This window comes from Ovis canadensis, chromosome 1 (genome assembly GCF_042477335.2).
Source record: "Ovis canadensis isolate MfBH-ARS-UI-01 breed Bighorn chromosome 1, ARS-UI_OviCan_v2, whole genome shotgun sequence".
In the NCBI taxonomy this organism is placed as follows: Eukaryota; Metazoa; Chordata; class Mammalia; order Artiodactyla; family Bovidae; genus Ovis; species Ovis canadensis.
Window position 1 is genome coordinate 280677455 of NC_091245.1, and position 121896 is coordinate 280799350.

At 45.8% G+C, this 121896-nt stretch overlaps 1 protein-coding gene across 2 annotated transcripts; it reads right to left on the reverse strand.

Moving 5' to 3' along the window:
* Positions 1-62151: 62151 nt before the first annotated feature.
* On the reverse strand, positions 62152-121667 carry EFHB (EF-hand domain family member B). 2 transcript variants are annotated; one of them, XM_069582469.1, is made up of 13 exons: positions 120741-121667; positions 105013-105075; positions 103615-103758; positions 102423-102603; positions 100046-100156; positions 94583-94712; positions 83672-83755; positions 83012-83079; positions 78665-78819; positions 70946-71153; positions 68342-68554; positions 66437-66618; positions 62152-62487 (listed from the first exon to the last, which is right to left on the reverse strand). In XM_069582469.1, exons 1-13 carry the CDS (start codon positions 121632-121634, stop codon positions 62314-62316), a joined length of 2607 nt encoding a protein of 868 aa, XP_069438570.1. In that variant the 5' UTR covers positions 121635-121667; the 3' UTR covers positions 62152-62313. The 2 variants fall into 2 exon arrangements, with proteins under 2 accessions (XP_069438570.1, XP_069438580.1); XM_069582479.1 differs by lacking the exon at positions 66437-66618.
* Between the last annotated feature and the right edge of the window lie 229 nt (positions 121668-121896).

The following is a 121896-nucleotide window of genomic DNA, read 5'->3' on the forward strand; positions in this document are numbered from 1 at the left end:
GACAGAGGAGCTTGGCAAGCTACAGTCCATAACTTTGCAAAGTCAGACACAACTGAAGCGACTTAGCCCACAAGTGTCAAAAGGTTCATCTTTAATGAGCAACATGATAACTTTCTATTAAATAAACTCACACTCCAGCCTGAATGGCTCAGAAAGTCATTCATGTCTGCCATCATTTCAACACTTGGCAAATCAAAACTCCTTATGTCTATGCTTTGGGACTCACAATCAACTCACTGAACACCTGGGCAAGAAGCAGGTCATATAGCTCTAACTGACTCACACCCAAAATAAGAGAGAGAGAGAGAGAGAGAGAGAGAGAGAGAGAGAGAGAGAGAGAGAGAAGGAGATTATATTGTGTCATTCTTGTTCAGCCATTATGTCATGTCCAACTCTTTGCAACCCCAAAGACTGTATCCCACCCGGCTCCTCTGTCCATGGGATTTCCCAGGCAAGAATACTGGAGTGGGTCACCATCTCCTCCTCCAGGGCCTCTTCCTGGATCTGAGATAGAACACATGTCTCCTGCACTGGCAGGTGGATTCTTTGCCACTGTTCACCAGGGAAGCCCTACATTGTGTCAACTCCCCCAAACTGAATTAGAGATTTTTTTCAGGACAAGCTAAACTAACTCTTCTCAGGACTAAAATGCATAAAATTTCAGTTCAGTCACTCAGTCATGTCCTACTCTTTGCAGCCCCATGGACTGCAGCACACCAGGCTTCCCCGTCCAACATCAACTCCTGGAGCTTCCTTAAACTCATGTCCATTGAGTCAGTGATGCCATCCAACCATCTCATCCTCTGTCATCCCCTTTTCCTCCTGCCTTCAATCTTTCCCAGCATCAGGGTCTTTTCAAATGAGTCAGTTCTCCTCATCAAGTGGCCAAAGTATTGGAGTTTCAACTTCAGCATCACTCCTTCCAGTGAATATTCAGGACTTGTTTCCTTAAGGATTGACAGGTTTGATCTCTTTGCAGTTCAAGGGCCTCTCAAGAGTCCTCTCCAACACTGCAGTTCAAAAGCATAAATTCTTCAGCACTCAGCTTTCTTTCCAACTCTTAAATCCATACATGATTACTGGAAAAACCATAACTTTGACTAGATGAACCTTTGTCGGCAAAGTAATGTCTCTGCTTTTTAATATGCTGTCTAGGTTGGTCATAGTTTTTCTTTCAAGGAGCAAGCATCTTTTAATTTCATGGCTGTAGTCACCATCTGCAGTGATTTTGTAGCCCGAGAAAATAAAGTCTGTCACTGTTTCCATCGTTTCCCCATCTATTTGCCATGAAGTGATCGGACCATATGGATGGCCCAAAAGCACATTAGAAGATGTTCAACATAGCTGATTATTAGAGAAATGCAGATAAGAACTACAATGAGGGGTCACCTCACATCACTCAGAATGGCTACCATTAAAAAACCTTCAAATAAAATGCTAGAGAGAGTGTGGATACAAGGACACCCTCCTGCATTGCTGGTGGGAATGTAAACTGGGACAGCCACTGAAGAAAACAATACGGAGATTACTTTAAAAACAGAGCTACCATCTGACCAGCAATCTCACTTTGGGCATTTATGTGGATAAAACCATAGCTTGGAGAGACACATGCACCCCAGCGTTCACTGCAGCTCTATTCACAGTGACCAGGACATGGAAGCAACCTAAACGTCCATCAGCAAAAGAATGGGTAAAGATTGGTTCACATATACATCGGAATATCACTCAGCCGTAAAACAAGAATGGAACAATGTCATTAGAAGCAACAGGGATGTGCCCAGAGACTGTCATACTGAGTGAAGTGAGACAACGAAAGACAAATATCATATGACAGCACTTACAGGTAGAATCTAAAAAAAATGGTTCAAAACAGAAATAGAGTCACTAATGTAGAAACTGAATCTATGGTCACCAGGGAGCAAGGCGGGGAAGGATAAACTGGAAGGTTGGTGTTGACATACACTCATTACTTTATATAAAATAGATAACTAATAAGGACCTACTGTGTGGCGCAGGGAGCTCCACTCAGCACTCTGCAATGCACTATGGGAAAAGAATCAACATGAAGCGTGAATATGCGTATATGGATAACGGGTTCACTGCGCTGTACGCCTGAAACTAACACAACACTGTAAATTTATAAAGAAAAAAATTTAACTCTTGTATGAGACTTGAATATATCACATTCCTTCTCCAGGGGATCTTCCCGACCCAGGGCTCGAGCCCTAGTCTCCTGTGTTCCAGACAGACACTTCAATCTCTGAGCCACCAGGGAAGTCCACATGCTTCTTTAAACCACCATAATGTAGCCCCTCTGTTACAATAACTTTTCCTGTATGTTATCTACTGCTGTAGCCTTCTGAAGAAGCTGTCAAAAACTACGTCTTACTAAATTAATCTGATGAAGCAATTTCACACCTTCCTAGAAAAGTTATATCAACCATGCATTAAAATTTACTGTGTTTTTAATAATAAAGTAGATATATTTATGGGCAAACATATTTAAAGGAGATTGGGGGATTTAGCCATTCTTATAACTGTTAAATCATTGTGCTTTACATAATAAGAGAAATGTATTTAAAGGCAATACAGCTAAAATTGGAGAAGATAGTTATTTGTATCACTATCAGTCATTTTTATTTCCAGTTATTCAATAAAAGATGATATGTGGTATAAAGGGAAAAATTATTTGTATAAATCATCAACGCCAACTCTGTTTCCCAGTCGAAGTGAACACTGATTCATCCTGTCCCCACAGACATACAGCTGATGCACTCAAAAGCGTATCATTGGCATATTCCCTTAGGCAGATTTTCCTAGCACTTTCCCTCATGGATTAAGCAAACAGCACAGCTTTTGTTACAAGAGCCACGTCCATCTGAACATCGGACTTAGGAATTGCTATCTGTTCATTCGTTTAGTACTCAGGATACAAAGATGGCTATGTTTGGTCGCTACCTTCTGGGATCTCACAGCCCAGAGGGGGAGCTGTTGTTCAGTTGCTCAGTCATGTCGACTCTTTGTGACCCCACGGACTGCAGCACGCCAGGCTTTCCTGTCCTTCACTATCTCCCAGAATTTGCTCAAACTCATGTCTATTGACTCAATGACGCATCTCATCCTCTGCCAGACATCTAAAGAAGATTATCACATACAAAACAGAACAAGGGAGCAAGTGCTTCAGGAGAGGCCAGGAGGACGTCTCGTCCCTCCGTGACGGTCTTCTTCCACACTTGTATCCCAGCTTCCATCCAATATATACTGATCAAACCAAACAAACTTGAATATAAGATGCATCCATAGGAATTCTGGGGCCTTATGTGAGCTATTTCTTTAAGTCATATTTTCCTCATCAGTAAAATGGAAAAACTAACCTTTACCTCATAAGATTGTTTTGAGGAATAAATGAAATAACATGTATAAAGTACCTTCACATAGTAAGGACTTAATATTTCAAGGTTCCTTCTCTATTCCCCTTCCAACAATGACTTGAAGATAGAAACATTCATGTACATTAGATTTATTATCAACCGCCTCACTCACTAATGTCTATACTAAACACTCTCTCATGTATTTCTATTTTCAGCCTATAAATCTCTTGTGGAAAATATATTCTGATGGTTTTTTATTTTCTATAAGGAACAGTATTTTCATATAAAGGCTCTAAATTTGCTGCATCAAGGGTCAATGGATTTACTCTATTTCTTAACACACGGTGATTTATTGCACAAATTTGTTAACATGAGCCAAACTGTAATTTCATCAGCTGAATCCAGACATAAGGAAAACAGTCTCTCTTCAGTCAATGAAGATCAGAAAATCCCAATCCACCAGGCCAAAATTGCAACATAAATCAGTCACCCAACTCTAGCTATGTTGGAAACACAACCTGACAGAAATTAGATCTTGTACTATCCATGGGGTGAGATTCAATATGCACCACTTACATGTATGGATGTTAGAGTTGAACTATGAAGAAGGCTGAGTGCCAAAGAATTGATGCTTTTGAACTGTGGTGTTGGAGAAGACTCTTGAGAGTCCCTTGGACTGCAAGGAGATCCAACCAGTCCATTCTGAAGGAGATCAGCCTCAGGATTTCTTTGGAATGAATGATGCTAAGGCTAAAACTCCAGTACTTTGGCCACCTCATGCGAAGAGTTGATTCACTGGAAAAGACTCTGATGCTGGGAGGGATTGGGGGCAGGAGGAGAAGGGGACGACCGAGGATGAGATGGCTGGATGGCATCATGGACTCGATGGACATGAGTCTGAGTGAACTCCAGGAGATGGTGATGGACAGGGAGGCCTGGTATGCTGCGATTCATGGGGTCGCAAAGAGTCGGACATGACTGAGTGACTGAACTGAACTGAACTGAACTGAACACACACAGAACTCCAATCACAGAAATGAATATGAAAACAAATACAAAAAAGGAGTTCTGGGAAAATCAAAGATGAAACTTCCCTGTAGAAAAGCCTCCACATACTATAAACATAAGCCTCTACTACTATAAACATACACATACATACAAAACTAATATATATATATGCATACACACACACACATATATATATAACTTCTTTTAAGTTCATGTTACTGTAAAATTCAGGTGCCGAAAAATACATGAGACTTTACCTTCTTGATAGGAAAGGGTAACTTGTGGAAAAGCAATTCTTCCTCCAAGAACAACTATAAAATATCTAATTCAGCACCAAAGAATATCTGTCTGAAGGCTCAAAGAGCTACCAAGGCAATTAGGACTTGGGAAGCCAAGGTCACAAAAAGGTTAAACCAAGTAAACCACTTTTACCTTCAGAGCATTTGCAAATACTTCGCATGGTGTAAGAATTTGGGAAGGGAACTACAAAAAAAGAACTTCTGACACAGTTGGAAAAATCATAACCTGGGCCCCTAAGGCCACTATCAGTCGAAAGCCAAGTTCCTGAACAGAAGGGAAATGGAGCGGCTGGCACATGGTGCTGTTCCACCCAAGGCTTGTGTTCAATGCTTACGCTGCATGGGGCAGAAATCTAAGGGGTTAGACATGAGGATGCCGAAAAGAAGGAAGAATATTGAAGAGTCTCAAGTGCCAAGGAGGCAAGAATTAGAATTCAAGACCAGAAAGTAGACGGGTTCTAGTATATATGTCGTCTGGACTTTCAGCTGAACCTCAAGACAGCTGCGTGCCAGGCACAGGTATAACCCAAATACCATATGATACTGTTTTCATGTGGAAAGTAAAAAATGATGCAAATGAACTTATTTACAAAATAGAAATAGATTCATAGACATAGAAAACAAATTTGTAGTTATTAAAGGGGAAAGGACTAACAGCTACACACCACAATACATAAAATAAACAGCCAGGACCTACTTTATAGCACAGGTGACCATATTCAATATCCTATAATAAACCATAATGGAAAAGCATATTAAAAAGAACATATACATATATGAACTGAATCACCTTGCTGTACATCAGAAAGTAACACAACATTGCAAACCAGCTACAATTTTAGAAAAAGACACTGAAGACAACGCAGATGGAAACATATGTTCATGGATTGGAAAACTAAGTGTTAAAATGGCCACACTGGACCTCCCTGGTGGTCTGGGGGTTAGGAGTGCACCTGCGGATGCAGAGGACACAGTGCAGGCTCGACTCCTGGTCTGAGAAGATCCCACACGTCTCGGAGCAACTAAGCCATAGGGCACGACTGCGGAGCCCATGCACCCTAGGGCTCAGCAGTCAGAAGCCTGTGCGCCACAGTGAAGGGGAGTCCTCGCTCCCTGCAGCTCGGAAAAGGTGAGGACCCAGCACAGCCTCAACTAGAAAGCGTTTGAAAATGGTGATGCTGCCCAAGACAGTCTACAGATTCAGTGCAACCCTTATCGAAATACGAACGGCGTTTTTCACAGAGCTAAAACAAAACACTTTAAAATTTTTATGGAAACACACATACACACACACACACAAAACCCACGTAGCCAAAACAATCTTGAGAAAGAAGCACAGAAGTAGGGGAGTCACACTCCCTGACTTCAGGCTATACTGCAAAGCTGCGGTAATCAAAACAGCACGGGGGCTTTCCTGGCAGTGCAGTAAAAATGAATCCGCCCACCAGTGCTGGAGACACGGGTGCGATCCCAGGTCAGGGAAGGTCCCACATGCCGTGAAGCAGCCGAGCCCATGCACTCCAACTACTGAGCCAGAGCTCCAGGTCCCTCAGTCTGTGACCACTGAGCCCTCTCACAGCAACTACTGAGGCCCATGCGCCCTACAGCCCATGACCCACAGGAGAAGCCCCCGAACTGCAGCTAGAGAGGGGCCCCCGCTCCCCACAGCTACACAAAAGCCCAACAGCAGTGAAGACCCAACACGGCCCAAACAAGCAAAGAAAGTGACAGAGAAACAAAAGTGGAAAACAGCCGTCAAAAAAACACACAGTATGGAAAGCTGGCACTAAAACAGACACACAGATCCATGGAACAGTTTTCCCGTTACAGATATTTCCTCCCACTTAGTAAGCTGTCTTTTTGTTTTGTTGATAGTTTCCTTGGCTGTGCAAAAGCTTTTAAGTTTAATTAGTTCCTGTTTGGGGTTTTGTTTTATTTTGTTTTGTTTTGTTTTGCCTTTATTTCCATTACTTTAGGAGATACATCCAGGATCAGAGTGTTCTGCCTATTCTTCTAGGAGTTTTATGGCTTCCAGCCTTACGTTTGTAAACGATGTGACTGATAAGGGGCTAATATCCACGTGTATAAACAACTCAGTATAAAAAATAAAACCCCAATCAGAAAATAGACAGAAGACCTGCATAGACAGTTTTCCAAAGAGGAAATGCAGAGGCCAATAGGCACATGAAAAGATGCTCAGTATAGCTAATCATCAGGGAAATGCAAATCAAATCCACAGTGAGATATCATCTCACTCTTGTCAGAATAACTATCAATAAGAAGGTCATAAATAACAAATGGTGAAATACACTGTTGTAAATGTAAATTGGTTGAGCTGCTATGGAAAATAATGCAGAGGCTTTTCAAAGAACTAAGAATACAACAACCGTATGACCCAGCAGTCCCACCCTTGGGCACATACCCAAAGAGAAGGGAACACTGATTTGAAAAGGTATCTGTAGCCCAGCGTTCCTAGCAGCATTGCTTATAATGGCCAAGTCATGGAAGCAGCCCAAAGTGTCCATCACAGATGAAAGGACAAAGGTGATATGGTATAGATAAACAATGTAATGCTGCTGCTGCTGCTGCTAAGTTGCTTCAGTCATGTCCGACTCTGTGCGACCCCATAGACAGCAGCCCACTAGACTCCTCTGTCCCTGGGATTCTCCAGGCACGAACACTAGAGTGGGTTGCCATTTCCTTCTCCAGTGCATGAAAGTGAAAAGTGAAAGTGAAGTCGCTCAGTCGTGCCCGACTCTTAGTGACCCCATGGACTGCGGCCCACCAGGCTCCTGTGTCCCTGGGATTTTCCAGGCAAGAGTACTGGAGTGGGGTGCCATTGCCTTCTCCAAATGTAATACTACTCAGCCATAAAAAAAGAGCAAAATTTTGCCATTTGCAACAAAACAGATGGACCAAAGGGTATCAGGCTCAGTGAAATGAGTCAAAGACAAATACTATATGATGCCACTCACATGTGGGCTTCCCTGGTGCTTCAGACGGTAAAGCGTCCGCCTGCAATGCAGGACACCCAGGCTCAATCCCTGGGTCAGGACGATCCCCTGGAGAAGGCAATGGCTACCCACTCCAGTACTCTTGCCTGGAAAACCCCATGGACGGAGGAGCCTGGTGGGCTACAGTCCATGGGGTTGCAAAGAGTCGGACACGACTGAGCAGCTAACACTATCACTCATATGTGGAATCTAAAACATAAAACAAGCAAATGATTATACAAAAGAGAAGTGGCCTCACAGGTGCAGAGAACAAACTCGTGGTCACCAGGAGGGAGAGTGGTGGAGCAGGGGCAAGAGAGGAGCAGGCGACGAAGAGACACAAAATATTCCTGCGAAATGAATAAGTCATAAGAATATATGTTAGAGCACAGGAATATAGCCAATATTTTATAAGGAAAAAACTGAAGTCGCTCAGTCTTGTCCAACTCTTTGCGACCCCATGGACACCAGGCTCCTCTGTCCATGGGATTTTCTAGGCAAGAGTACTGGAGTGGGTTGCTGTTTCCTTCTCCAGGGAACTTCCCCACCCAGGGATCAAACCCAGGTCTCCCACATTGTAGACAGATGCTTTCCATCTGAGCCACCACTTGATCTTATAAGTGGAGTATATTCTATAAAAGTACTGGAGCACTATATTGTACATTTTAACAGAGTATAAAATCAGCCATACTTCAATTTTAAAAGAGAAAGGCAAAAATGGAGGTGAACAGAAGCAACCCAGCTGACAGGCAGCACCAAGCCCCCCAAGGTGTGAGTGAAGCCACCTTGGGCATCAGCGCCTTTCCAGCCCAGATGGGCGCAGTTGTGCGAGTCAGCTCAGCCAACAGTGTGCAGAGTGGAGATATGCTGTCTCCTGAGTCCTGCCAGGACTTCCTGACCCACAAAATTTTACAGTGGATGGTGTTGCTTTAAGGCACTACTCTGGGGGGAGACTTGTGCAGCGGCCTCGTAAGCCATCTCTTTCCCCTACCCCCTTGTCTCCATTACTCAGCTGCCTTCAGCTCTCTTCAGTCTGGGTCTGTTAAGGAAGCCAGGAAAGGACACCAGATAGAAAAAAGCTTCCTGGAGCCAAAACGGGGCGCAGACCTGCATCCTGGCCATGTCTCCCAAGCCAGCCTCGTCCCGTTTCCACTCTGCCTTGCCTCAGACAAACCTCCAGCAGTTTCCCCCATTTTTGCTTTATTTTGCAATACGTCTGTCTCCTGCTAAGCCCACTATCACATCCAGCTTGGATCTTGCTTCAGAGACCCTAAAATCACAATTTAAGTATGATTTTGGGGCATAGGGAAGATCTGGAAATGTGTGTATGTGTGTCTGTAAGCACACATTTATATTTATATTTATATTATATTTATATTATATTTATATCCCCTAGGTCTCAATCAAGTCAAAATGACATTTAATTCTACATATGCTTGAGTAATACAACCTAGAGGTCCACCTCTTATGATAAATCTCTCAGAGCCAACTAATAATGTACCAATTCCTAACAAAAAGCCCCTCTTGTTTCTCCATAAAAGACTCTTTAATCCAATTTGATTTATTCAGTAGTCACAATATGAATATGAATTGACCTGGAGAGTCGATTCGGTGCTTTTAAAAGATCCAAACTGTCTCCAATAGCAACCAGAGAATCAGCTTCACATCTCAGACTGTGAAAGCCTTTGAGTTCATCCATACGAGGGGCCCAGCAGAGAACTGGGAGGTTTACGACATTTTAATCACTAATAATTTGGGTTGTTGCTGATGAGAAGACTTTAATGTGAAGAACTTGGAGAGGGTTTCAAGGAGAGTTGCCAAGGTGATTAAAACAGCCTTGTAAATTGGTTTGAAGAATACGCCAGGCTGCCAAGGAGACCATCAGCCCGTCTGACCCTCCCCGGACCACCCCACCTATTCGTCGGATGATCTGAATATGCCAGGCTGCCAAGGAGACCATCAGCCTATCTGACTCTCCCCGGACCGCCCCCACCTATTCGTCGGATGATCTGAATATGCCAGGCTGCCAAGGAGACCATCAGCCTATCTGACCCTCCCCAGACCACCCCACCTATTCGTCGGATGATCTGAATATGCCAGGCTGCCAAGGAGACCATCAGCCTATCTGACCCTCCCCAGACCACCCCACCTATTCGTCGGATGATCTGAATATGCCAGGCTGCCAAGGAGACCATCAGCCTATCTGACTCTCCCCGGACCGCCCCCACCTATTCGTCGGATGATCTGAATATGCCAGGCTGCCAAGGAGACCATCAGCCTATCTGACCCTCCCCAGACCACCCCACCTATTCGTTGGATGATCTCAGCCTTAATTGAAATGACAACACAGTGAAGACAGAAATGTGTCACGGCGCGCGCAGTACACGCCACTCCATAGCCCCGGAGAGACTGCGATGCCGAATGAGGAGAGAGGGCACTTGCAGACCTTCCAGTTTCTGAAAGGCTACCTGAAATAGATGGCTGCTGTTCAGGTGCTCAGTCCTGTCCAACTCTTTGTGACCCCATGGACTGCAGCACGCCAGGCTTCCCTGTCCTTCACCATCTCCCAGAGATTTCTCAAATTCATGTCCATTGAGTCAGTGATGCCATGCAGCCATCTAAAACAGGCAATTTACACTTAAAAAGGCACTGGGAATTAGAACAGGATAACAGCCAAACTTGAGCATATTAAAGGTGTATGACAGAAAGCGTCAGTCACTCAGCTGCGACTCTTTGCCATGCCATGGACTGCAGCACACCAGGCTCCTGGGTCCATAGGATTGCATAGGCAAGAATACTGGAGTGGGTTTCCTGCCCCTTCTCCAGGGGATCTTCCTGACCCAGGGATCAAACCCGGGTCTCCCTCATTGCAGGAAGATTCTTTACCATGTGGGTCACCATATAAATGTATATAGGAGAAGGTAAAGCAGAAGATATCAAATCCCAAAAACTCCTAAGTGGGCAAACCTAGGTATATGGATATAAACATAACCTTGACTAAGTGGCGTGGGGGCTTCCCTGGAGACTCAGTGGCAACGAATATGCCTGCAATGCAGGATATGCATCTTCAATCCCTGGGTCAGGAAGATCCCCTGGAGAAGGAAATGGCAACCCACTCCAGGATTCTTGCCCTGAAAGTCCCATGGACAGAGGAGCCTGGTGGGCTACAGTCCATGGGGTCCCAGAGAGTCAGACAGGACTCAGAGACTGAACAATATGGCATGGAGAAGAGACGGTGGGAGAGGAGGAGAAAGGACACTCATGGTGAGAGGGAGGAGAGGGAAGGGGAGCGAGCACAGGCAGGCTCCTGACGTGTACTGCGCTCCAGCTCCTTAGAGCGAGCTGTTGTAGGCTCTCAGCATCTCATGCCATCTTCACAGTACCTGACAAGAACATGGAGACTCACAGCTGGAGTCTCAACCAGAGTCTCCTTCCAGAAAGTGATGCAGAAGTATGCCTAACTAACCTAAAGCTGTATGACTTCAAAGCCAATACTCCTTCCACCCCCAGATTCTCAGTCAACAGGGAATTTATTTAAGGGCACTAAACAACAGAATCCCCTGGAGTAGAAACTGGCAACCCACTCCAGTGTTCTTGCCTGGGAAATTCCATGCACAAGAAGAGCCTGACGGGCTACAGTCCATGGGGCCGCAGAGTCAGACAGGACTGAGCGACTGTGCCCCACAGAGCACAAACAACAAAATACATAGCCTTATGCAAAAGAACTATTTCACATGCGCAAGGGTGGGTCTATTTTCCAAAGTCAAATGTGTCGCAGAGGTGAGGCATTTGTACACAGTGGTTAAGAACACAAGATCCAGAATAGGTAGGGAAAAAAAATTGAATCTTAGTTACATCACTTCCTAGCTATGTGATCTTTGGCAACTTACCGTGCCTCTTAGAGCTTCAGTTTCCCCATCAGAAAAGTGAGAACAGCTATGCCTAGATGATTAGATGATGAAAGGACAACATAGAACAAGACAGAATGCTTAATAGAGAGTCCTGCACACGGAACTTAATACATGTGAACTACAATAGTCCACTCTATTCCCACTCTGTCCTTTTCATTATAGGGGACTGGAATGCAAAAGTAGGAAGTCAAGAAACACCTGGAGTAACAGGCAAATTTGGCCTTGGAATGCGGAATGAAGCAGGGCAAAGACTAATAGAGTTTTGCCAAGAAAATGCACTGGTCACAGCAAACACCCTCTTCCAACAACACAAGAGAAGACTCTACACATGGACATCACCAGATGGTCAACACCGAAATCAGACTGATTATATTCTTTGCAGCCAAAGATGGAGAAGCTCTACAGAGTCCACAAAAACAAGACCAGGAGCTGACTGTGGCTCAGATCATGAACTCCTTATTACCAAATTCAGACTTAAATTGAAGAAAGTAGGGAAAACCACTAGACCATTCAGGTATGACCTAAATTAAATCCCTTATGATTATACAGTGGAAGTGAGAAATAGATTTAAGGGCTGAGATCTGATAGATAGAGTGCCTGATGAGCTATGGAATGAGGTTCGTGACATAGACCATCCCCATGGAAAAGAAATGCAAAAAAGCAAAATGGCTGTCTCAGGAGGCCTTACAAATAGTTGTGAAAAGAAGAGAGGAGAAAAACAAAGGAGAAAAGAAAAGATATAAGCATCTGAATGCAGAGTTCCAGAGAATAGCAAGAAGAGATAAGAAAGGCTTCTTCAGCGACCAATGCAAAGAAATAGAGGAAAACAACAGAATGGGAAAGACTAGCAATCTCTTCAAGAAAATTAGAGATACCAAGGGAACATTTCATGCAAAAATGGGCTCGATAAAGGACAGAAATGGTATGGACCTAACAGAAGCAGAAGATATTAAGAAGAGGTGGCAAGAATACACAGAAGAACTGTACAAAAAAGATCTCCATGACCCAGATAATCATGATGATGTGATCACTAATCTAGAGCCAGACATCCTGGAATGTGAAGTCAAGTGGGCCTTAGAAAGCATCACTATGAACAAAGCTAGTGGAGGTGATGGAACTCCAGTTGAGCTGTTTCAAATCCTGAAAAATGATGCTGTGAAAGTGCTGCACTCAATATGCCAACAAATTTGGAAAACTCAGCAATGGCCACAGGACTGGAAAAGGTCAGTTTTCATTCCTATCCCAAAGAAAGGTAATGTCAAATAATGCTCAAACTACTGCACAATTGCACTCGTCTCACATGCTAGTAAAGTCATGCTCAAAATTCTGCAAGCCAGGCTTCAGCAATACATGAACCGAGAACTCCCTAATGTTCAAGCTGGTTTTAGAAAAGGCAGAGGAACCAGAGATCAAATTGCCAACATCCAATGGATCATGGAAAAAGCAAGAGAGTTCCAGAAAAACATCTATTTCTGCTTTATTGACTATGCCAAAGCCTTTGACTGTGTGGATCACAAGAAACTGTGGAAAATTCTGAAAGAGATGGGAATACCAGCCCACCTAACCTGCCTCTTGAGAAATCTGTATGCCGGTCAGGAAGCAACAGTTAGAACTGGACATGCAACAACAGACTGGTTCCAAATAGGAAAAGGAGTACGTCAAGGCTGTATATTGTCACCCTGCTTATTTAACTTATATGCAGAGTACATCATGAGAAATGCTGGACTGGAAGAAACACAAGCTGGAATCAAGATTGCCGGGAGAAACATCAATAACCTCAGATATGCAGATGACACCACCCTTATGGCAGAAAGTGAAGAGGAGCTAAAAAGCCTCTTGATGAAAGTGAAAGAGGAGAGCGAAAAAGTTGACTTAAAGCTCAACATTCAGGAAATGAAGATCATGGCATCCGGTCCCATCACTTCATGGGAAATAGATGGGGAAACAGTGGAAACAGTGTCAGACTTTATTTTGGGGGACTCCAAAATCACTGCAGATGGTGACTGCAGCCATGAAATTAAAAGACACTTACTCCTTGGAAGAAAAGTTATGACCAACCTAGATAGTATATTCAAAAGCAGAGACATTACTTTGCCAACTAAGGTCCGTCTAGTCAAGGCTATGGTTTTTCCTGTGGTCATGTATGGATGTGAGAGTTGGGCTGTGAAGAAGGTTGAGTGCCGAAGAATTGATGCTTTTGAACTGTGGTGTTGGAGAAGACTCTTGAGAGTCCCTTGGACTGCAAGGAGATCCAACCAGTCCATTCTGAAGGAGATCAGCCCTGGGATTTCTTTGGAAGGAATGATGCTAAAGCTGAAACTCCAGTACTTTGGCCACCTCATGCGAAGAGTGGACTCATTGGAAAAGACTCTGATGCTGGGAGGGATTGGGGGCAGGAGGAGAAGGGGACCACCGAGGATGAGATGGCTGGATGGCATCACTGACTCAATGGACGTGAGTCTGAGTGAACTCCAGGAGTTGGTGATGGACAGGGAGGCCTGGCGTGCCGCGATTCATGGGGTCGCAGAGAGTCGGACACGACTGAGCGACTGAACTGAACTGAACTGAACTGATTCCCACTCCTATCTATTTGATTATTAAAATGGCCATGACTTTTTTCTTTTTAAAACAGCTTTGAAAGTGAAAGTCATTGTTTGTGACCCCATGGACTACACAGGGGGGATCTTCCCAACCCAGGGATCTCACCCAGGTCTCCCACATTGCAGGCAGATTCTTTACCAGCTGAGCCACCAGGGAAGCCCAAGAATACTGGAGTGGGTAGCCTATCCCTTCTCCAGGGGATCTTCCCAACCCAGGAGTCAAACTGGGGTCCCTGCATTGCAGGCAGATTCTCTACCAACTGAGCTATCAGGGAAGTCCCAAAACAGCTTTATTGAGGGATAATTTACATATCACAGAATCCCCTCACTGTATACGTACAACTCAATAGTTTTTATTGAATTACAGAATTGTACAACCACCTCCAGAATTCAGAACATTTCCATCCTTCCAAACATAAATCTCTTGTGATTTGTGCTTGTCTCCATCCCCACCACCAACTCCAGGGAGCCACAAATCTTTCTGTCCCTACTCTCATTCTAGACTGTAACAAAGGTCAACTCCACTAAGAAAAGTATTTTACCACTAATTAAATATTAATATTTTAAACACACTACCAAAAAATTGGCGTCAACATTTCCCCAGCCCTGGGATGAGTCCTCCCTGAAACAAATCTAGGCCAAACATCACAAATCTGAAAGAGGGTGACCCTGTACTTCAGAAGTCTGAAGATACGAATTACTAAACAGTCTCCAGAGCTAAAGGTTATCATTTTTCCAGCATCATTCCCCTGGTTTGCGTTTTCCCCACTTGCATCCATTGATGTCATCCCTCATTTTCATCTTTTCCGTTCCTGCTGATCAATCCCTCCCCTCACCCCACACAGCTTCCCTTTCCTTCTGAACTACCTTCTACCAACCTGGGGACTCCAGCTGAAGTTTCTACGGCTGGTCTTCCCCAGATGTCCTTCAAATGACTCTTTCCCTGTAGCTTTCCATGGCCCTATTAGGAATGCACTTCTTGAGGTAAACAAAATAGCTTGTTACTAAAGGCAAATATGCTTTTAGGAAGGAAAGCACATTGCTACTCATTTGTATAAGTCAATGGATCAGAAATTCAGCAGCATGTGATTCCAGAGTGTGCTGACTGCGGGAAGAAAGACTGTGTGTTCAGAAAGAGGAGGTCAGACTGAAAGGTAAATGTCACGATTTTGCTCCATACTTCCCAAAGAATTACCTCATGCTTATACCCTGCACTCCTACTTCGTAACAAACTTACCTGTCCGCCGTCACATGACGGTCCCTTCTGTTTTCTAAACTAGACAATATGACCAACTTACCCTTGATAAGGTGGAAATGGCCACACAGCGCACATTTCAGGACGGGAGCCTCCTAGGGAGCCAGAGTGTGGAGACAAACCACAGACCATGGCCTCAAACGGCCCAAGACAGAAAGCAGCAGCCCCTATTCAGTCCCAAGCGCCACACGGTGACGCGCTGGAAGCGCATTCACACTAATAAAAACTTTGCACTTTCTTTCTGAAATCAGATTGGACCATGAAGGTACAACCCTCCACCAGCGTATTATACCCTCTCATTCTACCGCGGCACTATGGAACCACCACGGGAACCCACGTTTAGAAGGTAGAATTTAAGACACCCATTCCGTTCAGCATTTTCTCAAAAGCCTAAGGAGTGATGTGTTAGTCACTCAGTCGTGTCTGACTCTTTGCAACCCTGTGGATTGTAACCTGCCAGGCACCTCTGCCCATGGGATTTTCCCTGCAGGTATGCTGGAGTGGGTGGCTATTCCCTTCTCCAGGGGACCGTCCCAACCCAGGAATCGGCCCCAGGTCTCCTGCATTGCAAGTGGATTATTTGACCACTAGCACCACCTGGCAGGCCCGATACAGCCAGTGTTTCTAAGGTCTGTGCACACATACCAGGCCGCAGCCAGGAGCGCAGCCTTGCTTCCATTTCATCCAGCCTCTGCTGTGTACTCAGCTATTGTCTCTGGCTCCCTGCATAAACAGATTTAGGGATACTGGTCTCCCGCTAAACCACTTCAAGAAACTTCAAATTACCTTCAGCACGAGTGCTATCTTTTTTGAGAAATCAACTGCTAAATAACAAAGAAAAGTTTAGCTAAACATCATCTTACAGATTTCAGCCACAAAAAGGATTTTCCACATATATTACCAAACTCTATCCCTTTTGAAGACAGAAGCCATAAAACATTAAGTCCAAGCCTTCTATTAATAAATAATGTTTTCTAAACAAATAACTCACAGACACAGAAAAGAAACACCTTCACCAAAGTGGGAGGAAGAGGGGAAGTCTGGGATTGACAGACACACACTACCATATACATATTTATAAACATTTATTAAAATAGATACACAACATGGGCCTAGTGTATAGCGCAGGAACCACTCAGTACCACACAGTAACACACGATGGAAGAGAGTCCGAGTGCCTGCACGTGCAGATAACAGTGTATATTGAGAGTCCGAGTGCCTACGCGTGCATATAACAGTGTATATTAAGAGAGTCCGAGTGCCTACACGTGCGTATAAACAGTGGATATTAAGAGAGTCCGAGTGCCTACGTGTGCATATAACCAGTGGATATTAAGAGAGTCCGAGTGCCTACGTGTGCATATAATCAGTGGATATTAAGAGAGTCCGAGTGCCTACGCGTGCAGATAACAGTGGATATTAAGAGAGTCCAAGTGCCTACAAGTGCATATAACCAGCGTATATTAAGAGAGTCCGAGTGCCTACGTGTGCATATAACCAGTGGATATTAAGAGAGTCCGAGTGCCTGCGCGTGCAGATAACAGTGGATATTAAGAGAGTCCGAGTGCCTACGTGTGCATATAACCAGTGGATATTAAGAGAGTCCGAGTGCCTACGTGTGCATATAACCAGCGTATATTAAGAGAGTCCGAGTGCCTACGTGTGCATATAACCAGTGGATATTAAGAGAGTCCGAGTGCCTACGCGTGCAGATAACAGTGGATATTAAGAGAGTCCAAGTGCCTACACGTGCATATAACCAGCGTATATTAAGAGAGTCCGAGTGCCTACGTGTGCATATAACCAGTGGATATTAAGAGAGTCCGAGTGCCTGCGCGTGCAGATAACAGTGGATATTAAGAGAGTCCGAGTGCCTACGCGTGCAGATAACAGTGGATATTAAGAGAGTCCGAGTGCCTGCGCGTGCATATAAACAGTGGATATTAAGAGAGTCCGAGTGCCTACGCGTGCAGATAACAGTGTTTATCACTGCTGTTGCTGTTCTGCAGTCGCTCAGTCGTGTCTGACTCTTGCGACCCCGTGGACTGCAGCACGCCAGGCTTCCCTGTCCTTCACTGTCTCCTGGAGCTTGCTCAAACTCATGTCCATCAAGTCGGCGATGCCATCCAACCATCTCATCCTCTGTCATCCCCTTCTCCTCCTGCCCTAAATCTTTCCCAGCATCAGGGTCTTTTCCCATGAATCGGCTCTTTGCATCAAGTGACCAAAGATATATATAAATTGAACCATTTTGCTGTACACCAGAAACTAATACAACATTGTAAATCAACTGCACTTCAATTTTAAAATAAAAATGAAAGTATTCTTCCCTGAAAATTCTACGGAAATCCTTTGGTCCCTCCCTTTTTTTCCTCACAAGTACAGCTGACAGAGAGATTTAGATGTGTTCCCTTCGTCTGTGGTTACTCTCAGGGTTGCCTGTGATTGAAAGCTCTCTCAGCCCACTTGGGTCTCACATAGCCTGAGTAAGCAGACTGCAGCCAAGGCGCGGCACACCTGTGATTTCCCTGCTGCCAGGCTGCCACGCCCACACCTTATTACTAAAGCAATTTAGAGACTATCCTGGAGAGAAAAATCCTTTGCATGTTGTTTTTCCTTTCGAGGTTTCTCGCTTCAGTCGGATGGAACACTGGTCTCCCGGGCTGAGTAACGCCTGGAGCTGAGCGCTGTGCGCGTACTCCGGTGTGCTGTCTGTCAGAGGAGCAGTTATCCGCCGACCTGTCCCCTGCTCCTTCTAGACGAAGAGTTCCTTTCTCTCACACATCTCTAAATCACGAGGCATCTGACACAATGCCTGGTGCACAGGAAACGCTCAAGAGTTTGTGTTAAAGCCATCATCAGAAGGTAATATCTGAGCTAAGACCCAAAGGTTGAGAAGGCTCTTGCCACGCAAAGATCTAGGGAAAGCACGTTTTATGTGGGCAGAGGAGATAGCGAGTGGAAGGCCTGGGGCATCACAAGGACCGGCATGCTTGAGAACCGGAAGGCGCGCCAGTACGGCTGGGGAAGCCAAGCAAAAGCGAGCAAGAAGCACTCCGGTCTGAAAGGCAGGGGAGAGCCAGACCGCGTGGGGCACGCACGCGGGTAAAGGGTTTGAGACTTCTGTCTGGTCCAGCGGTTAAGAATACGCCTGCCAGTGCAGGGGACATAGGTTCAATCACTGCTCTGCGAATACCCCACGTGCCAGGGAGCAGCTAAGGCCACGCGCCACAGCTGCTGACCCTGCGCCCTGGCGCCTGCGCCCTGCAGTGAAGGAAGCCAGCACGGTGACCAGCCCGGTGGCCGCAACTAGGAAAGCCCACGCACAGCAGTGGCAGCCCAGAGCAACCGCAAGTAAGTACATGAAGCTCTGTAGACCAAGAGGTCCAGATTTCATTCCATTTTTTTAATTTATTTATGCTTCGTTGGAGGATAACCGCTTTACAATGTTGTGCTGGTTTCTGCCATGTATCAACGTGAATCAGCCATAGCGTCCCCTCCCTCTTGAACTTTTTCCCACCTCCCACCCCATCCCACCCCTCTGCGTTATCACAGAGCGCCGGATTTCAGCTCCCTGCATCGCGCAGCACAGGTCCGCTGGCCATCTCATTTCCTACATGGTGGCGCGTCGGCTTCGGGCTGCGCTCGCAATTCACCCCACTCCCCAGCTGTGCCCACAGCTCTGTCCTCTCCCGCTGCATCTCCACTGCTGCCCTGCGAACGGCGTCATCAGTGCCCTTTCCGTTAACGGACTCCGTATATATGTTTTAATAGATGATACTTGTTTTCCTTTTTCTGACTTTCTAGCTTCATCCACTTTGTTAGAACTGAATCAAATGTCTTCCTTTCCACGGCTGAGTAATAATCCACTGTGCATATGCACCGTGACTTTTTATCCATCCAGCTGTCAGTGGACGTCAGGTCGCCTACACGTCCTAGCTGTTGTAAATACAGTGCTGCGATGAGCACTGGGGTGCGAGTGTCTTTTCCAGCTCCCTCGGGGTATATGCCCAGTAGTGGGATTGTTGGGAGTCTTATTCCTGGTGTCTTAAATAATCTCTATATCGTTCTCCATAGTAGCTGCATCAGCTTGAATTCCCACCGATAGGGCGAGTTCCCTTTTCTCCACATCCTATCCAGCTTTTATTGTTTGTAGACTTTTTGATGATGGCCATGGAGAAGGCAATGGCACCCCACTCCAGTACTCCTGCCTGGAAAATCCCATGGACGAGGAGCCTGGTGGGCTGCAGTCCATGGGGTCGCTAAGAGTCAGACACGACTGAGCGACTTCACTTTCACTTTTCACCTTCATGCACTGGAGATGGAAATGGCAGCCCACTCCAGTGTTCTTGCCTGGAGAATCCCAGGGATGGGAGAGCCTGGTGGGCTGCCGTCTATGGGGTCGCACAGAGTCGGACACGACTGAAGCGACTTAGCAGCATTCTGACCAGGATGAGATGATACCTCATTGTAGTTCTGATTTGCATTTCTTTAATAATGAGCAATGTTGAGGATGACCCTGAAGTGGGCTTTTGTTTGTCTTACTGACATTTAGTTGATTTACAATATTATATACATTTCAGGTGTACAACATTGGTGTTGTTCAGTCACCCAGTTGTGTCTGATTCTTTGTGACCCCATGAATTGCAGCACGCCAGGCCTCCCTGTCCATCACCAACTCCCAGAGTTCACTCAAGTTCACGTTCATTACATTGGTGATGCTGTCCAGCCATCTCATCCTCTGACACCCTCTTCTCCTTCTGCCCTCAATCTTCCCCAGCATCAGGGACTTTTCCAAAAAGTCATCAGCGTGCATCAGATGACCAAAATACTGAGCTTCAGCTTCGGCATCAATGCTTCCAGTGAATATTCAGGATCGATCCCCCTTAAGATTGACTGGTTTGCTCTCCTTGCAGTCCAAGGGATGTTCAGGAGTTTTCTCGAGCACCAGAGTTCAAAGGCATCAGTTCTTTGGTGTCCTGCCTTCTTTACAGTCCAGCTCTCACAACCGTACGTGACCACGGGGAAGACCGCCGCCTTGGCTATATGGACCTTTGTCAGCAGAGCAATGTCTGCTTTCCAACACAGTCTAGGTTTGTCATTGCTTTCCTGCCGAGAAGCAGTTGTCTTCTGATTTCATGGCTGCAGTCACCGTCCACAGCGAGGTTTTGGAGCCCGAGAAGCGGAAATCGGTCATGACTTCCAGCTTTCCCCTTCTATTTGCCATGCAGTAATGAGGCCAGATCCCATGGTCTTAGCTTTTTTAATATTTATTCTTAGGCTGGCTCTTTCACTCTCCTCCTTCACCCTCATCAAGAGGCTCTTCACTTTCTGCCATTAGAGTCCACATGTCCACATATCTGAGGTTGTGGTGTTTCTCCCTCCTGTCTTGATTCTGGCTTGTAACTCATCCAGCCCAGCATTTCTCATGATGTGCTCAGCGTATTAGTTAAACAAACAGGCTGACAGCAGACAGCCCTGCCGTACTATTTTCTCAACCCTGAACCAGTCAGTTGTTCATACAGGGCTCAAACTGTTGCTTCTTGACCCACATACAGGTTTCTCGGGAGATAGGCAAGGCGATCTGGTATTCACATCTTTCTAAGAGCTTTCCACAGTTTGTCATGATCTACACAGTCAAAGGCATTAGCGTAATCAATAAAACAGAGATAGATGTTTTCCTGAAATTCCCTTGCTCTTTCTATAATTCAGCGAATGTTGGCAATTTGCTCTCTAGTTCCTCTTCCTTTTCTAAACCCAGCTGGGACATCTGGAAGTTCTTGGTTCACATAATGCTGAAGCCTAGCATGCAAGGTTTTAAGCGTGACCTTCCTAGCACGTCCGATGGTCAGCACATTCTTTGGCACTACGCTTCCTGGGAACTGGGATGAGGGTGGACCTTTTCCAGTCTTGTGGCCACTGCTGAGTCTTCCAGATTTGCTGACATAATGAATGCGACACCTTGATGGCTCCTCCTTTAGGAATCTGAATAGTTCTGCTGGGATTTCATCACAGCCACTAGCTTTATTAACAGCAGCACTTCTTAATGCCCACTTGATTTCTCACTCCAGAATGTCTGGCTCTGGGTGACTAACCACACCATTATAACAATGTTTCATCAAGATCTTTTTTATACATTTCTGTGTATTCTTCCCATCTCTTCTTGATCTCTTCAGCATCTACTAAGTCGCTACCTTATTTATCCTTTATTGTGCCCATCTTTGGGTGGAAAGCTCCCTTGATGTTTCCAGTTTTCCTGAAGAGATCACTAGTCTTTCCTTTTTTGTTGTTTTCTTCTATTATTAAACACTGCTCATTGAAGGAGGCCTTCTTGTCCCTTCTAGCTACTCTTTGAAAGCTCCATGTTTAACTGGAAGTGCCTTTCCCTCTCTCCCTTGCTTTTCGCTCCTCTTCATTCTTTCCCTGTTCGTAAAGCCTCTTCTGATGACCACTTTGCCTCCTTGCTTTTCTTTTTCTTTGGGGTGGTTTTGCTCGCTGCCTCCTGTACAATACTGTGGCCCTCTGTCCATAGTTCCTCAGGCACATGGTTATCTAACCCAGTCCTTAGAATCTATTCGCTACCTCTACTGTGAATTCATACGGGATTTGACTTAAGTCATACCTGGCTAGCCTAGTGTTGTTCCTGGTTTTCTTTAGATTAAACCTGGATTTTGCTATGAGAAGCTGATGATCTGAGCCACAGTCAGCTCCAGGTCTTGTTTTTGCTGACTGTATAGAGCTTCTCCATCTTCAGCTACAAAGAATGTAATCGACTTGATCTTGGTATTGGCAGTCTGGTGATGTCCATGTGTAAAGACATCTCCTGTGCTGTTGGAAGAGTATTCGCTACGACTAGTGCATTCTCTTGGCAGAATTCAGTTAGCCTTTGTCCTACTTCATTTGTTCTCCAAGGCCAAACTTGCCTGTTACTCCAGGTATGTTTTGACTTCCTACTTTTGCATTCCAATCCCTAACGATGAATAGAACATCTTTTTAGGTGTTAGTTCCAGGAGGTCTTCACAGCACTGATCAACTCCACCTTCTTCAGCATCGGTGGTAGGGGCATAGACTTGGATTACTCTGATGTTGAATGGCTTGCCTTGGAAATGAACTGAGATTATTCTGTCATTTCTGAGGTTGGACCCAAGTACTGCATGTCAGACTCTTTCATTGGTTGTGAGGGCTACTCTGCTGCTTCTGTGGGATTCTTGCCCACAGTAGTAGATATAATGGTCACCTGAATTAAATTCACCCATTCCCGCCCATTTTAGTTCTCTGATTCCTAGGATGTCGATATTTATTCTTATCATCTCCTGCTTGACCATGTCCAGTTTTCCTTGATTCATAGTCCTAACATTCCAGGTTCTTATACAATACCGTTCTTTGCAGCATCAGATTTTACTTTCCTCACCAAACACACCAAAAACTGAGCGTCCTATCCACTTCGGCCCAGCCGCTTCATTCACTCTGGGACTATTGGTAATTCTCCTCCGCTCTTCCCCAGTAGCACACTGGGCACCTTCAGACCTGGGGACTCACCTTTTGGTGTCGTATCTCTCCAGCCTTTTATACGGTTCATGGGGTTCTCACAGCAAGTACACTGGGGTGGTTTGTCATTCCCCCCTCCAGTGGATCACGCTTTGTCAGAACTCTCTGCTATGAGCCATCCGTTCTGGGTGGCCCTGCATGGCATGGCTCACAGCTTCACTGAGGTATGCAAGCCCCTTTACTGTGACAAGGCAGTGATCCACAAAGGTGCTTTTTGTTTGAAGTGAGTCTTTGTTTGTTTGTTTTATTGACATATAGTTGACTTGACAATATTATGTACATTTCAGGTGTACAACATACTGAATCACAATTTTTGAAGGTTCTACTCCATGTAAAGTCATCATAAAATATTGGCTGTATTCCCTGTGTGTACAGGATACCTTGTGGCTTATTTAGTTTATACGTAGGGTTCGTACTCTTAATTGCCCCATCTTGCCCCTCCTCCTTCCCTCTCCCCACTGGTAATGACTAGTTTGTTCTCTGTCTCTGTGAGTCTGTCTCTTCTTTGCTGTAATCACTGGTTTGTTTCATTCTTAGATCCCACATATAAGTAATATACAGTTTTGTACTTCTCTTGCATTTATCTGGTGATTAGCATCTTTTCACATGCCTATTGGACACCTGTATGTCTTCTTTGGAAAAAATGTCTATTCAGTTCTTCTGCCCATTTCTTAATGGGGTTGTTTGGCTTTTGATGTTGAGTTGTATGAACTGTCTATAGATTTTAGAAATTAGCCCTTATCAATCATATTATTTGCAAATATTTTCTCCCATTCAGTAGGTTGGCTTTTCATATTGTTGATGGCTCCCTTTTTTGTAAAAAAAAAAAAAAAAACTTTTAAGTCTAATTATATCCCATTTGTTTTTTTCTTGCTTTTGTTTCCTTTTCCTTGGAAGACAAAAAATTATTGCTACAACATATGTCAAAAAGTATTTCGCCTATGCTTTCTTCTAGGAGTTGTATGGCTTCAGATCTTACATATAGGTTGTTATTCCACTTTCAGTTTATTTTGTGTATGGTGTTAAAGAATGTTTTAATTTCATTCTTTTCCATGTATCTGTCCAGTTTTCCCAGCACCACGTATTGAAGAGACTGCATTTTGTCCATTGTATATTCCTGCCTCTTTTGTCAAAGATTAATTGATCATAATGAATTGAATGGGTTATAAAATCATTATGGAGAACAACTTACAGAGAAGCAAAATAGGAATCCAAGAGACTAAGTCAGAGATGATGGGGATTGGATGGGAGATGGCAGTGGAGACAGAGAGACATGGATGGATTGGAGAGAACTTTCAGAGAGAAAGCTGGTGGTCTCTGGTGATGGGCTGGATATGAGGATGAAGGAAAGGAGGCTGCTAAAGGTGATTCTTGGTTTCCCATGTTTACAGTTTCACAGTTGGGTAAAAGCGGGGGCGGCCGCGAGCAGGCGCACTAAGCGCGGCCGAGAGGAGCGACCGCACGTCCGAGGTCAGGAGCAGGGGCCTAGAGTGCCAGGCTGCGACGGCGCAGGAACGGCCGAGAGGAGCTACCCTGCGTCCCAGGTCAGGGGCGGCTGGGAGGAGCTATCCCGGGTCCGAGGTCAGGGGTGGCGGCCAAGAGGAGCTACCCCACATCGGAGGTCAGGGGCCGCTGGGAGAAACCACCCCAAGCCCGAGGCCAGGGGCGGTGAACCTGAGGAACCACCCCGAGCCTGAGGCCAGGGCCGGCGGCCGGGAGAAGCAACCCAGGGAGGGTGGCTGCGCAGGCGCAGGAGGGCCTAGAGGAGCTATCCCACGTTGAAGGTCAGGAACAGTGGCAGTAAGGAGATACCCCTCATCCAAGGTAAGGAGCAGCGGCTGTGCTTTGCTGGAGCAGCCGTGAAGAGATACCCCCACCTCCAAGGTAAGAGAAACCCAAGTAAGATGGTAGGTGTTGCAAGAGGGCATCAGAGGGCAGACACACTGAAACCATACTCACAGAGAACTAGTCAACCTAATCACACTAGGACCACAGCCCTGTCTAACTCGATGAAACCAAGCCATGCCTTCGGGGCAACCCAAGACGGGCGGGTCATGGTGGAGAGGCCTGAAAGACTGTGGTCCACTGGAGAAGGGAATGGCAAGCCACTTCAGTATTCTTGCCTTAAGAACCCCATGAACAGTGGGAAAAGGCAAAATGATAGGATACCAAAAGAGGATCTCCCCAGGTCATTAGGTGTCCATATACTACTGGAGATCAGTGGAGAAATAACTCCAGAAAGAAGGAAGGGATGGAGCCAAAGCAAAAACAATACCCAGTTGTGGATGTGACTGGTGATAGAAGCAAGGTCCAATGCTGTAAAGAGCAATATTGCATAGAACTTGGAATGTCAGGTCCATGAACTGGAAGTGATCAAACGAGATGGCAACGGTGAACGTCGACATTCTAGGAATCAGCGAACTAAAATGGACTGGAATGGGTGAATTTAACTCAGATGACCATTATATCTACTACTGCAGGCATGAATCCCTCAGAAGAAATGGAGTAGCCAATGGGTGAATTTAACTCAGATGACCATTATATCTACTACTGCAAGCAGGAATCCCTCAGAAGAAATGGGGTAGCCATCATGGTCAACAAAAGAGTCCGAAATGCAGTACTTGGATGCAATCTCAAAAACGACAGAATGATGTCTGTTCGTCTCCAAGGCAAATCATTCAGTATCACAGTTATCCAAGCCTATGCCTCAACCAGTAACGCCAAAGAAGCTGAAGTTGAACAGTTTTATGAAGACCTACAAGACCTTTTAGAACTAACACCCAAAAAAGATGTCCTTTTCATTATAGGGGACTGGAATGCAAAAGTAGGAAGTCAAGAAACACCTGGAGTAACAGGCAAATTTGGCCTTGGAATGCGGAATGAAGCAGGGCAAAGACTAATAGAGTTTTGCCAAGAAAATGCACTGGTCATAGCAAACACCCTCTTCCAACAACACAAGAGAAGACTCTACACATGGACATCACCAGATGGTCAACACCAAAATCAGATTGAGTATATTCTTTGCAGCCAAAGATGGAGAACTCTATACAGTCAACAAAAACAAGACCAGGAGCTGACTGTGGCTCAGATCATGAACTCCTTATTGCCAAATTCAGACTCAAATTGAAGAAAGTAGGGAAAACCGCTAGACCATTCAGGTATGACCTAAATCAAATCACTTATGATTATACAGTGGAAGTGAGAAGTAGATTTAAGGGACTGGATCTGATAGATAGAGTGCCTGATGAACTATGGAATGAGGTTCGTGACATTGTACAGGAGACAGGGATCAAGACCATCCCCATGGAAAAGAAATGCAAAACAGCAAAATGGCTGTCTGGGGAGGCCTTACAAATAGCTGTGAAAAGAAGAGAGGTGAAAAGCAAAGGAGAAAAGGAAAGATATAAGCATCTGAATGCAGAGTTCCCGAGAATAGCAAGAAGAGATAAGAAAGCCTTCCTGAGTGATCAATGCAAAGAAATAGAGGAAAAGAACAGAATGGGAAAGACTACAGATCTCTTCAAGAAAATTAGAGATACCAAGGGAACATTTCATGCAAAGATGGGCTCGATAATGGACAGAAATGGTAGGGACCTAACAGAAGCAGAAGATATTAAGAAGAGGTGGCAAGAATACACAGAAGAATACAAAACAGATCTTCACGACCCAGATAATCATGATGATGTGATCACTAATCTAGAGCCAGACATCTTGGAATGTGAAGTCAAGTGGGCCTTAGAAAGCATCACTACGAACAAAGCTAGTGGAGGTGATGGAATTCCAGTTGAGCTGTTTCAAATCCTGAAAGATGATGCTGTGAAAGTGCTGCACTCAATATGCCAGCCAATTTGGAAAACTCAGCAGTAGCCTCAGGACTGGAAAAGGTCAGTTTTCATTCCAATCCCAAAGAAAGGCAATGCCAAAGAATGCTCAAACTACTGCACAATTGCACTCATCTCACATGCTAGTAAAGTCGTGCTCAAAATTCTCCAAGCCAGGCTTCAGCAATACATGAACTGTGAACTTCCTGATGTTCAAGCTGGTTTTAGAAAAGGCAGAGGAACCAGAGATCAAATTGCCAACATCCGCTGGATCATGGAAAAAGCAAGAGAGTTCCAGAAAAACATCTATTTCTGCTTTATTGACTATGCCAAAGCCTTTGACTGTGTGGATCACAAGAAACTGTGGAAAATTCTGAAAGAGATGGGAATACCAGAACACCTAACCTGCCTCTTGAGAAATCTGTATGCAGGTCAGGAAGCAACAGTTAGAACTGGACATGGAACAACACACTGGTTCTAAATAGGAAAAGGAGTGCGTCAAGGCTGTATATTGTCACCCTGCTTATTTAACTTCTATACAGAGTACATCATGAGAAATGCTGGGTTAGAAGAAACACAGGTTGGAATCAAGATTGCCGGTAGAAATATCAATAACCTCAGATATGCAGATGACACCACCCTTATGGCAGAAAGTGAAGAAGAACTATAAGCCTCTTGATGAAAGTGAAAGTGAAGAGTGAAAAAGTTGACTTAAAGCTCAACATTCAGAAAACGAAGATCATGGCATCCGGTCCCATCACTTCATGGGAAATAGATGGGGAAACAGTGTCAGACTTTATTTTGGGGGGCTCCAAAATCACTGCAGATGGTGACTGCAGCCATGAAATTAAAAGATGCTTACTCCTCGGAAGGAAAGTTATGACCAACCTAGATAGTATATTCAAAAGCAGAGACATTACTTTGCCGACTAAGGTCTGTCTAATCAAGGCTATGGTTTTTCCTGTGGTCATGTATGGAGGTGAGAGTTGGGCTGTGAAGAAGGCTGAGTGCCGAAGAATTGATGCTTTTGAACTGTGGTGTCGGAGAAGACTCTTGAGAGTCCCTTGGACTGCAAGGAGATCCAACCACTCCATTCTGAAGGAGATCCTTCCTGGGATTTCTTTGGAAGGAAGGATGCTAAAGCTGAAGCTCCAGGACTTTGGCCACCTCATGCTAAGAGTTGACTCATTGGAAAAGACTCTGATGCTAGGAGGGATTGGGGGCAGGAGGAGAAGGGGATGACCGAGGATGAGATGGCTGGATGGCATCACTGACTCGATGGACATGAGTCTGAGTGAACTCCAGGAGATGGTGATGGACAGGGAGGCCTGGCAAGGTGCACTTTCTGGTGTTGCAAAGAGTCGGACACGACTGAGCGACTGAACTGAACTGAACAATTGAGTGAATGGATTTTATAATTGGATGGCACTTACTGAGTTCGGGAAGGAATTTATCAGAGAAAAGAACAGGAGATGAGAAACCACAGAACTCCTCAAATGCATCCAGCTGCCCTTTCAGATGCCATGTGCAGGGGTCTGATTCAAACCTGGGATTCTCTTTTATTGAACTGTAGTTGATTTACGATGTTGTGTTAGTTTCAAATGTACAGCAAAGTAATTCAGTTTGTATATATACATATATAGTATACAATATATATGCATAATATTTTTCAGATTCTTCTCCATTATAGATTATTACACAATACAGAATGTAGCTCCCTGTGATATACAGTTGGACCTCATTGTTCATCTATATAGTAGTGAGTATCTCATGCAGGTATGAAGAAGAAATCAAAAGCTTTGCAGACAAGCAAAAGCTGGGAGAATTCAGCACCACCAAACCAGGTCTTCAACAAATCCTAAAGGATATTCTCTAGACAGGAAACAGAGAAAAGGTTTATAAAATAAAATCCAAAACAACAAAGCAAGTGGCAACAGGATCATACTTATCAATGAATACCTTAAATGTAAATGGGTTGAACGCCCCAACTTAAGACAAAGACTGGCTGAATAGATATAAAAACAAGACCCTTATACATGCTGTCTACAGGAGACCCACCTCACAACAAGGGACACATACAGACTGAAAGTGAAGGGCTGGAAAAAGATATTCCACGCAAATAGAGACCAAAAGAAAGCAGGAGTAGCAATACTCATATCAGATAAAATAGACTTTAAGACAAAGGCTGTGAAAAGAGACAAAGAAGGACACTACAGAACGGTCAAAGGATCAATCCAAGTAGAAGATGTAACAATTATAAATATATATGCACCCAACACAGGAGCACCACAATATGTAAGGCAAATGCTAACAAGTATGAAAGGGGAAATTAACAATAACACAATAATAGTGGGAGACTTTAATGCCCCACCCACATGTATGGATAGGTCAACCAAACAGAAGATTAGCAAGGAAACACAAGCTTTAAATGAAACAGTGGACCAGTTACACCTAATTGATATCTATAGGACATTTCACCCCAAAACAATGAATTTCACCTTTTTCTCAAGTGCACACAGAACATTCTCCAGGATAGATCACATCCCTGGCCATAAATCTAGTCTTGGTAAATTCAAAAAACTAAAATCATTTCAAGCATCTTTTCTGATCACAATGCGGTAAAATTAGATGTCAACTACAGGGAAAAAAAAACTATTAAAAATACAAACATATGGAGGCTGAACAACACGCTTCTGAATAACCAAAAAAATCACAGAAGAAATAAAAAAGGAAATTAAAATATGCATAGAAACAAATGAAAATAAAAGCTCAACAACCCAAAACCTATGGGATTCAGTAAAAGTGGTGCTAAGAGGAAGGTTCATGGCAATATAAGCTTACCTCAAGAAACAAGAGAAAAATCAAATAAATAACCCAACTTTACACCTAAGGCAACTAGAAAAAGAAGAAATGAATAACCCCAGGGTTAGTAGAAGCAAAGAAATCATAAAAATTAGGGCAGAAATAAGCGAAAAAGAAACAAAAGAGACCTTAGCAAAAATCAACAAAGCTAAAAGCTGGTTCTTTGAGAAGATAAATAAAATAGATAAACTATTAGGCAGACTCATCAAGAAAAAAAGGGAGAAGGATCAAATCAGCAAAATCAGAAATGAAGATGGAGAAATCACAACAAACAACACAGAAATACAACAGATCATAAGAGACTGCTATCAGTAGCTATATGCCAATGAAATGGACAACTTGGAAGAAAGGGATGAATTCTTAGAAAAGTAAAACCTTCCGAAGCTGAACCAGGAAGAAACAGAAAATCTTAACAGACCCATCACAAGCACAGAAATTGAAACTGTAACCAAAAATCTTTCAACAAGCAAAAGCCCAGGACCAGAAGGCTTCACAGGTGAATTCTACCAAAAATTTAGAGAAGAGCTAACACCTATCCTACTCAAACTCTTCCAGGAAATGGAAGAGGAAGGAAAACTCCAAAACTCATTTTATGAAGCCACCATCACCCTAATACCAAAACCAAACAAAAATGCCACAAAAAAAGAAAACTACAGGCCAATATCACTGATGAACATAGATGCAAAATCCTTAACAAAATTCTAGCAAACAGAATCCAACAACATATTAAAAAAATCATACATCATGATCAAGTTGGGTTTATCCCAGAGATGCAAGGATTCTTCAATAATTGCAAATCTATCAATGTGATACACCACATTAACAAATTGAGAGATAAAAGCCATATGATTATCTCAATAGATGCAGAAAAAGCCTTTGACAAAATTCAACAGCCATTTCGGATTTAAAAAAAAAAAAAAAAACCTCCAGAAAGCAGGCATAGAAGGAACATACCTCAACATAATAAAAGCCATATATGATAAGCCCACAGCAAACATTATCCTCAATGGTGAAAAATTGAAAGCATTTCCCCTAAAGTCAGGAACAAGACAAGGGTGCCCACTCTCACCTCTACCATTCAACACAGCTTTGGAAGTTTTAGCCACAGCAATCAGAGAAGAAAAAGAAATAAAAAGAATCCAGACTGGAAAAGAAGAAATAAAACTCTCACTGTTTGCAGATGACATGATCCTCTACATAGAAAACCCTAAAGACTCCACCAGAAAATTACCAGAGCTAACAATGAATAAAATAAAGTTGAAGGATAAAAAATTGATACACATAAATCCCTCGAATTCCTATACACTAACAATGTGAAGAAGGCTGAGCGCTGAAGAATTGATGCTTTTGAACTGTGGTGTTGGAGAAGACTCTTGAGAGTCCCTTGGACTGCAAGGAGAGTCAACCAGTCCATTCTAAAGGAGATCAGTCCTGGGTGTTCATTGGAAGGACTGATGCTGAGGCTGAAACTCCAATACTTTGGCACCTCCTGCGAAGAGTTGACACATTGGAAAAGACTCTGATGCTGGGAGGGATTGTGGGCAGGAGGAGAAGGGGACGACAGAGGAGGAGATGGCTGGATGGCATCACGGACTTGATGGACATGAGTCTGAGTGAACTCCGAGAGTTGGTGATGGACAGGGAGGCCTGGCGTGCTGCGATTCATGGGGTCACAAAGAGTCGGACGCGACTGAACTGAACTGAACTGAACAATGAGAAAACAGAAAAAGAAATTAAGGAAACAATTCCATTCACCATTGCAACAAAAGGAATAAAATACTTAGGAATAAATCTATCTAAAGAAACCAGAGACGGATATATCAGTTCAGTTCAAAAGCATCAATTCTTTGGCACTCAGCCTTCTTCACAGTCCAACTCTCACATCCATACACGACCACAGGAAAAACCATAGCCTTGATTAGACAGACCTTAGTCGGCAAAGTAATGTCTCTGCTTTTGAATATACTATCTAGGTTGGTCATAACTTTTCTTCCAAGGACTAAGCGTCTTTTAATTTCATGGCTGCAGTCACCATCTGCAGTGATTTGGAGCTCAAAAAAATATAGTCTGACACTGTTTCCACTGCTTCCCCATCTATTTCCCATGAAGTGATGGGACCAGATGCCATGATCTTCGTTTTCTGAATGTTTAGCTTTAAGCCAACTTTTTCACTCTCCTCTTTCACTTTCATCAAGAGGCTTTTTAGCTCCTCTTCACTTTCAGCCATAAGGGTGGTGTCATCTGCATATCTGAGATTATTGATATTTCTCCTGGCAATCTTGATTTCAGCTTGTGTTTCTTCCAGTCCAGTGTTTCTCATGATGTACTCTGCATATAAGTTAAATAAGCAGGGTGACAATATACAGCCTTGACGTACTCCTTTTCCTATTTGGAACCAGTCTGTTGTTCCATGTCCAGTTCTAACTGTTGCTTCCTGACCTGCATATAGGTTTCTCAAGAGGCAGGTCAGGTGGTCTGGTATTCCCATCTCTTTCAGAATTTTCCACAGTTTCTTGTGATCCACACAGTCAAAGGCTTTGGCATAGTCAATAAAGCAGAAATAGATGTTTCTCTGGAACTCTCTTGCTTTTTCCATGATCCAGCAGATGTTGGTAATTTGATCTCTGGTTGCTCTCCCTTTTCTAAAACCAGCTTGAACATCAGGAAGTTCACAGTTCACGTTTTGCTGAAGCCTGGCTTGCAGAATTTTGAGCGTTACTTTACTAGCAGGTGAGATGAGTGCAATTGTGCAGTAGTTTGAGCAATCTTTGGCATTGCCTTTCTTTAGAATTGGAATGAAAACTGACCTTTCCAGTCCTGTGGCCACTGCTGAGTTTTCCAAATTTGCTGGCATATTGAGTGCAGCACTTTCACAGCATCATCTTCCAGGATTTGAAACAGCTCAACTGGAATTCCATCACCTCCACTTGCTTTGCTCGTAGTGATGCTTTCTAAGGCCCACTTAACTTCACATTCCAAGATGTCTGGCTCTAGATTAGTGATCACATCATCATGATTATCTGGGTCATGAAGATCTTTTTTGTACAGTTCTTCCGTGTATTCTTGCCATGTCTTAATATCTTCTGCTTCTGTTAGGTCCATACCATTTCTGTCCTTTATCAAGCCCTTTTTTGCATGAAATATTCCCTTGGTATCTCTAATTTTCTTGAAGAGATCTCTAGTCTTTCCCGTTCTATTCTTTTCCTCTATTTCTTTGCATTGATCACTGAAGAAGGCTTTCTTATCTCTTCTTGCTATTCTCGGGAACTCTGCATTCAGATGCTTATATCTTTCCTTTTCTCCTTTGCTTTTCACCTCTCTTCTTTTCACAGCTATTTGTAAGGCCTCCCCAGGCAGCCATTTTGTTTTTTTGCATTTCTTTTCCATGGGGATGGTCTTGATCCCTGTCTCCTGTACAATGTCACAAACCTCATTCCATAGTTCATCAGGCACTCTGTCTATCAGATCTAGGCCCTTAAATCTATTTCTCACTTCCACAGTATAATCATAAGGGATTTGATTTAGGTCATACCTGAATGGTCTAGCGGTTTTCCCTACTTTCTTCAATTTGAGTCTGAATTTGGCAATAAGGAGTTCATGATCTGAGCCACAGTCAGCTCCTGGTTTTGTTTTTGTTGACTGTATAGAGTTCTCCATCTTTGGCTGCAAAGAATATACTCAATCTGATTTTGGTGTTGACCATCTGGTGATGTCCATGTGTAGAGTCTTCTCTTGTGTTGTTGGAAGAGGGTGTTTGCTATGACCAGTGCATTTTCTTGGCAAAACTCTATTAGTCTTTGCCCTACTTCATTCCGCATTTCAAGGCCAAATTTGCCTGTTACTCCAGGTGTTTCTTGACTTCCTACTTTTGCATTCCAGTCCCCTATAATGAAAAGGACATCTTTTTTGGGTGTTAGTTCTAAAAGGTCTTGTAGGTCTTCATAAAACTGTTCAACTTCAGCTTCTTCAGCATTACTGGTTGGGGCATAGACTTGGATAACTGTGATATTGAATGGCTTGCCTTGGAGACATACAGAGATCATTCTGTTGTTTTTGAGACTGCATCCAGGTACTGCATTTCGGACTCTTTTGTTGACCATGATGTCTACTCCACTTCTTCTGAGGGATTCCTGCCTGCAGTAGTAGATATAATGATCATCTGAGTTAAATTCACCCATTCCAGTCCATTTTAGTTCACTGATTCCTAGAATGTTGATGTTCACTCTCTCCATTTCTTGTTTGACCACTTCCAATTTGCCTTGATTCATAGACCTGACACTCCAGGTTCCTTTGCAATACTGCTCTTTACAGCATCGGACCTTGCTTCTATCACCAGTCACATCCACAACTGGGTATGGTTTTTGCTTTGGCTCCATCCCTTCATTCTTTCTGGAGTTATTTCTCCACTGATCTCCAGTAGCATATTGGGCACCTACTGACCTGGGGAGTTCCTCTTTCAGTATCCTATCATTTTGCCTTTTCATACTGTTCATGGGGTTCTCAAGGCAAGAATACTGAAGTGGTTTGCCATTCCCTTCTCCAGCGGGCCACATTAAAACCTATAAAACACTGATGAAAGAAATCAAAGGTAACACAAATAGATGGAAAAATATATCATGTTCATGGATTGTAAGAATCAATATAGTGAAAATGAGTATACTACCCAAAGCAATCTATAGATTCAATACAATCCCTATCAAGCTACCAATGGTATTTTTCACAGAACTAGAACAAATAGTTTCACAATTTGTATGGAAACACAGAAAACCTTGAATAGCCAGAGCAATCTTGAAAAAGAAGAATGGAACTGGAGGAACAACCTGCCTGACTTCAGATTAAATTACAAAGCTACAGTCATCAAGACAGTACGGTACTGGCACAAAGACAGAAATATAGATCAATGGAACAAAATAGAAAGCCCAGAGATAAATCCACGCACCTATGGACACCTTATCTTTGACAAAGCAGGCAAGAATATACAATGGAAAAAAGATGACATCTTTAACAAGTGGTGCTGGGAAAACTGGTCAACCACCTGTAAAAGAATGAAACTAGAACACTTTCTATCACTATACACAAAACTAAACTCAAAATGGACTAAATATCTAAATGTAAGATCAGAAACTATAAAACTCCTAGAGGAAAACACAGGCAAAACATTCTCTGACATAAATCACAGCAAGATCCTCTATGAACCACCTCCCAGAGTAATGGAAATAAAAGAAAAATAAACAAATGGGATCTAATTAAACTTAAAAGCTTTTGCACAATGAAGGAAACTATAAGCAAGCCTTCAGAATGGGAGAAAATGATAGCAAACGAAGAAACTGACAAAGAATTAATCAAAAATATACAAGCAGCTCATTCAACTCAATACCAGAAAAATAAATGACCCAATCAAAAAATGGGCCAAAGAACTAAACAGACATTTCTCCAAAGAAGACATACAGATGGCTAACAAACACATGAAAAGATGCTCAACACCACTCATTATCAGAGAAATGCAAATCAAAACCACAATGAGGTACCATTTCACACCAGTCAGAATGGCTGCGATCCAAAAGTCTACAAGCAATAAATGCTGGAGAGGGTGTGGAGAAAAGGGAGCCCTCTTACACTGTTGGTGGGAATGCAAACTAGTACAACCACTATGGAGAACAGTGTGGAGATTCCTTAAAAAACTGGAAATAGAACTACCATACAACCCAGCAATGCCACTGCTGGGTATACACACCGAGGAAACCAGAACTGAAAGAGACACGTGTACCCCAATGTTCATCGCAGCGCTGTTTACAATAGCCAGGACATGGAAGCAACCTAGATGTCCATCAGCAGACGAATGGATAAGAAAGCTGTGGTACATATACACAGTGGAATATTACTCAGCCAGTAAAAAGAATGCATCTGAGTCAGTTCTAATGAGGTGGATGAACCTGGAGCCTATTATATAGAGTGAAGTAAGTCAGAAAGAAAAACACCAATACAGTATACTAACACATATATATGGTATGTAGAAAGATGGTAACGATGACCCTATATGAGAGACAGCAAAAGAGACACAGATGTAAAGAACAGTCTTTTGGAACTTGTGGGAGAGGGCAAAGGTGGGATGATTTGGGAGAATGGCATTGAAACATGTATAATATCATATGTGAAATGGATCACCAGTCCAAGTTTGATGCATGATACAGGATGCTCGGGGCTGGTGCACTGGAATGACCCAGAGGGATGGGATGAGAGGGAGGTGGGAGGGGGTTCAGGATGGGGAACACATGTACACCCGTGCAGATGTATGTCAGTGTATGACAAAACCACCACAATATTGTAAAGTAATTAGCCTCCAATTAAAATAAATTAATTTTTTTTAAATTTTAAGTAGTGAGTATTTGTTAATCCCAAATTCCTATTTCATTCCTCCCCACCCTCTTTCCCTTTGGTAACCATAAACTGCTTTCTATGTCTATGAGTCTATTTCTGTTTTGTAAATTATTTCATTTGTATCATTTTTTAAGATTCAGGACAAAAGCAATTCCCATGTGTTCCTCCACCAACATGGCAAACATAAACTTTGATTTCTCTGGATACCAAACTACCTTCTTATGAGCTCTGAAGACAGAATACAAGATATCTTGTTCATTTAGCAGAAAAGGAATTCCTCCACCAAAAGGTGTCATTCTGACCTGTGATAGGTACACAAATTAGAATAGAAAAATTATCTTCACAACATCCAACTGAAGTTTAGCACTTCCTCCAACTATGAATGTAGACGACAAGCTGCAGTATTATTCACAGTACCTGTGACTGTGTTAAAAATACAATTACAAATATTTTCATATCACATCAGAGGTGTTACCGGTATCTCAAAATGTTATTTATGCTCATTATTATTTTAGAAATATACCAGCTATTTGACCTGACACTGAATCTTTCATTAAATAATATGATATTTTGTACCACAGTGTTTTCTTTAAGATTTAATAACTATATTTCAGTAGAATTGGTTTACTTTGTATTCCTATGCATTTTGTCTTATATATTTAAGAGCATTGTTCTGAAAAGAAACTCACAGGGTTCACCAGATTCCTAAAGTTCATTGAGTGCTTAAAACATGCCCATATCCTCTTAACATAAGTTTTCCTTAAACAAGTAAAAATAAATATCTTCGGTCACTGGGCAGCTGGTGGTTACAGAATTATGGACCAGGAAGGATAGGTAATGCAGAAAAGCAAATGAAAAAGGAAACAGGAAAAATATAATTTCACTAAATAAAATCCCAGGATGTGTGATATGATCCCACTGATGCCTGTTTATGTAATCATATGCTTATTTATATAGTGAAATTATAAAACAATATCAAATTTTAAATCTCTTTAAAGTGTTGGAAATCACTCTCTCCTAACACTATCTTGAGAGTTTAAAAATAAAATATTCTTAATAAAAAGCCATAGCTAGGGCATCTGCAGAAAGACCAACCACAGCAAATTTACCCACTGAGACTATACATTCTGCCTTTCTCTGAGCATAGAACCAGTCCCAAGTTACTGAATTGTAGGAGATTCTCATTAAAAATATAAGACAGGTGAGAATTTAAGAAAAAATTATCATCTGTGCTGTGAAAATCTCTTTCAAAAAAGTTACAGCTTCTTGGCAGCTCACTTCAGAACACCACCAACAAAAAGTGACGAGTAATACACTATAAGATAGGAGAGAGCTGGACCACACCTTCAGAGGCCACCAGGGCCTTTCCCGGGACCCTCCATCACCCAGGGGCCTCTCAGCATGGGTGATGCTCTCTGAACTCACCAGGTCTGAAGACTATTCCCTTTCACCAGTTAGGTCCAGAGTGGGCCTCAGTCTTTCCAGGTTATCCTTCCTGCAAAGAAATAAAGTCATAGGCTAGACTGCAGCACCATCCACTAAGCTTCCATCCACCCTGCATCCATCTTTCTTACTGTAGCCCAAATCATTGCTTCTAAAACACAAATATGATTCTCTCAAACTCTTCCTCCAAAACCATTTAGGCTGCCTGTGCACGTGTGCTCACTCGCTCAGTCACGTCCACCTGCTTGCAACCCCATGGACGGTGGCCCACCAGGCTCCTCCGTCCATGGGATTTCCCAGGCAAGAACACTGGAGTGGGCTGCCATTTCCTTCTCCAGGGGATCTTCCTGACCCAGGGATTGAACCTGTGTCTCCTGATCTTCCATAGTCAGTTCCACAGGAACTAGAAATCCACTCTTGAGAAGCAGCACACACCCCCAGGCCATCCACACCCTTCAGATGTCTGCACCATTCCTCTTTTGCCTCTCAGGCCACCTCCTGCCTCTCCCCAGCCGCCCCTTCCCTAATTCTCCACCCCGCCCATTTAGCTGGAATGCCCTGCTCCCACCCGCTGTGAACCACAGACATTCATCAGCACTGATCTGCCAAGACTCAGCTCACCAGCCACGTTCTCTGGTTTTCCCTATCAGGATGCCATTTATTTATTTGGGGGTAAGGAGTGGGGAGCAGTCAAGAGCCCTGTGCTGAACACCCAAATGAGCAGCAGTCTCTCACCCATCCAAGTCCAGAGCAAGATCCAGGTTTCTCAGTCTCTGGATCAGTTCCACCATCGCTCAGCAAGCAAACAAATCCCGCTGTACTGTTTTTAGTTGTCAGAATATTTTTCTCCATACTCTAAGCTCTCTGTGCCCAGGGACCACAAACAAGGCATTGCGGCTCAGAGCCTTGGATTTGGAGCCAGGTAAAGTGAGTTAGAATTCTTGCTCTGCCTCTGTGTGGTCTTGGGCAAAGTCCTTAATCTCCCTGTGTCTGTTTCCATATCGATAAATAAAGGCAACAGCTACCTCGTGGTGTATGAAGTGTTAGGCAAAGCAGACTCCTGACAACACTGACTTTGAGGTCGCTGGCCTCTGGCTCTGAGCCCCTGTTTCTTTGGTTTTGCTCTGTTTCATTTTTCACTGTGTTTCTGACTTGTTCTGAGCTCCAGTGCCTCCTTTGCACGTTAGACTCTGGGTCTGGAGGCCACAATGGAGACAGTGTTACCCGCAACCCAGTACACCTGGCACTGCTGTCTACCTGCCTCCCCAGTGTCCAGGAGCCACCAGCTCCCAAACATCCCCATTATCTGCTGTACCCTCCTGCTTGCACCCTCACGGCTCTTGCCTAACAGGATTCTCAGGAAGCCCACCACCCCTATCTGACATCCCACCTGCTTAGTTGGCAGCTCATAAGCATCACTCTTTCCCCTTTGACTCCTTAGTTCCCATGACTCAGCCCTACTCAGATGTCCAATCCTACCACTTTCAGGACCAAAGTTCCATCCCAAAGAGCACCACTTCTGATTTAAAAGGCGTAAAGTGAAAGTGAAACTCACTCAGTCGTGTCCAACTGAGCGAGTCCATGGAATTCTCCAGACCAAGAATACTACAGTGGGTAGCCTATCCCTTCTCTAGCAGATCTTCCCGGCCCAAGAATCAAACTGGGGTCTCCTGCATTGCAAGCAGATTATTTACCAACCGGGCTATCAGGGAAGCCCAAGTAAAATGCAAACCATGGTCTCAACCAAAGCTGTCTTCAGGCCCAATTTCCAAAGTCAAGGAAGACTATCATTTCCCAACAACATTTTAATATATATTTTTAATATTTTTCTCTTGGCTTTGCTGGGTCTTAGTTGTGGCGTGTAGATCTAGTTCCCTACTAGGGATCAAACCCAGGCCCCCGGCATTGGGAGCACAGTCTTAACCACTGGACACCAGGGAAGTCCTCCCCCCAACATGTTAGCCTGCATCCCGCACGGGTCCTTACACCACCCTTAACTTCCCTCTGTGGATCACGGTGCTCACCTCAGTGTCGTTACTGCCCTTCTGACCCCACCACCAGATATCTTAACAACTCCTCAGGCATCTTATAGTAAGGGAACGCCTATGGGTATAAAAATCACTTAATACATTAATGCATTTTTTCATGTTAACATTATTTACTAAAATCATTAATACCCAAAGCATGGACTGAAATAAAGATGAAGTTATTTAAAACTAATAAGGATTTATTTACTAGCTGTTCCTCTTCTCAGAGGGTAAACGTCTGCCTGCAATGCAGGAGACCCCAGTGTGATTCCTGGGGCGGGAAGATCCGCTAGAGAAGGGATAGGTTACCCACTGCAATATTCTTGGTCTGGAGAATTCCATGGACTAAAGAGTTGGACACGACTGAGCGAGTTTCACTCTCCCCTGGAGAAGGAAATGGCAACCCACTCCAGTACCCTTGCCTGGAAAATCCCATGGATGGAGAAGCCTGGTAGGCTACAGTCCATGGGGTCACAAAGAGACGGATACAACTGAGTGATTTCACTTGTTCCTCTTAGGAAGTAAAGATGACTACCATTTCCTTTCAAATAAAGACAAGCAAATGGGTTTCTTAGTGCAGAGTTGATGCTCCACAAATCATCTAGGATAATAATAATTATGATTTGCTTGGGGCTTACACATACAGTATATGCTACTATTGTGTCTTTTAACAAATGCAGAAATCATAGCTTGGAAGGGTTAATACTTGACTGCAAGGTCATAAATCTACAAAGTGATGGACATAAGACTTGAATTCAGGTAGTCAGATGCTTCTAAGGAAGGAAAGAATTTCAAAACAGAAAATGGTGAATTTCTCATTGCAGTGAAAACATATTCCCTTTAAATCTTGAAATAAGTCATCTACTCATAAATGTGTATCATAAATGTGTACCTACTTATGTGTTTCAAATAGCTGTGAAAAGAATAGAAGCAAAAAGCAAAGGAGAAAAGGAAAGATATATCCAGTTGAATGCAGAGTTCCAAAGAATAGCCAGGAGAGATAAGAAAGGCTTCCTCGGTGATCCGTGAAAATAGAGGAAAACAATAAAATGGAAAAGACTAGAGATCTCTTCAAGAAAATTAGAGATACCAAGGGAACATTTCATGCAAAGATGGGCTCAATAAAGGACAGAAATGGTAGGGACCTAACAGAAGCAGAAGATATTAAGAAGACCTGGCAAGAATACACAGAAGAACTGTACAAAAATGATCTTCATGACCCAGATAATCACAGTGACATGACCCCTCACCTTCCTTCTCTTGTATTTCTTGACTATATAAGTCCCTTTAACATTTGTTGTAAAGCTGGTTTGGTGGTGGTGAATTCTCTTAACTTTTGCTTGTCTGAAAAACTTTTGATTTCTCCATCAATTTTGAATGTGATCCTTGCTGGGTACAGTAATCTTGGTTGCAGAGTTTTCCCTTTTGGTACTTTAAATATATCCTGCCATTCCCTTCTGGACTGCAGAGTTTCTGCTGAAAGATCAGCTGTTAAAGACATGGAGTTTCCCTTGTATGTTCTTTGTTGCTTTTCCCTTGCTGCTTTTAATATTCTTTCTTTGTGTTTAGTCTTTGTTAGTTTCATTAGTATGTGTCTTGGTGCGTTTCTCCTTGGGTTTATCCTCTATGGGACTCTTTGGGACTCTTGGACTTGATTGACTGTTTCCTTTTCCATGTTGGGGAAATTTTCAACTATAATCTCTTCAAAATTTTCTCATACCCTTTCTTTTTCTCTTCTTCTTCTGGGGCCCCTATAACTCGAATGTTGGCGTGTTTGGCATTGTCCCACAGGTCTCTGAGCCTATCCTCAGTTCTTTTCGTTCTTTTTCCTTGACTCTGCTCTTCAGAAGTCATTTCCACCATTTTATCTTCCAGGTCACTGATTCGTTCTTCTGCTTCAGATATGCTGCTGTTGATCCCTTCCAGAGTATTTTTAATTTCAGGAATTGTGTTGCTTGTCTCTGTATGTTTATTCTTTAATTCTTCTAGGTCTTTGTTAATTGATTCTTGCATTTTCTCCATTCCGTGTTCAGGTTTTTGATCTCTTTACTATCACTGTTCTGAATTCTTTTTCAGGTGGTTTGCCTATTTCCTCTCCTTTTATTTGGACTCTGTGTTTCTAGCTTGCTCCCTCCTTTTTGCAGTGTTTCTCTGCCTTTCATTACTTTTTACCTTACTGTGTTTGAGGTCTCCTTTTCCCAGGTTGCTAGGTTGCATTCTTTCTTCTTTGTGGTTTCTGCCCTTCTACGCTTGGTCCAGTGGTCTGTGTAAGGTTCCTATAGGAAGCTTGGTTTATTGTTCGTTTTTCCTCTGATGGGCAAGGCTGAGTGAGGTGGTGATCATGCCTGCTGATGGCTGGGTTCGTATTTTTGCTTTGTTTGTTGTTTAGATGAGGCGTCCTGCACAGGGTGCTACTGGTGGTTGGGTGATATCAGATCTTGTATTCAAGTAGTTTCCTTTGTGTGAGTTCTCACTATTTGATTCCCCCTGGAGTTAGTTCTCTGGTTGTCTACGGTCTTGGAGTCAGCTCTCCCACTCCAAAGGCTCAGGTCTTGAGCTCTTGTCAGGAATAAAGACTCCACAAGTGGTTTATTATGGCATTGAGTGAGATTAAAACAAATACCCGAAAATAAGAAACCAAAGATGAACCCCAGACAAATGGCAGTTCCAAAACCAGGCAAATAACAATAATCAAAATAATGGAGTATATACATATGCATAAATCATAATAATCAAAATAATGGAGTATACACATATGCATATACACCCATAAGCAAAATCAAAACAGTCCAGCAAAAAAAGCACAACAGGCCCAGTGAACAAAAGAAACCAAAGGTTATCCATCAGTTAAGAACAAAACTAGCTAAAGCACAAACTAGAGAACAAAATCAAAGCAAGGGGCCACGTGCAGAATAAAGCCTGGGAACAAAGCTAACAAATGTGCTGAGAGGAAAGGGAAGACAGAAAGAACAGACACGCAAAGGCAAACAGGGGTAGAAGAAGCAGATTCATGTACAGCGAAGCTTACCTGGAAGGGGGGGCAAACAGGAATAGATGCAGAAAAATAATGATGGCTTAAAAAATTTAAAAAAGAAACAAATATCTTTTTAAAAAAGGAAAACTCCACAGAACTGCAAAAGCCCAGTGTAGACACAGACGTTTATAACAATAAAACATGGTGACTGAGAAAAAAAGCTCAATAGCTTAATTAGATTTCATAGTGCCAATAAAATCTATAACAACCACAATGGGGGGGTGGGAAGAAAAAGAAAAGGAAAAAAGTAAAAAAAAAAAAATCCAAAAGAATCTACAGAACAAGTCAAAAGATAAGAATAGTAAAGGTTTTTCTTGAGTCACTGCTCTCAGAGTCCTTTCCCGGGCTGGGAGTGATCGTCCACCTCACCTCCCTAGGATGCCCTCCAACACTGTGCTGATCTCTGGGCCCGCTGTGGGGGCAGCTCAGATTCTAATCTGGTCCTACTCCTCTGTGTTCTTGCCTCCAATGTTCACAGCTATCAGAACTGGTGTATTTTCTTTTGTGGGAACTCTCAATGGCCTTTTATATATTCCACTGACATAGAGTCTGCTAGCTGAGTGTGTGGACGTAATCTGCAGCTTGTACAGCTGGCGGGAAGGTTTGAGGTCTTCCTGCTTAGTCACACTGCCCCTTGGTTTCAACTGTGGTTTCATTTCCACCTCTGCATGTGGGTCCTCCACTGGGCTTTGCTCCTGCGGCTGCCCTGGAGGGCTCGGGCTTGCCCCATGAGGGCTAGGTGCGGAGGTGGTGCACCTGCTTGGGTCGCAGCGGTTCTGGCAGCACCAGGTACTCAGGGGAGTTGGTGGTGAGGGCAGCAGGAAACACAGTGCTCTAGAAGGGCATGGCAACAGTATTGACCAACATATTCCAGTGTTCCTGCCTGGAGAGCCCTCTCCCTGACAGAGAAGCCTGGCAGGCCACAGGCCACAGGGTCGCAAAGAGTTGGACACGACCGAAGGGACCCTGCTTGCAGAGATGCTAGACTTCTTTTGCCTGTGGCAGCTCTGCCCCTGTGAGGGTTGAGCATGAAGGTGGCGCAGCTGCTTGGCTTGCGGGGACCCTGGCGGCACCAAGTGTGCAGGGACATGGACTGCCTCTGCCACAGGAGTTATGGCCCAATCAGTCTTTTCTTGAGCCTCTTGTAGCTGGCGATCAGAAGGCCTTTTTTGCCAGTTTCTCTGTAGCTCCACCCATCCAGGCACTTAGAGGGCTCCCTTGCCTGGGGTCCTTCTTTGTAGATCGGCGCATCAGTCACTTAAAGGGGCACCCCGGGTGTGGTCCTGCTTTGTAGTTCAACGTGTCAGCGTTTGATGGGCCAACCTCTCTACTGTTCAGCTGCCGAAGCTGCGTGTGGGGAGAGAGAGGCTATGGTGATGGCTCCACCCCCTATGCGTGACTCAGCAGTATCGCCTTGCTTCCACAGCTGCCTGGCTTTCCTCCACAGGCATTTCCCACCACAGTCTCCTCCCTCATGTCCCCTCGACCCATCCCTCCACAGTCAACACCAGCCCTCGCCCTGGGATTGCTCCACAATCCCCAAACTCCAGCTCCCAGCCGCTGCGCCTCCCAGCAGTCCCGTATTCCTGTCCGGGGTAAGTATGGCTGCGGCAAGGACTGTCTGATTCTCCTTCCATTTAGGCTGCCACAGCTCAGCTGCTTCTCTCTCAGCCTGGAATGTTTCTCCTCTGACTCAGACAATTGCCCCCATGTGGGGATCAGACCCCTGCTTCAGTTCCCCCACCCGCCAAGGGCAGGTCCAGTCCTACCAACACTCCTGTTTTTCCCCAGCTCCTTCGTCCCACAGAGTTTTGCGTGGTTCCTTATTTTCTTTTCCACTGGTCAGGTCCTCCTGTCCACTCTCAGCTGGTGTTCTGCTTGCGCTTCTGTGTCTGAGGGTGTGTTCCTGATGTATCCACGGAGAGAGATGCGCTCCACGCCCGCTGACTTCTCCACCTTCTTATTCCTACTTCAGTTCTCTTTTGCTAATAAGTTACTCAAACACTTGGTTGGTAAAAAAAAAAAAAAAAATTAACAGTGCATTTTTCCTCATGATTCTGTGGGTTGACTGAGCTCAGCCGGGAGGTTTTTCTGCTTCACGTGCTCTCAGCTGGATCACTCACGTGACTGCTTTCAGCTGGGAGCTGGGCCGGGCTGCCTGGATGTCCCTCCACAAGCTTTATCACGCAGTGAGGGCACCTCCTCCTCTGGGCATTCTCCAAATGGACTCTCAACTGCAGCAGCGGATCCTGGACATTCAGCTTGGCAGTTGGGTTTCAGAAGTGAGAAATGCAAGAGGACCAGCCCCAGAATGCAAACACTTACGGTAGCCATAAGGTCAAGCCCAGGCTCACTGCGGGAGGGGAAACAGAGCATGGATGCAGGAGCTGAGGCTCCCTCAGGCCACTGTGTGTCATCTGCCCCACTGGCTAACTCGCTTCCCCTTCATCTCTGTGAATGTGAACCAGTCCTAAAGGCTGCTGTTGTAATAGCCAGGATACTTCTAATTAGACATAACAAAAACTTGATCCAGAGAAACTAAGGCAAGAGCAAAACCAATCAACTATTGTGGCTGTAATCAGGCATAGTTGGGTCTAGGTGCTCAAATATTGTATTCAGGGCTCTCTCTCTAATTCTTGGCTCTATCTGATTCCATGTTAGCTTTATTTCCTGTCCCCTGGAGGAGGAAATGGCAACCTGCTGAAGTATTCTTGCCTGCAAAATCTCGTGGATGGAGGAGCCTGGTGGGCTACAGTCCATGGGGCCGAAAAGAGTCAGACACGACTGAGCGACTTTACGTTCACTTTCACTTTCATGTAATGAAAAAAATCACCAACAATACATATTTAAATTGTCTTCAAACCTTACAAACTCAAAAGGTTAGAGCTCTCTTCTGACTTTAATTTCCCAAAAGAGACTATTTGCCCAGAGTCTCCAGACAGGAGACATCTCCAGACACGTCTGTGTCTCTGTGGGAAGGATCCTTTTAGTCTTTTCACTAAGAGAACAGCTGTTCACTGTCATTAACGCTGCATAACAAATTGCTAAATTTTAAGTGGCTTAAAATAACATAAATGATCATTTTATTATATCGTGGCTTCTGTGGGTCAGAAACTTGAGGCTGGCCCTGTTGGGTGGTTCTGACTCAGGAGGGCTCGAGAGGTTGGGGTGCCAAGTGACTGGAGCTGGAATGGGGCGGAGGGCAGAGGAGGAGCGGACGGGCGCCAGGGTCCCTCTCGGTGCCGCTCCAGGGCTGCTGCCCGAGGTCTCTCCACCTGGAATGACTGGGCTGCTTCGTGGCACGGTGGCCTCAGGGCATGTGGCTTCCTTGGCAACAGTCCCCCAGCGCGAGTGCTCCAACAAACAGGTAAAAATGCATTCCATTTTCTGACCAAGACGTGGAGAGCACGTGGAAAATCACTTCCACTGGCCAATCCTGTCGGTTACAAGCAAGCCAGAAGAGGCTCAAGGGAAGAGGAACCAGACTCTGCCGGTGACGGAGGGGGCACGTCCACAAAGCCATGTAGATGGAGAAGTCGTCTTTTCTTTTCTTTATTTTTAACGGAAGAATAATTGCTTCATAATGTTGTGTTGGTCTCTGCCACACATCAACGTGAATCAGCCGTAGGGATACATATGTCCCCTGCTTCCTAAATGTCCCTTGCACCTCCCAGCTCATCCCACCCCTCTAGGCTCTCACCAAGCCCCAGTTCAAGCCCCCCAGGGCATACAGCAAACTTCCGCTGGCTCTCTATCCCACACATGGTCGTGCGTGTGTCTCCACGTGACCCTCCCCATGCATCCCACCCTCTCCTTCCCTCACCCCCACCCCCAGCCCCTGTGTCCGCAAGCCTGTTCTCTGTGGGGTAATAGTTTTGGGCCATCTTTGGAAATGCAATCCATCACAGCAACCCTCACAGGGCCCTGGCTGGTTGTATGAGCTTCACTTCTGACGTGTACCCTACACTGGCCCAGGTTATCACGATAGCATGCTGCAAACGTGTTTCTCTGGCTTCAGATGGCCTTTACGTGAAGCACCTGTGATCTCTGTCTCTAAGCTGACTTGGTTTTGTTGCTGTCTCGTAGCTCATCCTTCAGGCCTCTGTGTTAACAGTGGGATGGAAACCAGTGTCAGTCCAGTCTTCATGCCCCACAATGGATTTCAACCCTGTTCCTTATCTCTGAAACTTCAGTCTGATTTGGCAAAAACCTCCACCAAAATTTAAATCAGTTTATTCTTAATTTTGTAACTTGAGAGAATAAAGCGAATGAAACTCTCGGGCTTTCTTCTTAGTTCGCTTGTCAAAAGTGAATCCAAATAAAAAGAATAGGTAAGTTTTAAGCAAAATAGAGTCACAAAAACTACGAAGAAGTCTTGAAAGCAAGCAGAGAGAAAAGACATATGGCATACAGATAAACAATAATTAGTCAGAAGGCAGCTGCTTCTAAAGCAACAATGTAAACTAAAGTACAGTGAACACTGCCAACATGCTGAGTGACAATGATTATCAAACTGTCAGGAAAACGTCCACATCCAACTAAAACAAGTGACTGAAAATAAAACGCGACTGAGAGTATGCCCAAGACGGCAGAGTAGGAAGACCCTGAGCTCATTTCCTCCCACGGACACCGCAAAATTACAGCTTACAGAGCAAGTGCCTATGAGAACAACCTGAGTACTAGCAAAAAAGATTTTCCAAAAGTAAAGCTATTCTGGAGGAACCTCAGTGAGGTGACGGGGGCGGGGGGCGGGGTGGGGGGGCTGATGCAGAGACACAGTATAGCGGGACGTACCCCACCGCGGAGCTGGTAACCTCAAAACAGGAGGAACAGCACAATTGCGGAGCTTCTCCCCAGGAAGCAAGGAGCCACTGCCTCGCATGGGGCTCCCTGGCTGGGGTCCTGCACCAGGAGGACAAGCCCCCAGAAAACCTGGTTTTGAAAACTAGTAGGGCTTAAGGAATTCCCTGGTTGTCAAGTGGTTAAGACTCCAAATTTCACTGCAAGGGTTCAATTCCTGGTCAGGGAACTAAGATCCCACAGGCCGCTTGTCAAAAAATATATATTTAAAACAAAAGATCCCACATGCTGTGCAGCCAAAAAAAAATCTACTTTTGCAAACTAGCAGGGCTCATGTTTGGGAGCCGAGGGCTACAGGACACACGTGCAGAACCTCACGTGCTCTGAGTCCCCAGGCGGAGACGGTAACTGGGAAGGAGCCTGGGTCAGACCCACCTGCTGACCTCGGAGATCCCGCCGGGGAGACGGGAGGCAGCCGGGACCTGCCCTGCGGGTGCCGACGCTGGGGCAGGCGCGTCAGGGACCTCACCCCACTGCCACACAGAAGCACCCGCACGGGCCACTTGGGACGGCTCCATCCAGCCTGCTGGTGCCAGAGACGTACTCGCCCACCCGCAACCCAGCGCCAGCCTCACGGCCCTCTGGGACGGGCAGACAGCCTCGCAGAAACCCGGCCCGCCCACCCGCAGGCCCTCGGTCACCGCGCGGGCCGGGGCCTCGGTGGACCGCACAAGGCTGGAGCCACGGTTTCCCCGCGGCAGGGGTGGTACAAACCAGCCAGGAACAGAGTCTAGAGTGATCCATACGGTAAGGGGTCAGCGTCCGAGACACCAATGCGAACTCAAGCTTAGCTTGACACAGACATAAATATTTACACAGAGAAATACCTGCGGACGCGTATATACACAGAGGTTAATATGCATGCCTGCTCCACCAGCTAAGAGGGCGCAGAAGCGGCGGCCAGCGTAATTAGCGCGCAGAAGTCAGTTTCCGGTAGCGGTCACTATTAGGAGGGCTCGTTAGGGCTCTTTGGAGAAATGGCTCATTCTATGACGGGGGCAGAAAAGAGATGAGATGAGGGACTTCCTTGGCGGTCCAGCGGTTAAGACTGCCTGCCACTGGAGGGGACGGGGGTCTGAGCCCCGGTCGGGGAAGATCCCACGTGCCAAGGGGCGCCTGAGCCCGCGCTGTACAGCCTGGGGCCACAGCGACTGGTGCCGCCGAGGCTGGAGCCCACGTCTGCAAGAGAAGCCGCCGCAGCGGGGATCCACTCGCCACAACCGGAGGAGCCCCACTCCCGGCAACTAGAGGAGGCCCGAGCCCAGCCGCAAAGACCCAGGGCATCCAGAAATAAATGACTTTAAAAAAAGAAAAAGAAAATATACAAGATGAGCCCAGAGCATCTTATAGTGCCAGAAAACTTAAAAGTGCTAAAAAAAAACAAAACACTTGGAAAACTTGAATGACAGAATCAAGTCGTATGAGGTTATAACCCAGAGTATAAAATAAATATGATATAAATAAATGATGAAATAAACATATAAATGGGGGAAATATGCAAATCTCCCATGCAGAACTGCAAATAATTTATGGAGACACCCCACCCTCAGAGAGGTAGATATGACTTTTAAGTGTGGGCCGCACATGGCGACTGCCTGCTGCAGGGAGAAGGTGGGAGAGCAGGAACTTGGCAGAAGAAAGATTTGAAAACTCTGCCTTAGCCAAGTAATCCAGGCCAACAGCAGCAGTGACAGATGGTCTCAACAGTATGGCCCTTAGATGCAATGAGGATGCACCTTTACCTCCAGTGGTCTTCCCCCCAAGGACATATAATTCCCACAACATTTAATCACAAGGGGAAAAAATCAGACAATTCTCAATTGAGGGATATTCCACAAATACCTGACCAGCACTCCTCAAAACTGTCATTATCAGAAACAAGGTCCTATCTGGAAAACTATCTTAGCCAAGAAGACCCTAAGGATACCTGACAGCTAAATGGAACATGGTGTCCTGGGTGGAGCCTGGGGCAGAGAAAGGGCATCAGGTGAAGACCAAGGAGATTCAGGGTGGTAAAAAGTCAGACACAGCTGAGCAACTGAACAACAACGAGGAGATCTGAACAAAGTGGCGGCTTTGGTTAATATGTTGCTGCTGTTCAGGTGCTAAGTCATGTCCGACTCTTTCTGACCCGTGAACTGCAACACGCCAGGCTTCCCTGTCCCCACTATCTCCTAGACTTTGCTCAGACTCATGTCCATTGAGTCAGTGATGCCATCCAACCATCTCATCCTCTGCTGCCTCCTTCTCCTCCTGCCTTCAATCTTTCCCAGCATTGGGGTCTTTTCCAACAAGTCAAGTCTTCGCATCAGGTGGCCAAAGTAATGGAGCTTTAGCGTCAACGTCAGTCCTTCCAATGAACACCCAGGACTGATCTCCTTTAGGATGGACAGGCTAGATCTCCTTGCTGCCCAAGGGACTCTCAAGAGTCTTGTCCAACACCACAGTTCAAAAGCATCAATTCTTTGGCCTTCTTTACGGTTCAACTCTTACATTTGTAAATGATTACCAGAAAATGATTACCATGGCTTTGACTATGGACCTTTGTCAGTAAAGTGATGTCTCTGCTCTTTTAAATACACTGTCTAGGTTTGTCAGACCTTGTAATTTCTTGTAATGGTTCTTAATTTTTAAGAAGTTAATCATAAGGGAAACAGTGTGGAGGGACTATCTTAATTTTTCTGTAAACCTAAAACGGTTCTAAAATTGAAATGTTATTTTTAAAACTGAAGTGAATGCTACCCAGAGAGGGAATGCCTACACGCCTGATAAGAGAGCAGGTGGGTGAGCAGCCAGAGCGATACCAGCAGGGAGGGTGGCTAACGGAAGAACTGGTCTGCATCAAGCCGGCGATGACAGGGAAGCTTAGAGCTTTGTCATTCCAAGAGTGACGGCTAACCGGCAGCACTGTACCACCTGGAAACATTAGAAATGCAGAGTCTCGAGCCCACCCCAACCTACCTACAAAAAGAATCTGCATTTTAACAGGCCCTATGTGGGTGATTCACACGCACATTAAAATTTAAAAGGTACTAGTTCCGTGACTGTCAAACATGGATTGCCTAGTCATCTTCTGTCCTCCCCAAACTCCGCCCCAGCAAAATTCTTCTATCTATAAATCTCACTAATTCAGTATTCCTTTTTTTTTTTTATCTTTTTAACTTTGTCAAGATTCTTAGGGATGTCCCTGGTGGTCCAGCGGGGAAGAATCTACCTGCCAGTGCAGGGGACACGGGTTCGATCCCTAGTCTGAGATCATCCCACATGTCCCAGGGCAACTAAGCGTGTGCGCTGCAACCACAGAGCCCAAGGGCCTAGCGCCTGCACACCACCACAGGGGAAACTGCCACAACGGGAGACCAGCCCTGCTCCCTGCGACTGGAGAGGGCCTGTACACACCACCACAGAGGAAACCGCCACATCCAGAGATCAGCCCTGCTCCCTGCGACTGGAGAGCGCCTGCACACCACCACAGGGGAAACCGCCACAACGGGAGACCAGCCCTGCTCCCTGCAACTGGAGAGGGCCTGTACACACCACCACAGAGGAAACCGCCACATCCAGAGATCAGCCCTGCTCCCTGCGACTGGAGAGAGCCTGTACACACCACCACAGGGGAAACCACCACAACGGGAGACCAGCCCTGCTCCCTGCGACTGGAGAGGGCCTGTACACACCACCGCAAGGGAAACTGCCACAACGGGAGACCAGCCCTGCTCCCTGCGACTGGAGAGGGCCTGTACACACCACCACAGGGGAAACCGCCACATCCAGAGGTCAGCCCTGCTCCCTGCGACTGGAGAGGGCCTGTACACACCACCACAAGGGAAACCGCCACAACGGGAGACCAGCCCTGCTCCCTGCGACTGGAGAGGGCCTGTACACACCACCACAAGGGAAACCGCCACAACGGGAGACCAGCCCTGCTCCCTGCGACTGGAGAGGGCATGTACACACCACCACAGGGGAAACCGCCACATCCAGAGGTCAGCCCTGCTCCCTGCGACTGGAGAGCGCCTGCACACCACCACAGGGGAAACCGCCACATCCAGAGGTCAGCCCTGCTCCCTGCGACTGGAGAGCGCCTGCACACCACCACAGGGGAAACCGCCACATCCAGAGGTCAGCCCTGCTCCCTGCGACTGGAGAGCGCCTGCACACCACCACAGGGGAAACCGCCACATCCAGAGGTCAGCCCTGCTCCCTGCGACTGGAGAGCGCCTGCACACCACCACAGGGGAAACCGCCACATCCAGAGGTCAGCCCTGCTCCCTGCGACTGGAGAGGGCCTGCACACCACCACAGGGGAAACCGCCACATCCAGAGGTCAGCCCTGCTCCCTGCGACTGGAGAGCGCCTGCACACCACCACAGGGGAAACCGCCACATCCAGAGGTCAGCCCTGCTCCCTGCGACTGGAGAGCGCCTGCACACCACCACAGGGGAAACCGCCACATCCAGAGGTCAGCCCTGCTCCCTGCGACTGGAGAGGGCCTGCACACCACCACAGGGGAAACCGCCACATCCAGAGGTCAGCCCTGCTCCCTGCGACTGGAGAGCGCCTGCACACCACCACAGGGGAAACCGCCACATCCAGAGGTCAGCCCTGCTCCCTGCGACTGGAGAGCGCCTGCACACCACCACAGGGGAAACCGCCACATCCAGAGGTCAGCCCTGCTCCCTGCGACTGGAGAGGGCCTGCACACCACCACAGGGGAAACCGCCACATCCAGAGGTCAGCCCTGCTCCCTGCGACTGGAGAGCGCCTGCACACCACCACAGGGGAAACCGCCACATCCAGAGGTCAGCCCTGCTCCCTGCGACTGGAGAGGGCCTGCACACCACCACAGGGGAAACCGCCACATCCAGAGGTCAGCCCTGCTCCCTGCGACTGGAGAGGGCCTGTACACACCACCGCAAGGGAAACCGCCACATCCAGAGGTCAGCCCTGCTCCCTGCGACTGGAGAGGGCCTGTACACACCACCGCAAGGGAAACCGCCACAACGGGAGACCAGCCCTGCTCCCTGCGACTGGAGAGAGCCCGTAAAGCAGCAAAGACCTAGGGTGGCCACAAATTAATTAAAAATAAAGTATACTGTCATACAATTTTTAAAGATTATTTCTCATTTACTATTATTACCAAATATCGATTACATTCCCCATGTTGTATGAAGCCTGACTTGCGCCCAAGAGTTTGCACACCACCCCCCACTTTGGCCTGCCCCCTGCACCGGTAACCACTGGTTTGCTCTCTGCCCATGAGTCTGCCTCTTTCTTGTTACAGTCACTAGTTTGTGGTCTTTTTTAGATTCTACATATAAGTGCTCTCTTTCAGTTCAATAATTCAGTTTTTCTGATAGACATCACTTAATTACAAAAGCTGATGAACTCACGAGGAGCTCACACCAGCGCTCCGTGACAAACTAGAGATGAGATGGGGTGGGAGGTGAGCCTTCAAGAGGGAGGGGACATAGGCACCCCTACGCCTGATTCATGCTGATGTGCAGCAGAGACCAACACAGTGTTGTAAAGCAAGTATCCTCCAATTAAAAATATATTTTTTTTAAAAACGTGATGAACTTACCAGGGATTCTAATTGTGAAAATATTTCTAATACGGTGAATTACAGCCTGGATTTCCAGACAGCGCTTTTAGTCTTAATTTAAATTTCATAGTAGTTAATTATCCCTCAAACAGTTGGGAGAGTTAGCGAGGGAAGCTCTTTTTTTCAAAGGTGTTTATTGGTCAGTTTGAAGCACTGGTATTAATAAATGTAACCTTCCTCCCCTGGTGGCTCAGTGGTAAAGAATCCACCTCCAATGCAGGAGACCCGGGTTCAGTCCCTGGGTCTGGAAGATCCCCTGGAGAAGGAAATGGCAATCCACTCCAGTGTTCTTGCCTAGGAAATCCCATGGACAGAGAAGCCTGGTGGGCTACAGTCCATGGAGGTCACAAAGAGTCTGAAATGACTTAGCAGCTAGAACAAACAAACCCAGGAGAGAAAGAAAAAGCTTTCCCGCTGCCCAGATGAAGGTGTACTCACCTCTGTCTACAGAGTGGAAAATCAGGTAATTACCAGTGAAATAAGGACTGTAAGCTGTAGATTACTCTCAGGAAACATTTTCTGAGTCTAAATGCACTTTTTAGTTAGCTCTTCCAATAGCATCATGCTAATTGGCTAATTTGGAAATGATATGAGACCCCATGTGCTTTAAAGAAAATCTGTTTGCTGATGTATTTATTTGCACCTGAGACTGTCTTATTGCTGGCAGGACAGACATTATTAAAACAGAATCACCTGCTTATTTTAACCAGATTTTTTTTCCAAACATGCATGAATTGGACTATCCCTAGTGTTTCAGGAGTAAGTATTACCATTTTGAGTGATGGGAAATTGCCACTTAGCCAGGAAATAAATGAGCCTTAAAAAGATCCCATTATTTTTTACAAGGTTATTATTGTAAACGTTTCATAATAGAAGGAACGCCCTCCAGGTTCACCCTCGTTGTTGGTTTACGACCAGGGTGTTAACCTCCAAGCAGCCCAGCTCTTCACATCAAGCCACAGTGAGTTTTCATCAGTGGTTACTACATAAAACAAAATCACCTTTTATTGGTCCACACAATATTTTCAACAAGTTTCTCCGTGTGTTATTAACAGCTATTTTGTGAGGAAAATCTATTGGGTTTATTTGGGCTAGGAAACTGGCTTTCTAAAGCCTTCACGAGTTAAACACGCTGTACTATTAACAAGAGCATCCTGAACTCTAGAAAGGTGATTTAGGTGAGGACATAGTGATATATCTGGACATTTATTTATACCTCACCTGAGGGTTTCACCCTGCTGTACTTGTTTCACTGAGAGGGCACTCATAATCCAAACAGACCGCCCCGCTGGCTCACCCGTGAAAATGTTCTTTACAGTCTAATTGCTGCCACTACATAAGAAAGGGAGACGCTCACGGATCGCGCTGGATTCCAGAAGTGCAGGAGTCTCAGTCTGCTCCCTCCGGGGAAACCTTTTTTCTGCAAGCGGAGCCGAGCCGCGCGCGGAGCCTCGGCGCCGGGTTTGGAAATGCTCGGGCGCCCCCTGCCGCTGCGCGCGCGGAAGCACGCGCTTCCGCCCGGAGGGCCGGGCTCTCAGTTCAAGGAGCGGTGGGTGGTCAGGCGGAAGGCCGGAGCCAAGGGCCGAGGAAGACCAGACGGAGGGAGGGAGAGACATCACCCTAAGGATCAGGTTAAGACGTGGAGCAGAGCTACTTTAATCTTCCGCCTGGCCTGGGTATCCATCCGTGAGGGGGTTGAACATTACACAACCGGAAGTGCGTGCGTATCCGCACTTTCCTAAGATGCTCCTGGTAGCCAGGGTTCAGGGCAGCGCTGCTTACAATAGCCGAGACATGGAAGCAACCTGAACGACAGTCGCCAGGCGAATGGGAAAAGATGCGCCATATATATATATAATGGACGTTACCTAGAACGGAATATTAGCCATTGAAACAAATGAAAGAATTCCATTTGCAGCCACATGGATGGACGAACAGACTGTCCTTCTGAGTGAAGTAAGCCAGACAGAGAAAGAGAAATATCACGGCATCCCTTATATGCAGACTCTAAAAAGAAATGATAGAAATGGACTTACAGGCTCACGGGCTTAAAAAACGAGCTTACGGTTGTTGGGGGGAAGGAATAGTTAGGGAGTTTGGGAAAGTCAGGTTAGGGTTGGAAAAACGGATAACCGGCAAGGACGTATTGTATACGGCATGGAACTCTGCTCAACCGCCAGGTGCCAGCCTGGATGGAAGGGCGTTTGTGGGGAGAATGGATACATGGGTATGCATGTCTGTGTCCCTCTGCTGTCCACCTGAAATTACCACATTTTTAACTGGCTATACTCCAATACAAAATAAAAAGGCTTTTGAAAATAAAATGAGAGTGTGTAGCTTTCATCGTGATCTCAAAGGCGCACGTTACCAGCGTTACTCTCGGTCTGCCGCCTTCCCTGCCCCTTCTTTGGCAACGTCAACATTCCTGTGGGTGGTCCTCCTTCTCACCTCCAGACTTCCCACATTCTGAGCTCTTCTCCTTCAACAATCGTATTCTCCACCAACATCAGTCACCCATGCCCGCTGTCACATCCCAAACATTACCACCGACTCCACCACCTCCAGGATCTCAGATGCAAGCGTTCCACTCTCAGATCCCCATCGCCTGTTTTTCTAGACTGTGTGTGTGTGTGACCCGCTGGAATGGTCCGATCCATTGACTCTGCCGTTTTTCATACCCTTTCATTTCTGAACATCCTCTTTACCCACCTTAGTTTCCACGGTAGGCACCACAATCACACCCTTGCATGCACTCAGCTCCTTTATCCTCCCACCATCTTACTCACCAGGTGAAATTCCTACCCTGGCTAAATCCAGAGCTCCACTTACTCCAGATCTGAAGTTCAGCGGTTGCAGATGAAGATACTAACTGAACATAAACACAAAACTGAGTGATCAATCTCACCTTACATTTGTAATCTCCAATATCAAGAATTCTGGCAACTTTAGTATATTATTGATAAAACAGGACTTCATCGGAATTTAAAACTTCCTTTTAAATTTAAAAATATCTTCACAACCCAAAGCTGATAAGGAACTTGTATCCAGAACACATTTTTTAAACTCTCAAAACTTAATAATAAGGAAACAAGTCAATTTTTAAAGAAAAAAAAAAAGGCAATATATTAGAATAGGCACTTCACCAAAGAAGGTCCTGGCATGAACAATAAGGAAGAAAGATGGTTAATATCATCAAGTTATCACAGAAATACAAACCAAAACCACAGTGTTACTACGCACCAACAGGATGAATGAAATTCACAGAGAAGAAACTGACAAGACTAGGAGCACTAAGTCTCCTTAAACTGCTGGTGAAAACACAAGCCGGTACAGCCATTCCGGAACACAGATCTTCAGTTTCTCGTAAAATTAAACATGCACTTCCCATATGGCCCAGCAACCTTACCGCAGGTATTTCTCCAAGAGAAATGAAAACTTTTCTTTGTACAAAACCTATACATGATTATTCATGGCAGCTTTTTTCAGACTTGCCAAAAACTGGAAACAACTCAAGACAGGTCTTTAACCGGTGAATGGATAGACAAATTATAGCCTATCCACGCGGTGGAAAACCGCTCAGGACTAAGAACTCAGCGCTGATCCATGCAGCGACGCGGATGGATCTCAGAAGCATCTTACTAAGTGAGTCAGGCTGCTCTCAAAGGACTAGCTACAGTCCCCGCGAGTCCACCGATAGGACGTTTTGAAAAAGGTGAAACGACAGGACAAAAAGCAGGTCAGCTGCTGCAGGGGCCAGAGCAGGAAGGGAAAGTGACAAGCGTCTGAGACGCGGCTCAGCGTTCCTGCGTTTTCTTTGTGACGGTGGTTACACACCTCCATGCATCAGTCAGCACCCGTGGGCTTGCATACTTTAAAAGAGCAGATTTTAATGTACGTAAATACATGTCAACAAGTCTATTTAAAAGCTGATAGAACTTATCACAGCATTAAAACAAAACCCGCAGAGGCAAGTCTGACAGAAAATGTGAAACATCTCAGCACGGAAGGTCGGGATTTGTTGCTTCCACTGCCAGGGTCTGGGTTCAGTTCCTGGTTGGGGGACTAAGATCCCACAAGTTTCACAGTGTGTCCCCCCAAAGTACATACATGAAAAGCTAAAAAGTGTTTGCTGAGTAAGAATTAAAGATTTTAAAATTAAAAAAAAATAAAAAACTAAAAAATAAAAAGTGTTTGCTGAGATAAAGAAAAGCTTAGTGAATGCGTGGATATACCATATTTATTGTTTGGAAGTCACAGCATGATCATGAAAACTGAAACTAAAGCCATGAGATGATAGGGGGATAGATGGAACAAAGCTATCAAAGTGTTGGAAATATTTTAATCTACAACATAGGTATATAGGGTTTTTACAATTTTTTTACTTTTATAAATTCTTTAAATTTTTTAATAAAAAATTAAAATGTAAGAAAATGGAAAGCTAAAAAGTGTTTACTGAAATAAACAAAGGCTAAATAAATGCATGATGGATCATATTAACTGTTTGGAAGTCACAACATTATCAAAATGTCAGTTCTCCCAATTAATCTTTAGAGTCAATATGATCACAACAAAAAAACCCAGCAGACTATATGGGTGTGCATATTTTAAAAACAGAATGAGGCGCTCTGCTCAAAGCTAAGGAAAAGTGATAGGTACTCTGAATCACCTAGAGCAGTAGGCCAAGGGGAATTGTTGAATCTGCCAAAATCAAATCATCCTTCGATAAAAAATAAATCAATAAAAAAAACAAACGAACAAAAATCAACCACGGACGCCTGGTTAAGGAAACCGAGAATCGCGAGGATGCGGACAAAGCCGAGAGGCCGCCGTAAGGATCCCATGAGCAGGTGGGGACAGAGGGCTGCTTAGGAGCAGGTGAGATGGGCTACAACCTAAACGCAGGCCTTCCGATGGTATCTCCTGAGCTAAAACGGTGCCTAAGAGCTCCATAACCATTGAAACCAGCGTTCAGGCTGGTAGGGAAGCCCTTTGTTATTTCCCTCTTGTAAGTAAGAACGCCACAGCTTTGTAAGGGTCGGAGTCTCGCAGTCACAGAGGCAGACTTATTATTCACACCAACCATGTCTAACGCTCCCAATTTGCTCCTCAGAAGGGGAATGACTGATGAACCAACATCGCTAAGCTTTAAAACACTTTTCAGGGCTTCCTCAGTGGTACAGAATCTGCCTGCCAAGGCAGAAGACCCGAGTTTGATCCCTCCTCCAGGAAGATCCCACGTGCTGCGGAGCAACATCCCCTGCGCTCTAGGGGCCCCAGGCTGAGACCACTGAGGCCCAAGCACCCAGAGCCTGCACGCCGCAACAAGAGGCCACCGCGATGAGAAGCCCGGCACCGCAGCCAAGAGCGGCCCTGGCTGGGCAATGGAGACCAGGCACAGGCAAAGCCAAATAAATACACAAAAATAAAACTTTAAAAACAAAACACTTTGTAGTCAGAGAAGCGTAAGGACGAGAAGAGTACGTCATACTAGGGACCACGATCTCTGCAAATGGGAATCAAGAAGTCAGCTCTCAATACCCGATGCAATACAGTTTAGGAAAAGGTGTCACTGTAGCAAAACGCAGGAAAGACGTTAACAGTGGATTAGAAATCGTGAAGGCATGAAGCTTGATTGAGGTTACAGTTCTTCGTACCTTCTGATCATAGCCAAAGGTAAGAAATGTAACTCACCCTCACCGCACACGGTGACTGCAGCCATGAAATGAGAACACGATTGCTCCTTGGAAGAAAAGCTATGAACAAACGTAGACAGGGTGTTAAAAGGCAAAGACGTCACTTTGCTGACAAAGGTCTGTATAGTCAAAGCTATAGTTTTTCCAGGAGTCACATACAGATGTGAGAGCTGGACAATAAAGAAGGCTGAGTGCTGCAGAATTGATGCTTTTGAACTAGAGAAGACTCTTCAGAGCCCCTTGAACTGCAAGGAGATCAAACCAGTCAATCGTAAAGGAAATCAACCCTGAACATTCATTCGAAGGACTGATGCTGAAGCTGAAGCTCCACTACTTCGGTCACCTGATGCAAAGAGCTGACTCATTAGAAAAGACCCTGATGCTGGGAAAGATTGAAGGCAGAGGAGAAGGGGATGACAGAGGATGAGATGGTCAGGTAGCATCACCAACTCAATGGACAAGAATTTGAGCAGACTCCAGGAGATAGCGGAGGACACGGAAGCCTGGCGTGCACACACAGTCCGTGGGATTGCAGAGTCCAACACGACTGAGCAACTGAACGGCAGCCACAGACCACAGCATAACCACAGTATCTAAGTTAAAAAGAGTCGTGTTTCAGACTAACAGACAAAAAGGCAAGCAACAAAATGCTGGGGGCCAGCGTGAGGAACTCCGCCCACGGCAAAGGTCATGAGGAAGGAGGCTTGGCATACGCAAAGGCGTGATCAAGCCTCAGGAAACCCCCTGTCCCCGAGCATCTACCCCAAAACCAGAGTCTGTTTTATGCTCTCCCCCATAACCGTTTTTCTCGGAGAAGGCGTAAACGTGCAGCTCCAAGGCAATAAAAATTCCTGGGCGTGACAAGAGTGTTTCAGCTTAAAGACTCCTCTGAAGGTTATCTAGCCCGCCTGTATAGGTTCGTCCGGCCACATGTGATTGTTTACAGCCTCCCAATCTGAGAGGCACAAGATGTTTTAGACTTACTAAAGGCAAATTCTTTTGGGGAGTTGGAAATTATTAGTAGTGGGTTGGTTAGGAATTATATTGGTGAAGGGTTTTTCATTTGTTGTGCCAATAATTGCTGCTAATTCCCTGCTCTGGGTGTGACAAGGGTGTCTTAAGTCAAACCTCTCTGCTGACAGACTAGCTTGTGTGACAGGATTATCCATACTCCTGCCACATGATTGTTTACTACCTCTTAACCATAAACAGCACAGAGAGTTTTGGAGTATTTTGAGAGTCTTAATTAGCATAGGGCTTTTTCTTCTTGTTGAGTCAATGATTGCCGCCAGGCCTCCATATCCTTAGGCACCTGGGAATATATTAATCAATATATTTGGACTATAGAAAAGGAAATATAGTAGTTTTTTATGTTAGCAATACTAGACTTTTTGAGTTAATGAATTTTCCCTTTTGTAATAGATCACTGTACTTTGTTATAAATCACTGTGTCCTTGCTATGTAAAAATGTAACTTTATCACTATCTTAAGACTAAATAGATCTTAAGGGGAACATTGGTGAAAGGATTTTCATTTGTTGGGTTGATGTTTGCTGCTAAATCTCCATGTTCCCTGCCCTTATAATGAATATAACTAGCATATAGGAGAAATAAGTATTAACCTTTAAGCATATAGGAGAAATAAGCATTAACCTTTAAGATTAATCCTGTTAACCCTGGGTTAAGTAAATTCCTTTCTTGATTGTAACTCACTACACCCTCACCCTATAGGAATGTAACTTTATTTGGAGGGTGGTGCCTGGTTTAAGAAAAAACACCCTTGGAAAAAATAAGTTTTTTGGTTATCAGAAAAAAGGATCATAAAATGTCAGCAGGTCTCATGGCCAGAAGATGATGTAAAACCCCTATGACCTTTTATTTTTATACATTTATGTGAAGCACCCGATTTTGATAAAGGTCAGGACTACTGACCCCCACGTGACTCTGTATTCATCCCTATGTGTAACAAAAGGTATATAAGCAAACCCCAAAATAAAGAAATCGGATCAGTTTCTGGAAAGACTGATTCCCCCATGTCGTTTCTTTCTTGCTCCCCGTTTTCCTGGCTGAATTCCCACCTGGAGCATGGATGCTATTCCACGTAAACCAAGTGATTCAGCCTCTTTTTCTCCACTAATCTTCCTACTACACTATCTGTTTCTAATCTCTCTATATCTCTGTAATTAAACATGTATTTTTCCGACGCCGACGCCGTCCCCACCTTCGAATTCCCCGGATCCACCAGGGCCTGACCTCGGCAACAGAAGGTCAAGGACAAGAATTTGAGAGACTCCAGGAGACAGCGGAGGACACGGAAGCCCGGCGTGCACACACAGTCCATGGGGTTGCAAAGAGTCCAACACGACTGAGCGGCTGAACGGCAGCCACAGACCACAGCATAACCACAGTATCTAAGTTAAAAAGAGTCGTGTTTCAGACTAACGGACAAAAAGGCAAGCAACAAAAGGTCAAGGTAGAGTACATGTCATTGATCATTCAGCTCATCAGGTGATATTACTGAGAAAGCCTCTGTCATGGGTCCAACCCACCCTGGTGCTGTCCTGATGCCGAGAGCACACCCGGCCTGGATCTCACTCCCGCCACCACCTGGAGCTCTTCCAGGCTCCCACGTCACATCTGCACGTCAGGAGCCAAAATGAACAACTCTGCTGGTGCAGTGAATAAGAATCTGGCTGCCAGTGCAGGGAATGCTGGTTCAGTCCCTGGTCCAGGAAGATTCGATACGCCAGCAGCAGCTAAGCCCCTGGGCCACCACCCCTGAGCACGCACTCTGGGGCCCGCAGCCTCCAACAACAGAGCGCCTGAGAGCACTCTAGATCCCTCTCACTGCAAAGAGGCCGCACACACGCAACAAGGGGGCCGCCCTCGATCACAGCTGGAGAAAGCCTGCACAGAGCGACGAAGACCCAGCCCCACCAAACACTAATTAATCGATTAAAATTTAAAAAGAGATGAGGCATAAGGGAGGGAATGATTCTGCGCAGTTTGCTACTAACAGCTCTCTAGAGCTACATAGCTAACACTGTGGTCAGCTGTGTCCTCCAGATACTTCAAGGGCAAGATGCTTTTCTGGACATAGATGTGAAAAGCCACCAGCCATTGTCTTTGTTTGAAGTTAAGTTTTTTTCTCCCTGAATCCACTCCTTGTAATTAAACCTGTTTTCCTCAGATGCTAACAGACACATGAAAGCCCATCAAGCTTCAGCTGTGTCACGGTGACATCTGCAGAGAAAAACAACGAAATGCTGAAGACAAGATCTTGTGGACCTGGTGTCCCAAACCAGACTTTGAATCTCAGAGCGCCCACCAAAATGCTGAGAACTCTTGTCCAATATATTCTGAGCTACACCCTGGGTGCCGTTGAAGGTAAACTCCTGGTGCTTGTCAGGTTCTTTGGTGCTTTATAGGAAACAAGAAAATAAATTTTAAAATTCAAAATCAAATTTATTAGCAATTGCATCCAGGCATATGAGCCCTGCCACAGTGACTGCTGAATTATAGTATCTAAAACCAGAGTGGACTGAACATATTAGGTGAACACAGATGCAGCAATTCTTCAATCTAAATGCATGAACCCCACAAAGATCACGTGGCCGCTTTGCACTTGGCTCGGTCCGCGTGTTGTAACTCATCCAGGACATTTCTGATGTTCTCAACACAAACTTCTCCTCTGTGGTGTTTTTTTGATGCAAGATTCCATACGTTTTCAAATTCATCCTCAGAAAGCTTGACACCAATGTTACATAGTATCTCTGAAATCTAGAGGGGGGGAAACATTGAAGTCAGACTAAGATTTATGGGTATTTTAGTCTGTATTTTTAAAAATATCTTGATAATCTCTAAGACTATGGACATTTATCCCTTAAAAAGTGTGTGGATGTGTGTGTGTGTGGATATGTGTCTGTGTGTGCGCTTATTGCACATAATAAGCACATACCAAAATTCCAGGCCTCCCAGTTCAGGAATCATCTTGTAAACATAAATGATTATGAGGGTGCTTAGCTGTACTAGCCAATGTGCAAAGCCCCTTCCGAGTCTAGTGTTTCTGATCACGTTAAAGGGAGGCAGCCAGGGACTTCTCGGGCATCCCAGTGGTCAAGACTCTGAGCTTCCAACGCAGGGGGTGTGGGTTCGATCCACAGATAAACAAAAAATAAATTAAAAAATTTTTAAATAAAGACAGCCAAATTCAAGCAGAAAGAGTAAAAACGTTACAGACGGCAGCCTCACTAGATTTGACTTCTATCCCTGTAACTCATTATGTGTGTTATCTAAACCCCTAGCATAATAGTTTCTCTTTTTTAAAAATAAGAACATTTATGAAGCATCTCTAACTGGCCTGTTGTCAACTTTAACCATACATGTGGGTGTGCAAATGTCAGAGAGAGAGTGCAAGCCTGAGCAAGTGAGCGGACTAAGCCTGAGCATGTTGCAGTTCCCTGGCAGTCTAGTGGTTAGGACTCAGGCCTGGGTTCCATCCCTGGTCTGGGGACTAAGATCCCACAAGGCATGGAGCATGGCCAAAAACACAGAACCTGAGTACACTGAAAACCAGCACACTTTATTAGTCATCTCTCTGCAGTGACAAACAGGAAGGAGAGAAGGCAGGGGGAGAAACAGGGTTTATATGTCCCAGGGAAAATAAAGAAGGGAGAGATAAGAACAGTAGTGGGAAGAAATATTAGAATGAGTACAGAGGAGAAAAGATTTCCAGGGGGAATGAAACTAAAAGAGGAAAAGCATTTACTAGAAAGCACACAGGAGGGAAGCAAAGAGGGAAATGGAAAGAATGGTTAGACGGAAAACAGGGAAGCCAAAGAAATGGCTCTGCTGCTGAGCACACCTCCTGAACGGAACCCCGACAACTGGTAGGTCCCCTGGACGGGATGCGTCTTGTGGGAAATCAGCAGTAAAATCAACCACACTCGAGACTCAGAAGAGCAGGGCTGCCAGCAGCGGCAGCTACAGCAGGGGCGACTCAAGGCCCGGCACAGCTTCTGTTCCCACCCAGCGACTGAGCAGACATCTATTCTCAGGGTGATGCTATTCTCCAACCAGGCCTCGAGGTCCTTTTTTAATAAAGTTTTCTTAGAGCATTTTTAGGTTTCCAGAATAATTGAGCAGAAATTACAGAGAGCTCCCACATGCTCTATCACGTGTGCCCCCATTTCCCTTATCACTGCTGCTGCTACGTTGCATCAGTCGTGTGCGACCCCGCAGACGGCAGCCCACCAGGCTCCCCCGTCCCTGGGATTCTCCAGGCAAGAACACGGGAGTGGGCTGCCACTGCCTTCTCCAATGCATGAAAGTGAAAAGTGAAAGTGAAGTCGCTCAGTCGTCTCCGACTCTTAGCGACCCCATGGACTGCAGCCCACCAGGCTCCTCCGTCCATGGGATTCTCCAGGCAAGAGGACTGGAGTGGGTGCCATCGCCTTCTCCCTTACTACTTATTCTTTCTAAAATTTACTTATTTGTGGCCGTGCGGGGTCCTCGTTGCTGTGCAAGGGCTTCCTCTGCTTGCGGCGTGCTGGCTTCTCAGTGAGGGGGTCTCTCTTGTGGTGGAGCTCGGGCTGCAGGGTGCGTGGGGTTCGGTAGCTGTGAGACGTGAGTCTGGTAGGTGCAGCCCCGGGCTCGGGAGCACAGGCTCAGTAACTGTGGCTCTCGGGCTTAGCTGCTCGCCTCATGTGGGATCTTCCTGCACCAGGAATCGAACCCGTGTCCCCTGCGTTGGCAGGTGGATTCTTAACCACTGGAACACCAGGGAAGCCCCTATTAATATCTTTTCCTTTCTTTTTTTTGGCTGTGCCACATGGCATGTGGGATTTTATTTCCCAGAGATCAAACCCCTGGTGCATTGAAAGTACAGAGTCTTAACCACAGGACCACCAGAAACACTGCCTTAAGTGAAGCATGTCTGTTACAAGTGGCGAGCCAGCACTGATACAGTATTATTAACGGAAGTCCACAGTTCTCCTGAAGGTTCACTCTCTCTCTTGCATAACCTATGGATACTGACAGACGTGTAATGACGTCTATCCACCATTAGGTGGCGGTAGAGTAAAGAACTCGCCAGCCAACGCAGGAGACAGGCGAGCGTTCGATCCCTGGGTCCTGAAGGTCCCCTGGAGGAGGGAATGGCAACCCACTCCCGCATCTTGCTTGGAGAATCCCACGGACAGAGGAGTCTGGCGAACAACAGTGCACAGGGTCGCAGAGTCGGACACGGCTGAAGTACACACCATTACGGCCTCATACTGCCGTAAAGACCCCCTGCCTCTGGTACACTGGTCTTACTTCTCCAAGGCCTTGCCTTTTGTAGAATATCATTTGGTTGGAATACTATATGTGCAAGTCTCTGGGTTCTTACTTTCTACCTAGAATCATGAGATAAACAGTGACTTACTGGTTAAAAGAATTTTTTTTTTTTTTAGTTGAAAGAATTTTAAGCATCAGGAAACAAGCAGGAGATTTTCATTTCTTTCGTCAGCCCTGACAGCCATTTCATAGGCCCTTAGAGTGACTAAGGGGAGAGAAAAGGTGGGTGTCTCCTCTCCACCGTCTCTGTGCTGGATGGAGGGTCCCTTCTTCGGGACCAGCCAGCAAGCATCATCCTTTCTGCTGACCCCCTTTCAGTGGCGATGAATCACTGCAATGAATATTACTAAGTCTGCGTGTTTGTAAGTTGAGGGACCCTTCATCTGAAGTCCTGGAAAGCATCGTAGGTCTGTTCACATCATCCCCAGCTCTGGATCTGAGCGTTCAAAGAAGGAGTTGCTCCCCAGATCACAACTTGCCTTCCACAATGGCAGATCCAGAGGGGCTGCTCTGACCCAGACCTGCTATTACTTCTCGGCCCTCAGAACCCCAGTGGCTATTCTGGCCTAGCCGGTTGCACCTGCTTGAAACCCAGTGTAGGAAGAAAATCCCCTGGGGCGTGGCGACCACGTTTTCCAAGTGAAAAAAAACAAGACACGTGAGGGGCTGACACACGAGAACAGGGCAGAACATTTCAAATCAGGGCCTGTTGTGATCACCTGAGGTAACAGCTCACAGAGAAGGCGGAGGGGCCCTCCTCACACGTACTCTGTGGTTTTGGAGACCCACGACCACAGGGAGACTCACACAAGGAAGGGACTGAGCATCTTTGCTTTTTTAAAAAGTTATCTTTGGCTGTGCCAGGTCTTCGCTGTTGCACGCGGGCTTTCTCCGGGTGCGGTGAGCACGTCTCCTCTCCAGTCGTGAGGGGCTGCTCTCGTCATGGAGCGTGGGCTCCAGAGCACAGGCCAGTAGCTGCAGCGTGCGGGCTTAGATGCCTCCCGGCATGTGGAATCTCCGCACCAGGGATGGAACCCACGTCCCCTGCACTGGCGGGTGGATTCTTAGCCAGTGGACCACCAGGGAAGTCCTGGGCCTCTTTGCTTTTACTCAACACAGAAGAGGGCTGAATGATAGGGAAACATTTTCCTTTGCAGACACGGGTCATGGTGGATACATGTCATGAGTGAGATGCCTCTTATCAGAGTCAGTTCTACTTGAAGAACTGTACCAACTATCACAACCAAACTGCACATGACCCTCAGGAATCCTAATCTGAGCGGCTCCTGATGACTTTCATAATATAAGAGCTCAAGCAAATAAACTTTTCCATCTTTGCGTGCCAATGTGAAGTGGGCCTTTCTTTCAGCCCTTCTGAAATCCCATGCAGTACCTCTTGCTTGGATCTGGTCTTGAAGAAGTCCCTTTCAAACACCCCTTTCTGGGCGAAGACGGTCGGATGCAGCAGTGAGTAGGCGTTTCCCTCTTCGCCGTAACTCCTCCTGTCGCTCACTCGGCGAATTAGGGGGGCGGGAAGATCCGACCGAATGGTTGGAACGCCATATGTGGGGTAACCTAGGACATCAATCGAGGGGGGAAACAGACATTCTAAATATAGCAGCTGCCACTGAGCACTGGAAACGCGGCCAGTCCAAACCGACGTGTGCTGTGAGTGCCAAATGCACACTTTCAAGGGTTCAGTTAGTTCCCAAAGGAAGAATGTGAAGCATTTAACTAGTCATCTTATATTGATTCCTCGTTGAGATGGCGATGCTTTGGAGATACATATCGTGTATTACATGTACATACAATAGTACAAATATGTACCCTTTAAAAGAACACTTTTGGCTGCTCCCTGTGGCTCTCAGGGTCTTAGCTCCCTAACCAGGTGTTGAACCTGGGCCACAGCTGTGAAAGCGCTGAGTCCTGGCCACTGGGCTGCCAGGGGATTCCCAATATACTATTAGAGTTAATTGCACTTGCTTCTTTTTCTTAATGTGGCTACTAAAAAATTTTAAATACATATGACGACAACTGTATTTCTGTTGGACAGGACTGTTCCACAGAGAACAGCAAGATCCCATCACAACAGAATGTAAAGTGTGTCTATGAAATCCAGTAAAGAAAAACATGTAAATCCTTAATCATGGCCTTACTCCAAAAAAGGGATCTTGACCAACATAAAAAGCCCTTCTAAATAACCAGCACTCATCGTGACTGGTACTGAGATTTCGCGGTCTATGAGTTGAATTGCATCCTCCCCAGACTTATGGTAAAGTCCTAACCCTAGCACCTCAAGAGGTGGCCTTATTTGGAAATAGGGTCACTGCAGGAATAATTAAAATGCGGTCATACTGGAGAAGGATGGACCCTGAGTCCAACACACCTGGAGTTCTTACAAAAAGGGGACGCGGGGGCACAGACCCTCACACGGGAGAAAACCACATGAAGATGGAGGCAGAGGCTGGGGTGACGCAGCAGAAAGCGAGCAGCACCCGAGACTGCCAACAAGCACCCAGCAGCCAGGAGGGGCCTGGAGAAGAGGCCCTCACACCTCAGAAGGGAGCCAGCCCGACAACACCCTGATCTCAGGCTTCCAGCCATCGTGGAGTCATGAATTTCTCTTTTTTAATTAATTTTTCTTGCAACGCAGCCGCTGCACCACACCGTGTTAGCTTCTACTGCACCAGCACAGTGGATCTGAGCGGCGGCCTACACAGGAAGGGAATCCAAAAGAGATGATCCGTTTCTGCAGTTTAACCAGTCTGTGGTATTTGTTGGACAGCCCCGGCAGATTAACAGATGGAGAATGAAGACGAAGGAACTGTTCTCGGACAGCTCCTCAAGTATTTGAGGGAAAGTCTGTTTTTCGCTGAGAATCCCTTGATTTAAGTCTCCCACCACTTGGGACTCCCCTGTGGTCCAGTGGTTAACACTCCAGGCTCGCAATGTGGGGGCATCAGTTTGATCCCTGGTCAGGAAACTAAGATCCCACATGCTTCATGGTGCAGCCAAAAAGAAAAGTCTGAACTATGACAATATCTAACATTCGGGGTTCTGAGCTATAATGGTTTCAATTTCATTAGCACAGAGAGAATCGTTTCACTTGGGTCACCATGAACACTAACTCAATTCAGCCTCTATCTAGTAAGCCCCCCTGGGTGCTTAGAACAGAGTTGAATGAAAGTCCTCGGCTTTGAGAAAGCTGGAGTCTAATGGAGGCTGGGGACAGCCGAGGACAGACCCTTCCGCGTTTGCTGCTCCTTTTAAAACACAGCATATAAGGTGACAAGCTTACAAGTCGAAGGAACAGCGCCTACAACCGCGCTGATCTCGGAAGAAGTCGTCTTGTAGTGATTAGAAACTTTATCGCCTGGCCTCAGGAGTGTCCGCAGAGTCTTTTCTGAGCTCCCTGGTTCTTTTAAGACAATGTCTTCAGGCTTCAACAGAAGAGTTGGTTCAGATTCTTCTATATTAGCCTCAGCAGGGTTTGCACAATCCGGTTTTCTACCTTCAAACAAAGAGGGAAACGGGGAAAATGTACCGGACAAAGTTACAGCCCAGGGCTGGCCCTGTAGCAAGGTGAGTTTTCGCCGTTAGTCTCTTCTTGCTGGTGGAAAGGGAGGCTGAGCTGGCGCACACTTCACTGACAGCAGAGCTCGCTCTGGAAGCACAAGCTCGCACAGCAGCAAACGTGAACAACGTCTAGTATTTCTGTTCACCACTCCGCTCATTTCACGCTAGAATAAAGCCTAAGTCTGAAACACCAAAAGAAAACAGAAAACACTGTTTCTTCCCTCGTTTTTAAAATCAGAGCTCATTTTCACATTTGACTTGAACACAGGACTACCAGAGCTGCTCTAGGACTATGCCCTGGGAAAGGCAAGAGGTGTACTCGGAGCTGCACACGCCACACAAACACGGGCTGGCGGCGGGGGGACGCCACGCACTGCGACATCTGCAGACGCGAGGAGGACTCGCTGTGCGCGCCCCGTGCCGTAAATGGCCCCTCCAAGTCAGCGAGCAAGACAAAACCCCGGTGCGGCTGCCGCGCCCAGACTCGGCCTCTCCCGCAGCCCCCTGGAGGCGGCCGCGCGGCCGAGGGCTCCGCCCGGACGCGGCGACCCCGGGCCGGAAGTGCGCCGCCGGCGCCAGGGCCGCGCGCCGCCCGCGGGGAGGCGCCGAGGGGCGGGGCCGGCCGGGACCGGAAGACGCCTGAGGCCCCTCCCTCCCGCCGCCCCTGCGGCCGCGGCCCCGGAAGCGTGGGGCCCAGGGTTCCGGGCCCTCTAATCGGCCCCTCGCGCCGCTCCTCCTCAAGGCCGAAGTGGGAACAAGGAGGACAGGCTTTTAGAAAACTCCCAGGACGCCAGCTCCTTGAAGAACTCAACCCCTTTTCTCCAGCCGACAGCGCGGGGACAGACCATGCCTGAGCCCCTGCTGACTGCCCCTTCAGCCACTATCTTAGAAGAAGAGGAGAGAGGGAAAGCCCAAAGCCTCCGCTGAAAAGGGCTGCTGAAGTCAGGACCCCAAACCAGGAACGATGTGAAGAACCATCTGGTTTGAAAACAGGCTTCAGCTTTCCCCACTACTTATGAGCTGTGCCAAGAAAGAGACGACTGTCAGCCTCTGCTTGTTTCTGAGAGGACTAGGGTAGAGCTGTTTTCTGTAAGAAGCTTCATTAGGTAGAAAAGATCTTCCTGCTCTCAGTGTGTAGAGTAGAAAAGCCGTCCCAGAAACTGGTAAGGGCACCCATCCTCAATAAAGCCCAAAATGTGGCATTGGCTTTGCAAAAATAAAAGTGAAAACTTCTTAGAGGGAGAGAAATTCCAAGAGGAGATAAAAATGCAAACAACCTTTTAAAAGGTAATCACCTCTAATAATCCAGACTTGAAAATTAAAGCAAACGAGGTGTCATTATATAACAACTAAATTACCAGAATGTTTGAAATAACACTCAATGGTAGCTAGATTGGAGTAAGACCTTCTCACAGTCGACGGATAAAATTGCAAATTGGTACAGTCATTGAAAAAGGCAAAATGAAAATAGTTACTTCCGGGATGAAAATGACATTCATAAGAAATGAGATAAAATTAGAAACAGAAAGCTTTCTGAAAGATGATAATGGTTATGTGGTCACTCATATTACTCTTGAAATATTTGGAAATAACCTAAGTTTTAGAGAGTGAGGAAATGGTTTAGTAATTTACAATACATCAGTGAGAAGGAACTGAAAAATGAAGTTTACAGAAATCATGAAAGTATCTCTGTTCCATAGAAATTTGAGACCTAAGTTCTTTTTAAGCCAAATAAAAATGGTACATTCACTGTGATTTTAGCTATTTTAAAATATTTCCATACACACATACACAAATGTATTCCAACATATATCTATATGTGGTTAGTGATTCAGGAAGATATTGTGTAAACATTAAAATGTTTGAAAAAAAGTCAAGATTAGGGTTGTCCTTTTCTTAAAAAATGTAAAAGATCAAATTCTATTTTACAGTTGACTTTTCCAGGGAAAGGAAGCTAATTTCTCTAAGAATATGGCTTTCAAACATCTTTCTTAGCAACTCTCTTTCATATTTTGGGCTTTTGTGTAAATTGCTTTGCTCATAATTATTTTCTTTTAAGTAAGTAATACCTAGTTCCAAACTCAAGAGATAGGAAAACATAGACTGTCCCTTAGCAACCTATCCCTACCTCACCTCCCCAGAAATAATAAATGTTATCAAATTCTTTCCTGTCCTTCCACAGATACTCTATGCATGAAAAAGAAAATAAATATGTATATATGTGCAAATTTTTAAACATATTAAAGTTGACAAGAGTTGAACTCCCAGGACAAAGAAAACATGAAAGTACATTTAAGAATTTAGCAAACCTTCAAAAATTAAATACCTTTAATGAGGACCCTCTCTTCATACTCTTTAAGGGGGGTTTTATCTTTCCAGGTAAGAAAATTCGCAAATTCAAGGTAGTTAATCAGCCCATCTTTGTCCACATCACAGTATTCAAATAGCTGGTCCAGGAGCTTCTCGTCTAAGTGCAAGCTGGCCTGGTCACATGCTTCCTGAAGCTCAGCTTTGTCTATCACCCCATCTCCCTTCTGTTGGACACAAAGCAAGAAAAGGGGACGTGAGCACTGTCTTCAAGAACAGGGTGGGCAATGTCTGTCATTTCCCTTGAGAAAAAAAAAACATCTATCACATAAATTCCAAGAATCTGTCTTATTTTTCACATAAGAGTCAGACTTTAAGCGAGATTGGTCCTCATTGTGTCCATCTGATACGTGCCCAGTATTTCAACCCTTTGTCTTAGTATCTTGGTCTTTAAATCGTGCTGCCTACACTGTGGGAACAGGCCCACGCAGGATCCGTGCTTGACATTTCATTTGACCAGCATTGTATACTTCCCACAACTTCCTACAACTTTCCATGCTTCAAAAGCTTTGAAAACCTCTGGTGTTCCAACTGGGCAGCCCTTGATCCTCCACGCCACTGCCTGATAAAGAGGAGAAGGTCGGAAGTGGCTGCAGGCCAAGCACAGAGAGGTGGGTTCAAAGACAGCTGCCTCTGGGGAAGTCCCTGGCGGTACAGTGAGCAGTTAAGACTCCACGCTTCTTCCACTGAAGGGAACATGGGTTCAATTCCTGGTCAAGGATCTAAGATCCCGCTGCACTCTAGCTATTAACAGTCCACTGGGCGAGAGGGGAAGTTTCCACCCGTTTCAGACGACAGTTAAAGACAGAAGCACTTAAGGTGAGCTGCAAAGCAGGAAAGGGAAATTTAGAAAGGCTGTGGGCAGAACTGGCTGATTCTCTTAGAGGGGTGAGGACCTGGAGCACGGGATGCTTGTTAAGGAGGAATGGCCAGAGCGGGGCGTCTTGCCACTCAGCCCTGCTGCAGCCTGTCAGGCCCGCCTTAAATCCACCCTTGCCGACTGTGAAAGGTCCAAGCCTCCCTGCCGGCTGCCACAAGGGAGCTTTGCCCTCTAGAGAGACTTCCCTGAGACAGATCAACTCCCAAGGGAAACCATGAGTGACTCACTGACTAGCATTCGGCTCCTAGGCCCAGAGTTGGAGTCACAACGCTGACAAAGGAAATCCCTTGGAAAATGAGAAACTGACCCAGTGAATTCCAGATGAATTCTAGATAAATTTCTGCAGCCAGACACACAGGCCTGGATAATGTTCCTAACCCTCCTGTTGAAACAGAATTAGGATGTAAAATATATTATCTTGGCAGGGAGCTGTAATGTCCTGGATAAAGCAGACTGTTTTATGAAATTCTCTGCCACGTGCCCAAGTCAACAAAAAAATGCAGACCCCACAGTCCTAACAGAAAAGCAATGGGGGGACGAGGGGGTTGGCTGTTGATCCAAGCTAAAATAGATTGGCTGTTGATCAAGCTAAAATAGGTTGGCTGTTGATCCAAGCTAAAATAGGTGGTGGCAATAATGAAAATAAATGCTTCTTGCTCACCAGGGACAGAGCCACTCTGTCTTTGCATCCTTTATTTCTCCCTCCTCCACACCCAAAACCCAGCTTTTCTAAGGTGGACGTTGATGTGAGCTAAAGTCTCCTCACATGGACACAGTCCTACACGTGGACATCACCAGACGGTCAACACCGAAATCAGATTGATTATATCCTTTGCAGCCAAAGATGGAGAAGCTGTATACAGTCAGCAAAAACAAGGACCTTGACTAGGTGTGAGCCAAAGTCCTCGCGTCCCCAGGGGGACTAAGGCCACAGGTGTCTGTGCAACTTCAGGGCGCAGGGACTCAAACTGCTATGGCTTCACAGGCTGTGGGTGCCAAAGCTGCCATCCCACCCAGTCTCCAACAAGCAGAGGTGCCAGGAATCGCTGGTGGGCTTAGCAGGGCTTGTTCAAAGTGGAGAAGGAAGGCTCATGGTGTATCATTTCTGCGGCTTCCACTGCTGGATGCGTCATTGTGTTGCTGCTCTCCATACCCATCTGGGGAATGTTCCAGCGCTTCTGACCAGCAGCCACGTGGAGACAAGCTAGGACCTTTGGGGCCTCACAGCTCTCAAGACCGCTTTGAACTGCAAGTCTCTATGAATAACGGCTTCATGAACCTGAAACCCAGGGTCCTCACTGGTCTGCTGTGGCTCTCAACCTCAGTGAGAGCTATGAAGGACAAAGACAAGCAGTCACTCTCCTCGGTGGGTGGACTGCTGCTGCTGCTAAGTCGCTTCAGTCGTGTCCGACTCTGTGCGACCCCATGGACTGCAGCCTATCAGGCTCCTCCATCCATGGCGTTTTCCAGGCAAGAGCACTGGAGTGGGGCGCCATCGCCTTCTCCATCGGTGGGTGGAACTCAAGTTTATTTTCATGGTTCCAGCCAGCACTCCCCCTGATGAGCCTGTATGTATTTTACTGACTCTTGAATTGTTGCCAGTGGCCTGTCAGTTTGGTTTCCACATGGAAAACGACAGATTGGAAATTAAAGACGTCTCTTTTCGAGTCTATGGGCCAACAGAGGAATGGATAAAGAGGCTATGGTACATATGGTCAATGGGATATCACTCAGGAACAGAAAAGAACAAAATAATGGCATGTTTGTAGCAACATGGATGGACCTAGCGACGGTCACACTGAGTGAAGTGAATCAGACACGGAAAGACACACATCTCATACCACTTCTGTGTGGGATCTGAAAAACGGAGGAGGCACAAATGAACTCATTTACAAAACAGAAGTAGAGTGAAGGATGTAGGACACAGACTTCTGGTCCAGGGGACGGCGGCAAAGAGGCAAACGGGGACGGAGAATGGCGTCTAACGGTCTGTGTGTGCTGAGTCGCTTCTGTCACGTCTGCTCTTTGTGACCCTGCGGACTGTAGCCCGCCAGCCCCCACTGTCCAGGCAAGAATACTGGAGGGGGTTGGCATGCCCTCCTCCAAGGGTCTTCCCGATCCAGGGATCGAACCTGCGTCTGCTACTATATCTGACATAGGGAACTGATGAAGACCTACTGCATAGCGCAGGGAACTCTACCCAGTCCTCTGTGCTGGCCATGTGGAAAAGAATCGAAAAACAAGTGGATATATGTGTATGCATACCTGATGCACTTTGCTGTACACCTGAAGCTACCACATGATAAATCAACTCTACTCCAATAAAAATTTTTTTAAAAGAAAACCATGGAAACAAATAGCTGCTGAGTGAACCATCCAAGTAATTCATACAGCTGCCCACGATAAAGGTCCATCCTCCTGTAAGGATGGCTGGGATCAAGCTTCAGATGGAGCCTGAACCACCCAGGGGGCCACCATCACTGCCGGGATCCGTCCTTGCCTCAGACACGGCAGGACAGTTACCATCAGACCGGGCAACAAGTAAAGCCACCGGCCTGAGCAGAGGCTGCCACCACTTGCCGACCTCGCGACGCCACGAGGCACTGCCCCGCGCTCCAGCCACACTGACGTGAGCCTGTGTCCCCCCTCCCAGAGCTGCTGGCGGCGCCTGTCGCTGCTGACACGTCTTCAAGTTATGGAGTCGCTATTTCAGGCCAGCGAGCCAGCTCCAGTCACAGAAGCACGAGTGCATGGAGAGCATCTGAGTCATGCCCTCTGCCTTCGGCCCATTTCCAGCCTGGCGGTGGCACCACTTAGAGCACAGAGGCTCCTCAGCACTGAGCCGTCAGTCCAGGCACTCAAAGAGCCCTCCCTGCCCCCAGGCACCCACTGCTGCCTGGTTTCTGAGCCTTGGGACCGCCTTCTCCAAGCCATCTCCCTTCCTCCCCAGCTCCTAGCTCACACATCTGAGTAGACCACTGTTGTCACTGACGGAACTGTTCCTGAAAGGAATCTTCCCATCTCAGCTACTTCCTGGATAATAATTAGAATAAAAGGAGCTGGAATTACACAGACAAATTCTGAAAATCTAAGACTCTGCTGGGACCATTCTTGGACATGAGTCTTTTTTTTTTCTTTATTTTCCCTTCTAGATTTTACATCCCCTGAGTAAAAAGCCTGCACATTATCTGGAATAATATTTGATGTACTATGAGTGTTCAGCAAATAACAGAATTAATCCTCTAAGCCAAGAAGATTCACTTAGGAAATCACAGTTTATTTGTTCTGTTTTGTTTTGCTTTTCAATTAAATTAAATCTGGGCACTCAACAGTATAAGATTTAAACAATCAAAAAGCACCTACAACTGTCCCAGGAAGACCCCCATCTTATTACCCTTACAGAAGAAGGCTCCTCAAGGACCCTGAGCACTTGCTGTGCATGTTAACAGTTAACTATTTAAAAGGTGTATCAGCATTAAATAATTCTCAGTAATTTTCTCCCTGCTTAATTTACTTTTATCATAAGGGATGTGCCTGGTGGTTCACTAAGATAATCAACAGCTATTAAGATGATCGTCTTGCCTATAATTACATCTAAAATGAAGAATTTCCAGAAAGGAGCGCATCCTGCCAGTTTCCTTATTCACGTCACTACCGCGTGGGTTTCTCCAGTGTCATCTCTGTAGATACTTGGAGTTGAATAAAGTTAAAAATATACTTGTTCAGAAATGAAACAGTGCCATTTGCAAAGATGTGGATGGACCTAGAGATGTCATACAGAGTGAAGTAAGTCAGAGAGAGGAAAACAAATACTGTACAATCTCACTTTTATGTGGAGTCTAGAAAAATGGCGCAGATGAGCTTATTTGCAAAGCAGACGTATAGACACAGACACAGAGGACAAACGTATCGACACCAAGAGGGGAAGCGGGGGATGAATTGGGAGATTGAGATCAACACATTTACACTATTGATACCATGGATAAAATAGGTAACTAATGAGAACCTACTGTGTAGCACAGGGAACTCTACTCAGTGCTTTGTGGTGACCTAAATGGGAAGGAAATCCAAAAAGGAAGGGATGTATGTATAATATACATATTATATTAATAGCTGATTCACTTTGCTATACAGCAGAAACTAACACAACATTGTAAAACAACTATACTGCAAGAAAAATTTTAAAAAAATATATAAAATACTTGTTTTCACATATATCTAATTCTAAAGAATACTTTTCAAATTACCTGTAAATAGCAATCAGACTTTATTAAAAATCAGAGAAACAGTTGAATACTTTCTTTAAACACAACTTTATGAGAAATGTTGCTGATGGCTGGCATTTGTCCCAACATAATTAGTATAAACTTAGATGAGATATTTAACCCATGTTTTATTCATCAGTAGATCACAGACACACAGACCCTCTAATCTAAAATAAAATGAATGGGCTTAAAACGAACTAGCCAAAGAGTGATCAAGATATTTTTATAAGGTAAAAAGTGAGAAGTGTCACTTTGCTAAAACTGTACTCGACATCAGAAGGGAGAGAAGAATATCATCTTTTCCCTTTGAGATGAACTAAAATCATTCTGATCTTTCTTCTGTCAAGATGATGATGCATTACATCATCGTAGGTTTCTTTATGAGCTTTTATTTGTCTGTTTTAGACTAATTCTAAAATGGTTTTAAGGCTGCCTAGAAAAATAAGTACAAATAGAGAAAAAAAAAAGTGATGAAATCAGGGCAAAGAGAAAAATAAATTTGGAATGAAATAAGATGAAACCTGAAGCAAAAAGAGTGCACAGAATGTACGCTGTCAGATCATGTTCACAAACTAGACGTGTTTCCCTGGGTTGGCTCTACGCTTGCTGGTGGCCAAGTCACAAAGTTATGTACAATCGGCACAGAATTCATGCTCCACAAGAGGTAAGAACGAACCCGATACTTAGACAAAGCATGGTTATTTGCTCTAGAAAGACTGGGTTTCCTCATAAGGAGGATGTATGTGACGAAAATAACAGCCGCAAAATAACGAAAATAACAGGGCGTACTAATACAAAGTCTGCCACATTTCACATTTGTGTGGTACGACTCCTAAGTGCAAGCCGAAGGCAGTGCAGCTTGGTAAATCCTGCGATGGCCTAAAATGACGTCAGGTAATTACACAGCCCCACATTGATCTGATTTGTTCAAAGCATAAAATTTTGAGCAGCTTGAAAATGGAATGACCTTGCTCTCTCTCAACTGAAACCACACCTGATCCCCATGGGGAGACGTGTTCTAAGCTTGACTGAGACCAGACTGACGGTACCATGCGTGCAAGTCCAGAGTGAGGCAGAGACTGTCCATCCCCCACGTTCCCAGCGCACTCCAGTTTAATGATCTGTAAGAGTGGTTCTCAAACCTGAACACACAGCAGAATCACTGAGGAGCTTGTTAAATAGAACACAATCGCTAGACCCCAATCCCAAGTTCCTAATTCAGTAGGTGTGAGGCGGGCCTTAGAAAGTGCATTTCTAATATCGCCCCAAGTAACAATGCTGGTGATTAAAGCACCTTATTTTGACAACACAGATCAATTCCAGGGGTCAGCAAACTTTTCCTGACGAGGGCCAAAACGTCTGTTCAGTCTCTGATGCACTACTCCACATGCGTAGCTGCAAAGTCAGCCGCAGACACTACTTAGGACACATGGGCACACGCGTGTACTCGAGCGACCCCACTCCAGAGACAATACTTAGGACACATGGGCACAAGCGTGTACTCGAGCGATCCCACTCCGGAGACAATACTTAGGACACATGGGCACACACGTGTGCACACACATGTACTCGAGCGACCCCACTCCGCAGACAATACTTACCACACATGGGCACACGCGTGTACTCGAGCGATCATACTTAGGACACATGGGCACACGCGTGTACTCGAGCGGCCCCACTCCTGGGCATATACCAGAGGAAACGCTGGCTCAGAAAGATGCACGCACCCCAGTGCTCACTGCAGCACTATCTACAGCAGCCAGGATGTGGCAACCACCTAGGCGCCCCTCGGCAGAGGAGCGGGCGAGGATGCGGAGCGCCTGTACAGCACACCACCACTCAGCCGCCAGAAGAGAGTGACGGGGTGCCGTCTGCAGCAACATGGATGGACCCAGAGATGACTAAGCCAACTAAAGTCAGTCAGGCAGAGAAAGACAAATACAATAGGGAGCCGCTTCCATGTGGGATCTAAACCACGACACAAATGAGCTCATCCACCAAAGAGCAACAGACTCACAGACACAGAGGACAAAGGGAAGAGGAGGCGGGCGAGGGGTAAATTAGGGGTTTGGGATTGACAAGCTACTATATAGAAAATAGATAAACAAGGACTTATTGGACAGCACAGGGAACTATGTTCTATACGTGTGTGTGTGTGTGTGTGTGTGTGTGTGTGAGTCACACAATCTCATGGACTGTAGTCCACCAGTCTCCTCTGTCCATAGAATTCTCCCGGCAAGAATACTGAAGTGGGTGGCCACTCCTTTCTCCAGGGGATCTTCCTGACCTGGGGATTGAACCTGGGTCTGCTACATTGCAGGCAGATTCTTTACCATCTGAACCACCAGGGAGCCAGGATCAAGTCGGGTCCACCACCACCTGTTTCAGGAAACAGTTTTACACGCCCATGTCAATAGCTGGTTCACGATGCTGTGTTAGTTTCTGGTGTACGGCAAATTTGATCCTGATCTACACCAGGTCGCTGGACCTGGAAGCCCATGCATAGACCAAAAATCTCCCCTTCGCTACTGGCCTTGTCATAGTGCCTGAAGGCCGCCAGCAGAGTGTCAAAGCTTTGGTAGTTAACTTTCTTCAAGTGATGCCGCACTGCCGCTACCAGGGCTCGCTGTCTGTCCTTGCCTCGGAGATACTCCCCTGGAAGCCTTCTGTGGATGAGATCACCAACTCCTATTGAAGAGGGAAAGAAAAGTCTTTTATCTGAATTTAAAGTCTGCCTCTATTATTCACATTCTAAAAGAGAGAGAGACCTAGCAACTTCTGTGAATGAAAAAACCTAATGCCAAGACTATTGAGCAGCATGACAGAAAACACTTTTGTATTTTAAAAAAAAAGTGTACACAGTAATTGATGAAAATGAATATTTCTGCTATTGCCACTTCTCCAATCAGTGAAAAAAATCTGAATAAATGAATTTTATGAGAGAATCATGAGCCCACTCAGCTATCAAGCTATCCTCTCCTAAGACAGCAAAGCTCTTGCCTGTCTAAAGAGGCAGGCAGACAAATGTAGACATTTGTCTGTAAGGCCGAGGATCTGAAAGCTGGGGCTGGTCCATGTCCCGGTCACTCTGTGTGCCTTAGGGCCACTGGGCCTCTGGGAAGCCTCGTAAAGACTGGGCACGAGCCCCCTACTCCCGCTTAGCGTGAGTCTCCATTCTGCCCTCTCTCTCACATCAAGTCTCCACTTCTCAGCCCTGCTTCCCGACGCTGCGACTGGCACGGGAGAGCTGCCTCCGCCCACAGCCCATTAATTAACTCGGTCCCGACCCACAACCGCCAGTAACAACCCCTCCAGTCCACCAGCCACGAACCCCCCGGCCCCACCCCTGCTTTCACTCTTCTCTCATGACTTAGAGGAACTTTGTTGGACTGTGACACACAGCATATGCACACTGCCTGTGAACCGCACTCCTTGGATGTTGATGGTGACCGAGATCAGACCAGAGGTGACCACGCGGCTTCAGCTGTGATGGTTTGGTGGCTGTCACCAGGGAGGGAAGAAACCTCTCCTTATGTTCTTTTCCCCATGGCCTATACCCCACCCTCGACTGGCTGTGGTATCCTGGGTAGGTTAATTTAAATTGCAACACTGATGGATGCTGCCAGAGATTATCGTACTAAGTGAGTCAGAAGAAGGAAGACAAGCCCCACCTGACATCACGTGTACGAGGAATTACAATAGGACACAAATGAGCCTATCCAGGAAACAGAATCACAAACACAGAGAACAGACTGGCAGCTGCCCATGGGGAGGTGGGGAGGGATGGACTGGGGTCGGCAGGTGCAAACCATTATATACAGGATGGGTAAACAAGGTCCTACGTACAGCACAAGTGTGGTCAATGCCCTACGACAAACCATGGTGGAGCATTTTAAATATATGCATGTATATGTGTATATATACACAGAATTGTATCACTGTGCTATACAGCAGAAATTAATACATTTTAAATCAACTATACTTCAATGCTTAAAAACTGAAAAAACTGCAAATTTGCCTGCACTTCAAGGCAACTAATATTTACAGCTACTTTGTGCAAGGCTCTATATTATTAGGGTCTCTCAAGGGTCTCTTTTAACAGGTATTAGTAGCACCTCTAGGTTCATTATTATAAAGTCAGGAGTTAATCCTGCACATTCTGATAAAAGCCTTCTCTCTAAGGGCAGAGCCTGACTCGTATGCATGAAAAGCTGCCACCAGTGCTGGTTCCAGAAACAGGGCAAGTGCTCAGACCAAGGTAATCTGAAATGGAGTCGGCGTCCATCAGACCGTCCTAAAGTGGGCAAAACCCGAGTAGGCCTCTTGGAGAGGCAATCGAAGTGATTGGGTGAGGGGTGATTCCTGACAAAGAAGCAGGGCTGCTCTTCCCCTCCACGTTTCCTCCTCTGATGTCAATCCCCTGGGGGCTGTTCTGTATAAGGAAGCCCTGTCCCCCGGCTCTTCCACGAGACAGCCCTTGGTTGAGTTGGTTTTGTTTTTTGTTTTTATCCTGAGAGGCCTTCCATCTACATTAACATCCAAAAATAACTATCGAATGGTCAGCCTGTGGGTGAGGCGCAGGCTGACACCCTCTTCCAGCCCGGCCCTGGGAGAATACTTATGAAGCTCATAGCAGATCACTGAAGACTACTCAAGACCCATCGCTGAAGAGCTGAAATCGGGAGTCCAAGCTCTGGCCCTCGGAGAGACTAACGCCCTCACCACCACACCAAGCACGTGAGAGAAGCCAGGCCAGCTCCGCGGCGGCCCCCTGCCCGCGACCAGCTCCCGTGATGCCCCGCTGCCCGCCACCAGCTCCCGTGATGCCCTGCTGCCCGCCACCAGCTCCCGTGATGCCCTGCTGCCCGCCTGCCCTGGGTGTCCCCTCAGGCACCCCTGCCTGGGTGTATTCTGGGAGCTGCACGCAGCCCGGGCCCTCTTCCCAGAGGCACATTAACAGAACCAACGACCCCAGGCCCGGGGATGAGGCATCCTTTGTGTCGTTGCCTTTATTTCCCCAAGCAAGAGGAAGGGAGCAATCCAGATCCAGCAGAAAAACCTGTGCGTCCTCAGAAGCAGGCAGACCCTGAAACCTTCCACAGAACAGACACTGAATTACACTCGCAGTAGTCACAAGAGAGTTAGGGTTAGTCTGTGCGCATCCGTGAGCTCCGTGAAAAGTCTAGAGAGCGCTGAGAGTCCCTTTCCCATTACACCGTACGCTGCCAAGGCTGCTGCTGACACATACAGACTTTATAAACTATTAATGGCAGTGTTCTTCCTTTTCATTTTATAACACTATCTTATCACTCAATTTATAGAGCAGCTCAACTGCGTTAAAATCACCCATAGAGTTTATTAGATATGCCGGTTCCTGGGACCCATGCCCAGATAATTCTGATTCGGTAGGCTCTCGTGGCAAAGATCCCATGTGCCAATGCAAGAGACACAGGTTCGATCCCTGGAGGAGGGGATGGCAATCCACCTCATTATTCTTGCCTGGAGAATCCCATGGACAGAGGAGCAGGCTATACAGCTCATAGGGTTGCAAAGAATCAGACACAACTGAAATGACTTAGAACACACACTGAAAGGGTGTTAGCTAAAGCCTACTCACTAACAAATAAAATAAATACTTATTTGCTAATGCAACATGATGTTCTAGAGAATCTTGAGCCACCACGTTAGGAGGTCATACTTCTTTTTAGATCAACTGTTACGTGTTTAATGGATGTCTGCCCATCTTAGAGGCTCTGGTAAGGAGTGATTTAGGAAATCCATCAGCTAGTCTGAAAAACAAGTAGATAATCATGGTCACCTGCCTACTTGAGGGCAGTTTCATGCCAGGGGTGCCCCAACTTGCTGTCTGTTGGGTCCTTGGGGTCTTGTGCACAATACGGTCCAGGTATTTGTAGCATGCGTCAATGAATCCAACACATAGCTTATCACGCTGAGAGCGAAACACAGACGAATTTTCTAATGCCCTCCTCCAGGGATCGAACCCATGTCCCTTCCGTCTCCTGCACTGGCACGTGGGTTCTTTACCACTAGGGCCACCTGGGAGGTTCCTAAAACTTAGTGTACATGAGAGCCTACTGAATCAGAACTATCTGGGCATGGGTCCCAGGAACCCATATTTAATAAACTGTATAACTCTATGGGTGATTTTAATGCAGGTAGACTGCAGACTATATTTTGAAAACCACTAATACACAGCTCAATTCTGATAAGCTTTCAAATAGTCTTCCCTGGGGAAGGTTGCTACTTAGATCACTCAGCACTAAAGACAAGATCCTGGTTTCTGCCGCTGCTTCATAGACCGATTTGTTGATCGGCTGGTGGGAAGAGCGGTTCTTCGGTGTGTGGTTGTACAGTGCTTTCTGGAACCTGATCGCCCCTACAGTTCATCTGGGAATGTTGTGAAAATGCTGTTTCTGATCTGGGAGATCTGAGGGTAGAACCTGAGAGTCTGCATCTCTAAGAGCCTTGCAGGGACACCAACACTGCTTGTCTGCAACCACATTTTGAGTGCAAGGACCAGGTACAATATTTGAATTCATTAAAAAGTTGCCTCAGTTCACTTTTGATTGTTTAATATAGGCCTTATTTATATTCTAAATAAAATTCTAAGCCTTAACTACACTTAAGGAATTCATTACCAGGGCTGTAAACTGTACCTGTTTCAGATATAATAGGAAAATGTTGCTTCTTTCTTGTGCTACTAATTGTTCTCATTACTGTTAATATAATATTTCAAGCCTTTAAAATTGGAAGCTTCGAGAGAAGGAGATGGTGAACTTCACTGCATAATTTGGGCGGTGGGGGGAGGGGGGCAGGATTTTGACTTTGTTTGCTTTTTAAAGAGAAACTGTATATTTACCGTAGTCCTCAGGACGGAGACAAGCCCCAAATGTGTGGTCTGGGGGAACATTCATTGTTTCCGCAATGCTATCAAAGAAAAAAGTTCCTTTGGTGAAAATTCCCACCACATGGCATCCCTGGAATTTAAAATATGTTTTCCATACATTTTTAATCATCGATATTTTCTCCTATAACCAAACTATAAAGATCAAACAGAAGCCCCCCAACAGATCTTTTCTCTAATCTCCAACTCACATTAGCAACGGCCGATGCTTTCACTGGCTTCCAGTGAAAAGGCCCAGACGGAAAAAGAAAAAACAGAACACAGTCCCAAAGCAGAATTATGGAAGGATGCATGTATTCAAACATACTCTCTCTATCTATAGGGAGAGGAGAGGAAAACGTAACACAATAAGTTGAATTTCTGGGATCCTAGAAATAAAGCTTTACATAAAATTCTTCCTCTTTCTTTTCCAAATGCCCTCTCCCTTTTGGAGACTCAGTACTTTCCCAGAACCCCAAGCTCTTGGGTGGCTAACAGGGTTCCCTGATTAACAGAAAAGGATTATTCTTATTTAATAGATATACTCTAATAGAACACAAAGCAAAATTTATGACAGGAGTACTTTGTAAATTTGATCCAAAAACATTATCAATTTTAAGTGAATCATGAACTTACGGATCTGAAACTCTTCCAAGTCTATGCTGAAACTTTTCTTTGAAATCATCAACTCTCTTGGATACAATCTTAGCTCCTCTTTTCCTATAAAATTAGAAAATTGTCAGGTGTTTGTATGACCCGAAGCATTCCTGACTACCAAATATACAAATATTGAAGAATACCAGAGTATCATTTGGGTCAGTTCAGCTCATTTCAGTTGCTCAGTCGTGTCTGACCCTTTGCAACCCCACGGACTGCAGCACGCCAGGCTTTCCTGCCCATCACCAACTCCCGGAGCTTGCTCAAACTCATTTCCACGGAGTCGGTGATGCCATCAACCCATCTCATCCTCTGTCATCCCCTGCTCCTCCCGCCTTCAATCTTTCCCAGCATCAGGGTCTTTTCCAATGAGTCAGTTCTTCACATCACGTGCCCAAAGTATGGGAGTTTCAGCTTCAACATCGGTCCTTCCAGTGAATATTCAGGACTGATATCCCTCAGCATGGACTGGTTGGATTTCCTAGCAGTCCAAGGACTCTCAAGAGTCTTCTCCAACACCACACTTCAAAAGCATCAATTCTTTGGCACTCAGCTTTCTTTATGGTCCAACTCTCACATCCATACATGTCTACTGGAAAAACCATAGCCTTGACTAGATGGACCTTTGTTGGCAAAGTAATGTCTCTGATTTTTAATATGCTCTCTAGGTTGGTTAAGCTTTTCTTCCAAGGAGCATGCGTCTTTGAATTTCTTGGGTGCAGTCACTATCTGCAGTGATTTTGGAGCTCCCAAAATTAAACTCTCTCACTGTTTCCCCATCTATTTGCCATGAAGTGATGGAACCGGATGCCGTGATCTTAGTTTTCTGAATGCTGAGTCTTAAGCCAACTTCTTCACTCTCCTCTTTCACTTTCATCAAGAGGCTCTTTAGCTCTTCTTCACTCTCTGCCACAAGGGTGGTGTCATCTGCACATCTGAGGTTACTGATATTTCTCCCAGCAATCTTGATCCCAGCTTGCGCTTCATCCAGCCTGGCTTCATCCACACTCTGAAACTGGACATTTTAGAAGGAGAGGGAGTCGGAGGTGGTGCGCGGCTGGGTCTCCTGGCGCGGCGCGGCCCTCCCCAGCGGTGGCGCTGATCCAGCCCCGAGCCCCGCTCCCCGGTGCCCGCGACCCCGCGCCGCCAGCTCAGCGCAGTGCTTCTCTGCGGCTTCCCTGGCTGGCCAGCGACGCGGGACCCGGGCTGAGTCCAGCCTGAGCAGCAAACTCCAGCTCGCCAGCAACAAGGAGTAGAACGGTGTGGCGGCCCAGAAGGACGTGCAATCATCTTCTCCTGCGAGAACTCCAAAATTACAACTCACTGCTGAACAACCGCTGACAGGAAAATGTTGGATCCCAGCAAAAAAAGAGATACCGCACATCCAAGAGCAAATGAGAAGCCACAGCAAGACAGGAGGAGGGATGAAATCACGTTTTGAGTGAAACCCCATACCCAACAGAGACACTTGGAGGACCCAAACAAACCTTGCACACACCAGGTCCCAGAGACAGAGCCAAAACCGTGCTCGAGACCCCTTCAGGAAAATTAGAGACAGCAAGGGAACACTCCACGCAAAGACAGGCACGGGGAAGGACAGAGATGGTCGGGACCTAACAGAAGCAGAAGATATTGAGAAGAGATGGCAAGAATACACAGAACTATGCAGAAAAGATCCTCATGACCCAGATAATCACGATGGTGTGATCACTCACTTAGAGCCAGACATCCTGGAATGCGAAGACAAGTGGGCTTTAGGAAGCATCGCTATGAACAAAGCTAGAGGAGGTGATGAAATTCCAGCTGATCTATTTCAAATCCTAAAAGATGATGCTGTGAAAGTGCTGCACTCAATACATCAGCAAATATGGAAAACTCAGCAGTGGCCACAGGGCTGGAAAAGGTCAGTTTTCATTCCAGTCCCTAAGAAAGGCAATGCCAAAGAATGCTCAAGCTACCACACAATTGCACTCATCTCACACACTAGCAAAGTAAAGCTCAAAATTCTCCCAGCCAGCCTTCAACAGTGCATGAACCGTGAACTTCCAGATGTTCAAGCTGAATTTAGAAAAGGCAGAGGAACCAGAGATCAAATTGCCAACATCAGTTGGATCATCGAAAAAGCACGAGAGTTCCAGAAAAATATTTGCTTCTGCTTAATTCACTATGCAAAAGCCTTTGACTGTATGGATCTCAACAAACTATGGAAAATTCTTCAAGAGATAGGAATACCAGACCACCTGACCTGCCTCCTGGGAAACCTGTATGCAGGTCAAAAAGCAACAGTTAGAACTGGACATGGAACAACAGACTGGTTCCAAATTGGGAAAGGAGTACTGTATATTGTTAAGGCTGTATACTGTCACCCTGCTTATTTAACTCATATGCAGAGTACATCATGCAAAATGCCATGATCATTTGGATCATCAAAAACTAAATCCAGTTTCAAAAGAAAGTATATGCTAAAAAGAAAGCTTTATGTTTTCAATCATGTATATTCTATCATGTATATTCCTTTATAAAGATAAGTAACAGAATACAAAATTTTGATTGAAAAGTAAGACAAAAATTTTTCAGTAAATAAAGCCAAAGTGTTAATATCATTCATATCACTCCTAAGATTTATAACAGAAAAGTAAGCATTAAAGAAATAAATAACCAAAGGATATAAGCAACTTACAACTAGTAAGCAAATATATGGAGAAATTATAATACTCTACAGTAACAAATGAAATAAAAAGAACAACAAAATATCCTGTTTAACACAGTACATATTTAAATACATATCTATATATATATAGAGAGAGAATACCTAACATTGGCAAATAGCATGGCAAAACACTTGCAGATTGCTAGTGCAAGCAATGATAATTCTTTTGGAAATATTTTGGCAATATGATTCAAAAAGCATAAAAATAGTCACCCTTTTATCCACATCTGAAAACCAATCATAAGGAGATAATATACAAATTAAAAGTCTGAAAAAATTATATTTATAAAAATGCTTGTAGTCTCATTGACTATAAGGGGAAAAAAAGAAAAGAATCTAAGTGTTCAATCCTGGAGGTGGTTAATCACGTCATATTAACAAGAACACACTCTGTGTGCATTCTAAATGTTGGTTATTAAGAATACACAGCCATATAAAAGTATTTTATGTTAAGAGCCAAAACAGAACATAAAAGGAAATTGCACCCTGATTAAAGTCACGCAAAAACAGAACAAAAGGGATGCAAAAATCAGCACAGGAAGCCACAGTAGAAAGAAATGAATGGAAAAGATAATAAAGGTTGAATTAAGGTGACAGGATTATGGTGATTTGATTTTATTTTGCTAATTTTCTGTAATATAATTTCATTACTTCCACCACTGATTAAATGAGTAAGGATTTCTTTTGAGAACTGTAAAATTACAACACCACTATTTAATAACATTAAAATTAATAAACCTCTATTGTTTTGCTAAGACTAAAAAGAGTGAGCTTAAAATTCTTAAACTCCTTTGCTTTTAAAACTCTTCCTGTACTGGAGAAATACAGAGCTGAATAAACTTCTGCAGAAGAATGACACTCTGTAGAGAAACACAGGATGAAAGATAACATAATTCATCTCATTTCTTTATTTACTTCCCATTAGTTCAAAAAGAAGAAAAAGAACAATGGGGTAAAGTCAGAATAAATCAAAGGCAGTTTGAAGGCCATAATTTGAACGTATAAAGTTGACAGTCTGAAACCAGTGCCAAGAGCTTGATTAGGAGCATGCCAGATGGCAAAAAGGAGGATTCTAAGCCACACAGCCCTCGCTTCTCGGCCTAACACTGCCTAGAACATGTTGCTGGGAGAACCGGGAACTACTTGTGAGCAGCCGTGTATGTCAGAAATTCAACAGCTGTAATCATGACACACCTCACGGCATTCACTCACCAGTCAAGTCTTCTGTGTGCCAGGCAGAGTCACACACACACACACACACACACACACACACACGCACACACACACACACACACACACACACTGATTCTTCTGACCACAGGTCATAAGCAGAATGTAGATACAGGTAATTTTAAGAAGGAAGTATATCCCTTAAAAGTATATATCCCCAATAACTCTTTAAAAAGTTAAGAGTAAGGCAAATGTATGTTGAATAGTGCATAGCACATTAAGATGTAAGCGAACAGAAATAGACTCACAGACGCAGAAGACAAGCTTAACAGTTGCCAAAGGGGAACGGGGTATAAATGAGGAATTGGGGATTGACATACACATGCTGCATACTATATTTAAAATAGGTAATCAGTATATGTAACAGGTAATATAGTTTCTGTTGCTATACTGTAGGCCCTGTTTAGCACAGGGAACTATACCCCTTATGGTCTAATAACTTACAATGGGAAAGAGTCTGAAAAACTATATTTTATATGTGCACATATTTACGCATCACTGAGGCCCTCTGTTGAGTACCTAAGACTAACACAACGCTGTGAACCAGCCACGCTTCAGCTGGGCTCCCCGGGGGCTCAGGCGGGAAAGACTGCCTGCAGTGCGGGAGACCCAGGCTCCACCCCTGGGTCAGGAAGATCCCCTGGAGAAGGAAACGGCAGCCCACTCCAGTACTCTTGCCTGGAGAACCCCATGGACGGAGCAGCCTGGCAGGCTACAGTCCACGGGGTCGCAAAGAGTCGGAAACGACTCAGCAACTTCACTTTCTTTCTTTCTATACTTCAATTAAAGCTAAAAGACAAAAAAAAAAAGATAGAAACAAAAAAAAGTGAGCTGTAAATGAATATGCTTAACTCCAAGCACAAGCTGGAATCAAGAGTGCCGGGAGAAATATCAATAACCTCAGATATGCAGATGACACCACCCTTATGGCAGAAAGTGAAGAGGAACTAAAAAGCCTCTTGATGAAAGTGAAAGAGGAGAGTGAAAAAGTTGGCTTAAAGCTCAACATTCAAAAAACTAAGATGATGATATCCAGTCCCATCACTTCATGGCAAATAGATGGGGAAACAATGGAAACAGTGAGAGACTTTATTTTCTTGGGCTCTAAAATCACTGCAGATGGTGATTGCAGCCATGAAATTAAAAGACGCTTACTCCTTGCAAGAAAAGCTATGCCCAATAGGCATAATATGCCCCTAGGCAGCATATTAAAAAGTAGAGACATTACTTTACAGACAAAGGTCCATATAGCCAAAGTTATTGTTTTTCCAGTAGTCATGTCCAGGATGTGAGAGTTGGACCATAAAGAAAGCTGAGCACCGAAGAATTCATGCTTCTGAATTGTGGTGTTGGAGAAGACTCTTGTGGTGTTGGAGAAGTCCCTTGGATCGCAAGGAGATCCAACCAGTCCATCCTAAAGGAAATCAGTCCTGAATATTCATTGGAAGGACTGATACTGAAGCTGAAACTCCAATACTTTGGCCACCTGATGGGAAGAACTGACTCACTGGAAAGACTCTGATGCTGGGAAAGATTGAGGGCAGGAGGAGAAGGGGACGACAGAGGATGAGATGGTTGGATGGCATCACTGACTCAATGGACATGAGTTTGAGTAAACTCTGGGAGTTAGTGATGGACAGGGAGGCCTGGCGTGCTGCAGTCCATGGGGTCGCAAAGAGGCAGACACGACTGAGCAACTGAACTGATCTAGTCAAGTATTTAAATAATTTCCTCATGTTTTCCTTTATGTATGTTTCAACCCCTTTAATAGTAGTAAATTAATGAATGTTTGTTTTATGAGCTCTTCTATATCCTAAAAAAAAGAAAAAGAAAAAAACCACTGTTTCCTATGGTTTTTCTGAAATATGGAAGGGCTTCCCTGGTCGTTCAGATGGAAAAGAAGGCCTGCCATGCGGGAGACCAGGGTTCGACCTGCGGCTCAGGAAGATCCCCTGCAGGAGGGAAAGGCTAGCCAGGAAAGAATTTCTTCTCTTTGTGCTTTACCATTATTGCTTTGAATAATTCAACTAACAGAAACTCATCTATTAAATAATAAGGGAGTGGAAGAATGGAAATCCCAGTTTCAGGCCTGCAATCACACAGTCAGTGCCTACAGCCTTGGTGCCGTGGTAAGGGCAGCCGCTGGAGAGACACTGCCGGGTTTCAGCCCTACCCCTGGCACCTCCCTGCGTGACCTCGGCCCAGGATTTAACTTCTCTGTACCTCAGTTTCTTCATCTATAAAATGGAAAGGCTAAAAATTATAGTGCACCTACCTCCTGGAGTTGCTGGTAGGATCAAATTAATCATATATAAAGTACTTAGCACTTTGCCTCTATAACTGGGAGCTGCCATCTCAGCCATCAGACCAGCAAGTGAGCGAGGCAGACTGGGTGCCTGGGGGAAGGCAAGCTGTGCATGCCCTCCGGGGCCTGTGGAAAGGCGGAGGAGGGCAGTGTATTCTTTAAAGAGGGCAGAGAGGCTCAAAACATGGTACAGATAAACTCACTCACAAAACAGAAGTGGAGTCACAGATGGAGCCTGTGTGCTAGGTCACCCCACTCGCGTCTGACTCTCTGTGACCCCATGGACAGGAGCCCGCATGCTCCTGTGTCCATGGGATTCTCCAGGCAAGAACATTGGACTGGGTTGCCATGCCCTCCTCCAGGGGATCTTCCCGATCCAGGGACCGAACCCACGTTTCTTACGTCTCCTGCATTCGTAGGCAGGTTCTATACCCACTCCAGTACTCTGGCCTGGAGAATTCCAGGGACTGTATGATCCCTGGGGTCAGAAAGACTTGGACACGACTGAGCGACTTTCATTTTCACTGTCTTCACCACTAGCGCCGCCTGGGAAGCAGAAAGTCACCAGGGGGAAAGCGGGGGGTAACTGGAAAATTGGCACTGACATGCACACACTACCGCCTATAAACTGGACGACCAAGAAGGACCTACCGTCCACACAGGCAGCTCTACTCGGCCCCCTCTAAGGACCTATTCGGGAAAAGGATCTTAAAAAAACAACAAACTACATGGGCGTGTGCGTGACGGATCACCCCGCTGTACACCTGCGCGTGACTGGTCACCCCCCTGCACACCTGCGCGTGACGGATCACCCCGCTGTACACCTGCGCGTGACTGATCACTCCGCTGTACACCTGAAGCTAACACGACGCTGGGAGTCAACAATACGCCAAAAAGCTTAACCTTAAAAAATTAAAAACGGAAAAAAATTTTAAACAGAGGGCAGAGGGCAAAACAAAGCCACTCCCACCACTGAATGTACACAAACGCAGGTCCCGTGAATTCATGTCCTGGGGCTGCGAGAACAAGTGGCCACAAGCCAACTCTCACCCCCGTACAGGGTCACTGGGAAAACCATCCGTACAGGGTCACTGGGAAAACCATCCGTACAGGGTCACGGGAAAAACCACAGCCTTGACCAGACGGACCGTTGTTGGCAAAGTAATGTCTTCTTAAATATGCTGTCTAGGTTGGTCATAACTTTCCTTCCAAGGAGTAAGCATCTTTTAATTTCATGGCTGCAGTCACCATCTGCAGTGATTTTGGAGCCCCCAAAAATAAAGTCTGACCAGCGGATGTTGGCAATTTGATCCCTGGTTCCTCTACCTTTTCTAAAACCAGCTTGAACATCTGGAATTTCGCGGTTCACAGATTGCTGAAGCCTGGCTTGGAGAATTTTGAGCATTACTTTACTAGCGTGGGAGATGAGTGCAATTGGGTGGTAATTTGAGCATTCTTTGGCATTGCCTTTCTTAGGGACTGGAATGAAAACTGGCCTTTTCCAGTCCTGTGGCTACTGCTTGACTTCACATTCCAGGATGTCTGGCTCTAGGTGAGTGATCACACCATCGTGATTATCTTGGTCATGAAGATCTTTTTCATATAGTTCTTCTGTGTATTCTTGCCACTTCTTAATATCTTCTGCTTCTGTTGCGTCCACACCATTTCTGTCCTTGATTGAGCCCATCTTTGCATGAAATGTTCCCTTGGTATCTCTAATTTTCTTGAAGAGATCTCTAGTCTTTCCCATTCTGTTGTTTTCCTCTATTTCTTTGCATTGATCGCTGAAGAAGGCTTTCTTATCTCTCCTTGATATTCTTTGGAACTCTGCATTCAGATGCTTATATCTTTCCTTTTCTCCTTTGTTTTTCACCTCTCTTCTTTTCACAGCTATTTGTAAGGCCTCCCCAGGCAGCCATTTTGCTTTTTTGCATTTCTTTTCCATGGGGATGGTCTTGATCCCTGTCTCCTGTACAGTGTCATGAACCTCATTCCATAGTTCATCAGGCACTCTATCTATCAGATCTAGACCCTTAAATCTATTTCTCATTTCCACTGTATAATCATAAGGGATTTGATTTAGGTCATACCTGAATGGGCTAGTGGTTTTCCCTACTTTCTTCAATTTAAGTCTGAATTTGGCAATAAGGAGTTCATGATCTGAGCCACAGTCAGCTCCTGGTCTTGTTTTTGTTGACTGTATAGAGCTTCTCCATCTTTGGCTGCAAAGAATATAATCAATCTGATTTCGGTGTTGGCCATCTGGTGATGTCCATGTGTAGAGTCTTCTCTTGTGTTGTTGGAAGAGGGTGTTTGCTATGACCAGTGCATTTTCTTGGCAAAACTCTATTAGTCTTTGCCCTGCTTCATTCTGCATTCCAAGGCCAAATTTTCCTGTTACTCCAGGTGTTTCTTGACTTCCTACTTTTGCATTCCAGTCCCCTATAATGAAAAGGACATCTTTTTTGGGTGTTACTTCTAAAAGGTCTTGTAGGTCTTCATAGAACCATTCAACTTCAGCTTCTTCAGCGTTACTGGTTGGGGCATAGACTTGGATTACTGTGATATTGAATGGCTTGCCTTGGAAACGAACAGAGATCATTCTGTCGTTTTTGAGATTGCATCCAAGTACTGCATTTCGGACTCTTTTGTTGACCATGATGGCTACTCCATTTCTTCTGAGGGATTCCTGCCCGCAGTAGTAGATATAATGGTCATCTGAGTTAAATTCACCCATTCCAGTCCATTTTAGTTCGCTGATTCCTAGAATGTCGACGTTCACTCTTGCCATCTCCTGTTTGACCACTTCCAATTGCCTTGATTCATGGACCTAACATTCCAGGTTCCTATGCAATATTGCTCTTTACAGCATCAGACCTTGTTTCTATCACCAGTCACATCCTCCACAACTGGGTATTGTTTTTACTTTGGGTCTATCCCTTCATTCTTTCTGAAGTTATTTCTCCACTGATCTCCAGTAGCATATTGGGCACCTACCAATCTGGGGAGTTCCTCTTTCAGTATCCTATAATTTTGCCTTTTCATACTGTTCATGGGTTCTCAAGGCAAGAATACTGAAGTGGCTTGCCATTCCCTTCTCCAGTGGACCACATTCTGTCAGACCTCTCCACCATGACCCGCCCGTCTTGGGTTGCCCCGCAGGCATGGCTTGGTTTCATTGAGTCAGACAAGGCTGTGGTCCTAGTGTGATCAGATTGACTAGTTTTCTGTGAGTATGGTTTCAGTGTGTCTGCCCTCTGATGCCCTCTCGAAACACCTATCGTCTTATTTGGGTTTCTCTTACCTTGGACGTGGGGCCTCCCTCAGCCTTTCCCTTATTAGGACACTTGCTACTGGATTTTCGCCCCACCCAGATCATCCAGGGGCTTCCCAGGTGGTTCTAGTGGTTAAGAACCCACCTGCCAATGCAGGAGATATAAGAAACCTCAGTTCCGTCCCTGGGTGGGGAAGATCCCCTGGAGGAGGGCAGAGCAACCCACTCCAATACTCTTGCCTGCAGACTCCCACGGACACAGGAGCCTGGAGGGCTGCAGCACGCAAAGAGTCTGACATGACTGAAGCGACTTGGCACACATGCACAGATCATCCAAAATGATCGCAAGAGCTTCCACGGAACTGCATTTACAAGAACCCTTTTCCCATATGAGATAACCGTCACAGGTTCTTGGAATTAGAACGTGGACATCTTTGAAGACCACTATTTAACCCACTACACCAGCATTTTCAATCCTCTGATTTTTTTTCAGCATAGTAGGAAATAGAGGATTTTACTTTGTTTGTTGCCTCAGATATAAGACAAGAAATGAAAAACTAAGGAAACTTATTTTAATATCTTAGGAAAGCAGTCAAGTGTAGAATGCAGGTGTAAACAGGTCACAGTCTGTAAGAGTTAAGTCAGATGCTCAGGGGCCCACCTAACTACTACAGAAAGCTGAAGGATAGATGACATGTCAATTACATGCTGTCTTTGTAGAGATAATCTACCCGAAAGTCCGCGATCTGTAAGGAACGTAGTAGGGTGGGTCCCGTAGATAAAAAACATTCATGTATGTCTTCTGATCTGCTGAAAGTGAAGTCGCTGAGTCGTGTCTGACTCTTTGCGATCCCATGGACTGTAGGCTATCAGGCTCCTCCGTCCATGGGATTCTCCAGGCAGGAATACTGGAGTGGGTTGCCATTTCCTTCTCCAGGAGATCTTCACAACCCAGGGATCGAACCCAGGCCTGCTGCATCGTAGGCAGATGCTTTACCGTCTGAGCCACCAGGGAAGTCCTCTGATCTACTGAAAAGGCATGAAATAACTTCAGAATCACACACAAGGAGTTCCCTGCCTGTCCAGTGGCTAGAACTCTGTGCTTCCACCACAAGGGGCCTGCGTTCCATCCCTAGTGGGAGAATAAGATCCTGCAAGCCACACGGTCAAAAATAGACAAACAAAAAACCAGCATCATGGTGATCTCTGGGGGAACTGGATAGTTTAGAAGACATATCACTGTGTATCTTTTTATATTAGTTTTATGTTTGAACCAAGTCAATGCCTTACCTCTTAAAAAAACAAATTTAATCACTTTTTAAGTCTACATGCCATTTATCTAACACTTGTTCCAAGACACAACATACTTACATTTGTAGTTCATGAAGCCAACGGAAAGTTTTTGCCATATTTCGTCCATCATTAAAATGTGGTGTTGGGATCCCATACAAGTCAAATCTATGAAAACTTAACGGGTCATACTTCCGGTTCTTTGCTTCTCCTAAGAAAAGAAAAGGGAAGACTTTTGACTTAAGCAACACAGCTTTATGCAAGAGGCACATGATGTTCTCAGTAACAAGGAATATGCCAGTGGGAGAAAGTGAGACTGTCACAGCGCAGGAACTCCAGCTTCGGCGACAGAGACAGAGGCACTCTCCCATGAGCGCTGGGAGACGGTGGAGCGCGAGTTCCTCGAGCAGATTCTCGGAAAGTAGAAAAATGATGCAGAGAAAGACATGCACATGAAAAATTCAGGCCCATCAACGTGAAAGAGGTTCTGACGATCAGGGGATGTGCGGCGGAGCGTTTGGCCCCCAGCGGTGCTTTGCCCTCCGCTAAGATCTGAGAGGTCAGCATTTTACTTTACTGTCCCCGCCCCCCGACCTCCCGCAGAGGGAGCCCGAGTCTTAGCCTGGACCACCGGGAAGCCCCGAGCGGCTGGTATTTTAGAGTTGCTCTCACTAAGATTTGCATTACAACCCTCACATTTCATTATGATCACTTATCACAGAGACGTTTGAAGGGTGACTGAGGACTGAAAACCCAGCAGGGAGGTCTTTAAGATCTAACACTGTATTTTTTTTTTTCAAATATGATGTGGTATTAGTTCTCTATTTATAGATAAGAAAGTAAGACTGAAACTAGAGGTGAGCTAAAAGGTTACTGGACAGAGGAGCCTGGCAGGCTACAGCCCACAGAGTTGCAAAGAGTCAGACATGACTGAGCGTGCACGCACACAAAAGGTTATGAAATGATAAGGAAAAAGATTCAGTCTCACCAGTAACCCAAATGATGTAAGCAAAAGCAATAGTACGCAGTCACAATTCGTCTCTCAGTTGAGCAAAACCTAAAGATTGGCAAAGCCCGTCACTGGGGAGGACGCTGGGGATGGGAGTCTCACACCCAGCAGGTGCGAGGGCAGGCTGGGAGAGATTCAGGGGGGCGGCCGGGCTCTGAGACTCAGAGCTTCAGAAACCTAGGGCTGAGTCTTAAAGAAGCGAACCGTGTTCACAAAGATAGATAAACAATACATTTCTATAACTCTGAAAAATATAATACTGGGAACTGACCTGAGAAGACGAGCATAAACACAGACTCCTCTCTGAACGGCAAAGAAAAACATAAATCAAAGCATCATCTGTGACTGGAGATTTTAGAAGATTTTCTTTGTATTTTATACATTTCCATGTAGCCTGTATTTTTTTTTTAATTTTTTGGCCACTCTGCGAGGCATGTGGGATCTTAGCCCCCTGAGATGGAATCAAACCCACACACACCCCTTGCAGTTGAAGCTCAGAATCTTAACCATTGGACTGCCAAGGAAGTCCCTATGCAGCTTGCATTTTATAAAAGAAAATATAACTTTAGTAATAATTTAAATTAAGTATACTTAAAGAGGTCGTCATTAATGGTGTCCTTGACACATTATTTTAAGTAAAAAAATTTAAACGCATATAGCAGCTTCCCCAAAAGAATGGAGATTACTATCACATTTAACTGAAGACAATAGCTCAGTGGATGGGCTTAGAAATTATATATTATATACATTATGGATAAACAACAAGGTCATTCTGGACAGCGCTGGGAGATATACTCAATACCCTACAATAAGACATAACGGGAAGGAACCCACACGTGTACAGTTGAGTCACTTTGCTGCACACCAGACACTAGCACATCGTAACTGAGCAACACCTCAATATAAATACAGAATTAAATATTTTTAAAATCTGTACTCAGTTTCATCCAACTGCTAAAGGCATTTTCAGTTCAGTCGCTCAGTCGTGTCCGACTCTTTGCGACCCCAGGAAGTGCACCTTGCCAGGCCTCCCTGTCCATCACAAACTCCCGGAATTCACTCAGACTCACGTCCATCGAGTCCGTGTTGCCATCCAACCATCTCATCCTCGGTCGTCCCCTTCTCCTCCTGCCCCCAATCCCTCCCAGCATCAGAGTCTTTTCCAATGAGTCAACTCTTCGCATGAGGTGGCCAAAGTACTGGAGTTTCAGTTTTAGCATCATTCCTTCCAAAGAACACCCAGGGCTGATCTCCTTCAGAATGGACTGGTTGGATCTCCTTGCAGCCCAAGGGACTCTCAAGAGTCTTCTCCAACACCACAGTTCAAGAGCATCAATTCTTCGGCACTCAGCCTTCTTCACAGTCCAACTCTCACACCCATACATGACCATAGGAAAAACCATAGCCCTGACTAGACGGACCTTAGTCAGCAAAGTAATGTCTCTGCTTTTGAATATGCTATCTAGGTTGGTCATAACTTTCCTTCCAAAGAGTAAGCGTCTTTTAATTTCATGGCTGCAGTCACCATCTGCAGTGATTTTGGAGCCCAAAAAATAGAGTCTGACACTGTTTCCACTGTTTCCCCATCTATTTCCCATGAAGTGATGGGACCAGACGCCATGATCTTCGTTTTCTGAATGTTGAGCTTTAAGCCAACTTTTTCACTCTCCTCTTTCACTTTCATCAAGAGGCTCTTTAGTTCCTCTTCACTTTCTGCCATAAGGGTGGTGTCATCTGCATATCTGAGGTTATTGATATATCTCCCGGCAATCTTGATTCCAGCTTGTGCTTCTTCCAGCCCAGCGTTTCTCATGATGTACTCTGCATAGAAGTTAAATAACCAGGGTGACAATATCCAGCCTTGACGTACTCCTTTTCCTATTTGGAACCAGTCTGTTGTTCCATGTCCAGTTCTAACTGTTGCTTCCTGACCTGCATACACGTTTCTCAAGAGGCAGGGCAGGTGGTCTGGTATTCCCATCTCTTTCAGAATTTTCCAGTTTCTTGTGATCCACACAGTCAAAGGCTTTGGCATAATCAATGAAGCAGAAATAGATGTTTTTCTGGAACTTGTTTGCTTTTTCCATGATCCAGCGGATGTTGGCAATTTGATCTCTGGTTCCTCTGCCTTTTCTAAATTCAGCTTGAACATCTGGAAGTTCACGGTTCACGTATTGCTGAAGCCTGGCTTGGAGAATTTTGAGCATTACTTTACTAGCGTGTGAGATGAGTGCAATTGTGCTGTAGTTTGAGCAGTCTTTGGCATTGCCTTTCTTTGGAATTGGAATGAAAACTGACCTTTTCCAGTCCTGTGGCCACTGCTGAGTTTTCCAAATTTGCTGGCATATTGAGTGCAGCACTTTCACAGCATCATCTTTCAGGATTTGAAATAGCTCAACTGGAATACCATCACCTCCACTAGCTTTGTTCATAGTGATGCTTTCCAAGGCCCACTTGACTTCACATTCCAGGATGTCTGGCTCTAGGTGAGTGATCACATCATCGTGATTATCTGGGTCATGAAGATCTTTTTGGTACAGTTCTGTGTATTCTTGCCACCTCTTCTTAATAGCTTCTGCATTTTAGATGTAGCCTAAAATGTTGTCTCTATATATATTCATTGATACGGTTCTTTCTAAAACAGCTAAATGGCATTGGATTAGACCGTGCTATCGATGCTAAACTTTTTCTGAAAAGGAATAAAATATTTTCACAAGAAATAGAGGGAAGGAGGAATAAAGGCAGAAACAAGAGGGAGGAAAAGGAGAGAGGGCCGGGGAGTGAGGGTGCAGCGGCGGGAGAGAGGCCTTCGGAGGCCAGGAGACGGGACGGGGCAGGGCGGGAGGGTGGAGGCTCCCCACGGCTCGGGGTCCTGGGCGCGTGACGGTGGAGCCCACCCAAGGCCCAGGGTCCGGGGTGGGGTCCAGCATGCGTGATGGTGGAGCCCACCCAGGCTCCGGTCTGGAGCACGTGATGGTGGAACCCACCCAGGGCCTGGGTCCACAGCGCAGTGAAGATGGAGCCCACCCGGGGCCTGGGGCCCGGGGCCTGGGGTCCATGCAACAACCCGCAGAGACCAAGAGAAGCAGCGCGTGGAGCGGAGGGCCTGGGAGACAGCCCCCACTGTCGGCGAGGTTCAGGAGGAAGAGGATCCAAGGGCCATGGGGAGAAAAGCAAGACAGAGAGGGGGGCCCCTACCGCCTTGGAGGGCGAGTCTCGCTTCTAACTAAGGTTGGCCAGTTGGTGAATTGGGCGCAACCCATCTCAGGACATGAGAGTGTGCCCAATTGCTCAGCCGTGTTCCTCTCCTTGCAGCCCCCTGGACTGGAGCCCACCAGTCTCCTCTGTCCATGGGACTTCCCAGGCAGGAATACTGGAGTGGGCTTGCCATGCCCTTCTCCATTCTCAGGACGTGTATTAGAGTCTAACTCTCAATCCTGTCAGATCAAAATTCTACTTAGCTCACACAGGCAACTTGTGACTTACAGCACGTAAACACCCAGCGCCTTTCGGCTGTGCTAGAGAATAATTCCAGCAACGCAAGCTAAGTCACTTCAGTCCTGTCTGACTCTGTGACCGTGCGGACTGGGGCCCACCGGGCTCCTCCATCCATGGGATGTCCCAGGCGAGAAGACTGGAGGGGGTGCCATTTCCTCCTCCAGGGGATCCTCCTGACCCAGGGATTGAACCCGCTTCTCTTTCGTCTCCAGCACTGGCGGGCGGGTTTTCTTTACCACCATCGCCACCTGGGAAGCCCCAGTTCGAACAGTAAGCTACTTTTAGTCACAATCACTTAATACTAGCACTACTATCACCAAGCCCTAACTACGCTCCAGACGCCATGCTTGGCATTTCGCAGGCACTCAGTTCATCCGCACAACATCGTCATCCCTGCCTATTTAAGAAATTTAAAATAGATGATGATAAGTAAAATATTCAAGGTCTGAAAGATAATCAGTGGTAAGCAACGCCTTAAACTTCATGATGTGAAAACTTCTGCACTTGACCGGTAACTATATTCCTCATTTAAAATGAAGCACTTAGAATAATCTTGATATTTGAATAAGAATGGTATTTTTAAGCCTAAATCCACTCACACAAGATTAGACTACCTAACGTTTCATCTTAACTGCTTCTTTTCGGGCATTTTATAAGGGTATATGTTCCCAGCTATCAGGGTTTGTAACCTTATAAGTTGGGCTTCTCAGATGTTGCTACTGGTAAAGAACCCGCCTGCCAATGCAGGAGACAAAATGAGACCTGGGTTCAATCCCTGGGTCGAAAGATCCCCTGGAGGAGTGCATGGCCTCTCACTCCGGTCTTCTAGCCTGGAGAATCTCCGTGGACAGAGGAGCTTGGCAGGCCCCAGTCCATAGGGTCATACAGAGTCAGACAGGACTGAAGTGACTCAGCATGCATCACTAGAATTAGTCTATAGCACAACCAGGCATCTCATCGTTGAGCTCATCATCTCCCTATCCCTCTTCACAAGTCTGAGTGCCATATTCTCCTGTTTTACACCGGAGGAAACTTACCCACAAAATAGTCGTTGTGAGATACGATGTACAGATCGTGGCCTGCCTGCGCTTCTTCAAATACCTCTTTATAGGGTTTCGGTGGATTCACCATATCTCTAGCAGACATTTCTGAAGAAAGAATGATGAAATCAGTTTTAAGATGCTTTTCATCTCTTTGTAACATTTAAATTGACTGGAGCAAATGGCAAACTAGGTGTGCTGCCTGCCCAAGCTACAGGGGCACAGAGCCAGCACACACCGAGACTGGCTGCCGAGACAGGAGCGGCCCGGGAGTCACGGTCTCACGGACCCCCACTGGAACAGGCTCCCTCCCTAGAGTTCTGAAGAACGTTAACCACTTTGGTCGTCCTGAGCCACATGCCAGGCCCAATTAATTTCCCAATTTTGAGAATCTCAGGATAATTTTTACTTTAGTTTGCTCCATACTTCCAAGATGATCTAGGCAAATTTGAATCACAAATCAGCTTCATAAGCCCTGGTGCCCTGTGGGGATGCCTTGATGCAAATTTTGGCAGCTATAGACTACAGCGCACATCCAAATCTGTAGCTGTGAATATCCATCTTCGAACTGGCCCAAGGTGCCAGGGAAATCACTGGCATCGGAGAGAAACTCTTCTTCCTTCTGGCCCCAAACCCAGAGCTAGAGCTAGAAGGTCTTTGTTGAATAGCTGCTTTCCCAGGACTGGCAGTTCCTGGCTTTATATACAGCGAATTATTTTGTCTTTATTGTTTCCTGTAATGATTTTTAAATATAATTCCATTTGCTGTTTTCTCTTTGTACCTAACAACATACATTAAGGTGTTTTCTTTCTTTTCGACTGTATGCCAAGAATTGGGGTCTGTAAACAAACCGTTAAGAATACTGGAAGGTGGTCCTGCTCAGAATAATCCTGTAAAGCAGTACTTCTCTTTTGATGTAGGAACCATTACACCTATTAATACACATACATGTGTTCTGGAGCATTCCTTTTATTACATATATAAGTGAGTACTTTTCATATTAAATGAACTAATCTTAGATAGCAGTTGTGATATAACTACGGTAATTCTGTAATGTTCTGTCTGCTTAAATACAATTTTTAATCCTATTTAAAAGGAAAGCAAGATATTTTACCTCTTCTAAAATACATTTTAATATTTCAAATATTAACAAATTTTAACTTTATATGTGATACAATAAAGTACAACTGCAGATTTTGCCTTCCAAGACAAAGGCATAATTTATCTCCAGAACAGATACTACTATGTGAACGAAAAAACACCCTAATGGACCTTTTGATAAGAAAGATAAGGTTCCTGGAGCAAAGCCTCAGCGGGTGCAGAAAGACAAAGAGAGAAGCAGCATTCTCTCTCAGCAGAATGATAAAATTATGACAGAGTTTGAGGTCCCCGTAATGATATCTGGAGGGGGAGAGGGACCTAAACAGGCCGGAAGTGAGGAGAGCTGCAGGGCAGCACCGGAGAGGGCAGGAGGCAGGGAGGCAGAGGAGGGACGGCCTCTGACTGATGGTGAGTCACGCGTGGAAACACACGCGCCACCGCCTCTCCAGATGAGAGAGGAGTCTGCCCTGACGCTGCCTGTTCGCTTAGTAAGCAGGTACACATCGTGGACTGGTATGAATGAGTGTTGTACGCAGCACTCACCAAACTTATCTGTTCCGTGGTCTATTGTATGAAACTGAGTTTCATACAGAGTTGAGAGTTATACGCAGACCTAGGGAACAGACGAGGGCGAGGGCTCTGGGGGAGGGAAGCGTTGGGCGTTTCGGCTTCGCAGATGCGAGCTGCTGCAACAGGATAGATAAGGAGCAAAGTCCTGCTGCATGGCGGCGGCTGCTGTGTCGTGTCAGCCTCAGGCAGCTGTATGCGATCTCCCGGGATAAACCACAGTGGGAAAAGTACAGAAAAGAATGTGCATGCATGCAGAACAGAATCAGCTTGCTGTGCGGCAGGATCCACAGAACATCTGTACAGCAACTGTTCTTCAATTTAAAAAGAAATGTTTAAAAAGAGTTGAGAGTTACGAGCATATCAGAGGCCTTGGTGGAAACAAAACCCATCAGCAGGCGCCCGGGGGAAGGATGGCAGCCCTCTCAGCCGGTCCCAGCATCAGCGTTCCTGGGTCTGTTTCCTGTGTCTGCACCGTCTCTGCTCTGCAGCCTGAACCTCTTCTCCACACCCTGAGCTCACTGCCTGAACACGCGGCCTTGACGCACGGGAAGGCCTCTGGGTCTCAGAGTCGCCTTCTTGCTATGATCCTGTCTTTCATTCTTGACACCATCTGCACCAGCACTAAATGAACCCCAACAGGATACCGAGTCCCATTTTCTAAGAAAACATTTTATCACTCCCTCCCACCGCTTATTTTCACTACCTCTGACGATTGCCGTCCCAAATGTCGTATTGAGTATGTCCAGGCCTTTAGGCAATCCTGGTGTCTGATCGTGAGATTTTCCTAATGGTGCCCGTTGATGGCTAAAATATACTGACTCCTTTTTATCTTTCATTTTCTGTTGAAACGTTGTTATAGGCTGTGGGTTGATCAATACCTTTGCCTAAAGAAGTCATACAAAGCAAAGATGTAATAACCAAAAAGGAAAGAAAGAAATCTGAACACTGAAACTCAACAGCCCGGGAGAAGAGAATAGGACAGCGGAAAAGCATTTCGTGATTGTTGCCTTGGCTCACCTTCAAACCCACCATCGGACTGGGACCGTGCAGCTGAGAAGTGTCAAAACGTGACTTTTCACTGAGGCAACAGTGGTCACGAGGGCAGCTCCCTGGTTCCGCAGCTCGAATATTCCAGAGGAGTGGGAATGACGAGAGCCCCACAAGCTCCCTGCAGGTGCAGGAGCCGGCCTTCTGCCCCTGGACTGCCCTTTCAGTCCGGAGCAGATAACACGGAGACCCCGCGTGCACACAGCTCACGCACCAGCGCGCGGACGTCTCCAGCAGCGGCACCCAGTCCCTGTCATCGCCATGTTTACCGAACCTCGGCAGCACCTCTCTTTACCATCAAAGTGCGAGTCAGTGCTCAGCCATGCCCGACTCTGGACCGGGGCTCTCCAGGCCAGAACACTGGAGTGGGCAGCCTTTCCCTTCTCCAGGGGCTCGAACCCAGGTCTCCCACACTGCAGGCGGATTCTTTACCAGCTGAGGCACCAGGGAAGCCGAGAATACTGGAGTGGGCAGCCTAGCCCTTCTCCAGGGGAGCTTCCCGACCCAGGAATTGTTCGCCAGGGGATCTTCCTGACCCCGGAATCGAACCGGGGCCTCCTGCATTGCAGGCAGATTCTTTACCAGCTGAGCTGTCAGGGAAGCCTACCCCTTTTTACCGTGGGAAAATGAAGTGCGGCTCAGCTTGTATCATCGTCCAAGGAGACAATACGCAGTCTGGGGCTTACGCCGTTGACTTTCCCGCACTCACTGTCTTGCCTACTGCTGCTTGGATTTTTTTCATTAAGAGCAGGAAGGAGGTTGGAAGCGATGATTTCACCAGCACTTCATTTGTGCATTTTCCACCTTGGAAGTGAATAACATACAAGGAAAAACAGAAAAGAAGTTACCGGTATCGAGATTTTCGATCTTATTCCGTGTGTCAAGGAAGGTGCGATTTGGGGATCATTTGCTCTGCCGTAAAATATTCTTTCGGCTCCAACGGGTGGATATCTGAAGTTGAAAAATTTTTTTGCCTCAGGTGGGGTCATTAGCTGTCAACAGTGAGGGAAGAAAATAGAATCAAGTACAGTTGATTGATATCAGCAAGACTGATCTATACCAATCAACGAACATCTTTCATTACATGAGTATAACAAGTACCTGGGGAGCTCCAGCACCCAATAACAAAACATCTTGAAAGTTGTTTAATGGAAATAAGCAACATATTTTTAAAGTTATATTTAGCTGCAGCAGCATGGATAGACCTAGAGATTATCACACTAAGTCAGAGAAAGACAGATATCATGATATGCCTTATATCTGAAATCTAGAAAAATGATAAAACGAACTTATCTACAAAGCAGAAACAGAGTCACAGATGTAGAATTATGGTTACCAAAGGGGAAAGGAGGTGGAGGATAAATCAGGAGTTTGGGATTAACATACACACACTGCCATGTATAAAACAGGCAAACAGTAAGACCCTACTGTATAGCACAGGGAACTCCACCTTCATGGGAAAACAGCCCAAGAAAGCATGGTTAGGTATATATATATATATATATATATATATATATATATATATATATATACACACACACATATATATACATGATTCTCGAGGTATAGGTACACACATATACACATATATATACATGATTCACGTGGTATAGGTACACACACATATAGATATATATAGATGATTCATGTTGCTGCATTCCTGAAACTAACAGAGCATCATAAATCAGCTATACTCTAATAAAAATAAGTCATATCTAGAAAACAACCAGAGAAGGCATTGGCACCCCACTCCAGTACTCTTGCCTGGAAAATCCCATGGATGGAGGAGCCTGGTAGGCTGCAGTCCATGGGGTCACTAAGTCGGTCATGACTGAGCAACTTCACTTTCACCTTTCGCTTTCATGCACTGGAGAAGGAAATGGCAACCCACTCCAGTGTTCCTGCCTGGAGAATCCCAGGGACGGGGGAGCCTGGTGTGCTGCCGTCTATGGGGTCGCACAGAGTTGGACACGACTGAAGCGACTTAGCTTAGCAATAGGAAGTATTTAGGTTAGGAAGAATACCATAAAAGACTCTTTCCAATCTAAATAAATGGAAAATTCCAGTAGTTTTCGTAGAGCTGGAAATCGTAAGCCTGGGATTTTCATTTCCTCATTCACACTCAACAGAAGGTCTTATAGTAAAAAAAGAGAAATCCAAATGGACGTTAAAGTCATGCAGCTCTCACAAGGAACGTTGGACGTGTTTATCTCAGATTCTCACAAGTGCGTATTGAAAACACTCACCCTGGGAAAGTTTTCAGTCAAGCAGTTTGCAGCTCTGTATCCAATCGGGAGAACTTTCCCTGCCTAAGGAGAGAAAAGCAGTAATCGGTCATTGTGAAGGTACAGGGAGGGTGTTTTGAAGAAAGCAATGTATTTCCAACTTGGCCTATGCTTCTAACACTTCAACTACTTAACACAGTTAAGAAAAACAGGAAAAACGAATACCAGATCTAAAGCCATCCCGAGGTGTAATACAAACATCAGGTGCTACGTATATTTTGAGTTTACACTTTTTTTTTTTTTTTTTTTTTTGCAACCTGCTAAGGTACTCCTCTCTCGGAAATCCCTTGCCACACTTCACAGGTTAAGTATCAGCTGTCCTATCATCACGGGCTTCCCTGGTGGCTCAGAGCGTAAAGCGTCTGCCTGCAATGCAGGAGACCTGGGTTCAATCCCTGGGTCAGGAAAATCCCCTGGGGAAGGAGATGGCAACCCACTCCAGTACCCTTGCCTGGAAAATCCCATGGACGGAGGAGCCTGGTGGGCTGCAGTCCATGGGGTTGCTGAGAGTTGGACACGACTCAGTGACTTCCCTTTCACTTTTCACTTTCATGCATTGGGGAAGGAGATGGCAACCCACTCCAGTACCCTTGCCTGGAAAATCCCATGGACGGAGGAGCCTGGTGGGCTGTCGCAAAGAGTCGGACACGACCGAGCAACTTCCCTTTCACTTTGTTATCATCAGTGCAGTGGGACTGGGACCGAATTCAAGCTAAACACAAACGGTCAGCATTTCCAAGTCTGCATGCGTGCGTTTGCATTACGGGTATATTTCCGCCGACACCCTAGCTTTTGATCTATGAGGACATGTCCCCCCTGGCCAAGCTCCTTCTGTGAATGGTCTGAACCTCACTCGGCTTTGTTCTAATCTGGGTCTTATCTCTCCTCTTGCCCAAGCAAAGATTATAACTGCTCATTCCCAACCATGCATCTCGTATCTTTCCCCTTTATCATTTCAAGGCAGCTGATAGCTATTTTTGCAAAGCATAAGTTTCTCTTTAAAAAGCCAAGAGAAAGAAAGTTCCCGTAAGAGTGTTCTAGGTCTCTGGAGGGGGCTGGGGAGAATCCGTGAAAAGCAGAGAGGCTGAGAGTTGGGTGGAGGGATGACCAGTTAGATAAATGAGGGATGGCTGGGTGACAACATAGACACGTGGATACAGATGAATAGGGGGAAGGTTTTATTATGCTGAACGTTAGCTGCAGAAGTCCTCTTAGAGGGAGAACCAACAAAGATTAAGAGAGTATCTTGGTGACCTCTGAGCACAGAAGAGGATGCCCACAGATGCTCAGACAGAGGATTTAACTGCTTGGCCAAAGAATGAGGCTTCCTCCTGGCTCAGTGGTTAAGAATCTGCCTGCCAATGCAGGAGAGGCAGATTCTATCCCTGGGTCGGGAAGAGCCCCTGGAGAAGGAAATGGCAACCCACTCCAGTGTTCTTGCCTGGCGGGCTACAGTCCATGGGGTTGCAAAAGGGTCGGGCACACCTGAGCGACTAAAGCAACAACAACAAATGGAAGCAAATAGGAACTCCCGATGGGACAGACTAAGGAAGGATTAAGGGAGGTGACCAGTAAGAGTGAGAAGAGGCTTGCCTGATGGTCCATGGTCAGGCTCTGTGCTCCCAACGCAGGGGCACAAGTGTGATCCCTTGTTGGGACGCTAAGATCCTTCATGCTGCATGGTATAGCAAAAAAAAAAAAAAAAAAAAAACCAGGAAGAAAGAAGAGAAAAATTGAGTGAAAAGTGAGCAAAGAGAAAGATGAAACAGTGAGGTCAGAGGCCAGGGGCCCAGGATGAGAACTGTCCAGTGACACGCAGCCCAGCCTTAACGCCAGACCTGGAGTAAATTCTACTTATAACAGCACAAAGGGAGAAGAGTCCTGTGTGAACAAGGAGAGGGACTGTGCTCTAACTTGAGCTGAAGAGGGTGGGGAAGAGAGGAGAGATGTGTGACCTTTTCCATTTCCTTTAACTTTGAGATACAAGTAATTTTTTAATTCAGCTGGAAATTATAAGAAATCCCAGTGGTATCAGAGAACATAAAGTTTCTCTTACTATACATGTTACGTAAGTGCCAATCATTCTTTTAAATATTTAATGGAAAGATTACTTCATAAAGCTGGGGATACCCAGGGCAGCTACTCTCCAGATGACCGACGATTAGAGAGACAGAAGGGAGGACGGGCGGACTGACAGGCCCATCCGTCCACGGCCTGAGTCTGCTTGTCCCTCAGCTGCTTCCCTTCCAGAGTGTGACAGCAGATACTCCAGGTTTCCATCACGCAGACATTTCATTGGGCAGAAATACCCTCGATATTCCTCCCAGAGCTGCCCACTTGGAAAGCAGCTTGACTCCAAATCACTGGCTGTAATCAGGTTTGGATGTCCTCAGGTCGTTTGATCGGGGGCACGAAGATTGGCGCCATCACGTGTGGTTTCCGTCTGCGGAGTCATCAGAATACGCGTGTCCCCCTCCTCCAGTCAGGCAGCTCTTATTTCCGCTGTTCTCAAGGATGACTGCTCATCAGCTTGCGGTACGAAGGATGCAGAACTCGCCACCCCAAATGAGCCTCTTTGGCATAAGCATTATATTGAACCGATTACTTTAATAAATAGCAGACATGAGGAAGCTCTGAAAATGAGGTAGAAGTTGCCCTTTTATAAGGATTGCATGCATTTTACAAAAGACATCACTGTAAACATGTCTCCTTCTCTGTATGAGGAAGAGAAGTTTGAATCCAAATGTCCAGAAACTCTTATCAATGGAGAAGATACCAATGTAAGCTGTGTAATACACCTTATCCTTGCTTACCACGCTTTCCCTGGTAACCTGCTATAGCTGGCCTTCTTTTTGCACCAATTCTTTTGTTTTTTCATAGTTACATGAGCTTTTTTTTTTCTTGATTGAAGTATAGTTGATTTACAAGGTTGTGTTAATTTCTGCTGTACAGCAAAATCACTGAGTCATACGTATATATTAAAATATTATTTTCCATTATGCTTTATCACAGGATACTGAATATAGTTCTCTGTTAACACCTTTTTTTGTCTTTAGCTAAATGGTACTTAAAGTGGTGGCTTGAGCCATCTTGGGGTTACTCAGTTTTCCCGGGTTTTTTCCGTGTACATATGAGGCATGCGTGTTAATAAATAGGTTTGTCTTTCTCTTGTTAATGTCTTTGGTCACAGAAGGTTCTAGCCTAGAAGTCAGAAAGGCAGAAGGAAAATTGTTTTCCTTCCCTATCGTTTCTCTGTCAAGTTCCAAGATGTGGATGTGCCCTTTTCTTCATAGCCTGCATTTTGAATCTGCGTATTTGAACAAGTCCCAAACATACCCCCCAAGTTTGGTGAAAATCTGTTGTGTAATTTTTCAGGAGGTGCAGTTAGAGACAAGCAAAATGAACTTTTGTCTTAATTGTATAAACTGCTAAATATGCAACAATAGGCAAATGGTTAAATAAAATGTTACTTTCAAATGACATGCTATCATGGAATGGTTTAAAATCATGCATATAAACCATTTTAAATGTTCACGAGACAACATGAATTTTAAACAGCAATATAAATTTGTATTGTACAAAGTCACAGACTCGCATCTCATGACACAGCGACAGGAAGCTGTGAGCTGTGATCGCCATTTCTGAGCGGCGGCATTTTCTATTGCTGTTGTTCAGTCACTCAGTCGTGTCTGGTTCCATGACCCCCGCGGACTGCAGCACACCAGGCTCTTCTGTCCTTCACGATCCCCCAGAGTTTCCTCCAGTGCATGTCCGTTGAGTTGGTGATGCTGTCTAACCACCTCATCCTCTGCCGTCCCCTTACCCTTTTGCCTTCAATCTTTCCCACCAACAGGGTCGTTTCCAATGGGTCAGTTCTTCACATCAGGTGGCCAAAATATTGGAGTTTCAGCTTCAGCATCAGTCTTTCCAAAGATTATTCAGGACTGATCGCCTTTAGGATAGACTGGTTGGATCTCCTTGCAGTCCAAGGGACTCTCAAGAGTCTTCTCCAACACCAAAATTCGAAAAGTATTAGTTCTTTGGTGCTCAGCCTTCTTTATGGTCCAACTCTCACATCCACAGATGACTGCTGGAAAAACCACAGCTTTGACTAGAAGGACCTTGTCAGCAAAGTGAGGTCTCTGTGTTTTAATACACTGTCTAGATTTGCCATAGCTTTCCTTTTAAGGAGCAAGTGTCTTCATTTCATGGCTGCAGTGGTGAACTTACACGTGCCTTTATTTTCTTCTATGTTGTTTTCTCAATATTTTACTATGTGTTGCTTTATTAAGCAAAAGAAAAAGCAATGAGGGGTTATCAAAAAGTCTATAAACACTATCAAATAGAAGGGAAACAGCTACAAGAGGGCTAGAAATAAAAATGAGCATGAGGCGCAGGCAGAACCAGGACAGGATGCAGGAGCAGGGACTTCCCTGGTGGTTCCGAGTTTGCGAATCCACATGCTGATGCCGGGGGCACGGACTGCAGCCCTGGCTCAGGAAGACCCCGCGCGCCTCGGAGGGGCAGAGCCCAGCGCCTCAGCTGTGCAGCCACACGCCCAGCGCCCGGGCGCCTGGCAAGGAGCTGCGCCGTGGCCAGGGAGCACCCCGCTCACCGCAGGCAGAGAACGCCTTCGTGCACCCACGGAGAGCAGGGCAGCCAAAAACAGACTGGAAAACAGGAGCAGCTGCGATGGCCAGCTTGAGTTCTCCTCCCCAGCTCTCAAGGGGGAGGCCTCAGCTGGTACTAGTGACCCCCAGCCCGAGAAATGGGACCATGACCCACTTCGAGACTCTCCCTTCTGCCTCCGGGCACTTGCTTCCACCTCTAGGAGACGTCTGTGACTGCATCCTCCAGTCCTCTGCTGAATGTTTATTTAGACTATCCAAATACCTTATGTTCTGTTCTAAAATGTTCTCCCTTCTTCCTCGCTGTTCTTTTAAAAGTTCCAACCTTGTCTTACAAGTGCGACCTCTTTTGTTTCTGGGCTAACTTTCCTGCGTGCTTACCCTTTCCCTGTTCTGTCTGGGGTTTCTGCCTGCTTGTTCCGGCCCCTCCCTTCAAGCTGGCCTCTGATCCTCATCCAGTTTACGGCTCCCCAGAGACGGCTGTGTTACAGGGCTTGTTGAGTCCTGGACTTTCCTGTAAAGTGATCAGATGATGAGGCTGCCTTTATCTCAGTAGAGTCCCCAGTGTCTTTTTTTTTCCTCTAGGTTGTTCAGAATTTCCGGAGAATAGTAACGGTGGTAATCCGATTGTAAAGGACAGCATCTCTGTTGGACGCTGCTCTCGGGGCTTGCTGTGTGTGAGTTCACTTCAGGATGATTTCCAGGAGGCAGGCGCTGTTACCATCCCCGTGGTGAGCAAACGGAGGCACAGTGAGGCTGAGCGACACAGTGAGGCTCACATACCAGCCGATATCTGAACCCAAGCAGGTCTCTCTGATCCGCGATGCCCCGTCTCCCCACCCTGCCTGCTGCTGAGAGGGTGGTCCCCACCCTGCCTCTGGCCGCCGGGGCTTCGCTGGGGAAACCGCAGGCAGAAGGCGCGCGTTTCCTTTCCAGCCCCTGCCTTATCTTCAGCTTGGTGTCTTTTGATTCCAAAAGCCACTTTGGGAAAATAAATCCACGGTTCCGGTAGCAGGGAGCACGAGCTGGTGCGGAGAGGTGGGAATCGTGGTAGACGGGGGCGAAGGAGGGGACCAGCTTTACTACATCTGATTCCACTGGCTGAGCTTCTCGGGGCTTTTTCCGGGCAAATAGGATCATTTCAGGTAGAAATGACTACCTGGTTTCTGGCAGATTTCACCTCCACATGCAAAATCAGTGGCCATATCGCCATCTTCCTATTTTCCAAAACATGTTGATAATTTTTAAACTGCTATCTCCTCTTTTATTTTTTTTTCCTCGTGGTTTATTATCTTAAAAAAAATACTACAGGTCACAAAACTCAGAAGAGTGTTTCCTGTAAAGACCTCACTCAAACACCACCAGCGGCCCCAGTGCTGCCCTTCCCAGCAGAGAGAGCAAACCCAGGGTCGCAGGGGGATGACTGGTTGGCTCGTCCCTCTGAGAAGCAGAGCATCCGTGGCAGATGAAGGGTGGGGCGCAGGGTGGGCAGGGAGGTGTCAGACTGTCCCCTGTGAAGGAAGGGCAGGGGGAGGCGTTAGGAAGGAAGAGCCTCGGATCACAGCACGGCTCTGGGAACACTCGGGCAAGGCCAGGGCGTGGTCCCTGAGCCGGTGCCAGGGGTCTGCGTTGGGCACACTGGCTTGGATCTAGGGTCCCCGCCGTGCTGAGCCACCGGGAGCGCAGCCCGCAGAAGGAAGGCCGCAGGCCACCCGGGGCAGCGGGCAAGGCGGCCCCCGCCCCTCCGCCCCCGCCCAGCGGGCCCCCGGGGCGCCCAGCACACGCGCCCAGCCTTTACTGCTCGCGTCTCCTCCGTCTTCTTGGCTTGGGGACGGTTCCTGTTGTTCCCTTGTCTTTTGTGACCTTGACATTTTTTGAGTTAGGCCAGTTATTTTGTTCGTGGTGCCTCAGTTTGGGTTTGACTAGTGTTCTCTTATGATTAAAGTTACACATCTTTGTAAGGACATCACAGAAGGAACGCTGCGCTTTTCCTCAGGGAGCAAACATGGTCAATTTGTCCGCCGACTGGTGGGGTCAGCTTGGCTCCCTAAAGAAGTAAAGCCTGCTAGGTTTCTCCTTGGGAAAGTCTGTCACCAATAATTATCCTATAGAACCAATAGACAACAAGGCCCTGCTGTATAGCACAGAGAACTGTACTCAATATCCTGTGATGACCCGCAATGGAAGAGAGTATAAAGAAGAATGCATACGTTTATAACTGAGTAACTTTGCAATAAAGCAGAAATTAACACACTGTGAATCAACTATATTACAAACTAAAAACTATTCTTTGTAAATATCCAGTCCCTCACTAAACTTGGCACGCCACATGGCATGTGGGGTCTTCGTTCCCCAACCAGGGATCAAACCTGCCCCTCGGCAGCTCCACCTGGCCACCCCTGCAGGGGAAGGGCAGCTTCTTAACCACTGGATCACCAGGGAAGTCCCTAAACTGTTACCTACTGTTCTAACATCTGCTGATGATTTCTGTCTAAACCATGACTACTGTGATGGTTGCCAAATTGTCGTTTTTTTAATTCCATCATTTCATCTACATTTATTAACCGGAATTAAACTGAAAGGAAACTCTCTTTCCTTACTATTTATTTAATCATTCATGTTTTTATATCGGTATTAAGTGCATGGATTTCTATTTTATTCAATGGCAATTTTTAATTGAAGTAGTTGATTTACAATATTGTGTTTCAGGTATACAGCAAAGTGACTCAGTTTATATATATATAAACTATTTTCAGTTCATAAAATGCTTATGAATTTCAATTAATAAAGACATTTTCAATAAATGCCTTTTTATATATAAATCTCCCTTCATTGTTTCCATAATAGGTTATTACAGGGCACTGACTCCAGCTCCCTGTGATCAGCAAGTCCTTGCTGGCCTGTCTTATGCCTGGCACTGTGTGTATCTGAATTCCGTACTCCGAAGTTATCCCTCCCCGCTTCCCCTTTATTCAACGGCAATGGTACTGAATGCTCAGAGCAGGATAGTTTGGTGGAACCCCTCCAGGAGCCCGTTCAGACTTGCTTCTGCACCACTTTGACATGCCTGCAATATTCTTTGAGCGTTTTCTTACTTTTTGGCTCTCAAAAGTGCTCCAAGTTCATATGATAATACTCCAGCCCCAGAGTCCTGATTCCCCCAGAGTCCTGATTCCCCCCGAGTCCTGACTCCCTTTAATAGAGAGTGATGTTCAGAAATCAAGATCCAGGTGCTGTGTGCTCATTGCTACGAGATGAGCATTACTCCCAGATCCTCTTGGAGGGTGAAGCTAGGAAGTGTGTGGCATATGCACACCCCCACACGCTTGCCGCTGTGTCAGCTCTATAACATTCTATTTAGTTAAATGTATCCAGCTTAGATACTGACACGAATACAGACATAGATAGAGATATGACCGTACTGTGAGCTTAGTCGCTCAATCGTGTCCGACTCTGCGACCCCATGGACCGTAGCCCACCAGGCTCCTCTGTCCACGGGGATTCTCCAGGCAAGAATACTGGAGTGGGTTGTCATGCCCTCCTCCAGGGGATCTTCCAAACCCAGGGATCAAACCCAGGTCTTCCACACTGCAGGCATATTCTTCACCATCTGAGCCACCAGGGAAGCCCGTGAATCCTGGAGCGGGCAGCCTATGGTTTCTCCAGGGGAGCTTCCTGACCCAGGAATCGAACCAGGGTCTCCTGCACTGCAGGCGGATTCTTCACCAGCTGAGCTACCAGGGAAGCCCTATAAATAAATAAAGCTCTATAAATGCAGAGCTATCTAGATATAGATACGCAGATATACCATGAGTTTCCACTGATACCTCCAATTACAAGTCACACAGCAGGATTCCTTCCACCTTCTCCTTTTTGTGTTTGTGACTTTTTTCTCTGCCAGTGAGAAGCCTGACTCCTACCATCCTGTCTTTGCCTGCCTTCTCAGGCTCTCTGCGTGCAAACAAGCTCCCAGCCCGCTGAACAGCTCTGCACTCCCTCCTCGCCACACCCAGGCCACCTCACTTGGCCACCTCGTCAGTCAGCCTTCAAAACACAGGTTTCAGGGACTAAGTCCCCCTCTCACTTCATGTCATTGGTTCCCAAGATTCGGGTCAACTCAGGAAGGTTGATGGAGAAGGCAATGGCACCCCACTCCAGTACTCTTGCCTGGAAAATCCCAAGGATGGAGGAGCCTGGTGGGCTGCGGTCCATGGGGTCGCAAAGAGTTGGATACGACTGAGCGACTTCACTTTCACTTTTCACTTTCATGCATTGGAGAAAGAAATGGCGACCCACTCCAGTGTTCTTGCCTGGAGAATCCCAGGGATGGCGGAGCCTGGTGGGCTGCCGTCTATGGGATCGCACAGAATCGGACACGACTGAAGCGACTTAGCAGCAGCAGCAGCAGGAAGGTTGATACAAGACCACTTTCAGCTGTGAAAGATCCAGCAGCCCGTAATCGCTCACTCGCAGAATGCAGGGCAGGCTAACACAAAGGTCCCATCTCTCCCTTGGTCAAGGTCACTGTTTTACTCACAGATGTCCCTAACTCTGAACAGCTCATCCAAGAGGAGGAGTGATAGCATCAGTCTTTCTGCCCATTAGACCCTGAACCCATTATGCAAATGAAACCATCCACTTCTGAGAATTCTGCCCAAATTGGCTGTTTGCAAATTCAGACAAAAATTAGGAGTTTTTAAAAACTTTTTATTTCTGTATTTATTTTTGGCTGTTCCGGGCTTTCCTCTAGGTGCAGTGAGGGCGTTGCTCTCTAGCTGCGGCGTAGACGTGCCACTGCCGCGGCTGCTCTGGTTGCAATGCTCGGCCTCCAGGCTGGGCCTGCAGTGGCCGCAGCTCCTGGGCTCCAGAACACGGGCCCAGTGGTTGTGGCTCAGGGGCTCACTTGCTCCTTGGCATGTGGGATCCTCCTGGACCGGGATTGAACCTGTGTCTCCTGCTTTGGCAAGCAGACTCTTACCACTGAGCCACCAGAGAAGCCCCGTGCCTTTTTTTTGAGTACCAGGGTTTGCACGATTATCAGGCTCTCATAAGATTTACAAATGGGTAACCCCTTTGCCTCTACCCACTCCCTGAATAGCCGTCAGGGGCTCCCCTTGTGGCTCAGATGGTAAAGAATCTGCCTACAACAAGCGAGACCCAGGTTCAGTCTCTGGGTCAGGAAGATCCCCTGGAGAAGGGCATGGCTACCCCCTCCAGTATCCTTGCCTGAAGATTCCCATGGACAGAGGATCCTGGCAGGCTAGAGTTCATGGGGTCGCAGAGTCAGACAGGAAGCAACACTCTTACTCCCACTTTCTGTTAGTGCGGAACGAGGGGAAAAGGCGTCTCTGCATGACGTTTACCACAGTGTAAAAGCTTCGGTTTGTTGGTCACAAGTCTCTGGATTTTAAGAGCGTTTTGAACGCGGTTACTGAATGATTTCTCATCTTTGCACAGCCCTAGGAAAAGGCAATGGCAACCCACTCCAGTGTTCTTGCCTGGAAAATCCCATGGATGGAGGAGCCTGGTAGGCTGCCGTCCATGGAGTCGCAAAGAGTGGGACACGACTGAGCGACTTCCCTTTGACTTTTCACTTTCATGCACTGGAGAAGGAAATGGCAACCCACTCCAGTGTTCTTGCCTGGAGAGTCCCAGGGATGGCGGAGCCTGGTGGGCTGCCGTCTATGGGGTCACACAGAGTTGGACACGACTGAAGCGACTTAGCAGCAGCAGCAGCACCACCTAACATAAGGTCCAGTCATTGTAGACGACAGAATCTTTTTAAACTTTTCTTTGAAACGTTCCTTCCTTTCTCCTCTTTGTACTTCAGGGCTCAGTGTACTAGTTGCTCGGGACAAGAAGGCCCCGGGAGTCTCATAACCCATCAGGGCAGACCTTCACCTGCAGCCACAGGACCCGAGTCCTTACAGAGACGCGTCCCTCCTCCGGACGCTGGAATGGCCTGATGGAAAGCGGGTGTCCTCAGGGGCTGGTTTCAGCAGGCTCAGCAGCTAGATTTTTCCATCTGAGCTGTCCTCACTGCCAAACTTGAACATGGGTTTTGACCCCACCCATATGCACTTCCTCCCTCCTCTGAGGCTGGATGAACTCAAGGGTATCAAATGCTTCCCCATCCCCCCTCGGGGAGCACACTGGGGATCCCCTGTTCTTTTCCTTTCAGCTACATGAGTTCTACAAAATCCACAAGAAGTAGACACTACGCATATCTGAACTGTCACGAGTGCAAAGAAAATGGAACTAGGGAAGGCTTCCCAGTCCTTTTCACACACTAGCACGGCCCTAACACCAAACTTAGAGAAAGATGACACAAAAAGGAAAGCTCTGTCCAGTTGGACTGCAAGGAGATCCAACCACTCCATCCTAAAGGAAATCAACCTTGAATTTTCATTGGAAGGACTGATGTTGGAGCTGAAGCGCCAATACTTTGACCACCTGATGCGAAGAGCTGACTTATTAGAAAAGACCATGATGCTGGGAAAGATTGAGGGCAGGAGAAGAAGGGGACACCAGAGGATGAGATGGTTGGATGGCATCACCAACTCGATGGACATGGGTTTGAGTATACTCCGGGAGTTGGTGATGGACAGGGAGGCCTGGCGTGCTGCAGTCCATGGGGTCACAAAGTCAGACATGACTTAGCAACTGAACAAAAACTGATACAATAACCCTAGTAAATATCTGGGAAATAAAATCCAAAAGTATATTATAATAATAATATATCACAACCAAGTAGGGCTTAGCCCAAATATATGAAGATGGTTCACTATTAGAAAATTAACCATGCTAATTCAGAAAAGATGTATTTCAACAAACGCTGAGAAAGCTCTTCATAGCTCAAGCTCTATTCCTGATTTTTAAACATACTTAGCAAACTGGGGCAGAGAAGGCGACGGCACCCCACTCCAGTACTCTTGCCTGGAAAATCCCATGGACGGAGAAGCCTGGTAGGCTGCAGTCCATGGGGTCGCAAAGAGTGGGACACGACTGAGCGACTTCACTTTCACTTTTCACTTTCATGCATTGGAGAAGGAAATGGCAGCCCACTCCAGTGTTCTTGCCTGGAGAATCCCAGGGATGGCGGAGCCTGGTGGGCTGCTGGCTCTGGGGTCGCCCAGAATCAGACACGATTGAAGCGACTTAGCAGCAGCAGCAGCAGCAAACTAGGGATGTATATTACAAATATAATACTTAATGGTGAACCATTAGAATCATTCCCATTAAAGTCTGAAAAGAGACTTTCTATATTGTATTATTGATCATAGGAAATGTAGTGAGATAGGAAATTAAAGTGAGAATTGTAAACATCAAAGAAGGAAAGACCATAGCGTCAATGTGATCGTCTTACCGAGTAAATCCAAAAGAAATAGTAAGCAATAAAGACCGATCAGAGTTCAGCAAGATGACCAGATGTAAGAATTTTTTTTTAAATGAAAACAACCATATGAAACAGCATTTAGTCTTGTCATAAATCAAATAAATTTGAATTAAAACAATGCCTTACAAATCATTATTAATTTTTAAAATTCAGTAGTACAATCTTACAGGAAGTGATTTGGCAATAAGAACCAGAAAAAGATTCATCCTTTGACTTCTCCTGAGACTCTATCCTAAGGAAATATTGTAAGACATATAACACCTAAAGAAGTTCATAGACTATTTTTACAGAAAAATAGTGGGAAAATAATCTTTTGTCCAAAAGTTGCTGTAACAACTACATGAATTTGGAGAAAAATGTTACAGGAAGTATAGTACAGTCAAGAACTCAGATTCTGTTTTTCTAGCCACGCCTCATGGCATGTGGGAACTTCATTCCCTGACCGGGAATTGAACCTTCACCCCCTACATTGGAAGGGTAGTCTTAACCACTGCACTGCCAGGGAAGCCACAAAAACGTATCCCCTTAAATTGGAAGGTGTGGCTTCAAATCCTGGGGTTACCACTTCTTAGCTGTAAGACTTTGGCCACATTATCTAATTGGCCTCATTTTCCTCACCTGTAAGAGCTGATCCCTGCAAAGCAACATGAGCAGCAACGCAGATGGAGTGAAGCCAGCAGTAACTGTTCATTCGTGTGGATGCAATGACGTGCCGGCAGGCTCGGTGTTACGGTAGCGAGATTGTGCGTGCTCTCATTCCTGTGTTCTCAGTTTTCCATGTTATTTTTTTGTTTTATAGAGAGAGTAGGTATTTCCACTTTTTTAAAGGTTTTTTTGATGTTGTCCATTTTTTTAGTCTTTATTAAATTTGTTACAGTGCTGTTTCTGTCTTATGGTTTGGCTTTTTTCGTCATAAGGCGTGTGAGATCTCAGCTCCCTGGCCAGGGATGGAGCCCACACCCCCTATATTGGAAGGCAAAGTCTTAACCACTGGACCACCAAGGGCGTCCCAGATATTTTAATATTTACACATGTATTTTTAAAGGAGCCTCATTTCTAGTCTTAGCTCATCTCTCCCCTTGCCTGTGATCCCACTTTCACTCCCTCCTGCCTACGCAGGGTCTGGTTCCGCTCATCACCTCCTCGGAGTTATCTCAAACTCCACTCCCGACTCACTAAGTAAACGTATCCCTGAACGGAATCGTCACTCCATCCCCGTCACCGTCACACTTCTTCAGGGGAAAGAAAAATTCACGATAATTTCTCTAATTCTAATTTCACTCTTCAGTATATTGGAATCTGAATTCTAACAAGGTCCCTAGTTCCCTTAATGTTCAAAGCTGGTTCATCTTTATTCTATTTCCCCTATCGCAGACGATTTTAACACTGCTGGTCACTTTCTCCTTGAAGCTCTCTTCCCTGTCCTTTCACATTTAGAAAGGAGGATGTGAAAGGCAGGAGGAAGCAGGGGTTTTAGAATTGCCTGTATCGGAAACCGGAAGCTGGCCTCCGCTGCCGCGTGAGGTCGGGTCTGAAGCCGTAGACGGCAGAACCCATCCAGAAAGGAGAAGCAGGCACGGCCAAGTGAGAAGAGGGTGGCTGGGGAAACCCAGCAAAGGAACCAGAGAGTAAAGGGGTCAGAGGCAAAAGAACGCCCTGAGCCCCAAGGGGAACAGAAGTCTGCAGACGCAAGAAGAGAAACTTCTGCAGAATCCCTGTGACCAGTTCAGCGAAACGGCATTCTCCGGTCTCCCCTTTATTCCCGGAACATTTTAAGGATGCTCCCTTTCTGGTCCTCAATACCACCTTCTTCAACTCACCTTTTCCTTCTATCCCACTCGCTCATCCAGCCCTCCTCCTATTTATCCAACATATATTTACTGAATGGCCACTATAAGCTGGGCATTGTGATATGCCATGAAGCTATGCGATAAATACGAGAAAATCCTTGTCCTCAAGAACTCGCATAGTTGGGACGTCTCTGGTGACTCAGTGGTTAAGACTCCACGCTTCCACTGGAGGAGGAGCAGGTTCGATCCCTAGTAGGGGAACTAAGATCCCACATACCACATGGCAAGGCCAAAATGTTTAAAAAATAAAAAAATAAAATAAAATAATTACCTAGCTGACATTCCTTTTTCTGACGGTCTCACATGTTCCCCAAGGTTCCTGCCCAGATCTGCTCGTCCCACCCCCACACACGGCTCCGGCTGTCTCCCTGGCTGTTTCCTCTGGCACCTGCAGACATCTCACACTCAGGACCACAAGCTCCAAGGGTTCCCCAGATACTCATGGGCCACCAAACAGGAAGATGTCTCATTATCAACGGAGAATATCCTAAGTTGTCCATCAACTTCCCTGCCTTTCACCACATAGATCCACAACCGGATGGCAATTCTTGACAATATCCTCTCCTAAAAGCTTCTCAGAATGGCTCTTTCCTATCCATTCTTTCTAACTCTGCATTAATTTCAGGCCATCATTAGCTTGAAATAGCCTAGCTATCCAATATCTTTCCCTTCCAGTCCACCATTATTATTGATAACATCTATATCTTTACAAAAAGCAAATTGTATGTATTTCTCCCTCATGAAGACCCACCATTGCCCTCTACCCACAGGTTTTACTCCCGCATTGTGGACCTTTCGATTTCTTCCTCATCTCCTACCACTATGCTGGCTAAACAGAATTGCTTACACCTCCCAACTCAAAAGAAGTTTTGGCCATGCTGTATGCCGTTCTCGGCTCAAGGTGCCTCAATCCTATTTCCCATCTGACAAATACTGACACATTTTTTTAAGGACTCAGTTCAGGCACTCAGTCATGTCCAACTGTGACCCCATGGGCTGCAGCACGCCAGGCTTCCCTGTCCATCACCAACTCCCGGAGTTTACTCAGACTCATGTCCATTGAGTCAGTGATGCCATCCAACTATCTCATCCTTTGTAGTCACCTTCTCCTCCCGCCTTCTATCTTTCCCAGCATCAGGGTCTTTTCAAATGAGTCAGTTCTTTCCATCAGGTGGCCAAAGTATTGGAGTTTCAGCTTCAGCATCAGTCCCTCCAGTGAATATTCAGGACTGATTTCCTTTAGGATGGACTGGTTTGATCTCCTTACAGTCCGTGCAGGATCTTAATTCCCCAGCCTGGGATTGAACCCATGACTCCTGCACTGGAACTGCAATCTTAGCCACTGGGCTGCGAAGGAAGTGCCCCGACACCTTTCTAAACAAGCTCAAGTACTACTGGCTCTGTAAAGACCGCCCATCTCCTCCAAACAAAACTGTCTGAATTTTCCATTGAGCTCCATGTTTACAGTGTACCTCTATTAAGGAAGAATCACATTTGTCTTCTACTCATATAGACATCTATATAATATTTGTTTAGTTATCGTCTTCAACATTGGAGTGACAACCTAAACCCATAGGGTAGGGACCACGCGCTTTTCAATTGTTAGTGCCCTGGACCCAGCATAATAGTCACAAGTCTTAACTGAAAGGACAAACAAGTCACAGAATAATGAATGGAAAAAGAAAAATGTTTCTGAAAAAACCTACATGAATATTAGGATACAACACGTACTTCAGAAAGGAGATTGAGAAGACGCAGACTGAGGGATGGAATGTAAGTCAAAACAGAAGGGGGAAAGTGTTAGGAAAAACTTACACTTGGCCAGCAAGGCATCCGATCAACAAATTTCCCGGAGTATATGGGTCTGATGGGGTCTGGAGGCTCTACTCCCGGCTGAGTGTTCTCAGCCGCCCTTTGCTCCTCAGGTTGTTGGGCCAGCTGGCACTCAGAAGGTTCTATCACCAAGCCCATCTGGGGCTCCTCTGGGTGGGTGAGCCCCATATCCACCTCCACAGGAGGCGCCGTCTCTGCGCTGGGCTTCATCACCACACAGGCGGACTCTCCTCCCAGTGCCCCTCTACGCTCCATCCCCAAAGCAGGTAGCTTGCCCACTGGCACCACGAACCCTTCCGGGTCACCAGTCACAGGATATCTCCTGCCCCCTGAAGCCTGTGGACTTCCACACGTCTGGCCCAGTGGAGGCTGTGTTACCCTTTCTGGACAATACCCTGCCAGAAAACGCTCCTTTTCTAAACCCACTCTTCCAGGCAACGCACTTAGAGGAAGTTTTGTTTCCTGTGAGGCTGAGACCCCGTGGACTCCTAAATTACTCCCATCCACGAAGGTCCTAGAAATATTCTGTCTTTTCAACCTCAGTTCAAGCCCCTTGCGCGATGGAGATCTTATTTCTGGTGATGCCATCCTCTCCTCATATGCCTTACTACATGGGAAATCTTCTCCTAAGCCCACTCTGAGCCCCAGCTCCGTGGGAGATGTTCCCATGAAGACTCTCCTCTCTTGTAAGTCATCCTTTCCTTCCGGGCCGAGTCCCACCTCCATGCTCAGGGGAGATTTGCTCCCAGCCACCGTCATTCCTGGTCCAAGGGCACTCATCTCTGAGGGGTAAGCTGTACCGGGCTGGAGGGGAGCTCCTAACCCCTTGGAGGGCCCCAACCCTTTGGGGGACGGCACTCTCAGAAAAGAGCACATCTCCACCCCGAGTCCCTGCCCGTTCAACACCTAGCGGGGTTCGCAGGGAAGAGGAGACAAGGTCTGTTTACCCGGTTACCTGGGAAACGGGGGGCGGGGCTTGGAGTGCCGCTCTGTGCACGAGCCACGCCCATCTCTTCCCTCCTCTTTCTCCCCCATCTCTCCTCTTTCTTACTCCCTTATCCTGGCCTCCTCTCTTACCCTCTCCTTCCACCCCTCTTTAGTCGACTGAAAGGCAAGAAAATTACTTGAAATATGTGGT

Bases quoted from the DNA above. Each gene is read 5' to 3' on its own strand.
- EFHB (XM_069582469.1), bottom strand. From the start codon at position 121,634: ATGTGCTCTTTTCTGAGAGTGCCGTCCCCCAAAGGGTTGGGGCCCTCC. The intron at 105,076-120,740 runs GTAAGTTTTTCC...TTCTCTCCTTAG, and splicing joins GGATGCCTTGCTGGCCAAGT to GCAGGGAAAGTTCTCCCGAT. The intron at 71,154-78,664 runs GCCAGTAGCGAA...TGTGTCCAACAG, and splicing joins CCTTCAGGCACTATGACAAG to AAGGGAGATGGGGTGATAGA.